Source organism: Selaginella moellendorffii, unplaced genomic scaffold (assembly GCF_000143415.4).
Source record: "Selaginella moellendorffii unplaced genomic scaffold, v1.0 SELMOscaffold_13, whole genome shotgun sequence".
NCBI classification, from domain to species: Eukaryota; Viridiplantae; Streptophyta; class Lycopodiopsida; order Selaginellales; family Selaginellaceae; genus Selaginella; species Selaginella moellendorffii.
The window spans coordinates 2,013,439-2,135,120 of record NW_003314274.1 but is presented as its reverse complement, the minus strand read 5'-3'; the positions used below and the strand labels follow the sequence as shown (position 1 = coordinate 2,135,120).

At 46.4% G+C, this 121,682-nt stretch overlaps 36 protein-coding genes and 1 non-coding gene across 56 annotated transcripts in view; 14 read left to right on the top strand and 23 right to left on the bottom strand.

Annotated features, from left to right (window-relative positions):
- Positions 1–1,432: 1,432 nt before the first annotated feature.
- On the bottom strand, positions 1,433–3,180 carry LOC9645668 (26S proteasome regulatory subunit 10B homolog A). Of its 2 annotated transcripts, XM_002969792.2 has the most exons (10): positions 3,057–3,180; positions 2,890–3,009; positions 2,681–2,817; positions 2,463–2,624; positions 2,324–2,410; positions 2,182–2,268; positions 1,993–2,130; positions 1,752–1,943; positions 1,602–1,700; positions 1,433–1,551 (listed from the first exon to the last, which is right to left on the bottom strand). In XM_002969792.2, the coding sequence occupies exons 1-10, from the start codon at positions 3,154–3,156 to the stop codon at positions 1,477–1,479; spliced, it is 1,197 nt and encodes a 398-aa protein (XP_002969838.1). In that variant the 5' UTR covers positions 3,157–3,180; the 3' UTR covers positions 1,433–1,476. The 2 variants fall into 2 exon arrangements, with proteins under 2 accessions (XP_002969838.1, XP_024530397.1); XM_024674629.1 differs by having other exon boundaries at positions 1,602–1,943.
- A 69-nt stretch (positions 3,181–3,249) lies between these two features.
- On the bottom strand, positions 3,250–4,930 carry LOC9645667 (superoxide dismutase [Mn], mitochondrial). Of its 2 annotated transcripts, XM_024674632.1 has the most exons (7): positions 4,855–4,930; positions 4,007–4,792; positions 3,874–3,920; positions 3,698–3,823; positions 3,588–3,644; positions 3,459–3,530; positions 3,250–3,402 (listed from the first exon to the last, which is right to left on the bottom strand). In XM_024674632.1, the coding sequence occupies exons 2-7, from the start codon at positions 4,395–4,397 to the stop codon at positions 3,313–3,315; spliced, it is 783 nt and encodes a 260-aa protein (XP_024530400.1). In that variant the 5' UTR covers positions 4,398–4,792; positions 4,855–4,930; the 3' UTR covers positions 3,250–3,312. The 2 variants fall into 2 exon arrangements, with proteins under 2 accessions (XP_024530400.1, XP_024530399.1); XM_024674631.1 differs by having other exon boundaries at positions 3,459–3,644.
- A 141-nt stretch (positions 4,931–5,071) lies between these two features.
- On the bottom strand, positions 5,072–6,857 carry LOC9645666 (ethylene-responsive transcription factor WIN1). The gene is made up of 2 exons (XM_002969790.2): positions 6,179–6,857; positions 5,072–5,790 (listed from the first exon to the last, which is right to left on the bottom strand). The coding sequence occupies exons 1-2, from the start codon at positions 6,256–6,258 to the stop codon at positions 5,196–5,198; spliced, it is 675 nt and encodes a 224-aa protein (XP_002969836.1). The 5' UTR covers positions 6,259–6,857; the 3' UTR covers positions 5,072–5,195.
- A 2,943-nt stretch (positions 6,858–9,800) lies between these two features.
- Positions 9,801–12,650, bottom strand: LOC9645590 (protein PAF1 homolog). 2 transcript variants are annotated; one of them, XM_002969789.2, is made up of 12 exons: positions 11,992–12,650; positions 11,863–11,931; positions 11,691–11,798; positions 11,461–11,641; positions 11,328–11,398; positions 11,149–11,268; positions 10,991–11,096; positions 10,852–10,935; positions 10,744–10,800; positions 10,626–10,691; positions 10,403–10,570; positions 9,801–10,341 (listed from the first exon to the last, which is right to left on the bottom strand). In XM_002969789.2, the coding sequence occupies exons 1-12, from the start codon at positions 12,603–12,605 to the stop codon at positions 10,186–10,188; spliced, it is 1,800 nt and encodes a 599-aa protein (XP_002969835.1). In that variant the 5' UTR covers positions 12,606–12,650; the 3' UTR covers positions 9,801–10,185. The 2 variants fall into 2 exon arrangements, with proteins under 2 accessions (XP_002969835.1, XP_024530396.1); XM_024674628.1 differs by having other exon boundaries at positions 10,744–10,935.
- Position 12,651: 1 nt separating this feature from the next.
- LOC9646266 (G-box-binding factor 1) lies at positions 12,652–14,536 on the bottom strand. 2 transcript variants are annotated; one of them, XM_002969788.2, is made up of 12 exons: positions 14,351–14,536; positions 14,189–14,290; positions 14,094–14,123; positions 13,945–14,016; positions 13,771–13,875; positions 13,631–13,710; positions 13,517–13,571; positions 13,401–13,464; positions 13,253–13,344; positions 13,118–13,195; positions 12,927–13,052; positions 12,652–12,876 (listed from the first exon to the last, which is right to left on the bottom strand). In XM_002969788.2, the coding sequence occupies exons 2-12, from the start codon at positions 14,288–14,290 to the stop codon at positions 12,736–12,738; spliced, it is 945 nt and encodes a 314-aa protein (XP_002969834.2). In that variant the 5' UTR covers positions 14,351–14,536; the 3' UTR covers positions 12,652–12,735. The 2 variants fall into 2 exon arrangements, with proteins under 2 accessions (XP_002969834.2, XP_024530398.1); XM_024674630.1 differs by having other exon boundaries at positions 13,253–13,338.
- A 101-nt stretch (positions 14,537–14,637) lies between these two features.
- Positions 14,638–18,685, top strand: LOC9645589 (GPI ethanolamine phosphate transferase 3). 3 transcript variants are annotated; one of them, XM_024674778.1, is made up of 20 exons: positions 14,638–14,892; positions 14,942–14,976; positions 15,028–15,146; positions 15,215–15,304; positions 15,365–15,484; positions 15,539–15,622; positions 15,697–15,774; positions 15,830–15,955; positions 16,003–16,083; positions 16,142–16,177; positions 16,223–16,278; positions 16,332–16,437; positions 16,492–17,101; positions 17,147–17,238; positions 17,288–17,798; positions 17,849–17,948; positions 17,994–18,035; positions 18,092–18,272; positions 18,329–18,412; positions 18,461–18,685. In XM_024674778.1, exons 1-20 carry the CDS (start codon positions 14,657–14,659, stop codon positions 18,563–18,565), a joined length of 2,892 nt encoding a protein of 963 aa, XP_024530546.1. In that variant the 5' UTR covers positions 14,638–14,656; the 3' UTR covers positions 18,566–18,685. The 3 variants fall into 3 exon arrangements, with proteins under 3 accessions (XP_024530546.1, XP_024530547.1, XP_024530548.1); XM_024674780.1 differs by lacking the exon at positions 14,638–14,892 and having other exon boundaries at positions 14,965–14,976; positions 15,028–15,103; XM_024674779.1 differs by lacking the exons at positions 18,329–18,412; positions 18,461–18,685 and having other exon boundaries at positions 18,085–18,167.
- Positions 18,686–19,256: 571 nt separating this feature from the next.
- On the bottom strand, positions 19,257–22,417 carry LOC9646265 (dual specificity protein phosphatase PHS1). Its single transcript, XM_024674781.1, has 11 exons — positions 22,338–22,417; positions 22,206–22,277; positions 22,004–22,137; positions 21,704–21,893; positions 21,489–21,650; positions 21,297–21,442; positions 20,378–21,239; positions 20,177–20,323; positions 19,902–20,129; positions 19,678–19,835; positions 19,257–19,624 (listed from the first exon to the last, which is right to left on the bottom strand). Exons 1-11 carry the CDS (start codon positions 22,368–22,370, stop codon positions 19,387–19,389), a joined length of 2,370 nt encoding a protein of 789 aa, XP_024530549.1. The 5' UTR covers positions 22,371–22,417; the 3' UTR covers positions 19,257–19,386.
- A 46-nt stretch (positions 22,418–22,463) lies between these two features.
- On the top strand, positions 22,464–23,617 carry LOC9646264 (syntaxin-51). Its single transcript, XM_002970044.2, has 6 exons — positions 22,464–22,699; positions 22,757–22,855; positions 22,964–23,070; positions 23,135–23,235; positions 23,299–23,343; positions 23,407–23,617. Exons 1-6 carry the CDS (start codon positions 22,497–22,499, stop codon positions 23,533–23,535), a joined length of 684 nt encoding a protein of 227 aa, XP_002970090.1. The 5' UTR covers positions 22,464–22,496; the 3' UTR covers positions 23,536–23,617.
- An 848-nt stretch (positions 23,618–24,465) lies between these two features.
- TRNAA-UGC lies at positions 24,466–24,538 on the top strand. Its single transcript has one exon. It is a non-coding gene; the product is annotated as a tRNA-Ala (tRNA).
- Positions 24,539–27,038: 2,500 nt separating this feature from the next.
- On the top strand, positions 27,039–28,621 carry LOC9645588 (peroxidase 51). Its single transcript, XM_024674849.1, has 5 exons — positions 27,039–27,141; positions 27,200–27,423; positions 27,507–27,701; positions 27,814–27,979; positions 28,060–28,621. Exons 2-5 carry the CDS (start codon positions 27,205–27,207, stop codon positions 28,467–28,469), a joined length of 990 nt encoding a protein of 329 aa, XP_024530617.1. The 5' UTR covers positions 27,039–27,141; positions 27,200–27,204; the 3' UTR covers positions 28,470–28,621.
- A 130-nt stretch (positions 28,622–28,751) lies between these two features.
- LOC9645587 (protein HOTHEAD) lies at positions 28,752–30,560 on the bottom strand. The gene is made up of 4 exons (XM_024674656.1): positions 30,506–30,560; positions 29,814–30,437; positions 28,961–29,748; positions 28,752–28,877 (listed from the first exon to the last, which is right to left on the bottom strand). Exons 1-4 carry the CDS (start codon positions 30,558–30,560, stop codon positions 28,752–28,754), a joined length of 1,593 nt encoding a protein of 530 aa, XP_024530424.1.
- Positions 30,561–31,190: 630 nt separating this feature from the next.
- LOC9645586 (protein HOTHEAD) lies at positions 31,191–33,472 on the bottom strand. The gene is made up of 5 exons (XM_024674654.1): positions 33,412–33,472; positions 33,096–33,350; positions 32,722–33,039; positions 31,898–32,674; positions 31,191–31,543 (listed from the first exon to the last, which is right to left on the bottom strand). Exons 1-5 carry the CDS (start codon positions 33,470–33,472, stop codon positions 31,191–31,193), a joined length of 1,764 nt encoding a protein of 587 aa, XP_024530422.1.
- An 84-nt stretch (positions 33,473–33,556) lies between these two features.
- On the bottom strand, positions 33,557–35,549 carry LOC9646263 (membrane-bound lytic murein transglycosylase B). 2 transcript variants are annotated; one of them, XM_024675038.1, is made up of 9 exons: positions 35,153–35,549; positions 35,026–35,083; positions 34,713–34,948; positions 34,527–34,658; positions 34,411–34,480; positions 34,172–34,355; positions 34,030–34,121; positions 33,844–33,978; positions 33,557–33,781 (listed from the first exon to the last, which is right to left on the bottom strand). In XM_024675038.1, the coding sequence occupies exons 1-9, from the start codon at positions 35,443–35,445 to the stop codon at positions 33,620–33,622; spliced, it is 1,362 nt and encodes a 453-aa protein (XP_024530806.1). In that variant the 5' UTR covers positions 35,446–35,549; the 3' UTR covers positions 33,557–33,619. The 2 variants fall into 2 exon arrangements, with proteins under 2 accessions (XP_024530806.1, XP_024530807.1); XM_024675039.1 differs by having other exon boundaries at positions 35,148–35,246.
- A 4,892-nt stretch (positions 35,550–40,441) lies between these two features.
- On the top strand, positions 40,442–42,467 carry LOC112346235. The gene is made up of 13 exons (XM_024674653.1): positions 40,442–40,534; positions 40,614–40,878; positions 40,936–41,062; positions 41,118–41,274; positions 41,324–41,428; positions 41,478–41,556; positions 41,601–41,694; positions 41,740–41,802; positions 41,856–41,906; positions 41,955–42,018; positions 42,079–42,182; positions 42,241–42,378; positions 42,430–42,467. The coding sequence occupies exons 1-12, from the start codon at positions 40,442–40,444 to the stop codon at positions 42,311–42,313; spliced, it is 1,275 nt and encodes a 424-aa protein (XP_024530421.1). The 3' UTR covers positions 42,314–42,378; positions 42,430–42,467.
- Positions 42,468–42,612: 145 nt separating this feature from the next.
- On the top strand, positions 42,613–45,429 carry LOC112346283. Its single transcript, XM_024674901.1, has 18 exons — positions 42,613–42,624; positions 42,678–42,739; positions 42,786–42,869; positions 42,916–43,015; positions 43,068–43,202; positions 43,258–43,334; positions 43,392–43,481; positions 43,539–43,613; positions 43,663–43,719; positions 43,778–43,985; positions 44,033–44,178; positions 44,224–44,379; positions 44,428–44,587; positions 44,636–44,700; positions 44,757–44,851; positions 44,915–45,050; positions 45,108–45,186; positions 45,254–45,429. The coding sequence occupies exons 10-18, from the start codon at positions 43,782–43,784 to the stop codon at positions 45,389–45,391; spliced, it is 1,179 nt and encodes a 392-aa protein (XP_024530669.1). The 5' UTR covers positions 42,613–42,624; positions 42,678–42,739; positions 42,786–42,869; positions 42,916–43,015; positions 43,068–43,202; positions 43,258–43,334; positions 43,392–43,481; positions 43,539–43,613; positions 43,663–43,719; positions 43,778–43,781; the 3' UTR covers positions 45,392–45,429.
- A 1-nt stretch (position 45,430) lies between these two features.
- Positions 45,431–46,761, top strand: LOC9645585 (proteasome subunit alpha type-5). The gene is made up of 9 exons (XM_002970042.2): positions 45,431–45,489; positions 45,539–45,620; positions 45,679–45,759; positions 45,842–45,955; positions 46,011–46,112; positions 46,182–46,240; positions 46,293–46,395; positions 46,457–46,522; positions 46,581–46,761. The coding sequence occupies exons 1-9, from the start codon at positions 45,476–45,478 to the stop codon at positions 46,671–46,673; spliced, it is 714 nt and encodes a 237-aa protein (XP_002970088.1). The 5' UTR covers positions 45,431–45,475; the 3' UTR covers positions 46,674–46,761.
- Positions 46,738–47,947, bottom strand: LOC9646262. Its single transcript, XM_002969783.2, has 7 exons — positions 47,798–47,947; positions 47,688–47,740; positions 47,540–47,603; positions 47,312–47,467; positions 47,187–47,258; positions 46,963–47,132; positions 46,738–46,906 (listed from the first exon to the last, which is right to left on the bottom strand). Exons 1-7 carry the CDS (start codon positions 47,933–47,935, stop codon positions 46,789–46,791), a joined length of 771 nt encoding a protein of 256 aa, XP_002969829.1. The 5' UTR covers positions 47,936–47,947; the 3' UTR covers positions 46,738–46,788.
- A 161-nt stretch (positions 47,948–48,108) lies between these two features.
- Positions 48,109–51,342, top strand: LOC9645584 (TSL-kinase interacting protein 1). 3 transcript variants are annotated; one of them, XM_024674994.1, is made up of 14 exons: positions 48,109–48,370; positions 48,575–48,654; positions 48,708–48,755; positions 48,806–48,915; positions 48,963–49,047; positions 49,102–49,255; positions 49,310–49,533; positions 49,595–49,821; positions 49,897–50,068; positions 50,123–50,290; positions 50,346–50,459; positions 50,530–50,860; positions 50,998–51,065; positions 51,117–51,342. In XM_024674994.1, exons 1-12 carry the CDS (start codon positions 48,295–48,297, stop codon positions 50,719–50,721), a joined length of 1,650 nt encoding a protein of 549 aa, XP_024530762.1. In that variant the 5' UTR covers positions 48,109–48,294; the 3' UTR covers positions 50,722–50,860; positions 50,998–51,065; positions 51,117–51,342. The 3 variants fall into 3 exon arrangements, with proteins under 3 accessions (XP_024530762.1, XP_002970087.1, XP_024530761.1); XM_002970041.2 differs by having other exon boundaries at positions 50,998–51,338; XM_024674993.1 differs by having other exon boundaries at positions 50,530–50,945; positions 50,998–51,338.
- A 4,007-nt stretch (positions 51,343–55,349) lies between these two features.
- LOC9646261 (acidic leucine-rich nuclear phosphoprotein 32 family member B) lies at positions 55,350–57,822 on the bottom strand. 3 transcript variants are annotated; one of them, XR_002992375.1, is made up of 5 exons: positions 57,458–57,818; positions 56,994–57,088; positions 56,875–56,912; positions 56,772–56,813; positions 55,355–56,702 (listed from the first exon to the last, which is right to left on the bottom strand). XR_002992375.1 is itself a non-coding variant. In XM_024674983.1 (4 exons), exon 4 carries the CDS (start codon positions 55,908–55,910, stop codon positions 55,380–55,382), a length of 531 nt encoding a protein of 176 aa, XP_024530751.1. In that variant the 5' UTR covers positions 55,911–56,702; positions 56,772–56,813; positions 56,875–57,088; positions 57,458–57,822; the 3' UTR covers positions 55,350–55,379. The 3 variants fall into 3 exon arrangements, 2 of the variants coding, with proteins under 2 accessions (XP_024530751.1, XP_024530750.1); XM_024674983.1 differs by having other exon boundaries at positions 55,350–56,702; positions 56,875–57,088; positions 57,458–57,822; XM_024674982.1 differs by lacking the exon at positions 57,458–57,818 and having other exon boundaries at positions 55,350–56,702; positions 56,994–57,110.
- Positions 57,823–57,975: 153 nt separating this feature from the next.
- Positions 57,976–61,726, top strand: LOC9646260. The gene is made up of 18 exons (XM_024674981.1): positions 57,976–58,083; positions 58,136–58,174; positions 58,236–58,271; positions 58,329–58,445; positions 58,496–58,576; positions 58,951–59,079; positions 59,130–59,210; positions 59,269–59,403; positions 59,460–59,537; positions 59,600–60,028; positions 60,092–60,430; positions 60,483–60,563; positions 60,615–60,757; positions 60,813–61,042; positions 61,101–61,166; positions 61,226–61,345; positions 61,393–61,475; positions 61,528–61,726. Exons 2-15 carry the CDS (start codon positions 58,163–58,165, stop codon positions 61,133–61,135), a joined length of 1,926 nt encoding a protein of 641 aa, XP_024530749.1. The 5' UTR covers positions 57,976–58,083; positions 58,136–58,162; the 3' UTR covers positions 61,136–61,166; positions 61,226–61,345; positions 61,393–61,475; positions 61,528–61,726.
- Positions 61,727–78,272: 16,546 nt separating this feature from the next.
- LOC9645582 (respiratory burst oxidase homolog protein A) lies at positions 78,273–82,301 on the bottom strand. Its single transcript, XM_024674986.1, has 15 exons — positions 81,456–82,301; positions 81,239–81,401; positions 81,143–81,191; positions 80,954–81,067; positions 80,498–80,905; positions 80,050–80,436; positions 79,906–80,001; positions 79,741–79,856; positions 79,573–79,675; positions 79,488–79,522; positions 79,262–79,421; positions 79,039–79,194; positions 78,796–78,924; positions 78,655–78,733; positions 78,273–78,596 (listed from the first exon to the last, which is right to left on the bottom strand). Exons 1-15 carry the CDS (start codon positions 81,973–81,975, stop codon positions 78,487–78,489), a joined length of 2,625 nt encoding a protein of 874 aa, XP_024530754.1. The 5' UTR covers positions 81,976–82,301; the 3' UTR covers positions 78,273–78,486.
- A 324-nt stretch (positions 82,302–82,625) lies between these two features.
- On the bottom strand, positions 82,626–85,762 carry LOC9645581 (protein IQ-DOMAIN 1). 2 transcript variants are annotated; one of them, XM_002969780.2, is made up of 6 exons: positions 85,266–85,762; positions 84,978–85,114; positions 84,621–84,929; positions 84,342–84,560; positions 84,157–84,276; positions 82,626–83,784 (listed from the first exon to the last, which is right to left on the bottom strand). In XM_002969780.2, exons 2-6 carry the CDS (start codon positions 85,059–85,061, stop codon positions 82,705–82,707), a joined length of 1,812 nt encoding a protein of 603 aa, XP_002969826.1. In that variant the 5' UTR covers positions 85,062–85,114; positions 85,266–85,762; the 3' UTR covers positions 82,626–82,704. The 2 variants fall into 2 exon arrangements, with proteins under 2 accessions (XP_002969826.1, XP_024530755.1); XM_024674987.1 differs by having other exon boundaries at positions 82,626–83,757.
- Positions 85,763–85,844: 82 nt separating this feature from the next.
- Positions 85,845–88,460, bottom strand: LOC9645580 (DEAD-box ATP-dependent RNA helicase 56). Of its 2 annotated transcripts, XM_002969779.2 has the most exons (12): positions 88,358–88,460; positions 88,081–88,207; positions 87,920–88,020; positions 87,628–87,800; positions 87,344–87,575; positions 87,146–87,264; positions 86,772–86,828; positions 86,535–86,719; positions 86,320–86,464; positions 86,179–86,262; positions 86,031–86,094; positions 85,845–85,965 (listed from the first exon to the last, which is right to left on the bottom strand). In XM_002969779.2, exons 2-12 carry the CDS (start codon positions 88,194–88,196, stop codon positions 85,955–85,957), a joined length of 1,287 nt encoding a protein of 428 aa, XP_002969825.1. In that variant the 5' UTR covers positions 88,197–88,207; positions 88,358–88,460; the 3' UTR covers positions 85,845–85,954. The 2 variants fall into 2 exon arrangements, with proteins under 2 accessions (XP_002969825.1, XP_024530756.1); XM_024674988.1 differs by lacking the exons at positions 88,081–88,207; positions 88,358–88,460 and having other exon boundaries at positions 87,628–87,844.
- Positions 88,461–88,544: 84 nt separating this feature from the next.
- Positions 88,545–89,574, bottom strand: LOC9646259. Its single transcript, XM_002969778.2, has 4 exons — positions 89,369–89,574; positions 89,103–89,314; positions 88,965–89,042; positions 88,545–88,908 (listed from the first exon to the last, which is right to left on the bottom strand). The coding sequence occupies exons 1-4, from the start codon at positions 89,550–89,552 to the stop codon at positions 88,618–88,620; spliced, it is 765 nt and encodes a 254-aa protein (XP_002969824.2). The 5' UTR covers positions 89,553–89,574; the 3' UTR covers positions 88,545–88,617.
- Positions 89,575–92,616: 3,042 nt separating this feature from the next.
- On the bottom strand, positions 92,617–94,942 carry LOC9646258 (exocyst complex component EXO70A1). The gene has a single exon (XM_002969777.2). It carries the CDS (start codon positions 94,907–94,909, stop codon positions 93,032–93,034), a length of 1,878 nt encoding a protein of 625 aa, XP_002969823.1. The 5' UTR covers positions 94,910–94,942; the 3' UTR covers positions 92,617–93,031.
- Positions 94,943–95,286: 344 nt separating this feature from the next.
- Positions 95,287–98,152, top strand: LOC9645578. Its single transcript, XM_024674989.1, has 10 exons — positions 95,287–95,366; positions 95,835–95,896; positions 95,981–96,168; positions 96,219–96,401; positions 96,479–96,976; positions 97,043–97,216; positions 97,284–97,334; positions 97,394–97,590; positions 97,640–97,727; positions 97,804–98,152. Exons 4-10 carry the CDS (start codon positions 96,378–96,380, stop codon positions 98,038–98,040), a joined length of 1,269 nt encoding a protein of 422 aa, XP_024530757.1. The 5' UTR covers positions 95,287–95,366; positions 95,835–95,896; positions 95,981–96,168; positions 96,219–96,377; the 3' UTR covers positions 98,041–98,152.
- A 35-nt stretch (positions 98,153–98,187) lies between these two features.
- On the bottom strand, positions 98,188–99,170 carry LOC112346234. The gene is made up of 2 exons (XM_024674652.1): positions 99,033–99,170; positions 98,188–98,983 (listed from the first exon to the last, which is right to left on the bottom strand). The coding sequence occupies exons 1-2, from the start codon at positions 99,168–99,170 to the stop codon at positions 98,198–98,200; spliced, it is 924 nt and encodes a 307-aa protein (XP_024530420.1). The 3' UTR covers positions 98,188–98,197.
- A 147-nt stretch (positions 99,171–99,317) lies between these two features.
- On the bottom strand, positions 99,318–101,491 carry LOC9645577 (O-fucosyltransferase 19). Its single transcript, XM_002969776.2, has 9 exons — positions 101,324–101,491; positions 101,101–101,211; positions 100,911–100,992; positions 100,768–100,841; positions 100,597–100,685; positions 100,406–100,538; positions 100,128–100,354; positions 99,594–100,073; positions 99,318–99,525 (listed from the first exon to the last, which is right to left on the bottom strand). Exons 1-9 carry the CDS (start codon positions 101,489–101,491, stop codon positions 99,318–99,320), a joined length of 1,572 nt encoding a protein of 523 aa, XP_002969822.2.
- A 123-nt stretch (positions 101,492–101,614) lies between these two features.
- Positions 101,615–103,336, bottom strand: LOC9645576 (pentatricopeptide repeat-containing protein At2g13600). Its single transcript, XM_024674651.1, has one exon. The coding sequence runs from the start codon at positions 103,334–103,336 to the stop codon at positions 101,615–101,617; it is 1,722 nt and encodes a 573-aa protein (XP_024530419.1).
- Positions 103,337–103,588: 252 nt separating this feature from the next.
- Positions 103,589–105,548, bottom strand: LOC9645575 (F-box/kelch-repeat protein SKIP4). Its single transcript, XM_002969774.2, has 2 exons — positions 105,454–105,548; positions 103,589–105,394 (listed from the first exon to the last, which is right to left on the bottom strand). The coding sequence occupies exon 2, from the start codon at positions 105,384–105,386 to the stop codon at positions 104,295–104,297; it is 1,092 nt and encodes a 363-aa protein (XP_002969820.1). The 5' UTR covers positions 105,387–105,394; positions 105,454–105,548; the 3' UTR covers positions 103,589–104,294.
- A 47-nt stretch (positions 105,549–105,595) lies between these two features.
- On the bottom strand, positions 105,596–106,926 carry LOC9646257 (probable prefoldin subunit 3). The gene is made up of 6 exons (XM_002969773.2): positions 106,744–106,926; positions 106,285–106,342; positions 106,142–106,213; positions 105,963–106,085; positions 105,802–105,903; positions 105,596–105,731 (listed from the first exon to the last, which is right to left on the bottom strand). Exons 1-6 carry the CDS (start codon positions 106,887–106,889, stop codon positions 105,660–105,662), a joined length of 573 nt encoding a protein of 190 aa, XP_002969819.1. The 5' UTR covers positions 106,890–106,926; the 3' UTR covers positions 105,596–105,659.
- A 2-nt stretch (positions 106,927–106,928) lies between these two features.
- Positions 106,929–108,890, top strand: LOC9646256 (ATP-dependent Clp protease proteolytic subunit-related protein 1, chloroplastic). Its single transcript, XM_002970036.2, has 9 exons — positions 106,929–107,229; positions 107,331–107,446; positions 107,502–107,705; positions 107,774–107,878; positions 107,932–107,994; positions 108,067–108,178; positions 108,245–108,306; positions 108,384–108,566; positions 108,640–108,890. The coding sequence occupies exons 1-9, from the start codon at positions 106,992–106,994 to the stop codon at positions 108,730–108,732; spliced, it is 1,176 nt and encodes a 391-aa protein (XP_002970082.2). The 5' UTR covers positions 106,929–106,991; the 3' UTR covers positions 108,733–108,890.
- A 1,960-nt stretch (positions 108,891–110,850) lies between these two features.
- On the top strand, positions 110,851–113,293 carry LOC9645574 (F-box protein At1g67340). Its single transcript, XM_024674871.1, has 3 exons — positions 110,851–111,453; positions 111,527–111,689; positions 111,940–113,293. The coding sequence occupies exons 1-3, from the start codon at positions 111,224–111,226 to the stop codon at positions 113,017–113,019; spliced, it is 1,473 nt and encodes a 490-aa protein (XP_024530639.1). The 5' UTR covers positions 110,851–111,223; the 3' UTR covers positions 113,020–113,293.
- On the bottom strand, positions 113,194–116,367 carry LOC9645573 (armadillo repeat-containing protein 6). Of its 3 annotated transcripts, XR_002992366.1 has the most exons (11): positions 116,218–116,367; positions 115,882–116,151; positions 115,515–115,804; positions 115,325–115,456; positions 115,144–115,266; positions 114,968–115,075; positions 114,733–114,911; positions 114,540–114,668; positions 113,926–114,469; positions 113,512–113,865; positions 113,194–113,440 (listed from the first exon to the last, which is right to left on the bottom strand). XR_002992366.1 is itself a non-coding variant. In XM_024674872.1 (8 exons), the coding sequence occupies exons 1-8, from the start codon at positions 116,363–116,365 to the stop codon at positions 114,548–114,550; spliced, it is 1,371 nt and encodes a 456-aa protein (XP_024530640.1). In that variant the 5' UTR covers positions 116,366–116,367; the 3' UTR covers positions 114,488–114,547. The 3 variants fall into 3 exon arrangements, 1 of the variants encoding a protein (XP_024530640.1); XR_002992365.1 differs by having other exon boundaries at positions 113,512–114,469; XM_024674872.1 differs by lacking the exons at positions 113,194–113,440; positions 113,512–113,865; positions 113,926–114,469 and having other exon boundaries at positions 114,488–114,668.
- A 92-nt stretch (positions 116,368–116,459) lies between these two features.
- On the top strand, positions 116,460–117,469 carry LOC112346274. Its single transcript, XM_024674874.1, has 7 exons — positions 116,460–116,635; positions 116,689–116,731; positions 116,783–116,875; positions 116,940–117,002; positions 117,060–117,155; positions 117,205–117,282; positions 117,335–117,469. The coding sequence occupies exons 1-7, from the start codon at positions 116,469–116,471 to the stop codon at positions 117,416–117,418; spliced, it is 624 nt and encodes a 207-aa protein (XP_024530642.1). The 5' UTR covers positions 116,460–116,468; the 3' UTR covers positions 117,419–117,469.
- LOC9646255 (DNA mismatch repair protein PMS1) lies at positions 117,057–121,193 on the bottom strand. Of its 5 annotated transcripts, none has more exons than XR_002992363.1 (14): positions 120,891–121,146; positions 120,496–120,819; positions 119,285–120,439; positions 118,936–119,231; positions 118,763–118,883; positions 118,637–118,705; positions 118,499–118,572; positions 118,379–118,444; positions 118,219–118,322; positions 118,015–118,169; positions 117,834–117,953; positions 117,723–117,776; positions 117,562–117,642; positions 117,389–117,484 (listed from the first exon to the last, which is right to left on the bottom strand). XR_002992363.1 is itself a non-coding variant. In XM_024674869.1 (12 exons), the coding sequence occupies exons 1-11, from the start codon at positions 121,191–121,193 to the stop codon at positions 117,840–117,842; spliced, it is 2,781 nt and encodes a 926-aa protein (XP_024530637.1). In that variant the 3' UTR covers positions 117,629–117,776; positions 117,834–117,839. The 5 variants fall into 5 exon arrangements, 2 of the variants coding, with proteins under 2 accessions (XP_024530637.1, XP_024530636.1); XR_002992364.1 differs by having other exon boundaries at positions 117,723–117,752; XR_002992362.1 differs by having other exon boundaries at positions 117,057–117,484; positions 117,562–117,752.
- The window catches only part of LOC9645572 (pentatricopeptide repeat-containing protein At2g33760), a 2,743-nt gene continuing 2,243 nt past the window's right edge, over positions 121,183–121,682 (top strand). The window contains exon 1 of the mRNA XM_024674650.1: positions 121,183–121,682. This exon is cut by the window's right edge and continues 2,243 nt beyond it. Within this exon, the coding sequence (XP_024530418.1) occupies positions 121,196–121,682 (487 nt within the window). The 5' untranslated portion in view covers positions 121,183–121,195.

Sequence of the window (121,682 nt, the reverse complement as noted above, 5' to 3'; positions counted from 1 at the left end):
ATAAATTGTATCCTTAGACCCAAACACGCACTTCAACCGCTTCAGCTTAAACCAACGTCATGTAGCCGATCCAACACTTTACAAACATCACAAACGTGCTCCTCCCACGTCCCTTCTGAGTGGATCAAGCCATCATCAATGAAGTCAGTAGTCACCTCTGGCATATCACAAAGAACCTCATCCATCATCCGTTGGAAAGTTGCTAGAGCATTGTTCAAACCAAATGGCATCACCAAGAACTTGTACAAACCAAATGGTGTACGAAAAGCAGTCTTGGGAATATTGTCTTCGGCCATTGGTACTTGCCAGTACCCAGAAGCAAAATCTACCCCAGACGATCCAAAAGATTAGCAATGTGAAAAAGAGGGTACACATCTAGGATCGTCACTTCGTTTAACGGATGATAGTTGATGCAGAAACGAATACTCCTATCAGGCTTCATCACAAGATGAGGTTCACATGCCCAAGGACTCTGCGACTTTTGAATAACAATCTTCTCTAACATCTCCTTGACATTTGCATGTAAAATCTTGATTTCCTTGGGTGACCGACGACGAACGGGAACTTTGATTAGACGAGCATCCCCGGTTGGAATTGGATGACGTGTGGCAATCTTGGCCCCAGACAATAGGTCAAATTGAAAAATATCAGAATACTCCTTCATGAGTCAGTCCACCACTGCAACACAAAGATCGTCGGAGGGATTAGAAAAAGGAAAAGTAGAACACAATAGAAACATAGGAGGAAATAATGGGGGACTAAAAGTAATGGAAGCACAGATAAAAATAAAAGGACAAAAAGGTACAAAAGTGAAAAAAGTGAATGAAACATAAAGAAGTATAAAATAAAGGGGAGAAGCCTCTATTATTACATTATTGTTTTTATTGTTTACCAAGTAAGTTTAAATAATTAATTCAGTTTATTTTAGTTTTTTAGGAAATAACTAAATATTTCATTTCATTTCTTAGAGTTGCACTAATTAGACACCAGATAAAATTTGTTAGAATATTCAAATTTTTAGTATTTCTTAATCACAAGCAAGTCCAGTTTTGACTACCATGGCTGCATTGGCGGTGGAGATGATGGGCGGGGGCCCTCGAACATTTCCTGGCGGCATAACAAAGTGGGAATGGGCAAAGCAGCAGCGAAAGAGGCGACAGCTCATGGAGCGAGCGCAGCGCCAGAGGCTCAAAGATGTGGCCGAGGAGCGCCGCCGCCAAAAGGAGCTCCGCCTGGCGTTGGAGCTGGAGAGCCGGAGCCTGGAGGAAATTCCACACCACTTTATCGCTCCCAATGGCCAGCCCACGGCTCGCTCCTTCCCCTCCGATGCAATCTACAGCACCCAATCTTATTCTCGCTGTAAGCTCGAACCTCACCCAATCCTCGACGTGGATCCTAGCTTTATCCAGGAGCTTATCCAAGACGAGACATAAACTTTGTAAGAAAAAGCTAGCATAAAGGAAGAAAAAAATGTCCTTAGTCCTTGCCAAAGTCTGCGCTATAGTGAGCGCTTGATTCCAGCTTCTTGGCGTCGTTTAGCTTCCTCACGGCCTGGAAGTCACACATTTGAGAATGAAAAGGATAATATGAACGGCATTTACCTTCATAAAGTCTTCTTGGATCACGTAGTCACGGTCCGCTCTGATGGCAAACATCCCAGCTTCTGTGCAGACGTTCCTCAAATCAGCCCCGTTGAATCCCTGGTAACATGAGAGACATGAGCATAGAAAACGAAGGACAGGCTCTAGTACCTCGGCGAGCTTCACAATGGCCTCATAGTCAATTTCACCGTGCTTCAGGATACCAGCGGAGTGAATCTTCAACACTTCGATCCTCCCTTGTTCGTTGGGCAACGGAATCTCGATCTTTCGGTCCAAACGACCAGGTCTCAGGAGCGCTGGATCCAAGACATCGGGTCTGTTGGTTGCCATGATCATTTTCACCTGGACAAGAGGCCAACTATATAGAACATGAGAAACTTTCAATCCCTACCTTTCCAAGCTGATCAAACCCATCTAGCTGATTTAAGAGTTCCATAAGTGTTCTTTGGATTTCTCTGTCAGCACTGGTACCTTCACTGAACCTCCGTCCGCCTATAGCGTCGATTTCATCCATGAAAATGATGCACGGCTGCAAAGGAAAAGAAAAATGTCAATGTTTTGATAAGCTAGCGCGACATACTTGGTGATCACGAGCATAGCCGAACATTTCACGGATTAGCCGAGCACTCTCACCAATGTACTTGTCGACGATAGCACTCGACACCACCTGTAAACGTAGACAGCCTTAGCACGCAAAGAACTTCAAGCTTTTCAAAACTTACTTTCAAAAAGTTAGCATCGATGTTACTTGCAATAGCTCTCGCCAGTAGGGTCTTTCCTGTCCCTGGAGGCCCGTATAGCAGCACTCCCTACAACAGTTGAAAATATTGATAACAAGAACAAGTTAAGCTCGCAATTTACCTTCGGCGGCTTGATACCAACACGGAGAAAGAGCTCCGGATTCATAAGCGGAAGCTCTATGGATTCTCGCAGCTCCCGGATCTGATCGCTGAGGCCCCCGACAGCCGAGTAGCTGATGTTGCCTGGATCTTCATGGAGCATATTGTGCACAACGGGATCCACCTAAACAAACACAAGTATTAAAATGGTAATCGCTTAGAGCGCAAGAAACACAGTACCTCTCTCGGCAAAGCTCGCATGATCGTGAGAGTAGTCATGTCGAGCGCTACCCTAGTTCCTGCAACGAGCTTCTCCTTGTCGACTTTGTTTCTACACCCAACAACATAGCGCGGCCCGCTGCTTGCCTTGACAATCACTACAGACAAGTAGCAAAAAGAGAGAAGAGAAACGTTAGATCACAAACGAGGATGCCAAGCCAAGTACTCACAGCGTTCATTGTCGAGCTGCCTCAGCACTTCGCCTATAATCTGCCCGACGCTCTGCAACGCCTTGAGATCGTCCTCGGTCTTCTCAAACTCCTTCTTCGATGCCCTCAGGTTATCGCGGACTGCAAGACTTGAATTTGGAGCCCTGAAATCAATCGAAACCACTCACTAGTTCGTATTCTGGCCTGGTACTCGCGCGATTGCATCTTCTTCCTGCGATATTCCGACAGCGCCAGCATCCGCGGCCGATCCACTTCCACCTCCGCCATTGCTTCTCTCTAAAACCCTAAAATGTACCTAAGGAGGTCACGAGTTCGAATACTAAGTAAAAATTAGCCTTCGCCGAATATCCTATTAGCATCTTGTGTGGAAGAAACTCTCCTTATTTGGTGTGATGATACAAACCTCGGAAAACCAAGAGAAACCTACAAATTTGCCTCGTATCTGCTAGAAACGTCGCTCCAGTTGATCACTTTCCAGATGTTCTTGAGGTAGTCCGGCTTGACATTTTTGTACTGAAAAAAAAAACATCACTGCTAGAAAGCTAAATCGATTTTACATCAGTCCATGCCTGGAGATAATAAGCGTGCTCCCACACATCAATTCCCAGAAGAGGCACAAGACCTTTCGACGCAAGAGGGTCCTGCAACTTTAAAAGTTTAGAGAAATCTAGGACTGGAAACAACGCGCCGTCATAGACCTGATTCGCAGTGGTCTGCACAGCAAGCTGTTTGAGATCCTTGTTCAGTCCCAGCCACTGATCAAGCCATAGAGTTCATGAAAGATAAAAGAAAAAAGAAAGACACATACCACCCATCCAGAGCCTTGAAGAGCAGCTCCATCCGCATTCATCTTAGCGATAAGTTTCTCCAGCGATCCAAACTCGTCCTTGATCGCCGAAGCAAGCTTTCCCTCTGGTGGCTCACCACCTCCACTCTAAAAATCACAAGAGAAGAAAAGTTTTGTGCCCAGCAGATCTAGCTTACTTTTGAGGGCGCCAGGTTCTTCCAGAAGATCGAGTGATTCACATGTCCTGTAAAGACAGGAAAAAAAAAAAGAAAACACAAAAGGAAGATTGTAAGGAAAAGTGAGATTCCTGTGCCCAGAAGCTACGCTTACCTCCTCCATTGAAATTGATAGCACCCTGGAGCTTGACGATTGCCTCGGCATTCCCATCCTTCTCGGCCTGCTCCAGCTGCTCCAGCGCCTTGACGAAATTCGTGATGTAAGTCTGGTGGTGCTTAGTGTGATGGAGCTTCATAATCTCGCCGCTGATGGCCGGCTCCAGCTCGCCATAGTCGTAATCCAAATCCGGGAGCGTGAAGCTGTGGCTGGCCCTGCTCTGCTGCCCAGCCACGGCCATGGAGCTCCATCGCGCGGAGCCAATCCCCCTCCTTCCCAACCTCGTCATCGCGGACGCCATCGCTACCCCTCCAGAGAGAATGCTGCCACCAAAACAGAAAAACCCTAAAATATCCGACGGCCGAGATCCCGCCAAGTGCCGGGTCATGCGAGGAGGAAGCTATGGCGATGGAGGGAAGATTTCCACGCCATGGAACACCGTCTCGCCGCCACGGCCCCTGGCTGCATTGAGCCCCCGCTTGAAAATCGCGTAGATTCCGAAGAAGGCGGTGAGCGAGCAGTAATCGAGGAGCCGGAGATGATCGTCGTCGATGGATTCTCGGATCATGGCTTTGGCGGCGGCGCTGGAGTTCTTCTTGCGCCACATTGAGATTGAGAGGAGCTCCTCCTTCCTGCGCTTGAGATTTCGATCGGCCTGGACGCAAACGAGCTTGTTGTCCGTGAATCCAGCGTCGGTGAATCGAACGACGCCCACGACCCGGTGCGTGGTAGCGGCATTGTATGGGAGGATTTCGCCAAGAACAAGGGCGTCCAGTGGATCACCTGCATTGTGGATTGGATTGCCGTGAACAGTCGATCCAAAAGCGATGGAGATTTACCCCTACCGTCGGGAGCTGGGATCGACGAGACCGAGCCGTAATTGAATGGGCAGGGCAGCGGCGCGATGAAATCCACGGATCCATCGACGCGCCGCTTCACGAAGCTCCGGCGCGGGACCTCGATCGTCACTGTCACGAATCTCGGGAGCTGCGATTCGAAGGAAATGGTCAAGAAAAGATCAGACAATCCGAGAGAAACCTTCGCGAATCGCGCTTCCATTGCTAGAACAAAGAACGATTAATTAGGGTTCTAGCCCCGATAGTATAGCTAAATCTAAGAAATATTTTCTCCAGATCAGCAGCCCCGGCGATCTCTCTCGATCGTGTGCCCAGCGCTGCTCGATCCTCTATACGAGTATATGGTGGAGGAGATCGGAGGAAGAAAAATTAGGGTTCTTCGCCTCGGAGGAACTCGTGCTCGACGACGGCGAAGAGGAATCCGGGAAGTTGAGGAGCTCCTCGATCATCTCGGTGGCCAGATCTTCCTCGCTCTTCATCTTCTTGTGCTCTATCGGCTGTGGCGGCGCGGGATTATCGGTGGGAAGAACAATGTCGCTGCTCACGCCACCGCCGCCCTGGCTTCCAAAGTGTACCTTCATCACCCAGTTGGATTCGGGCTGCCTGCCCGATTTCTTCTGCCAGATTCCCAGGTTGGATTGCTCGGGATCCAGGCGCAAGCACGTCAGGGATTGCGAAACCCTAGGATCCTTCTTGTGGGGATCGGTGGAGCAGGAGGAAGACGAGGAGGAGGAGGAGAAGCATCGATTGAGCTTGGCGCTGAGCGTGGAGAGGAGCGTCGAGGAGGATGGATGTGGCGGCGCATTGGGATCGTAGGGGAAGTTCGTTCTTGCCCGGGGGCCTCCCATCAATCTGGCGGCCTCGTCGTAGGCACGGGCGGCGTCCTCGGCGGTCTCGAATGTGCCCAGCCACACTCTCGTCTTCCTGCATTCAAGGAATCCCATCAATCCTCGCCAAGAACAGCAAGACAAGGAAAGAAAAATCTAAGATGATCCTGCCCGCTGCTCGTCTACCATGGAGATCCGATCGATCAACACTTGCGGAGCTCTAGACTTTGGATTGATCTACAGACTTCTCGACAAGTAAAGAGTAAGGGAAAAGGTGTTCCTTCTTAGATTCTAACTTGGACAATGCAGGCCATCTTTTAAAGTGGGAATTGACCAAGCACTCCTCTCTTTCTTTCGCCGTGAAATAGACGAGAGGGGGGGAGAGAGAGAGAGAGAGAGAGAGAGAGAGACAATGCAAGCTCTGTTCTTCAGCTATCTTCCCCGAGCGACAAGAGAAAAGACTCTGGATTTTGGGCGGAGCTTACAGCAGAGGGTGTCGGATCTCGCTGACCCAAGAGCCCCAGTGGCGTTGCCTCACGCCCCGGTACCGCTGCGGCCTCCCCATTCTCGATGGATTCGCGATACAATTCCAGCACCAATTAAGCGAGCAACCTCAAGAACAACGAACAAGAAGGGAGAAGGAACAGTGGAGAACGAGCACAGAAGAGAAGAACACTCTTTTCGTCTGGAGCTCTGAGGGGAATGAGCGCAAAACTTTACTTCTATGCACTTCGACGAGTAGCAATTAAAAGGAGGAGCGGGAAATGGCTACTAGCAGGAACAGAGCTGGGCTGGCTGGCTAGAGAGAAAAAAAAATAGGAAAAACAAAGAGATTTAAATCGCGAAGAGTGAGAAAATTCGAGGGTCCCGCAACCGTTGAGCATGTCGGACGGATTCAACAAACAGAACCTCAAAGTCGTCTCTTCCGGGCAACCCAACGGAGGGAATTCTCTCGCGCTTTCCCTTCCACCCCCCGTCCAGTTTTTAGGGTTCTTATTGGCTATGGCGAACGGACAGACACACACAAGGGAGTGATCTTCCTCCCAGCTTCTTCTTCTTTCTTCTTCTCCTTCTAATTTGCGACCCCATTCATTCAGGACAGTCAGAGTCAGTGTCCTGCTGCATTGTCTTGGTTAATTCTGCTCAAGAAATGAGATGATTTTCATTTTCTCTTTTTGGCGCTTCGTTTGTGTGTGTTGTCCACTTGTCCTGAGAGTTTTGTGTGTAGTCTTGTTTTGTAGTAGCATTGCTTGCTTGCTTGCATGGCTGAAGAAAAAAAAAAAAAAAAGAGGCATGGGTCAAAGACTATTAAATAGGGCTCACCTGCTTGGCATTTATAACCATCTGGCTGCTCTGCTGCTGCTCCTGCCGCCAACAACAGCATATTCCACCCACAAATCAAAAGTTGATCCAAAGCTAATCAATTAGGCCTAATCAAACAAAAAAACCCACCACCACGCACCACCACCAGCCGCACAAAACCAGATAAAATACAAGCCCCCATTCGTGCTTGGTGTCTGCCGTTGTTCATGAAATGTAATTTAAAAGCTGGATGGCGGGCGGGGGGCGGGCGGGCTCAGGTTCAAACACAAAGGTGGTGGTGATCATGCCAAAGGCATTGTGCTCCTCGTCATGTTTTCCAAATGTGCCGCCACCACTTAGACTAGCCAAGACAATCATAAAAACACTCCCCCGCGATGCTGCCACAGTTCCCGGACCCGGTAAAGGGAATATCTTGTTACTTTTAACCCCCACTTGTGGGGGCATGGCCCCGCTCCCAAACTAATTCCGCAACTGTGGAGCGCCAACTTGGGCAAGCAAGTCCTTCGGACACCAGGGATTTGTACAAAGGGGGGTCATAGTTTCCACGAATCCTTTAGTACTAAGCCCCCGGTTCAATCTCCAGTTGGGGTCCGCCGCTCCTGTTTCGCAAGTGACTCCACTGTTGATGTGGTGACTTTGAGGCAAGCAAGACAAATGCCCAAACTTCATATCCATGTTACTCAAGTTTTGTATTTTCTGAAGGGGGAAAAGGTCTTTGGGGAAGGGGAAAGAAATGAAGAAGATGGTTTGAACGTTACGTGGTTTTAATCTGCAAGGCACCAAAGGGAGAGCACAAAACGGAGCACGCAATGGTGTCATGTCACTGGGAGCAGCCCAGGCCCCACTCTGGAGCAGCAAATCCCACAAGGACACACACCCTAGATCAGAATGCAATGCATGCCTTCTATCCATCCTAGGCTAGATCTAACATGGCACAACATGGGAATTATAATCATTTAGCAAACAGCAACTCAGAGAGCTTGGGAATATCCAACTTGTTTCTGTTGCCTTGTTGGATTGGATTGGATCCTATATAATTGTGAGGCGAAGAAAAAAAAGAAAAACAAGTCTAAGATCTTTAGCTAGATGACGATCCAGAAGAAAATTTCAGACAAGCAGCACATGAAAAGAGCATGAGGGAACTTCGTCTTGTTCGTGTCTCTCTCTTTCTCTCTGTGTCAGTCGTTTTAATTTCTGACTATTCGTTCCGGATATATCTACATGTATGTGCTGTTTTCAACAATTTTATACCGAGTTGAGAGGCAAACACCGACATTACGCGTTTGTTTTCCTTCCAGTCTCTCGAGGGGTCAAACCTGGTGATGTTTCTCCCTGTGGTGTTAAACTCTTGGATTCTCTCTTCTCTCGAGTATCGACTGCTCGAGACTAAGAAAGGAGAAAAATATCTCTGGTACATATGGTGTGATAGATACGGCAGCTTGTTGCTGCCACGGTCACATGAGAGCGCAGCCATTTCTAACTTGTCACTGTGCAGGGCAGGCCCTCCTTTCACATGGTCACTCCAAACAAATTGCATTTAAAACAACGAAAAAAACGAAAGCTTTACAAGAAGGTTCACCCAGAACATGGTTGGTGCACTACACTGTTGATCCTGATCTTGTAATCTGTTTGGTTTCTTGAAATTGAAAATGAGCACCAAACAGGTCTTGTCCTGAGATGCAGAATGCAAAATGCAAAATGCATCTCTTCCAAGGATCAGTCTAGTCTGCAGCACAAGCTCGAGCTTATGAATGTGGGCGGTACCATCAAAAGTTACACACTCTTATCATACTTTTGTTTGACTTGTGCATCCTTTTCTATGTGTAACATGTGTGTGTGAGAAAACTAAACAAAAACAAGAAATTTGACAAAAGGTGACAACATTGTTGTGTTGGGTGAAACGAAGTAATGCAGAGATCGCCGCAGTGGAGTTTTTGTAGTGCAGTTGACCGGTGTTGGTTCTCGAGCTTTTGCCTTGAGAGCATGACAAGGATTCGCGGAATTTTACGTTTTTTAAAGACAACCACGCAGCCGATCCTTACGGATGGAAAGATTTGGGGATTTTGGCTACGTCGACAAGCACCAAACCGCCACCGGCGCTGTTGCAAAGATACGAAGCGAATCAAAGGTGGCCACAAAAGAAAAACAAGATTTGCGAGAAACCTCGCGGGGATTCACATGGTGAACAGCTCGTACGACAGGTACGGACGGGAGAGAATTTATGCATCACGCGGACTAGGAGTTCGTTTCTCTGTAAAGAACTTCCTCTGGGAAACTCCAAGTCTTTTTTAATTCTTCCTTGCATTCTAGAAGCGAGAGAGACATGGACATTGGACATTCTCGCAGGGAGCCAGGTATGCCTTTTTGACAAAGGAGAGCAAAGTGCAATCAAGCAAGTTTACAGCTAGCGAGCGAGGCGAAGAAACGAGAAAAACTGCAAGAAAATTGAAGAGGAAGGAAACAAAGGAAAAAAAAAAAACCAAGTTAAAGTTCCGTAAATGCTCCAATGGTCGCCTGTGAAAGAAAATGCTACGAGAGAAATAGACAGACAGGCTCCTTTTGGAGTTACAATCGAATAGATTCGAAAGAGGCGATAGGCTAACAGCCGATAACGCGCTTTGCGCATTGACCATATCCTTTTCCAAGAGGAGCTGTGTGGTACATTGGCACCACCACCGAAGGACAGGCAGACTCGCACACACAACACAACAAAAGTTCCTCACATGAAAAGAAGGGAAAAAAAAAGAAAAAAAAGACAAAGCTTATAACAAGAGAGATGGGCGATTTCAATTGCAATCTGGAACTTTATTGCCATGGCATTTTGTCAGTCAGTACTAACTGCCATAATGTACACTCAAGCCAACCCTTCCTTTCTTCTTTCTATCTTGTCTTCTCGCGAACGAGAACCACTGAAGTCATCGTCGCTTCTTTTCTTCGTTCACCATCTTCGCGATTCTGTGATGTTCTCTGCCAGCCGAGAGCTCTGCCTTGCTGCCGATTTGCGGGTCAGTAGCGCGATTGACTTCGCGTCACGAGAAAGAATTTAAAAACCAAAAGCAAAAAACTCCCCCTCTCTCTTTGTTGTATGGCTGTAGCGCGTCTCTGTGTACCTGGTAAGCGCCGCTGGCAGAGCTTGGTTTGCTTTCCTTGTCCAAATCCAAAAGCACGCTTAAATAGAGACGTCCTCGTCTTCGCTAGCCTCTCTTGTTTCCTCCTGGTAAGACGGCCGTCTTCGTTTCGTGGAGTGTCTCTCGATTTCCATGGGTCTCTTGTTGCTCTTTGTCGTTGGAGCTTCTTCCTCTATCGCTGTCTCAGTTAGGCGGCCCTGCGAAAAAAAAACCGCGCTCTCAGTCTCTAGAAACCAAAACTCATAACCTTCGACTTACATCCATGAAGATTCTTCGCATGGACTCTCGTTGGTCTTCTTCTTCCTCCGTCAAGTCTCTTCGACGGACTGTAACGCTCGACGGAACTAAAAATTGATTGTCAACGTCGTCTTTAGAGCGGCCCTCCCTAGCCTTCTTCTTGTGTAGTATGAGCTTCGAGCTGATTGGCTGCATAAAATGTTCAGATTGTTATACTAGAGACGACTCCAGATTTTTCTTGTACCAAGTATTGTACAGCATCTTTTCCAAAACAGAAGACGTAGTTATTTCGAGCATCTTCTCCACGGACCTGGAGTTTCAAGAGAATGAGACATACTTTCGCACCAGAAAACTATACGTACATCCCATTGATACTCCCTTATCCAGGTATAGGGAATTTCATCGTCGTCGTCATGCGCCTGAGTACAAAACACACAGGTTTGAAATATAACTGAATGAATAAAGAATACCTCATCTAGTTTTGGAACCATGTAGCCCAGAAACTTTTCCGTCTTACCGTCTTCCTTGGGCAACGAGTAACTCTTTACAACCGCCTGTTTCACCCCAATTTACCAGTAAGAATTGCACGTTTTGAAATGGAAACCGTACTCGAGATTCAAGGTAGTCCCTTGTGTTCCGATCAAGTTTGCTGTAGAGCTCCGAGTCCCCGGTTGGCTCGGTGTCAAAAACTACATGGACAAACTGGTCGCCACACCTACAGAAGCAAACAAAATCAGGATAATAAACGAGAAAGCTGCATGCTTAACCTGGAGAAGTCTGGTAGTAAAGGTAAAACTTCCACAGGTTTGAGTTCGGGCTTGGTTTGATGTACAGGCTCCATCTTAGAAACCCTGAAAGTTTCCTCAATGGCTTGAATTTGGTGGTCTCTGCCAAGAAGAAAAAGCATTGAGTGCTGTGAAATTGATCAACAACGTTGATCCTTCACCTGTCATTGATTGGACCTTTTCGGCCCTCCTTCTGTTCTCTCAGCTCCTTGGCTTGTTTTTCCGTCAACGACTGAACACAAGCATGAAGGCGGACATGAAGTAAAGAAAGAAGACGAAAAAAGTAAGCCTTACCTGCTTAGCAGGATCCATACTGACAGGAGAAATGTATGTAGTTTTCACCAGCCAGGCCACGCCCTTGTCAGTAGGCCGTTCTTTTCTCCTCGCTAGTTCAGCCTTCTGCTTCACTCCAACTTCGTCGTCCACGAGAAGCTCTGCGTCTGCAGGATCTAGAGGAGCCTTCGTCTTTGGCGGACTGCAAGTCTGAACGTAAATCCAACATCTAGAAATGCAAAGCCACGTACTTGTATACACTGAGGTCGAGAAGATCTAATGGGATACCAAGGTCTGGTTCCACGTAAAGCTTGTGCTTGAAGGTTTTCTCCATTGATGTAATAGAATACTTTGAATATCTAAAACCAGGGAGAAACAATCAGCGCAACGTCCTGGAACAAATCGATCAAGACCAAAATGTACCTGTCTTTATCATTGTATATGCGAAGCAACTTTGGTTGTGATACAGGATCCGGCAGCTCATTCCTAAATCTGGAGAAAGAAAACACCCAGTGTGTAAGAAATTCGAGCAACACACATCCGCGAACTTACTTGATCTTACAAAGAAAGGTGGATGGTCTCTTCAACCGGTTCTCAGCCTTGTCCGGCACAACGGATGGCTTCTTCTCTATCCGCTGCTTCTGCTGAGAGTGGTGAGCCGAGGCCTTAGCGTCCCTTTGCTTCCTCATCTCATACTCCTTCTTCTTCCTCTCGCGTCTCTCCTCCTCGGTTTCCCTCTTCACAGGGTGAGATTGGTGCTGTTGATGGTGATCACCCGAATTGGGATGACTCGAAGAATTGGAGCTGGGATTCCTCCCTGGCGCTTGAGCCGGATAGGAAGAGGACGACGGCGGTGGTGGTGGAGGAGGATAATTTCCATAGCCGCCGCCGCCGCCGCCCGGCGGCCTATCGTGGTGACTGGGGCGCTGCGGCTGATGGTGATGCCCTCCCCCTCCGGAATAGTGGCCGCCATAGCCCGAGCTCGTACCTGACGAATACGGTGGCACGCCGGGCGGAGGCCCTGGCGGATATTGCTGCGATCCGGGAGGAGGAGGCTGATGCTGCGACGAATGCGATCTACTGCTACTACCGTAAGGAGGAGGCGGGGGCGGCGGCTGTGAGCTCCTTGCTGGTGGCGCTCGCCCGGATGGATACACTGATGCCATTCCCGCTACTGCAGAGCCCTAAAATCTCCGAGGAGCCCTAAACCTCTGAACTGGACCCTTTTAAAAAATGTTAAAAGGGAAGCTTTTTAAACGTGTTTGGTTCTGTCATAGTACACGCTATAGATCGTTGCTATCCAATCTCTGGCAGATGCTGCTGCTGATTGTTTTGTACAATGGGCGAGCTAGAGCCTTGCTGGTCCCTTTGCTTGCTTTTGTGTAGCTCGGCGGCTTTGGGAGAGTCCCCGTGCTGCTGCAAAGCTTGGAGTTGCTCCTAGAAATCAGAGAACTTTAGACAAGAAAAGAGAAAACGAAAGCTTTTACCAGGTAAGAGTCGCGCTCCTCTTCGAGTTGCCGCTTTATTTCCTGGACATCTGCTAGCTGAGCTTTCAGCCTCTCATTGTCTTGGGTTAGATCCTCCACTTTGTGGCTCAGTTCCTCGCATTCTTTCTGTCAAAACCAAATGTAAACGTGCTTGTGAAAAGGGAGAAGGAAAACAAGAGAAAGAGACTAACTTGTTTTCTTTGCCTCGAGCGCCTTGCTGATTCCCTGTTAGATTGCTTCCTACGCTGACGCTTAAGTTCGCGTTCATCCTGAGATTTAAAGGAAGAACTTATTAGTAAAGGTTCATATCGAGCCAGGATGCGTACTTGTAACATCATGTCAGATTCCAGGGCCCCGGCTGGAACGATAGCTCCGGACGCACGCTGCTTTCCTTGACCACCATTCCAGAAATCTACACCTGGACTTGTTCTCGCTAATCAAATCTAAAAGAAAAGGAGTGGTTTTGATAACAACCTGTGTACTGAAACCCATTAGTTGTCTCTGTCCCTTGCTCGCTACTGTTTTTCTTGTTCTCCGTCTGCGTAGGACCAACAAAACGCCAGCCTTAGCAAAGGCAAAACGTGTCATACCTTGTCCTCGTCACTGTTTCCACTGGGAGAACCATCACTGTCGCTCTCCTCGGTTCTGCCAGTCAGAACGTTAATCCACCAAAAACAAAAACAGCCCGATTGCACAGCAAAAACCTCGGGGCAATTGCTTTGTCAACAGCAGCTTCTGGTTTCGTCTTCCTTTTCTTACTTTTGGATGACTTGCCTTCCGCAGCCTGAGAATCACAGCAAACAATGTTTATTAGAGATTTCCTTTTGTTTTCTGGATACATTACCCCGTCATTTCCACTGCCGGGAGGAGACGCCATTCCAGCGAGACCGTATGGGTAGCCTCCATGCGGGTACATTGCGTAATGTCCATACATCATAGGCTGCATATGCTGCGAAGAAAAAGAAAAATAAAAGATCAGCCAAGCTACTTAGTTCCAAGAAAGTTGGAAGCTTTGTACTTGTCCATGCCACACAGGAAAGTAGCCAGCTTGTGGTGCTCCACCCGGCGCTGGAGGAGGAGGATAGTATCCCTACACAGAAGAAAAAGGAAGGAAAAACTCGACTTAGTCACAAGCTCAAATCGACAGAGTGAGAAGCATGCTCTTACTTGTGGCCACGAGGTTGGAGTGTGAGTTTCCTAAGCACTCACTCGTTTGTGTCAACTATAAAATGGGATAAAGACAAAGGCTTTAACGAACAAACCTGGGAAGAAGTGGCCGGAGGAGGAGGAAGAGGTGGAGCAGGAGGCGGCGGCGCTGCCTTTGAAGCTTTCGCACTGGAAGGGGGCGCGTCGCCAGAACCCATCTGGGAAGAAATCCTAGAGAAATCACCCCAAGCTGCGAGAAAGAACACCAAAGCGCTTACCCTTTAGCTCTAGAAACCCTGGAATGGATCAAAGAGGAGGCATTTGGCGAGCGCTGGCGCGAGAAGAGCTTGGAACTTCGATCTGTGCTCCGATTGTGTGTGTAATGGCGCGCGGATGACTGTGCCGCGGACTAGGATCACAAGCGCCGCGCTGGCATCGGCAAACCTGCGCTGACTGGACCTAGGGCTTTAAGAACCCTAACTTCTGGCGGCCGTGACGTGGGCAAATTGACAGCTGGCAAACACGTGGGAAACACACATACATTTTTAGGGTTCCTGGGATTTCGTAGGGTTTTAGGAGCGCGAATGGGCATCCAGACACGATTGCTTCTGCTGCTGCTCTACATTCTGGCGCTCCACTCCCTCGCGATCTTCCTCTTCACGTCGGGATTCCTCCTCACGCGCACGGAGCTGCCGAATGTGAGCGAATGCGCGGATGCCGCCGCCGCCCCTTGCGGTCGCGGCAGCGGATCGAATGCCAGTTGCTGGACGGATTCCGGTGGAGTGAAGCGCGCGATCGTTGTCATAATCGATGCGTTGAGGTAGGTGATCGCGTAAAATATATCTGGATCTGAGCTATTGTCACTGTAGATTTGATTTCCTTGCAAGGAGTGAATTCTTCTCCGGTAAGAGTGCTCGTAATTTTTGCCAGCCAGCGTCACTTTACGGCTTTCTAGAATCAAAGCCATGGATGGATAGGCTTACAGTGCTACAAGATCTAGCAGAGAACGAAGCAAACGCTAGAATTTTTAAGTACGTTGCTGATCCACCCACGACAACACTGCAGCGGCTCAAAGTTTATATGCATACATTTTTCTGGGTTCGATCCCTCGTATCTCACTGTTTTCTTTTTCCTTCTTTCAGGGGCTAACGACGGGAGGATTGCCAACATTTATTGACGTTGGCCACAGTTTTGGTGCTCCTGCAATAGTCGAAGACAATTTAATTCTTCAGGTCAGACCTTATACGAAATCTTCTATGAGAAGTCATAGTTTTATATTTGGTTTCCTCCAGCTTGCACGAAATGGCAAGCGCGTTGTGATGATGGGAGACGATACGTGGTTGCAGCTATTTCCAAATCATTTTTCCGAAGCTTATCCATTTCCATCATTCAACGTCAAAGATTTGCATACAGTAAAACATTTTCAAAAATTTTGCTTGCAAACTAATCTGCACGCAACGTTGTAGGTGGACAATGGTGTTATAAGCAACATCTTTCCCAAGCTGCATCAAAACAACTGGGACTTACTTATTGCCCACTTTCTTGGCGTGGTACTTTTGTCGCGAGCAGGCACGCTGCTCCTTTGCTTTGGTCATTTTTCGTGATGCGATTTAATCTACATCAGGATCATGTTGGACATATATTCGGGGTAGAATCTCCTCTCATGGTTGAAAAGCTGACGCAGTATAACAATGTCTTGGAGGTAATGTTTGAAACCACCATTATTCAAGACATTTTTGGGATACGTTACTTTACAGGAAATCATTTCTATCCTTCAAAAGGAGTCAGGTCCTGGTGGTCTCCACGAAAATACTATGCTGATTGTTATGGGTGATCATGGTCAAACTCTTAATGGAGATCATGGTGGTGGAACAGCTGAAGAGGTTCGTTGTTCTTCTGGCATTTTTCATTGAACCCATATGAGTAACAGGTTGACACTGGACTTTTTGCTATGGTCTTGGGAGGCCGAAAAGGCAAGGATATTCATTCCTCTTCTTGTGGATTGCACATGGTTTGTTTATTTTTCCTGGAGTATTTCCAGCGTAATATTAACATATATTTGTTTCCAGGACGCCAGTAGCCCGGGTATAAGCACGCTTCCACAGGTTAGAATCAATTCTGTGAGATGAACATTGATGATCGGTATGCAGCTAGATTTTGCTCCTACGTTATCTACAATTTTAGGAGTTCCCATTCCTTTTGGAAGGTAGCTCTGTTTCCTCACGTACTTGCTTACGTTCGTAACGTGTCTGGTTGTAGTGTTGGACGAGTAAATTTGGAATTGCTTTCATTGGCTTGGTCTAACCATGAATCCTCAAATACACCAGAACACTACCAGAATGTTCTTTGTATAAATAGCTGGCAGGTAAGGTCACGTTATTTCTTGTTTCTCATGTATCTGTACGACATACCTCTTCAGGTCATGAGATATCTCGAGCATTATGCAGCGCATTCGCTTAATGGGATTCCAGCTCCCGATTTAATGCGCTTGAAAGCATATTATGAACCTTTGTCTCGAGACGCAACTGGAATTGCCACCGGTCTCAAGGACCAAATAACTTCATACAACACTTTTCTTACGGAAGCTGCCGCTTTAGCCCGATCTCAGTGGACCCAATTTGGAGATGCTAAGATGGCTGCAGGCCTGACCCTTCTAGTATTATCTGTTCCGGTTCATGCACTGGCGTTATTAAGAGTGTCGCGTTTCCGAGGGCCTCACCATTCTTATGAGCTGCAACTAATCTTTCCTGGAAGACTTATTGCCTCCGCATGCACATTGGGAGGTCTTATTTCTGTGGCTACAGCTGTTACACTAGGTAAAGGCTTCAGCTGGTATGTTATTCTTGGAGCCGTGGGCTTTGCTGCAGTATTTGCGTATCTTCTTTCTGGATTTTTTCAAAATACATTAAGTGCGAAGACCAAAAGCTCTGAAAAACGCTTCTGGAGCTATGCCTGTGATTCGAAGGCCATAGCAGGAGTTATGTTTGTAATGCTGCACGCTTTGAGTCTCCTCTCAAACAGTTTCATCAGTAAGTAAGTCACTTCTAACGACTTATCTAAACTTAATCTTACAGTGGCTGAAGGACATGTTGCAAGTTACCTTCTTGCAACTATTGGATTGATATACTTTCGATTTGCTCTGCAGTTCCAATCTAAAATCTTTCAGGCAAGCACCGTTTACTCTTTCTCTTTGTACTGACACCAAACCGTTCCAGGCCGTCTTGTTTCTTGTTGTCAATCGTGTCCTTTCTGGCATGGGTTTAACGAGCATTGTCAAAGACACGGTAGAATCTGGCAACGAAGTCTCTTACGCTAACTGGCTTGATGCAACTATATATTGCGTTCCCTTGCTAATATTTTCTTGGCTTGCCATCCGGCACGTATCCAGGAACTTGTATCGGCTAAACGCTTACCTCGTGGCAACACTTGCGCTACCTGTAATGTACGCAGCCATCGCAGTTCATTGGCTTATCTTGGATTTGAGCGAAGTGAAGACTATCACGATACCTGGCGATATAAGAGAATTTGCCCGTTTACAACTACCTCGTGTGGTATTTCTGGGCACTTTATTATCCACGGGTCTCGTCTACTTGGCTGGGAAACTTTCCGCTGGTAAATCACATCTTAGAGATGCTGTGATTGCGTTGTTCGGAGCTTGGAGTGCCTCTATTCTCCTGCTTCTTGGACGCACATCTCCGGCTCTCGGTTTTCTTGCAATGCTCGAAGGTAAACTTCTTACAGTTCTGTGTGCCAGCTTTGTGATTGGTTTCCTGCAGTGTGGTGTATATTGGAGCTTCAAAGCTTGGAGAAACGAAAGCTTATTTCTTCACACTGGAATTTTCTAGCACTTTTGCTATTTTTTTGCACTAACCACAGGCATGTAGAATTGTAACTTCTTCGACTAACACCTCTGCGTTTTAGATGTACATTTGACGGTCTTCGTTACCCTGCGGCGTTCATCGGGTAACTTATCTTCACACGGTGTAGTATCATGCTTCTGCTGATTACGTAGTTTACAGATTTGACGAGTTTAACCTCTATCGACAAGGAGCACTTCTTATTATTGACACTTATGGCGCATCGCATGTTTTGCCCATAATCGGCCTGCCTTCTCTTGTTGTCGCTGAATCTGAAAAGGATAGCGAGCAAAAGAAGGCAGACGGACGTCGCTCAACACATTTTGCTCTAGACATTGCTTTGGTAAGGCTTTTATGATAACTCCGAAGCCATAATCTTCTTTTCCACATATTTTGCAGGCTTACCTTTCCTTCGGGCTCATCCGAAGCGTCACCACTACTTTCTCGACGATTTGTGTAGCAATACAAAGACGACACTTGATGGTAGGCATCTCTTTTTTGCTTTCTCTATTGCAAACGCGGCTGCTTCAGGTTTGGGGATTATTTGCTCCAAAATACGTTTTTGATGCGATTGGTCTTTTGATAACCGATTTATTATTTGTGGCCGCATCTGGCCTGTATTTTTCATTCACGTAACTTCATGGGTTCCAGAGACTTTGAGCTAGTTTTGTTCGAATTGCTGCACAGAAATTCATCCCTTCTGGTATGTAATCATCCTTCTGTGCTTGTTTCACGATTTAATTAAACATTGGGGCTGGGGCTGGGGCTGGGGCTGGAATGGAGTGTTAGACTCAAAGCGTGAGACTACGAGAGGATCTTCGACTACAACAGAAGCCTCGCGAAAGTGAGGTGCACACAAGAGCTTAGCCAGCCAAACCATACCATCCGCGTCCACAAGCCGCCGGCGAAAGCTAGCAACCGGCTCAACTTGAAGAACCACACCGAGTCGCGCGTCACCATCGCGCAAAACCCAAAGTTCCTCAAAGGCCACAATCCGCAAAGGCCTCTGGCAAACAGCACGAGTATTCCGGAGGATCCATCTGTTCTGTAAAGGCGGATGCTAAGCTGCTGCAGCTGCAGCCGCCAGGCCGCCAGCTTCGCAGTCGCCGACCCTCACGTCCTCGATCACGCGTCGAATTACATGACCAGTTTGAAGATAGAATTTTGTTCCTGAATTTGCCCCTGACGAATGCGAAGTCTCCGCATGTGGATCTTAGTATATTCGAACACTACAGCACACTTACATCGTTGGGGAGAGGACGATCTATTAAGTTGCGGGTGTGTCCATTGCGCTAACAAGATCATCTAAGGTGAAAATGCTCCCACGTGATGTATACACTATATACATTAATTATACATTAATATATACATTAGTGTATAAACTATAATGTAAAGTTGTTAAAATTGACGGGAACAATTCAACGGCTAATGATAAAGTTGACAAAATAATCCATTTCTTAGTGAGGGTGGTACCTGTTAACGTGGTGTTGAAGCGAATTGCTACTGAGGCCTACGTTCTTCTGGCACAGTGGACAGAGACGAGCCGCTGGTTTCCTTTGCTGCCAATCCATGGAGCTACTACCGCCATGGAGCTTCTTGTCCACTTCTCCGAGAGCCTTCATGAAGCCATCGTTTGGTTGCGCGCGGGGGTGAGCGCCTTTCAACAAGTTCCATGCGTCCAGCAGCGTAAAACCCCTGAGAAACAACGCAACGTTACTTTGCGGACTGGAACGTCGAGTTTTTCTTACTTTGCCAGCATCAGGTACGCGAGTACTATCGTTGCGCTGCGGCTCTTGCCTTCAAAGCAATGAACCAGAGCTTTCCCGCCGCTCTTCTCACAATCTTCGATGTATCCGCAAGCTTCTTCGAAATGGCTGGCGATGTCCTCCTCTTCAATATCAAGGACCTGTTTGTAAAGCAAACAATTAAGTCGCGCAAGAAAGAGGAGTTTCTTCTTCTTTTTTTCACGTACTTGGCAGGTCTTGTACTTGAAATGCTCAGTAACTTCCGGCTCTGGGGATCCAACCTCGATCGGACAAAGGCACAAAATGTGAGTGATGCCAACGTGCTTGAGGATATTAACTGACTTTGCAGCCAGTGCTCCTCCGACGTAAAGGCAGTCCAGCACACGAGAAGGCCTCTCTGTTTCGGTTCCTTGAGCAATTAACTCCATTCTTTCCAGTACGTGCTCCAGACGAACCTGAATTCACAGCTTTTTTTCACTGGCGATCGAAGTGGAAATACTACCTTGAGTTCGTAGCTGTCGACGACGCTATGCGGTCCGCCGCCTTCAAGGAACCCCGTGGAAAAGTCGTGCGTTTGGCAAAGCTTGTGGCCTTCGGAACCCAACACCTCGTCCCAGTGCTCAACTCTGTCATGAATTCCATCATCCACCTGCAAAAGAAGGTTTGTAACGTTCAACTTTGTCGCGTGAGAGACGCTCCTTACCTTGGCTAGTTTATTGTAGTCTTTCAGCTGAAGTGTGAAACGTCTCTCGAGTTTCAGCGGAGGACTCACGCCATCAGCCGATGAAAGCGTCGGAGGAGAGGGCTGGGGACTCAGTCGATCACTAGGCGAGGATTTGTCTGGACTCCAGTCGGAAGGAAGGTTTTCCCTGATATCGGCGACGAATTGCTTCAGATAAAAGTCCAGCCTCCTTTGTAGCTTCACGAGAAACGAGCGAAGCGGCACCATTGCTTTAAGTCCGGCTTGGAAACCAGACAGAAAAGCATTCGTAACTCCAGCCATATCCAGCTTCTCCGTCTCCTCCGCAACAGTCTCCAGGTAGCAACTCGATATCTCCTTCACCACCTCGGAAGAAGTGTCGAAGTCGTGGAGGAGCATCTCCACAAACCGTGGATACTGTGCTCTATCCAGCTCTCTCTTTTGGCTTGGAGGCCTTCGTGGGACACCCGAGTCGATCGCCACGAGATGGAGGGCCCTTCCTCCGGGTGGATTTCTTTGCGGCTGCTCCGCTTCGACGGAGGTACCAACAGTGATCGTTGTGGTCCTCTCTCTTGCGTGCTTTGGGATCGGTGGAACGCTCCGGCCGGACACGATGCTTCGTCGTCCAGTAACTTTAAACTCGAGTTTCTTCGTCTGGAGCGGCTCTCCTATTGGCGTCCTCTCGGTGCATAAGAGATTCCCCGGGTTTCCACGCCATCCCAGTTGCTGGCATGGGAGGCGGTCTTCATTGCGAAGAACAAGGTCTAGCAGCAGCACCCGGCCCAAACTTCCAGCAATTCTTCGCGCTATGGCTTGTGTGAGGACTGGAGGTTTGTATTTGTGCAGTGGACATCCAGTTACATACCTGCAAAAACAAAAAGTATGATTGTTTTTAACAGGCTTACGAGTAGTGTGTTTTTACCCCATGAGCAGCAAGCAGCGGTTGATCTCAAGCGCTTCTAGCATCTCGTCGCATGTTTTCACGCAATCTGGATTTTGAAGCTTCACATTTTCAGTTGCACGAATAATTTCCGACCATTCTGGCGACTCGCTTCTCACGATTCGAGCCTGATTGAAATCTGCTATGGATAAACAAAGAGAAGCTCTAAATTACCTGAGGTGTCGATACTCCCAGGTGTCTGCCAAGTTCGTATCCCAAGCGCTCAGACTGCGTTGTCAAGCGTGAAGGAGTAAACTTGAGGCAAGCTGCGGCCTCCTCGCCGTTTCCCAGCTGAAACACTGCAAAGTAGACAATTCCACCTGAGTTCACGTTCACCTGTTTTGAAGAATCTATACTTCAAAATCTAATCTGAAAGTAAGCTATCCTACCTCGAGAGACGCTGGAGCCGTCGCTTCTTTCTCTTCATCCTCTGTGTCGTTTGCATGCTCCGTAGTGTGCAAGGACACAAGACGCTCCCACTTAAAGTCACTGGAATTTATGTTTATATCAGCAGCCTTTTGTAGCCTCTCGTGCACGCTTTCAAAGGTGCTAGATTCTTGTGCAGCTGGTTCGAGATTGCTGAAAACACAAAGAGAATAGTATCAGCCAAAAGAAAAGGAAAAAATAAAAAATAAAAATCATAGATTCTATACAAAAGAAGGAAGAGAGGAGAAACATGAGAAGCTTACGTTTGTTCAGGAATCTCAATGAGCTTGGATTCTCTCCTGGTAAGGAGCTGAGATCTTAGAGCTCGTGTTGACGCAAACCATCTTGTAATCTTCTCGACGGTCACCGCAGAAGGATCTACTCTCCGGTAGAAAGCCTGGATTTCAATGCAAGCATTTCATACGCTAGGAAAAAAGAACAACAGGTGAAAGGAAAGAAATTCACCTCTAGACTGGATGAGAAGTCAAGTCCAGCTTCCTGGAGCGCAAGGTTCAATTCCGCCTCGACTTCGCTCGGCTAGAAAAGAGAAAAAAAATCTCATCAATCTTACACCCGCATTGCACGGATCCAAGATACCTGGCGCTGGATCTTTGGCGGAGGCGTCTCCATCGCCAATGCGCGATCGCAAGAACCCTAAGAGAGAGAGAGCGAGAGAGAGTATACATTATTTTACAGAGCCCCTGTTTTTGCGTTATCTTAAAATAGGGGAAAAATAAACATTAGGGTTCTTCGGCCATGGCGGACGCCTGGGCGAAGGAGCTAGACGAGGCGACGCGCTTGGCGGAGGAGGTCAAAGGCAGCATCGTCAATGCGAATTCCGGCGGTATGTCTAGAGGCGAGAGATCTAGGCTGCTGTCTACCACGAAAAGGAAGATCCTCATTCTGGACAACAAGGTTAATCGCCTTACCAGTACTCTCGAAACGCTGCGCGGCCAATTGTAAGCGTTTGTGGCAGTCGCCGTGAATGGTTTGATCGCACTAACACTGTGCTCCAGATCAGAAAAGGAATTTTTTCGTCGCCAAGACGCGATTATAAGTCTAGGACTCCGCGTCAAGCAACTCGATTCCAGCTACAAGAGCTCCCAAAACGCAAGGTATAAAAATCCTTGTTGTTCTTGAGTCTTTCTTTCCTTGAAAACTAGATTTTCCTTGTGCTTTCTTCTTCTCTTTTGTTTCAAGCTTGTTCTAAACGCTGCTTCCAGGGACGATTTGCTAGCTGATGGCACCAGAGGCCCTCCCGTCGAGACGGATAAGACTACGGGTTTGGACAATTATGGATTGATCGCATTTCAGCGACAAACAATGAAAGGTAGCGAGGAACATTGTCAAAGCTTTTGTTTCCTTTTGTTTACGTGCACCTCTTATCCAATCAGACCAAGACGTCGACCTTGAAGATTTAGAGAAATCTGTGGTCAGTACGAAGCACATCGCACTGACTGTGAATGAAGAGCTGGACCTCCAAGCACACTTACTGGTAAGCTCTAGCTCGATTTACCAGTGGTTTTGTGATCAAAAGCCAATGTCCTATTTGCTGCAGGACGATATGGATCGTCACGCTGATCGAACGAACACAGTTTTACAAGTAAGTATACGCGTGTCATCTTCGCGCTTGCAAATCTCTTCCTCATTTTCTTCGTCTCGACAGAATGTGCACAAGCGTTTGGTCGTTTTGTCGAAACGTGCCGGATCCTCAGCCTTGGGATGCCTGTGCTTGATGATGCTCGTTGTTGTGGCGTTGCTCTTGGTGCTGCTCAAGCTTATCCACGTCTGGTGAAAGTCTTTTCCTTCGCGTGTTTTCTTCGTTTGTATACATACATAGCGAATAAAAACGGGATTGTGTACAGCTCCTACTTCTATCTGCATCTGTAAGTTTAAAGAGAATCCTTTGTAAATAAACACTGTTAATATTGTCCGGAGGAGGCACTGCGAGTTTTCGACAGATGGAATTTACCACCCACTTAAGGCTACATTCCACATATTTTTCTGTCTGGATTTAATTTTCTTATAAATTTATAATTCAATCTACAGAAGCCTGGGAACTGAGACAGGCTTGTAATCTTTTTCAGTCCAAGTACTTGCATCTAGATCATACGAGAAAAACTTACGTACCCTTCCATTATCCTTCAAAATTCAAATAGTTACCAGCTTGACCACGGAAGTAGCTCTGTTTACGAGTTACTGATTAAATGCTATCACCTCACCAGTCTCCACAGAAATCTCCACAATTGTGCACTTGTCTTCCACGGTGAGCCACACCATATAGAGCTTTCCCCTCCAACTAGCAAGGCAGACCGGCTCACCCTTCTCGACATTCAGACGGAGATTGACAATAGTGTTCCTTGCGACACTAGGAAGCCACACATACCAGCTTGTTTCCTTAACAAAACAGCTAGGATGAATATAATATTATCTGTTAAATAGTACTTTTATATTAGGTTGTATGTGATACGTGTTGTTGTTGCGTTGCTCTTGGTGCTACTCAACCTTATCCACATCTGGTGAAAATGTTTTCCTTTGCTTCGTTTGTATACATACTTAGCGAATAAAAACGGATGAGGTAGTTGTTATGGGTTCAAATAGATGTCTTTGATATTTAAGGACTTTCATGCTTATGCAAAAAATTATATTATGCTAGTTGGGTGACTTGATACACTATTGATCAATTAATCTCTGATTCGTGTTAGACATAGATAAATATAAATGAGGGGTTGTAGCTCAGATGGTAGAGTGATCGCTTTGCATGCGATAGGTAAGGGGATCGATGCCCCTCAACTCCATAGTCTTTTTAAGTTTTCTTTTTCTTCAATGTTAAAGAGCAAAGTTTAGGGTTTCAACGGTGCTATAAATAAACTGTGGATATGGCAGCTTTCGGGTGTGAAAGGTGTACAATCGTTTTGTGTCGCTGCCACCAGCGATCTGCTCTTCACGGGATTCTCTTGCCAGACACATGCTTGTCCGGAGGCCCTGGTGGTCTGTCTACATTGTTGGACACCAGTTCCCATTGTGGTCTTCGAGGAGTCGACTCAAGAACTGGTGCTGTCTGCAAACTCACTTCCGAGTCTGGTAGGCTTTTTTAAGGGCAAGCTGAATGGCGGACAAGTGGAACTGTTTGGATTTGAAGGCTGTGAATCTCGAAGTTACACAGTAGAGGTCTGCTTTGGAGGAAGCGAGCTATTTCCATGTCCTGGTCTAGGTTTCTGAATCATTCATGGAATACCTCTATACAGACAAGAAGCCTGGCGAATGGAGTTCAGCGGGCCCTTCACTGCGGAGGAGTTCAAGACTTGCCTGGCAAAGTCTCCGTTCGGTGTCGGCACCACACAGGCAATGGTGTACCACACAGTGCTCACTCCACGGCTGCTTCAGCTGTATGTCCAGGCCAAGCAACCAGCTGCGTTTGACATGCTTATCCTATCTTGCACCATGGACATAGTAAGGTACGTTAGTGGACTGGAAGATTGTACTATTGTAGACATAGACTCTTTTCCCCCAGCACCTGTCGAAACTGACTTGGCCACCGGGCTCGTCTCGTACCAGGTTGTTTAAGAGCGGCCGCCTGAGATCGGACGAAATGCTGATCCTGTGCTCCGGAAAGACTAGTAGAACAAGAACTAGAAGCAAATAGCAGCTGACCGAGAGCAGCAAGGCACCGCAGCTTATCCTTTTCAAATGCAGCATACCGGTAGCAACCTGAAAGAGGTAGCGTCATTCCTCGTTGAGCTCGAAGGCGGCGATGATGCGCGGCTCATGGATTTTCTTGGCTTGAATGAACATGAACACGCAGCATATCCATGAGGATTGCTACCGAGGGAACAATCGCCTCTGCTTACCTTAACGTTTCGGAGGAGATTACATGAAGCTCATTTCCAGATAATTGGCGGACTTGCTGGCAGCTGAAGTCATGAATAGGTCCAAAGCTTTGTCGCGGTTACCTGAGAGGAAGATATGGGCATTTGACGTTCAGCAAGATGCGGCCGTTCTCTCAACCCACAACTCCGCGAGGCTGGAGGCTTTGGTGGTGAATGTAGTTAAGGTAAAGGGAAGCATACTCGGCCGCTATTGGAAGGACTATGAGTTGGAAGCTTTGTTGGCTACTACTATGGAGGAGCTGCTCTCCGGGGTTCTGTTTTGTAACGAAAAGGCCGTTGATTTAGTGCGGCCAGGTGTGACGAGCAATACGGGCTGGAGTACAGATCTCAGTGTCATCAACCAAACGGAAGCGAGCCATATTGCATGGAAAGATGAGATCCTTCCTCGGTTCATGATGTTTGAGGAGCTGTTGGGATGTCCTAGTACCTACGTTTTGCCACACCTAGACGTTGTGGGTGGTAAGCATTCTTCGATCTAAAGGTGTTTATCCGTGCTAATTTCATTCACTGTTTCTGCAGCAAATGTGAGTGTCAGTAACTTTGCAGAACTCGTTGGCATTTGTTGATAAATTGAGGCTTCCTGAGCCTGAGGAATTAGCTCTTGAGAAAGCAGTTCCGTGTTCTGGGTTTGTCAATACAAACAGATGCAACCGTTTCAAGCGGGGAGCTGAGAAGCCGTATTTTTGTTGCCCTGCTCATGAGAAGTAATAGCAAGATCAAGGTAAATTTTATTCTTTATATTTGATACCAGGTGATTGGAAATGTTGATGAGAGAGCTTCCCACGACCAAGATGGGATTTGGCCGTCCGTTCTTCAGAGAAAGCACTGGGCTCGAGCAGGCAGAGCGTGAAGTCGAGTGTCCTGGGCTGGCATTTGCTTGAGCACCCTCCATATATCCGGCCTGGGCATACGCCGTCACCATAGAATTCCAGGAAACACATTGTGGGCATACACGCTGGTGATAATGTTCCGGAAGTAGACATTGCAAAGTCATTGGATTGTGCACCATCTTGTCCATAGATTGAACAAGATTGGAAAATTGGAACTGCATTAAGTTAAATATCTCTCTCTTATGTTCAGAATCGCTTTTGCACGATTCGGTAAGGGGATCGATCACAAGGAGAATATCGTATTCTACAAGTATTATCCTGGTTTGTCTGCTTCGTTTGTATACATACTTAGCAGGGATCAAAACCCGATATTTTATTCCTTGTTTCTCTTTTGTCAATCTATCGGCTTCTTCCTACTCAGCTTCTAGCCTGTGTTGTAGTGTGCCAGCTCGTGGCTCTTCGGGAGGTTTCATGTGTGGGCTTGAAAGCAAAGTCTGTGCTGTCCAGCAACATTCCCCTAAACTTTGCCAAATCTCTCTTTTCTTTTCTTTTTTGTTTTGGAGACTTCCAGCAGCGTTATAACTTTGGGACAGCTTCTTTTCCCTATACTTCTTTCCGGAAATGAAACTGTCCGTCCTTCCTTCTTTCTAGAGCTCAGCCGCGTTCTTCAGTGATCCCCAGGTTGGTTTTTAAAGTCACATATCATTTCTAAACATCTGATTTCTCGTATCCCGTGCAGCTTCCATGTTTCGCTACGATTTCATGGATAAAACATTGCTACTTTTGCTAGTGATTACAGTTTGCGTTTTCTCTTCCTCGGCCCAACTCTCGGTTGGCTTCTACGGCAGGACCTGCCCGCGAGTGGAATCCATCGTCAAGCGAGTAGCTCTCGACAAATTTAAGCAAGCACCAACATCTGCCGCTGCCACAGTCCGTCTCTTCTTCCACGACTGCTTCGTCGAGGCAAGTCGAGAGAAAAAAATCTAGTGTTTTTTTCTCTCATCCCTGATAAACTTGTCCGGATTTCCATGAATTCCTCCATCCAGGGGTGTGATGCTTCCGTGACCTTAGCATCCACGCCGGCAAACAGAGCCGAGAAGGACGCGGACATCAACAAATCCCTGGCCGGAGACGCGTTTGATTCGGTGATGAAAGCCAAGAAAGCCGTGGAAGCCGAGTGCCCGGGAGTGGTCTCTTGCGCCGATGTTCTCGCCATACTAACGCGCGACTTTGTTGGCCTGGTAAGCGAAACTTCCCTTCTTTAAAGCCTTTTGGAGGTCTTCCATTCATGCCCAAAGCTCCAAAACGAAAGGGGACTCAAAAACAAAATGCGTTTTTTTTTATGTTGGTCAGACTGGAGGACCAACATGGCAAGTGAAGAAAGGAAGACGCGACGGGAGAATCTCCAGAGCGGAAGCCGCCACCGCCAATCTCCCCGGCGCGGAATTCTCCGTAAACCAACTTCTCAAAAACTTTGCGACCAAGGGTCTCAATCTCGTCGACCTGGTGTCACTCTCAGGTATGCACAGAAGTCACAAAAACATCAATCACTCACTTTTCTTCTTCCATGATCCAAACTACACAAACAAAAAACTCCAGGAGCTCACACATTTGGCTTTGCACACTGCGATCAATTCAGCAGCCGGCTCTACAACTTCAGCAGCAGTAACAGGATGGATCCAACAATGAGCTCCAGCTTCGCGTCGGACCTCAAGAAATCGTGCCCCATCCGGGGCGGAAATCCAAACCTGGTGGAACCGTTTGATCCAGTGACCCCTTTCGAGTTTGACAACGCGTACTACAAGAATCTGTTGGCGGGCAGAGGGTTGGTAACCTCGGACCAGGAACTTTACTCGGACAGGCGGACCAGGAAGCTTGTCCGCTTGTTTTCAAAGAAGCGCCAGCGCTTCTTTAATGCGTTTGCTGACGCCATGGACAAAATGGGCAGCATCGGCGTCAAGACAGGGACGAGCGGGGAAATCAGAAGGGATTGTAGCAGGATCAACTGAACTGTGAATCGTATCGTCCGAGACTAGAGTTTCTATCCTCGTGGAATGTGGTGTGTAAAGTAAACGGTTGAAAATTTGTAGTCGTGGTAGACTAAGCGTTGACTTTGGTTGGAGAAAGGATAATTCGATTAAAAGAATCAATATTCTTTTAATGTGGTGGTTAATCAAATGCGCAGCAGCTTGTTTACCCTGGTTCAACTCCTGGCATCTCCATATGATCAGCTTTCATCCAACACAAATACCCACATCATCATCTTCGAAATGAAATGAAATGTTAGTTAATTATAGGTTGTAGCAGTGAAAATTGGACAACGTATCTACAATATAACTACTTGGCGGTGCGGCGGCTGGAAAGTACGAGTAGCTCATGAAGTCAAACGCCGGGAAGTAATCTCCACTCCCATGTATCTACGAAACAAAACAAATGCAGCAATGAAGCATTGCCTAAATGAAATCAGTTTTGCATACCTTCCCGTCATTATGAAAGTTGCCTGTGGGTTGGTCCCCGGGCAGAAGTCGAACACGGAACCATCCACAATCCGGAGCTGCTCTGTGCCCAAAACCTTGAATTGGGCGTCCACCACCTGGCCAACCCGGCAGCTACCATGGTAATGCCACATGGTACCAACGTTGGCCTTGCAATACGCACCCAGGGCCATATCAATCATCTCCTTGGGGTAGAATTTACGGATCGGGAGGCCAAGAATGTTACCAGATGGCATTGCTTGCATACCATTGACAAACGGCGTCATGCTCTTGGACAAAAGGAGCTCCTCGATCACATTCAGGCCGCCCACACAGATCTGCAAGTCCTCGGGATCCTTGTAATAGTTGAAGGTGACGGAGGGGTTCTGCCTGATATCCATGCTGTCAATGAGAACCTCTCCCGTGGATTTTGGTCCTACCACCTTTTGGAATATGACGCTGCCCTGGAGGTTCTGGACACCGCTGAGGGCCTCGATGTAGCTGCCAAAGGGCGTGATTCCGGCCACCTGTACGAGAGCCGGCTCCACAGGCGACATAGAGGGGACGTACAGTCGGGTGGCGGGATTGTCCGCAATGTTCTTGCCGACTGGAAGATCAAGAATGACGGGAATGCCCTTCTGCTTGAGGTGCTCCGCCGGCCCAACGCCGCTCATCATCAGGAGGTGGGGAGTTCCGATGGCACTGGCGGAAAGTATCACTTCACTCCTTTCGTCAGCCTTGAGGAACGCGGCGTGGATTTGTCCGAGCTCGTCGACGAATTCAACTCCAATGGCCGTGGGCTTGGAAAGACCATCTTCGATTCAAAAGAACAAGAATTTTGTGATTTCAAAGCAAGAAAAGAGTTTGAAAACAACTTACCATCGAACTGGACCTTTGTAACTGTTGCATGGAGCACAACTTGAAGGTTGGTCGCATTGGCATATGCGGCAATCAAGTTGGAAGACGGCCGGCGCTGGCCATTGCTGTCATACAGCGAGCCCCCAGTCTTGGTTCCCACGAAGTGCTCGTAAGTGGCACCAAGATCCGGTGTCACTCCAACCTCGACAAGCCCCTTGTGGAAAGCGCTCTGGAAAGGTCCCAATACAGGGAGCGAGACAATCGCATTCTCTGCCCAGGTGTACGAGGTATTAGCCTTGACGGGATCGAGTCCGAGCTGCGCGATCTCCGAAGCCGGGGCACGGTCCCAGAAACCGGCGTTAATCGATGATCCACCACCCAAAACGCGCCCCCGAGCATTGGCAACGCCTTCAGTGGTGACGAAGTTCTGAGCTCCATCATCCAGGAACCCCAGGAAGAAATTCTCCACCCTCATGAGCAGTGGGTTGTTGTAAGGGGAGCCTCCTCGCTCGAGCAATAGGACGCGGAAGTTCTCTGACAGTGTTGCGGCCAGTGCGCATCCTGTGGCACCGCCTCCCACAATGATGTAATCGTAGTCTTGCGTCAACTCGACATTGTGAGCTTCTTGGAGAGGAAAGGGGAATTCTGCATTTAGTTTTCAGCAAAGAAACTGTCAGTAAACAAGAAATAAGAAATAACTTTAAAATAATTACCCGCTGCAGCAGCACAAGCAATGAAAACTGCGAAGAACAAGCCAAGGATCCCCATTCCTGTGATTCACAAGCTTTGTGTTCTTTTGGGCATTATTTTATAATACGTAAAAAAAAACCTTAATTACTTCCCAACCTATTAATAAAGAAAAAGTGCTAATAATGCATGTAACTTGCATGCCAAAAAAGAACTAAGCATTGGATTTTATATGTATGCTATAACAGCCTCTTTCCACTTTTTTTTATAAAAAAATTCTACGTCATCTCTTCGAAGAAACTTCTTGAAAGCTTGTCATCCAGGACACAACATATATATCGCGGGGCATTCTCTGGAAGATTTCCAGAGCTTGATCGTGGTTGTGAAAGCTCTCGTTTTGTTGAGGCATGCTGTTGAAGTAGAGCTTTGCTTCGTGATTGCGTAAATCCTTGCAGTTAGGATGGCCATGATGTTAAGACCGCCAATGCAGGTTAATAGATCATCTAATAGTTGAAAGTGATGACGGGATTGTTGGTAATGTCCAAATAATATTAGGCCCCGCTTGTAAGTATATGCATCAAGCAAGAGATCACGTTCTGCCGCGGCATCCTCTCGGAAGTTTAAGCAGCAACCTCTAGATTTTCCATCTGGGCATTTGCTGTCGTCGTTGCCGCAACATTCCAGTGAATGCTTTGGCATACTCAAAGGACCTTAAATATCAGATAATCGAGACACCAGTGCGTTCCAAGTGACCTCTTCGCGCTGCGGCATCAAATCAAACAAGTCATGCCAAATACCCAATATACCCGTCACGGAATATGGTGAAATAAAAATAAGACACATCGTCTCAAATGGAATTCCAGCAGACCATACCAGTACAAGCTGTCCATCTTGTGCCAAAACGTTCACCAGCGCATTTCCGTCACATCGCTCGCTATTTCTTAAAGCAAATCCCGTGTATGTGAGAAGATGTAGAATACGCCGTGGGCATGGTCCAGGCAGCCACACCTTTGGATCGGTGGTGTCAATGCACGAGAGAATCTGTTTGCCCCGTGTTGCACAATCTGTTCCCAGAACTCTTGCAGGTTCCTGTAGAAAGAGAAAAAGAGTTGAGCGGCAATGTAGAATGGTGCCAAGCTAGTCGATCATTGAGTAGATGACATCGATCTTTTTGAGCTGAACTTTGACGTTCGAATTTGTGATGCCAGAAGATAACATTTTACCCGCGTTTTCTAAATTAAAGGTTTGATGAAACATGAAAAAGTTTGCATTAAGCTTTTTTCAGGCGGATGTGCTATTGAGCCGCGCACCTATAATCTCCAATCCCATGTACCTGTCCATTCGCAAACAAAAAGATTGTAAAAACTACGGATAAGAATTCTGCACATACCTTCCCATCATTACAAATGTTGCCGTACCTGGGCAGAAGTCAAACACAGATCCATCGACAATCCTGAGCCTCTCCGCACCCAACACCTTGTACTGGGAGTCTACCACCTGGCCAACCCGGCAGCTACCATGGTAATGCCACATTGTACCAACATTAACCTTGCAGTATGCACTCAGTGTCGCGTTGATAACCTCCTGTGACGTAAACTTGCGGATCGGCAAGCCAAGCACGTTGCCCGATGGCATAGCTTGCATGCCGCTCACAAAAGGGGTCATTGTCTTGGACAGCAGGAACTTCTCCATGATGTTAAGACCGCCAATGCAGGTTGCTAGATCATCTGAGTTGTTGTAATAGTTGAAAGTGATGACGGGATTGTTGGTAATGTCCAAGCTGTCGTTACTAAGGAGCACTTCTCCGGTGGATTTTGGGCCTGCCACCTTTTGGAAGATGACGCTGCCCTGAAGGTTCTGGACTCCACTGAGGGACTCGATATAGCTGCCGAAGGGGGTGATACCCGCCACCTTTACGAGCGCAGACTCAACAGGCAGAGGCGATGGCACGTAGACTCTTGTGGCTGGATTGTCTGCAATGTTCTTGCCAACAGGCAAGGCGAGGACGACATTGATGTTGAACTGCTTGAGGTGATCAGCCGGCCCAACACCGCTCAACATAAGAAGATGAGGAGTTCCGATTGCGCTGGCGGAGAGGATAATCTCACTGGCCGAATCTTGTTTGAGAAAAGCAGTATGAAGACCTCCATTTCGGTCGATGAAATCAACTTCCATCGCCCTTGGAGCTCCAGAATCTGCAGAACAGTCACTATATAACTATGTAACCAAGATTGATTCTTACCAGACACATCGAAATGGATCTTCACGGCTTGAGCATTCAGCAGGACCTGAAGGTTTTGCGGGTTAGCATAAGCGGCGATCAAGTTGGAAGACGGTCGGCGCTGGCCATTCTCATCAAACAAGGTTCCTCCGGTCTTGGTCCCCACAGAGTGCTCGTATGTAGCACCGAGATCCGGTGTCACTCCGGCTTCAACCAGCCCCTTGTGGAAAGCTGTCTGGAAAGGTCCTAAAGTTGGTAGGGAAACAATCACATTCTCGGCCCAAATGTAGGAAGCATTGGCTTTAACAGGGTCAAGTCCGATCTGTTTGATTTCTTGGGCTGATGCACGGTCCCAAAATCCCCCATTGATCGATGACCCCCCACCCGAAGCTTACCTCGACTCCAAGAACCATCTGTGCTGACAAAGCCTTGTGTTCCTTCATCAAGTAAACCAAGCATAAAATTCTCCTCTCTCATAAACAGCGGGTTATTGTAAGGGGAGCCACCTCGCTCAAGCAGAAGAACAGTGAAATTCTGTGAAAGTGTTGTAGCCAATGCACACCCTGCAGCTCCGCCACCCACAACAATGTAATCCAAATCTTTAATCAAGTCAGGCGCTTGGTGTGCCTCGCTAAGAGGGAATGGAAAATCTGTGAAAAAGGTTTAAAAACATGAGTTTACACGGAAAACCTTGGAAACTACATGACTAACCATCTGCAGCAACATAAGCGATGAAGAGGAAGGCAGCCAGAGCCAAACACTTCAATTCCATTGCTGATTGCAATGATATAAAGTCCTATATATACCGATATTGTTTCACTAATATTAACATTCGATGCTATTCTTAACCATATGATAATTGAAATGGAATATATTTCTGATAGCACACTTAAATAAACTTAAAAGGAATTCACAAGGTTTACTCGTTTGCCTTTGATTCTAAGGCCGTCATTCCGGCAGTGATCTCTTCAGCAAGCTCGTAAACTGCAAGACTATATAGAATGGATATGTTGTATCGCATAACAACACGAAAGTTCTCCCAGACAAGATAAGCTACTCCCGAAGGCCCGTCCGGAGCAACCTGTTAAGAATTTATTGGCGAGAGAAAGAGTGAGAATCAGCAAATGGAGAATTCTTACATACCAGACTGACTGGTTCGTCACCAGATAGCTGACTTCCATCGGCGGCGGTGATCGTATTTTCTTCTAACCATCTGTTCACATTTTTCTTGATATCCAAACCGTAGACAGATTTATCCATGTCGGATGGAATTTTGACCTTGCAGAAACACCAATCGATCAGGTTAAGGAGAGAAAAGTGAAGGCAAACCTTCTGTGCGTATTTTCCGCCAATCTCCCATCCATGTTCAGCGAGATAGTTTGCAATGGATGCAAATATGTCGGCCTTTGAAGACCAGATATCTGGGAATAACATTTTAGGGATGGACACTAAAGAAGAAACCTTTGAGTACCTTTGCGTCCATCTCTGTCGAAATCAACTGCGTAGTTCCTGAAACTAGACGGCATGAATTGGCATTGTCCCATGGCACCGGCCCAGGAACCTTTCAAGCCAGCTGCATTAGACGGGCCCTCGGCCTTGTCAAGGATAAACAAAGCATGGAAAACTTCATCCCTGAAGAATGCTCTACGTCTTGCCTGCGAGAAAACAAATCACTGTAAACTCGACTCAGTATCATAGATTTACGCCAACCTCTGGGGAATCAAACGCAAGAGTAACAAGCGCTTGAATGACATTCCACGAACCCGTGTAGGAACCGTAGCTGCAAAGAGCAATTAAGAGACAAAATCTATGAACGCGGATCTTACTTGGACTCGATCCCCCAGATGGACACCAAAAGTGACGCGGGAACTCCATACTCCGCAGAGATTTCTTCCAGCAACGCTTTGTTATCAACAAACGCCTGGACACCTCTCGAGACCCTGCTCTGGCTCACCATACTAGCAAAAATGCAGAGAATGTGTTAAAAGCTAGAAAACAAAAAGTTGCCTTACGTTTTTATATAGTCTTCCGCAGTGAGCGTTTTCTCTGGCTGAGTTTGATCCTTCTCCATAATCTTTGGCGAAATTTTGACACCGTCGAATGCTTCCAGCACCGTGTCTTTGCCGACGCCTCGCTGAATTGCCTCCTCTTTGAGATCTTCGAGCCAAGCACTGATATCGGACTCTGGCGTCGACATTTCTACTGGAATTTGATTGATTTTGACGTGAATCTGTGCTCTAATAGCTGGCTGAGAGATGGAAAAAAAATAAAAATAAAAAAACACGATCACAGGGCTTGAATTTAACACAAGTTTTTTTTTATCACCTGTTCGCTTGCTATTGAGCAAAAAACTGGAGCTTGGCTGGTGTAAGAATGTCCTTCTCTACAAACAAAACATCAAAAAATAAATCACCAAGAAAGATTGCGATAAGCAAGTTTCTTCTTACCAGACCTTCTAAACGAAGAACACGCGACCACTACCAAAACCGCGGCGAGCTTGGGGTCGAGCGCGCAATGAATCGCCTCCAGACACCTCTCGATCTGCCCCAAATTCCACAAACCCGAGACCCGCGACTGTTGCTGAGAGCTACACATCGCCAGTGCCAATTTTCTAGGGAATGCGCGACACCTGCTAGAGACAAGCGAGAAGGGCGGCAAAATCCGGCAGGAGGGATCTAGCTTAGCAAACATTCCATCTCTTGAATGAAATCGCAGCCCTGGAGACGCGAAAGCCATGGCGCTCATGGCCGGAATCAAGCAACCCTAGCGATTCCCACAAAATGTAGGTGGAATCCCACTCAATCCCTCCAAAATCCAGCGCCAGACGCCATCGCCCATAAACCCTAGGAGACCCCCACTATTTTGTTTTGAAAAACTATTTATATGCATGGCCGTTATAAACTCCTCACTTTGTACTTTCCATTGCTCCAAAGTTCCAAAAGCGTAGCTCTGGTTGGAAGCTTTCACTGCCTGGAAGCGAACTTTAAAAGCTATGGTCTCTCCTCTACGCTCGAATTCTAGAACTGGAGGAACCACCGATACCAAAACACCGTCTGGAGCCTCCACGCTTGATCGGTACGTGGTAGCGTCGTCGTCTACGTTCGTCACTCGCCGGTGGACGATTCTCTTGCCTCTGAGCGACGAGGTCGCGATGGAGGGATAGTTGAGATCGCTGGAAGCCATGCGTCGTCGTGTGGCACAGTTCGCGAAAGTCGAGATGTATCGTCTCTCTTGCCTCAATCCGAAAGTCCGTGAAGTCGGGCGCCTTGGCATCGTAGACGAGGCCCGGATGAGCAGCCGCGCTTGGATTGACGTGGCCTCCACCGAAGTTGAAAGGGGTGGCGGGAAGCAATGCCGCGTCTTTGATCGGCTCTCCAGAGTTATCAGTGAGAAAACCTTTTGCAAACGAGAGAAAAAATCCGATTTTCTCCTGAGAGCACATAGTGCTTACCTGTAGTTATGATTGCCGATTTGATAGCCGCTGGACTCCATTCGGGACGGTATGCCTTGAGCAGTGCAACGATCCTGGAGACATGCTGACAAGCCATGGAAGTTCCAGACACAATACGATATTCCCCTATTGTTTGCAAAAGGGCTGTATGCAGCTAGAATGTCCACTCCTGGAGTTGTGATATCGGGCTAGAAAAGAAGAAGAAGAAGAAGAAGAAGAGAGAGACTAAGTCTTTTTTTTAGAACTTGAAAATTAATTCTTACATACCTTGAAAATGTCGGGGGTGACGGGATTGGGGCCCTGCGAAGAGAATACTCCCATCATTGGTGCGGGTTTAGTGTTGAGTAGCGGGCTGGAGATATTTGTGCCACAAGAGATCTACAAGATGAAGCAACACAAGCATGTTTCTACGCGAGCAAAAAAGTAAACCTTGTGGAGTTTATGTACGATTGTATGGCATTTGCCTCGGCTCTGTTGACATGAGACGCAGGAAGTGCGTGTTCAAAAGGACGAGCACTTTGGGGGCCGCGGTTGCAGAAAATTATCCCAGCTTGACGAGCTCCTCCTCCAAGAGGTAGCGTATCAAGACATGTCACTATTTTGCCCCGGACTTTCTTTGGATCCAGGGATCCCGAAACGCATCGCTCTAGCTCACTGTAATGTAAAAGGTGTATTGTGAATGTGTTCATGCTTGGCATCAGCGTACCTTGTAGTAAAGCTTGAGTTTGGAATGCCAGCGTCCAGACTCAACACAAGGGGATACCATCGCCTGCCGAGAGTGTGGCGAGTCAGGCTCAAGCCCTGTAATCAAAACATAAGAGAAGAGAAAACGAGACTACTGATATAGAATCAGAGTTTTACTCACTGCAAAGCTCTGGTTGTTGCCGAGAGAGCCTCGCGACGTAAAACTGCGAGAGATGGTGCTGGCGGCGACGGTGATGATCCAAGGTGCCGCGTTTGCAACAGTGCCGAAGGAATAATTGTTCCCTGCCGCGGCCACCACGACGATGCAACCGATGGCGATAGGATCCGAGAAGTAGTCGCTGGAATTTGTGCCAAGCGAGACGGAGAAAGCACCCACGCGGTCGTGTATTCCCGCCTCGAAAGCTGCCAAGACGCTCTCGCTTGTGCAGTCGAAAGCTTGCTGGCGAGCCCAGCAAACTTTGTACGCTGCAATGCGAGAGTTTGATGCGCCACCGCTCAAGGTGCTACTTGCGTAGCCGGACCAGCTCACGTTTTCCACAAACCGGCCCCCGGCTATGGAAGCTGCGTGTGTCCCGTGGCCATTCGCGTCTCTGGAGAAGATATCTCCGTGTTGGTTCTTCCTTCCGGCTCGAAAAACCTTGCACCGATGAGCTTCCTGCAAAGAGCCGAAAGTTTACCAACTTTTGGTTTGACCGAATTCACCTGTTGCAATGCGAGGAAGTGAAGTTCTCTCCTTGCTCGCAAGTGCCCTTCCATCTCGGCGATATTGGACCCATTGAATCGTCCGCAAAGCTCTTGGACTCTGGCGATATTCCTGCGATAGAAGCGATGGAAGTGAAAACTTTCAAGAAGAGCATAGCACTTGTTTGTGAGACGCAAACTACGTACCCGTGTCAATCACTCCGACTATAATGTCTTCACCGTAGTTTGCCTTTCGCCGCAGTGACTTGCTTTCAGAATCACCAAATAACGACTGGACATTCTTGCCACCGTCCTCGTCAAAGCCCAAGAAGCTCCACGAGTTGGTCGTGTGCAGTTTGAGATTCTGAGTAGGAAAAACGGATATAACATTTGGTATCCCTGTGGCGGAACATATCAAAACGAGAACTGAGCAATTCTTGAACTGAAGCTTACGAGAGATGTGAGCGGCTTCTTCGCTTGTAAGTGATGCGGCAAAGCCATTGAATCCATGGCGATAGCTGTAAGTTAAAGACGCCTTTGCAGCGTCAGAGTTGCATACATTCACAAGAGAAAACAAAAACAAAGCTGTTATGGAACGTCTCCGAGAATGAAAATTATACCTTCCAAGGATGTTTTCTAGCAGCTGGTAATGCGAGTCGGAGACAGCATCGGGATCGGAGTGAAGAGTCGCGTCCAAATCTCCGAGATAGACAATATGAATCGCCTTCTGCTCAAAGATCATATTGTCAAGCAAGAAAATCGAGAAGTTTAGTGCAGTCATCCACCTGGGAGCAAGCAACCGCGAGGAAAGCAAGCGACATGCAAAAGGTGAACCAAACAGCCATATATGTTGCAATGCAACAGGCTTCATCTTTGGAGCTCTTATAGAATGAATGGAATTCGTCGATTAGTTACCGCCTTGACTTGATCAAATCAGCGTCTCGTCTGGAAACTGGATCAAGGATTTTCGAGTTTCTGTACAAAACCATCACCAGAAATCTCTAAAAATGTCAAGGTTGGCTAATGATCAGTGCATCATCAATGCGTTTCTTTTCACCTGGGGAAGAGAACAAAACTCCGAGCTTTGGGTTGATTCAGTCTTGCCGTGTTTGGCTACTTCGGTACTCCCAGGAATAACCAGAGCACTCTGATAGCTTTTCTCGACAAAGAAGCCATTCTATAGTGATACATTCTTCAATCCATTGCCCCCAGATTCGAAAAAGAAACAAAGAAGAGATCACGAATTCGTACCTTCCGAGAAGAATGTGCGTTGACATCGTCGCTCTTCGAGAAAACGTAAATCGCCTTTGATAAACCCTAGAAATCTCTAGCCATAAACCCTCCTATATCGCTAGCTCTCTATCCGCACAGCCATTGGGCTGTACTTTCCATTGCTCCAACGAGAGCTCCAAAAGACTGCATGGAGGAACTTTAAAAGCTATTATTGTCTCTCCTCTACAGAACTGAAGGAACCACCGATACCAAAACACCGTCCGGAGACTCCACGCTTGCTCGGTACGTGGTAGCGTCGTCGTCTACGTTTGTCACTCGCCGGTGGATGGTTCTCTTGCCTTTGAGCGAAGAGATCGCGATGGAGGGATAGTTGAGATTTCTGGAAGCCATGCGTCGTCGTATGGAACAAGTTCGCGAAAGTGGACGTTTCGTCTTTCCTGCCTCAATCCACACAGAAAGTCCGTGAAGTCGGGCGCCTATCGTAGACGAGGCCCGGGTGAGCAGCCGCGTTTGGATTGACGTGGCCTCCACCGAAGTTGAAAGGGGTGGCGGGGAGCAATGCTGCGTCTTTGATCGGCTCTCTACAGTGACAAAACCTGTTGCAAAACAAGAGAAAAGAATCGATTGTTTTCTTCTGGAAAGCACAGAGTGTTACCTGTAGTTACGATTGCCGAGTTGATAGCCGCTGGACTCCATTCGGGACGGTATGCATTGAGCAGTGTCATCGATCCCGGAGACATGCGGAAAAGACATGGAAGTTCATAATACCATATTGCGTATTGTTTGCGAAAGCAGCCACCATATCAGGCTAGAAGAAAAAAGAATAAACAAATAAATAAATAAATCATGCAAGTTAATTCTTACATACCTTGAGAATGTCGGGGTGACAGGATTGGGGCCCTGCGAAGAGAATAATCCCATCACTGGTGCGGGTTTAGTGTTGAATCCAAGGATCCCGACACACAATATAATCGCCTTCTGCTCAAAGAGCATAAAGGTCAAGCAAGAAAATCGAAACGTTTAGTGAAGTCAACCACCTGAGAGCAAGCAACCGCGAGGAAAGCAAACAATATGCAGTATTTCATTTGCATTATGCAAACAATGAACCAAACAGCCATATATGTTGCAATGTAACAGGCTTCATCTTGCGAGCTCTTTATTTCGTCGAGTAGTTGCCTTGACTTGATCAAATCAGCGTCTCCTCTGGGATCAAGGCATTTCGAGTTTCAGTACAAAAAAAAAAAAGGTCCAACAGAAATCCAAAAATGCGTCATCAATGCGTTTCTTTTCACCCGAGGAAGAGAACAAAACTCTGAGCTTCGGCTCGATTCAGTCTTGCCGTGTTCTATTTCCCGTACTCCCAGAGGAACAACCAGAGAGCATTCCAGCCCGTGAAGTCTCGATAAACAAAAGAAGCCACTCTGTATAGTGATACAAGTCGAGCTTTACTTCAATCCATAGCCCCCAGATTCGAAAACGAAAAGAAAAGAAAAAACTCTTCACGAGTTTGTACCTTCCGAGAAGAATGTGCGCTGACATCGTCGCTCTTCGTTCTAGTGACGAAGAAAACGAAAATCTCCCCTTTGATAGAAGTTCTTTGATTAACATTTTATAATTTTCCCGCCGAAAATTCTGCATTTTTAGGGGTTTTGTTAGGGCTTGCTAGGGGAGATGGAAGGGAAATGGGCAGCTCTATACGCGAAGCGCACCGCCAAGAAGAACAAAAGCTTCCAGGATGGATTCCTTGTCGTTAAGGCGAACAAGGTGCGTTGTTCTTCCTTCGATCGCTTCGTTTTTTTTTTTTTTGGAGCAATGGCTGATTGATTGCCGCGCGCTTGATCAGCTCGTGCTGCTGGATGAAGGAGAAAATCCGCTGGACGAGAAATTTAGAGGGCAAAGGGATGTTGTGATGCAAGGGAGCGACCTAGAGTTTGATCGATACATCGTGCAAGTGGATAGTCGGGTTGGTGGTACCGATGCTACCGGCGGATCGAGCTCCACGAAACAAGATTTGGCTGCAGAGAAGGAGGATTTGTCTCAGACAAAAACCAAGGCTCTCTACTTCCCGCTCAAGAAGAAACTAAAGCCGAGCATCGAACGAAGAACAAGTATGCTCCTTAGTTATTTTGATTCGAATTTTTTCCTCGCTGACAACTTGAATGCAGCCAATGAGATTCTTGATAGACTCCGAATGCCGAATGGATTTTCTCAAGAAAGGAGCTCTCAGGATGCTCAAGCCTCTCAAGTTTTTGTTTGCGACGAGAATGGGAAAAATGCGTCTCTGTGTTTGAGGTCGGTGAATTTATTTGATTACTTTTGTATTGTATTTACACGAAAATGTATGCAGGCTGAACATTGTGCCCGATGTCACTCCTCCAGTTCAGTTTTACTTCCAAGCTGCTGGACAGTTACAAAGAAACGTCGCCATTCCAGACAAGTTCAAGGATTGCTCCGAGTACAAGGAAGTTATGTCTTCAGCACTGATCGAAGAGATTTCCTTGATGGTAAGTGCTTCAACTTAACAACATGTACTTTCACTAACTACTATATCAGATTTCCGACTTTGCCAGGCGTTTCAACTCTGCAAAAGAAAAGATCCAAGCTGCTATTATGCCCTCTTGCAGCCACGGAGAGTGCGAGCTACGCCGAAATGACGAGGTATTTGCTTGCAGGTTGTATTAAAGCTTCTTCTGTGTTCTCGTCTTAGGATGGAAACTTTAAAGGGCGTTGGTTTTATACTTGTTCAAGAAATCCGCCTTGTATGAAGTCCTGGGCAGACACTGCAAGTAAGTGTCATGGCTGGTGTTCATAGCCTCACTTTTCTTTGTAGGTGGTAAGAGCGCCCAACTATCTGCGGACGAACTCGAAAGACTTTATGCTTCTTATGACATTAACCTCTATGCGCACTGTCACTTAGTGAGAAGGTATGACTGTCGAATTTAGTCTGACTTAATTCTTTTGCTTTTCAGATCTTCAAGGCCCGGATACATAAACATCCATTTGGGAAGAACTGTTCCCTTGAACTATGCGAAGTATATATCATCATTGCTACCTGTTGACGGCTACTAATAAGTCTATTTTACAGGGGAGATTTGATGGTCATTAGTTCCAGTTCAAACTTCCCGGAGAAAAACAGGTATCGTAATTGTGACAAACGGCAAGGCACTGAATGGTTTTTTTGAAGCGAGGAGTTTACTGTTGTGGCCACAAGTGAATCGTTTGGCTCTTCTAGAAATGCAGCCGTAGAGGTAAAAATGGAAAAAGATGGTATATCGACATGATAATTGAAGAGCTGATATTGTTCGCAGTTACGGCTACATGGACAACCAGTACCAATAAGAGAAGGAAAGAAAATATATGTCTTACAAGGGCCTAGTCTTCAATCGGAACTGACGATGCTCGATTGTATAAGGTAACGTCCTGTTTACGTGTTTCTTCTTCTATTATTATAGCGTGCTGCTTTTAGAAAGATCCAATCCTCCAGTACGCCGTTGTTACCTCTTCTTATGGGATCGGATACGTATGTGCCTAGACAGGCTGTAGTTCCGACGAGTATGGACCGCGTAGCTAAAGAGGCAATCTTCAAATACAACCTGAACAGTGACCAGGTAGTCACTCTATTCTCGTGGCTACCTTTCACACCAAGACAAATATTCTAGGCAAAAGTTTTGTTTACAGTGGGCGGATGGTTTACATCAGAAGATATCACTATGCCCCGTGTCTGTCTCGTACATGGACCATTTGGATCGGGGAAAAGTAAGCTTACCGTCTCTCTGTAGTTTTGAGATTTGACAAGTCTCATTCCAGGTCACCTTCTAGTGGCGTTGGTTATTTTTCTTTCAGAGATTTTGAACGTAAACTACTTTAGTATTCAAGTTTTCTACACTGCCTAACATTATCAATACAGAAACAAAATGACCTCTCTACCAGGTTTATCATTGCAAGTGCAACTAATAGCGCCGTTGACAGGTAGTTTTAGAGATAGTTGGGTACAGGCCTGACTATAAGATTTCAGGGTGTTAACAGGGCTCTTAGAGCATGGATTTGATGACTTTCTACGCGTGGGTTCTCTTGGCAAAATTGCTAGCAATATTCTTCCGTAAGAACACTGTTACGATTTTATTTTTGCCTAACAGTTTGTGTAGCTATTCTGTGCACGCAACCTCAAAAAACTGCAAGGAGGAAGATGATGCCGAAAAAGACTTAAAAGAGCTGTTGAAAGATGCGGTTGGAAAGGAGAGAGCGGTATGGTAATCCTCGTCGTACCGAATGCAAGTTCTAACTTCGTACCTTGCAGAGGATTGAAAACGAACTGAAAGCAATAAAAGATGGAAAACTAAAGCACCGCAAGACGAGGTTACAAAAAGTACGCGCTGTTGGGGTCACCTGCTGTTCTACAATCAATGAGGTTTTGCATGGCAATACGTTCAAGGTACTGAGTCTTATTCTTTCTGTTCTCGTTATTGAATTTTGAAAAATCTTTCAAGATATGTTTTCTGGATGAATGTTCGCAAATAGTGGAGCCATTGAGTTTGTTGCCTATATCCCAATTTCGATGTGAAAGGTATTTCGTCGACTATATTCTTTACACTTAAGACTGACGGTATTCTTTACACTTAAGACTTGTCGCTGTCGGTGATCCACAGCAACTTCCTCCAGTTCTTTCACCAACTGAAACAAACAGTTTTGCGAAGTCTGCAGATCTTTCAAGGTGTCATTTTTATCCTTCTTTTTGCTATTGTGGAAGTTTCCTGTTTGTTTTCTCTAGGACTCTCTTTGAAAGGTTAGCGGCTCTTGGACACCGTCCTGTACCCCTTCAGACGCAGTATCGTTGTCATCCAAGGTTGATAATATTCACTTCAAGTTTTCAATCGACTAAATAATGGCAGCAGATTATCAAGAGTCCCCAATCGTTTGTTTTACGAAGGACGACTTGTCGACGGGTGCAGGTACTTCATGTATGACCTTTGTATCAATGTTTTAAGTGCTCGTGTGTTGTGGTTTTAGTGAGATGGAGCGATCGGCTTTGCTTCTTAGTATACCACCTTTGGTGTTCTGCGACACATGCAAGGAAGGAAAAGAAAAGAAGGATTTCTTGACAGGAAGCTATTCAAATCCTTATGAAGCAGAGACGGTGTGTTCCTTTGTCAAACTTCTAATTTCGAAGATGATTTCGGGGTCGCAAATTGGAGTGATCGCTCTGTACAAATCACAGGTTGTTAGCATGTTTTCCAGTTTAATTTACTCATTTATCTTCTGCAGGAAAGTTTGATACGTCAAATGCTGTACCCCAAAGATGCGTGTGTTGGTTTTGGAAGGAAGAAAGAAACCGCTCATAGTGAAGTGGAAAATGTTAAAGTGTCAACAGTTGACGCATTTCAAGGCCTAGAGAAAGACGTGATCATCCTGTAAGTTTAACTTCGCGGAAACTTGTTTTTATCTAGCTGTGACAGATCTTGTTGCCGGACGGCTGGTTTGGGATTTCTGGCATCCAAGCAGAGACTAAATGTTGCTCTTACTCGAGCTAGACATCATCTTCTCATAATTGGAAGTGCATCCAACTTACAAAGAAATTCTCTGTGGGAAGAGCTCCTTGAGCCCCTTCGAAGGTATACGTTTACATTTGATTTTATTACTCAGGAATCTTTCGTTTACAGAAATCCGAATACGTTTAGGAGCTCCGAGGACATGAAAAAGGCCTTGCTTGGGTGTTCAGAAGCAGGCTGTTCCAGCGATGGCTCTAAGGACAGCATTGATAGCACCGCTGGTCTAGCAGTTTTAAATCCCCCTCCAAGCATCAGTTTTGAGCTTGACTCAGTAAGTTACAACATGTGTGCAATACTCTAACGAAGATAGGCATTACAGCTTTTTGATGAAGACGATGTCTCCCTTAAGAAATTGCTGGAAGTTTTGGATGACGTAAACTTCAGGTTTGTGGCGTTTTCAAAGCTCGCGTCCCATTCTTTTGAATTTTTTCTTTTGGCAGACCTCGGGATTTCTGGCAAGGCTACAAACTCTATTGCATCGGCCACTATTCGCATTCTCAGAGCCACCAAGATGAGTTTGCACAAACACTCATGGGTAATGGAAAGAAAACTTCGCCTTTCCGAGCGCTGAACTGAGTTTGTTGTGCCTATTTTCTAGCTGATGTCATACGCACAGTTCACGGTATGAGCGAGCTTCAGTGGGGAGGCAAGTTTGACAAGTTCGTCCGGTCCACCTGGTCCACGATGGAAGAGTATATCAAGCGGAGGCATGGTGTTAACTGTGGAGACATAAGGTTTGCTTCCATTTTTTCTCAGAGCTTATCAGCTGACACTCGAAGAAAATCCGACAGGTTTCTCATTCGAGAGTATGACGATTCCCAAGCTCTCGCAGCCAGCGAGCACGGCTCCTTCTTTTTTAAAATGTGCGAGGTATGTCAAAGATTGAGGAGAAAACTCTACTCGATGTTCTTTCCTTGTAATAATTTTTGTTTTCTAGGACGAGACGCCATTTCCTCGGGAGACCAACCCGGACGAACGAGAGAAACCACGACAAGACGAAACAAACAGCGTTATTGACAGTCTCATGGGCCAACTCTCGAGCATGGATGAGCGATTGGCAAAGCTGGTTAAATAGTAAACCAATGAAGAAACCTCTCTTGCCAAGAACCCTAATTTCTAGTCTCTTTTCTTCTACTTGCTCTACCTAGGCGCCGGGGCGATGTTTCTCACCAGGTAGGGCTTTGATCTCACAATCCTTAGCTTACAATCGGAATGCCGCCAGGAGCGAATATGATCGCGGCGTCAACACCTTCTCGCCAGAGGGCCGGCTCTTCCAAGTAGAATATGCCATAGAAGCAATCAAGGTAAGCAGCAGAGCCCAGATCTCCAGCTCCTAGGTTTTGATCGTTCTTGGTGTTTCAGCTCGGATCGACAGCGGTGGGTCTCAAAACGAATCATGGGGTCGTTCTTGCTGTCGAGAAGCGGATTACTTCGCCGCTACTGGTCAGTGGCTGAAATCCTTCGCTTTTTTTTGCTCTTTTGCTCTTTCTTTTGCTCCCACTGATAAGGTTTCTCGCTCTTTCAGGAGCCCGCCAGTGTGGAGAAGATCATGGAGATCGATACGCACATAGGGTGTGCTATGAGTGGCCTCATTGCCGATGCTCGCACGCTGGTGGAGCATGCACGAAACGAAACTCAGGTTGGTTTCTAATCTTCTTTCTCCACTTCCGACTGAAAATGGTGTCTTCTCGCAGCACCATCGATTCTCATACAACGAGCCGATGAGTGTAGAGAGCACAACTCAGGCTTTGTGCGATTTGGCTCTTCGTTTCGGTGAAGGCGATGAGGAATCCATGGTGAGCGGATCTTAAGTTCTTTGTTTTGGCTCTCGACTTAAGATCGTTCATTGTTTTTCTTCGTTCTAGTCTCGACCTTTTGGTGTATCTTTGTTGATTGCGGGACACGACGAGAAGGGACCGTGCTTGTAAGTTTGGCGTGAGCCGGAATTGTGTTCTTCTAACACTATTTTCTGCCAGGTACCACACAGATCCATCCGGGACGTTTTGGCAGTGCGACGCGAAAGCCATTGGCTCGGGCTCGGAGGGTGCGGACACATCCTTGCAAGAGAGCTACAACAAAGTAAGTCTTGCGTTTCTGGACGTAGAAGAAGACTCTAAACATTCGCGATTGTTTCTTTCAGGAGATGACCCTTGAAGAGGCAGAGACGCTTGCTCTATCGACGCTGAAGCAAGTTATGGAAGAGAAGGTAAAAACTTTAGATATATCCTCGTTCACTTTCTCATTTCTCTTCTGTTTTTGTGAAGGTAACGGCTTCCAATGTGGATATCGCGAAAGTGGCTCCAGTCTTTCATCTCTATACACCAGCTGAAGTGGAGGTTGTCATTAGCCGCTTATAAACTTTCAGCAGTGTTGCTCTTCGTTTTTTGCTTGAGGGACTAACTTCTATTCAGCCCGAGTAAATGCAATGAAAGTTCTTTCTTTGAATAAGCTCCAAGCCCACATCGTTCCAAGCTATGATTCTTGCAGCAAACTTGCTGTGCACGATACCAGATGGGAGGCCTCCTCAGGCGAGGCTTGACCACTAGATCTCCATCTTATGCGACCAGCGCGATCGACCAGAAACATATACCTGGGAAGAACTCAAAGTCACAGATTTGTCTCGAGAATGACAGTTCTTTCGCTTACCCAGTTAATCGATTCGTAACGCGTAGCTCTTTCCTGAAGTCGTAAGAATCACCAAATGCGTAGAGTAACTTCCTGTCAGCCTTCGTGCACGCTTTGGACGAGTTTATGCACATGAGAAACAAGTGCCTCACCGGGACGAAGGATAAAACTCCGGATTCCACCCATGAAAGCTGCAATGAAACTAGAAACGTTAGAATGTTTATAGTCGTGAAAATCGACCCGACCTCAATGACTTGGATGTCACTCGTGGAAGGGAAAGCTTCTCGAAGTGGCGAGACCCAGGAATCCACCATTGCCTGCGAAAAAAAGCGAAGCTTTAGTCTTGGATTTTGTTTTCTACGATGTATACCTCGGCACTGTTCCGGAATGACAAGCACACCAACGTAACGCAAGAGTTTCTGTTCAATGGAAAGATGGATGACTCCCTCGTTGGAGTGTAGACTGTCGACTTTGGAAAGATGGTCGCTGATGCTGGAGGGTCTAGCGCTGTGCTCGTCGCTACTACCTGAAAGAAGCAAAGTTGCTCAAGAACAAAGCTCAAGAACAAAATTAAAAATTTTAAAAAGAGAATGCATACCTTTCCACTGTGTTTCTTGAAGTCCTTGAAGTCAAAGAAATAGCCTTGATCGATATCCTCCATTCTGCACTAAAGAATGGAAATGTAGGACACCGCGTCAAAAATTCCTTTGCAAAGAAAGAAGAAATGCAGGGAGGAATTCACGTACATCTTGGCTCGCTCCTTGAGATTCGCAGCTTTGCGATCACCCCTGCTGATCGCCTGATACAATTGGGATAAAGAATTTAGGCCTGCAGATCATGATATTGGAAAACTTACTCTTGAAATCGACCAAAAGAATCGCGCCTGGTCGTGCCGCACGGACTGCTCCTCGCGAATCATCCTACCGGCGAGCGCTCCGCCGGATCCAAGCGCATTCGCAAGGCGCGCGATTGACGCCCTCATGATACTCCCCATTTCGAGATTAGGGTTTAAGCACTCGCGATTGTGCCACGCAAAAACCACTTCAATCTCCACGTGAGATACCAGGTTGGATATTATGCAGACGTGGCAGTGTAGCTCTGCTTAGCTGGCATACAATCTGGCTTTGCCTTTTCAAAAAGTACCAAGAAAACCGGCCCGTCCAAAAGCCCGCCCAAACTCTTTCCCTCTCTCGTTGTTTTAGGTCATTCGTGGAGGAGCCGGAGGCTGGATCTAGGCGCTCGCAGGGAGTCAGGGATCGCGTAGCTTCCAGGCTTGGAAATCCAGGGTCTCAGTCGATTTTCTAGGGTAGAGCACTGTGCGGGGGGGTCTTCGTTGATGCGGCTACGATATTCATGCTGGAGACCACGGATTCTTCGCCGGCTCTGAGCCAAGACACTACTCCGGAGCAGCAGGAGCCAGTCGAATCAGGTATGGAGTCCTAGCTCGGCAGAATTTAGCTCTACTCTTGTTGAATCTCAGTTTTTGCCAAGAAACAGAGAAGATTGCCGCTGTATTTCATGTAAGGCACCGTCTTTTCTTGGGAGGCCGGGTTTTTTTATGTTGTTCTAGTTCTAGTTCTTGGTTTTTTTTACATGGACCGGACATTTTGACTCTTTATCTTTGTTCTTTCAGGAAAAAGGACGCGGCAATGGGCAGCGTGGACTCATGAAGAAGAGGAAAAGTTTTTTTCCGCGTTACGACAAGTTGGCAAGGTACTATCGCAGTGACACTTTCCAATGTAAAGAACTTTGAGTACTATTTGCAGGATTTCGAGAAAATCACATCTCAAGTTGTGAGCAAAAATAAGGATCAGGTGCGTTGTCTGGATGCAAGTATGCTGTTTAGCTTTATATCTTCTTTTAGGTCCGGCATTACTACTATCGCTTGATTAAGCGCATGAACAAGTTCCTGCGATCAGATCTTTTGATAGATGCGAGGAACTCCAAAGATGTAGATTCGGCGATGTTGTGCTGGTGAGGTGGATCTCATTTGTCTGAGACATTTAAATGTTCTGTTTCAGGTGGTCGCTTTTGGAGAAGTTTAAGTGCTCGTCTTCTAAGCTTCATTTGAAGCCTCGGCGTTTGAAGGCTATTGCGACTGCTTTGGTATGTATGTTCATTACTGTGGACTCTCCTGATGCATTTTTATGTCTAATTTAGGAGCAACATCGTCTGAAGGATAGGAAGAAAGCTAAAAAGAAGGTTAAAGCTCCCTCAACAAGCACGGACAAACCTGCCAGTGTTGTTGCTGGTGAAGTCAGGAAAAGATCGTTCACGAGAGCTCCAGTGAGGCCTCAAGTTAAAGCAGCTAGTGGTACGCTTCTTGTTTGCAGGTTTTTATGTGTGTTAAATAAAAATTTGTATGCAGATAGCGTCTTGGAGCCCCCTGAATCCGAGCTAAATAGCAAGATCATTGAAGGTGGAAAGCCGGAAGAAAATAATATGGAGAAGCAGAACTCTGTATCAACACCCACGCCCTCTGAGCCTAACTTGAAGTCTAGCACATCTGTTCCTCAAATGGAGACTGCGGTTTTGAAAATCAAGTTGCAGCTTTTCCCAATTGACGACAAGACTAAAACAGCACTGGAGCAGGTATCTTAAAAACTTGAGTATTCAGCTTACAACCATTTTTAACAAATATTGTTTGCTACAGGAGGGTCACAATCCACACCTTGAGTTGACACTCAAGGCCTCGAAAAGCATAAGCTCTGTGCTACAGCACTTGTCTCAGAAATGGGGTCGCTGCTCTGTGGCTACTGGAGATATTCGTCTCTATCCTTTCATTCGACAGCCTTCCTCTACAAGCTGGAACTCGAAAGATGTGGTGTGTGCTGCAGACGTTTACGATGCCGTAGGAAGACCTTCAGTGTTTCGCTTGAGGTAATGCCTGTTTTTTCTTTTGCGTTCTTTAGTTTGGAGTTGCTAACTTCACTGCCACCATGCTATGCTGGACAGGTATGGCTGGTGCCAAAATGTTTGTGAAAAGAGTTCAAAATCTGGTGCGGAGCCAGTCACTGTCATCGAGAGACATGAAGATCATTCTCAACTGGATTCTCAAGTACCTGGCTGTAGCTGGTTGTATGATAGAAGTACGGATGGCTTCGGCCAGCGGCTTTGGCGAGATGAGGTAAGCTATCAGTTCGACGTACTTCTTTATTCCAAATCTTGCGGGCTTTTGCAGGAATTACTGGGAGCTTCTTCGGTTGATCGCTTCATTGTATTGAATGACGCCTCCAAGCAGGACGCCGATCGATATTCTTTGACGCCTTCGGTGTGGGGAGGCGAAGAAACATGCGATGCGTTTTCTTTTAAAACGAAGGAGCACATTCGAGTTGTGCCACCAGCTCGGGTATGCATGCTTCCAGCGTCTCTCTGTGTTTGATTTACTCCAGCGTTTTATCCAGGAATCTGCCGCTTGTTCGCTACTCGGGACGTCGCAAGGCACATCCAGCTTTGATTTGTTCCGCTCATCGTCAAACGCGGACGTGCTCCGCTCATCGGCTTTGGACCTGTATTGGGTGAGCGATTCTTCATTGCAGTGGAAGACTTGTTTTTGCATTAAAATTTGCTCGTGTACTCTCCTGTTAGGCCGATTCATTGGGAGCTGTAGATGGGACGTTCGCGCACGGGCAAAGCCTGCTGTTAAACGGGAACTCATCGCTCGGAGGTGGTATATCTACGAGTTTGTTCCCGGACAGCCCGGACGCCTTTGCTCAACAAACTCCAGGCGTGCTACTCTCGCCTAATGACATCCACATGGTTGAAGTGGATCGTCAGTGAGAGAGTGCATCCATCTGGACTCCCGGGTTGTTCAAGCACAGTTGGGATGGAAACCATCGGCGGTGTTTTAACTTTTCTTTCCAACCAACAAACAGCAGCATTAAAATGATCTTCGCAGCGAGCTGGGAGAAAGAAATACGTAAGTACTTTTCTCGTGCTTTTGACGCTCACCTTTGTTAAATGCCGCTGCTGAAAGCCTCGGCTTGTGCTGCAATGGCGAAAAGGTTGTTGTGCCCATTGCTTGGCTCTAAACATTTTTGCTTGTTCCTTTCTCAGGTTCGCACTGATGCTTGCTTGATGCATTGCAACTTCATGGAGGACATGGCTACTTAAAAGACTACCCGGTAACAGGACAAGCTAGTTGTGGCTGTTGTAAATAATTTATTGTTTTCCAGGTTGAAAACCTGTGAGTCCAAACCATTTCGAGAGTCTCGGTTTAACTTCTCCACTGCCAAAGACGCATGTTGTGCAGCCAGTTTGATCACCACCACATGCATGTCAACCAAGAAACATTTGCTTTGTGAGACTTTAATGGTAGATTAAGATCTCTTCAGAAACATTTGTTTTGTAGTTACACGTAATTTTGCCCATGAAATTAATATTATTGCTTGTCCAAATGTCCATTTTATAGTTGTAAAAGAAGGGTCTGTTTTGGAGTTTAGTAAAGAATTTAAAAAAAAAAATGAAATAACAAAAATACTTCAATGATTTAGAAAATAATTTGAAAAAAAAAGAGAAAATGAAAAATGAAATCAAATGCACTCCAAAGTTTGGCTACATAAACCACAAGTAGTTATATAGGTTTTATTAATCCTCTTTCTATTTTTGGTTTTTTATTTAATTTTTATTGTGAACATTTTGCACTATATATATACTCAATTATCTAAAAATAACTATTTAATTTTTAAAATAGTTTCAAAAAATTTTATTTTAATGTTGCATGGTTTTAAAAGCAATAAAGTAATCTAGAAAGGTTATACAGATTTTATTGTGAATTTAAATCATTTTTTAATTTCCAATTTTAAATTTTAATAAATATTTTAAGTGGGTTTTTATTTACTTTATATTAATAATTTTAAATTATTTATATTTTTATGATATAGGATTTTGAGTGGGTTCCTTGTTGCTCACATGCATTTGAAAATTTAGGGGAATTTACTTGAAAATCTTTGAAAAATAAAAGTTAAATTTTCTTCTCTTTTTTATATCAGTGGAAACTTTAAAGGACATATTGATGAATACACATGAGAAATAAAAAATGGTAATGTGTGGCTTATAGATTTATTGGAAAGCTAATAAAGGAATTTTAAAATTTAGAGTAAATTTTTAGTATTTGATAAAATAGAATATTTAGGAGAATATTAAGGATTAAGTGAATAATGCTTCTTTAGTATTAATGCACTTTAATGGTGAATTAGGATCTCTTAAACATAATATAAACTTTATAAAGATATTTTAATTTATATTCGTTTCATCATTATATAATAAGTGTTTGCATTTTGGACCTTAACGATTTAAGAAAGAATTCAAACACAAAAGAGAATATAAAATGAATATGAATGCATTAGGAAGTTTGGCCAACATGAGTACTATATATATACTACTTATATTTAATTTAAATTGTAGTTATTTTAATGAAAGTTTTGTTTTTATATATATTTAAAATGGTTCCAAGAAATTTTATTTTTATATTCAAATCTAGAAAGGTTGAATAATTGTTTTTAAAGTGTAATCAATTTTAAATTTACATTAAAAAATAAGTAGAAAGCCAGAAATAAAAATAAGAATGAAGTTGGGTAACATAAGTATTGTATATATATCAGCTATATTTATTTTTAATTACAACTATTTAAATGTAGGGTCTCATAGTTAAATGTTTTTAAAGTGGTTCCAATTTTTCATATTGTATGATTTTAAAAGTCATAAGATAGTAATCTAGAAAGTTTATATAATTTTTATTGTAAATTTAAATCATTTTTTCTGTTTCTAATTTAAAATTTCAATAGAGATTTTAAGTGGGTTTTGTACATAATTTTTATTAAGAATTTAAAATTCCTTCTTTGTTTATGATAATATATTTAAGTGGGTTCTCTCTTGTTCATGTGTACTTGAAAATTTAAGAAAATTTCTTAAGAATCTTAGAGGAATCAATCATCTAAGAGCTCAAATATTTTTATCTCTATTTCTTTATTTTTTATATCTTTGGAAAGTTTAGAGAATAGACTCATAGATACATATGAAAAATCAAAGAAGGCAACTATGGCTTGCTTGTTTATAGGAAGGGTTGATAAAAGAATTTTAAAATGCATCGAGTGACTTTTGTCAATGTTAGTCATAAACAGTCAAAAGTTATCAAAATAAACAAAATAATAGTGTATACCACTATTGTCAAGTGTGCTATTGGAGTTTGCATCTCTACCATTAGGTTGTTATAATAGAAGCAAACAAAGGACATATTAAATATTAGGAATGCTATTGTGCTCCCCATCAAATTACTATATCTTCAACTACATTATAAGATGTTTAAACACTTGCTTAATATCTTTTGATGTACTGTCAACACAAATGTTGCAAGGTTTTTATAGACATTTGCCTTGCCTTACCATATATCCAATAGGATCAAATTTACTTCCAAAAGCAATGGTTGAGAACAATGTCAACAAAAATAACCTTGGCTTGAGAGTGTCTTCCTTGTATCACCAGCCAATGACAGACAACATTGCTGGTATCTAATAGTTTTTATCTATCATATAATTTATTTTATAAAAAACATAAAATTGCAGTGGATGTAAATGTTAGTGGTTCCCATAACATTAGTGGTATGTTCTATCATTTTATTTGCCTTTTAATGCTTCTTTTAACTATAAAAACCTATCATATGTTTTCATAGGTATGTTAAAATGTTTTGCATACTTACCATATAATAGGATGGCATTCTGTTGCACAAGAATTGCATGGAAACTTTCCATTTATTCAATTTAGCTAACATCTACCACTCCAAATACATCTACTTCTACAGCTATTGATAGGCAATCAATCTTGATTTTACTTTATATTCTCATTTCTCATTAGTTTTTTCACAACTAAGCATTAAATTTGTGATATTTCACAAAATAGTTTATGGTGTTTGATTACCAATAGCCTCTTTGTATCTAGTGGCCATTGCTTTGCTGAATTGTATTGTGGACTTGTAGTTTTTATTTAGTAGTCAACAACTTCTACTATATCCATTATCTCACTATAGAACTTATTACAAGTTTCACAACAAACCATTTAAGATTGGATCCTCATCTTTCCTCAACATTAACTTCATAGACATTGGTGGTGTTCACTTTGAAACTACCTCTCTCCCCCACTATTAATCTCTCCCAACATGCTATAAATTTTTTGCAATTTATTTTTACATAGTAAGTGGCTTTATGTGCAACACTTCAATGTTAAATCTAGAACCCAAAGTTCTATAGAGGTCTTATAGATATGTTAATTTACATTATCACCTCTTCCTTGGTTCATGGTTCCCATCATTGAGGCCTCATGTGCTGGATATAGTTTCTGCATAACTTCGCACTAGAAGCTATAGCATTTTGTAGCATTGCTGTAGTTATTTCTTCAATTGACTTGAATGAGCAAGGCATAAAATATCATATGTCACTAATGACTTCAAATATGTATAGAACTTTCACCTCCCTATAATGCATAGATTCAAATTTCAACAAATATGTCTTTTGTCTACGATAAAATCAAATCACAATGTTTTAAATGACAAAGGCCAGTCAAGATCTTTTACAATCTTGAAGGCACCAATGACCAAGATGTTTTCAAGGTAGCACCTTAGACTATAGTATCTAAGTTGTTAGGTGGGGTGCTTAGGTTTAGCTGATTTAGTTGTGTTTACTTTTTTCTTCCTCTTTTTATTCTCTTCTTTTTTGTTTTTGTGTGATACCGAAAAAGAGCTTTAGCACACAGAAATTCATCCATAATATATCTTATAATCAGTTATGAACAAATCATGTTTAGAAGTTGTTGTATATTTACTTCAACAATCGATGTTAGTCCAAAGTTAATAAGAACTACTTCTACGTTAAAGCAATAAAAGTTTAATCCCTATCAGACATAGAAGATATGGCTCCTATAAGCACCAAAATTAACCAATCAATTGGTATGTTTTGTAGGAGGACAAAGAGGAGATAATATCACTATACAAAGGCAAAAGAAGACATTGCAGTAGATGATGACAACAATGATATATGTAAAGGATGATTAAGGGTAGTTAATTTTTAATGATCAACCTCAATTGCCTAATAAGTCAAACAACCATATATATATTATATATATTTCTTAATGTCTAACTTCATCCCAATCCAAAAAAAATGCCTCATCACAAACATATAATCCTCAATATTGTTGAATGCCCAACACTTGGCTAGTGATATTGACAATGACAACTTTATCATGAGACCAACAGATGGAATGTTAAAGTTGTTTTTAATGAACTGTAGAAAAACAATGATCCAAAAGTGTGTTGAAAGTCCTGAGGAAGTCTTTAGTGAGTTAGAGTGGCCTGGAGCAAGTCCTAGTATAAAAAAAAAGTTGTCACATTGTTTGGGTTGGAGAATTTTAGTGAATAGCAGTGTTCCCATTAGGTTTGAAAAGGCTATTTATTTACACAATTTATACCCTGTGGCTAAATCTTTGCCACAGTGTTTGGGCATAAGTATCAAAGGGATACTTGGCACTGATTGCTCCTCTGTTTTCTCCTCTTTGTGCTCCTCTGTGTGCTCCTCTGTGTGCTCCTTTTTGGCATGCAATCTGTCAAGCTCCTTGAGGAGTTTGGCATCCTCGTCAATGTCCTCGTCACTAGAACTCTCGCTCTCACTCTCTTCACTCTCGCTGTCACTCTCTTCACTCTCGTTCTCACGCTCTTCACTCTCGTTCTTGAGCTTCACACCCATATTACCCAAATCCATGGCCTTTTCAACCTCATTCCCTCTAGCCTCTGCCACTGATCCCTTTGGCAGTAGCAGTGGCCAGTCCCGAGCAACTGCCCATATGGCTTGTCCACATCGCCCGCCTGCGCCTTTTACCGGTGCCCACGTTGGCGCCATGACACGAACCTTGTCCCGCTTTCGTGAGCCCTTTGGTGCCATGCCCACAAAACCTTGCCCTACGTAATCCTTTTTATATAACATTACCCTTTTAGCCGATTGCCCAAGAAATGAGCTTTACGTGACTAAACGCCGAGGTCGCCCGGACAAGCGCCCCGGCAGCGTCCGCGACAGGCGTAGCCGCGTCTCTCAAAAACTCATGGCTACTTCGTCTGTGAGCCAGCAGCCCGAGACATTCTTCTTCGTCTTCCGGGCCTCGGCCGATATCACCTCCCACAGGTATATCGTCTGCTCGAACGTCACCGGAACAGCACGGAGGCACCAGGTGCTCAGGCCCACCACCTTGATGATATCCGAGGTCCCGTTTAGCTGCCGCAGGATGCCCAGCCGGAAGCTGTGCCGCGCCGTCGTCCATGAACGCCACGAACGGCGAGAGCAAGCCACTCATCCCTGGCAGTAGCCCGTGTCCGGATCGTAGAGCGCGTAGGCCTCGAGGATGGAGACGAGCCTGGCGGCGGTAGCGGCGGCAAGTTTCCAGGTGCTCGTCGTCGGACAGACCGGCCTTGCGGGCTACTTTGGAACGTCTCCTCGTCCTTCACGTTGGCCTATGGAACCCACTCGGCGTTCATCCGGACGGCGTCCAGGCGGATGATCCTTTGCCAGGTAACTATGTCGCCCACTGCCTTGGGTCCTTTCTTCCAGAACGCGCTGCTGTCGTCGATGCTGCTGAATGCTTCGATCTGGCTCTCGGAGAATGGCATGAGTTCGTGTTCTTCTTCTTCTGCTTGTTCTTCCATGCCATGCTCTCCTTCTCTTCTGGACGTGAGTGATTGCTTGATTTCTTGGCAGTAGCTTCGTATCTTTTCGTATTTCTTCCTGCAGGCGAGTTTCCAAGCAAAGTTTAGTTTTTTGTGCGTATGGGACCTTCGGAAACTTGCTCGTTACCTTTCTTTCTGCCTCGGTGCTATCAACCTCTCAACCTCGTATCTGATAAAAGGTATGAAAAAGTTTGAAACTTTGAACGTATGAAAGGATTTCTAACACTCACATAATGGCCACACTTGAGCTCGAATTCCGCTCTATGCACTGTCACGACGCACATCACAGTTCATCCTTGAGACAACTCTAGAACACTGGAAAAACTGGTAAAACAAAGAAAGAACTCACCCCCCAGCGAACTTTGTGAATGAGCTTTTCGGTTCTGTTATTGAGAGGCGGCCTTCATTCCCGAAACATTCCTCCCATTGCTGCCATCGCTTTCCCTGGAAGAAACCAGCAAACCAACAAGAGGATCAAAAAGATGGCCAGCCGGCCAGCCAGCCGCTTAGAGAAGGAATAAACACACAAGAAATCAAGAAGAAAAAATTCGAGGGAGCGGAAGCTACCGCTACCTCTTGGAGGAGGAATAGTAAGGCTTGGTTTCTTCTGTGAGCATTGCCTTACCCCATGTCCAGTGGTCTCACCACCACCACATCTCCACACATCTGTGAGAACAAAGGCAGCAAAGAGCTCCAGGAACAAGGAAAGCAATCGCAAGAAATTCATGCATCCAGTTCCATTCCATTCTCTAGGCATCGATCGATGGAAATTTTGCCTCAAATTTGCGAGAACGGATTGTTGGGAAAGCTTACCGATCCTCCAAAATCAACCGCGACGGCGACGGCGACGGCGACCGCGGCGACGGCGGTGATCTCCACGCCCACCACAACCGCGGTGGCGAATGAGTGCCGGACATTTGGATCCCGCCCAGCGTGTCATACACCACGCCGATCAGCTCCTTCTTCACGGGAGGAACCCTAAATTCCGGATTGGAGAAACGAAACGAGCATATTCTGACTTGCCGCACGAACAGCAGCCCTAGGGTTTGTGGGGAGGGGTTAGATCAGGGGAGCAAAGGGCACAGAATAGGGGAGCTCCACACTCCACGCCTCACAATTCCTTCGTCAGCGTGCTCACAGCCATCCCCGGTTCGAATCTCGCCCGAGCTCAAAGCTAAAACCTTGGTTCCGCCACGTCGGATACATTCAAATGGAGCTCGCGGCAAGGAGTAAGGAGCGACTACTTGTAGCCACATTTCATTTGCCAGGAGCTAGGGTTCGTCGCTGCTGGTGGATTGCGCCTTGCCGCTTGCGACCGCTGCTGTTTGCGCATTGCCGCTGCCTGTGGATTGTGCATTGCCGCTTGCGGCCGCTGCCGGATTGCGCATTGCCGCTGCTAGATCGCAGGTTGCCGCTGGCGCTGTGCATCGGATTGAAAGGTAGGACTTCGTTTCTGCGATGATTCTCGATCCTCAGTGTGTGGCTTTGCAGCCGGAGAGACGCATAGCAGATCTTGCGATGGATAACAAGGTAAAGCTGTGCTGTGCGATGATCGAGACACGATATTACGGGCCATTGCCACTGTTTCTAGGATCAGAAGATCGACAACGAGGCGCCAAGCCAAGAGGTACGTGAAAGTTTTCTGTGAGATAGCTTTGTATGTATATTCTTTTGCTTCTGGTAGTGTCAAGGACATCCGACGCCGCTCTTTCAGTCCTGCGACAAGAGCACAAGGACGCATGACAAACAAAGCGTTACTGGTGTTCTCCACGATCAAGCACGCACGGACGAAGAAGTACAGGTAGTTCCATCAAGTTAGATATGTCGTGGTGACCCTGTTCGTTGGCACAGGTGATGCAAGGGTCTGGACTTTCAAGCCAGCCGCAGTGCAATTCTTGCACATTTTCCGACAATGAGGCGCCACACCAAGAGGTACATGGGAGTTTTATGTGACATAGCTTTGTATACTACTTGTTTGGCTTCTGGTAGCTACAAGAACATCCGGCGCTGCTCGCAAGCTACAGATTTCAGTCCTGCGACAAGAGCACAAGGACGCATGGCAAACAAAGCGTTACTGGTGTTTCCCACGATCAAGCACGCACGGACGAAGAAGTACAGGTAGTTCCATCAAGTTAGATATGTCGTGGTGACCCTGTTCGTTGGCACAGGTGATGCAAGGGTCTGGACTTTCAAGCCAGCCGCAGTGCAATTCTTGCACATTTTCCGACAATGAGGCGCCACACCAAGAGGTACATGGGAGTGTTCTGTGACATAGCTTTGTATACTACTTGTTTGGCTTCTGGTAGCTACAAGGACATCCGACGCTGCTCGCAAGCTCCAGCTTTCAGTTCTGCGACAAGAGCACAAGGACGCATGATAACCAAATCATTCCTGGAGTTTGCCATGATCAGGCACGCACGGTCGAAGAAGTACAGGTAGTTCCATCAAGTTAGATATGTCGTGGTGACCCTGTTCGTTGGCACAGGTGATGCAAGGGTCTGGACTTTCAAGCCAGCCGCAGTGCAATTCTTGCAAAGCTTCCAACAATGAGGCGCCACACCAAGAGGTACATAGGAGTGTTCTGTGACATAGCTTTGTATACATACTTGTTTGGCTTCTGGTAGCTACAAGGACATCCGACGCTGCTCGCAAGCTCCAGCTTTCAGTCCTGCGACAAGAGCACAAGGACGCATGATAACCAAATCGTTACTGGAGTTTGTCAAGTCCATGATGAAGCAAACACGGACGACGAAGTACAGGTAAGTGTACTTCCATCAAGCAAGATATGTCGTTGTAACCCCGTTAGTTGGCACAGGCGATGCAAGGGTGTGAGCTTTCAGGCCAGCCGCAGTGCAATTCTCTCGGTGATACTCTCGAAGAGAATGGTGACAAGGTAAATGGCTTACTATTTAAAAAAGTTATTGTAGCGCGTCATCTAAACCTCGTACGTTACAGTATATGTTTCCCAAGAATGTCATTCAGTACGTGATGGTCGGAAAGCTTCGAAACTTCGGACGTGTTGTAGAGAACATTGGTGTTCTGTTTCCGGGTCTCACAAGGTGCCTGATTTATTGGTCTGATACTTCGTCGCAGCTCAAAACCGTGGGAGATATTGTGGAAGCAAAAACAGGGCAGCCAGCTCAGATTTGGCTCAGCTACCAACAGCCAACAGCCAGGTTCATCATATTGACGGACGGGTGCAAATTAGACACCATTCCAGATGGTGTAAATGCTGTTATTTCCTATGGTCTTCCCAAGGACCCGACAAGCTATTGCAAAAGACTTTCTGCTCTGAAGGGTGGTGGAATGTTTATTGTACTTCTTCGAGATTGGAAGGAGAGGCATGGTCTTCTTCAACCGTGGATTAAGATCATCCCACAAAAGGTATGTGTCTTTTCATTTCACTTTCTCTTGTCTCATTTCACTTTTTTTTTAATGTGTGTTCAGAAATGGCAGACGCTGGTGGTGAATCCACTCATTCGAGAGTGGCATCTAGACTACACGGAAGCACTGCAAAAGCTTGGTCTTCCTATAGAAGCCGCTATGTTGGGAAAACTATTCGTGGCTGCGCAAAAGCGAGTGTCTTATGAATTCAGCGAGTGTCGCATGCATCTGGAAGACATTGAAAACACGTTGGACAAAACATCGTTGCATCCGTCATTCAGAGACGCTCTACAGTGGCAGCTCTACGAATACTTCAGGTATACCGAGGACATGAAAGGACTCTACCACCACGGGTTATCAATCCTGGCATGTTTGCGAGCAGCTTATGAAGACACCAGAGAGGTATCTATCTACGACTTCTCAAAATAACATATTGTTACTCTGTGTGTGATAGCGTATCTTGGATGAAATGGTATTCGCTGCTATTTTCACTGGCTGTGACTTTGGTGACCTCCTAACCTGCCAAGCGGATCTGGTAAGGTTTTAAGTTGATTTTGAACAGTACCATTTATCATGAATTATTCAGGGAGAAAAACGACGTTGTCAACTCACCACGTTCAACACTGCCAATGTCAAGCTTTACACGGAAAAGATCTTTCCAGCCGTTTACTTTGAAAGTTTTCCACGATTCAAGTTTGAAGTAATGAAACTGAGGTGTCTAATCACGAGGTATGATGTTCAAGTCTATGTTTGATAAAATCTAAAACTTTGTGTTTGTTCCTAGCTGTGGAACATATCAATTGCCTTTGTTACAGAAAGAAGTGAACCGTGACGTGGAATTCTTGCTCATGCACATGTTCTCTGAACACATTCTTGAAGGAATCATGGATGGCGTGGATGCCACTGTTACCATCACGTGGATAAAACCACGAACTCTTGTCACCACCCAAGCAATTGAACAGCTGCGAGAGAGATTTGCAACTTGGGAGCTCAGGGTCACCTCGACAGTGGCTGGTAAGTGTCGTGGTTTTGTAATGTTCTTCCTTTTCTAATCTTCTAACTTCCTGTGTAGAATTTGAACGAGCTATAGAACAGAACTTAGAGTAGACTGCAATTCCGCGGGGCTTTCTTCGTAACAGTGAGTATTGTCTTTATGTTGTTTCTTATTAACTGTCATTTTTGTTTTTGGCTCGACAGTCTTTTTCTCTTCGAGCGCCACTAAGGCTAACATCCATCATCTCAACCCAAGACAAAATAGGAGTAGCGGGAATCGACAACTGTTGTCACGATCTTCCAGGTCCCCTACATCAACTCAAGGTACCTATCTGTAGATAAGAATTCGAGTTCTAATGCCAATCTTCTAGCTGAATCCTCCTACAACCACCAGGGCCTTGAAGTGATGACGCTCCAGACACATCTGACGTGCCTCCGTGTCGTCATAATTCTGGTAAACAGTGTAGTTTATGGAAGCCAACACCGTCCTGTGACATTTGTAACAGCGGGAGGTTTTCTACAGGGTCCACGTGTCCTACTAGCAAGAGAGTGGAAGGGCCTGTGGAGTAGCAAGAGAGTCGAAGAGACGCGTGGAGCAATGGACGTGACTCGATCAAAGTCTATAGCAAAACATACTTGTAGTAAATCGTTCTTCTTTCTGTAACGGGCTAATGTTGGAGCTAACAAAGAAAATGGTCCAACCTCCAAACGAGCATGGTGTGGCACGCCCGGCAAGATGCCGTTTCTCCAAGTTACGATCAAGAGGCATGACGAACCCGGTCTAGGAATATTCCAAATTCAGTGGTTTATAAACTAACAAATCTGATCGAAATCCTCTCCACCAGCATCTTCTGCCACCGCCAACACCCCTTGAGCACAAACGACCGGCATCATAGAAGAACCATCGATAAGATGCCCAAAGTTCTCAGCATTTCCCCATTGTTGGTATAGCCTTGAATTCGTTCTAAACTGGATTGCCCTGGTTGTGTGCATGTTCAGCTTAGTTCTAACAGTCCCCCCTAAGCTGAACACGCCACACATCCCTACCTGCTGCCTACCACAGGCCATAGCTCCAATACCATGTTGGAAAATGGATCTGGACAGGCCGGGGATTGAACCCAGGACCTCCTACACTGGTGCCAAGTACTCTACCAGTAAGCTACCTGCCCTGGCTGTGTGCATGTTCAGCTTAGTTCTAACAGATACAACATGCCTTTGAGCCCTCCCAGAATCACAGCACTCAGCTTGTAGCTTCTCATGTGCTGCTGCTTTCAGTGTTCTGGAAGAACTGGAAGGAAATACTAACTTGCCAAGAACAAGCTCTTCTTATTGCTTCTGCATGTTCTTCCCACATCTCAGCTCCAGTATATCCAGCTTCATCCTTCTCTACCTCCACCTCTAGTGCTCCCAACGCTTGAAATGCCATCTTTCCAATCTTCACCTTCTGCCACTTTCAGGCTGAGGCTAGCACTGTCTTCCACCACGACACTCAGGAGCAGCATTCCTTTCACCTCTGCCTCCTGTTATGAGACACACCTCGCCCCATATACATCAGGTCTGTTTGCTAGTGCAATATGCTTGATCCTGATTTTTTTCATAGTATAGGAGTTATGGAAGGAAAGCTATCCATCTGTGAATTTGATGGAGAAGGGATTCTTGAATCTTACCTTTTGTTTCATGGTTTGTTAGGGATTGTAGATGGGACATTTCCCATCTCCCAGCTCTAGTGCTGTTGAAGTGCATGACTGGAACCTCTAGGATTCCAAAGCTATAAGGAGCATTGTGATATGTTTGCCCTTAAATGTTCTCTTTGCTACTCTATCGATTCCCAAGTCTATTGTGGCAGCACTTTGGAAGTGGTTGAGGGACACCTATGGTGCCAAGACTGAGATTAATGTCTTCAACATCCATCCATTCACAATGGTGACACAAACCATGGGAATATTCTAAGAATATTTTATGGCCATGGGATTTAAGGTTGTAATGCCTTAAAACTTGTTCATTTCATTGGTATCGGAGCAACATGTTCTTTTAGGGATGGCAAATGAGCAAGATATTAATCTTGATGAGGAGTATGGTGTTGTTGATGATGGCCATGATGATGAGGAAGAGACTCTTGATGATGTTGTTGTGCGGCAAGAATGCTAAATTTCTGAGGTTCAAAACAACATTAAGGAGGTTAAGGATTCCATCAATCTCATTAAGGATTTCTTGCTTCATATGGATCCTCAAAGGGTTGAATCAACCTTACGTCTATGATTATCATTAATATGTCAAACATGCTAAAGATTATGGTATTATGGAATGGAAGTCATTGCCAAATGTTTATAATAGTCAAAAGGTTGATTCTTAGTTAGAATTGTGGGAAAGTTGTTAGTCTCACAATCCTTGTGAGGATAAAGTGAAGATTGATTTTTTTGTGATAATGCTTACAGATTATACTTCTTTATGGTGGAAGAATTACATCAAAGCTAATCCAAAACTGACTTTTTAGAGTGATTTAATGAAATTTTTCCATACTTTGTTTGTCAAGAAGTTTAAAGAGGTTAATCTTGTGAACTAGGTGTTAGAGATTTAGTAGGGGACTTTGTCTTTGGATGCATATACTTGCAAATTCTGTGATCTTTGCCTTAGTTTTACGGGCATCTATAAAGGTGCAATGTTTTATCAAAGGTTTAAGCTTAATGGCTATGTAATAAAAGGTTAAAAAGGATTTTTTAGCAACATTGACTGATGCTATCACTAACATCTTTTCACCCAAACCATCAGTCAATTTAGTCAACTCTTGTCAACAGGATAGATATGATGAACCAATACTTCATATTCAAGGAAGAAACAACTGTTGATACATTGGGGTTCGAAGCATGAAGATGGCAATGAGGTTAAGAAACTGCATGTAAGCAATTAAAGAGAACGACTTGAGAGATAGTCCATAGGGTTTAAATATAGAGGGAAAGGGCCCATGAATAAGAGTGCACCCCCTTTTTCTAATCAGTTAAGAGTCTTAGGATACTTAGGGTTAAGTGTCCTTGGGTTTGAATAGTATTGGGCTAAGTGACCTCCTTGGAAGTCCAAACTCAAGAGCTTACACTAGATTTGGGTTAACAAGAAAAGGATAAAAAAGAGGGCAATTGTTTTTGTTACCATAGGGATGGACATTAGAGCAAGGATTGTTTTGAAGGGGTAAATGAATGATAAAGTGACTGTAATAGAATCTATAAGCAATGATGTGAGTGATAGTGTTTTTGGGGCCATATTGCTTCAAGTTAGGCATTCTCTTGTATACATGATTCACAAATTTGATGCCATACAACGGAATTAGCCTACTCAAGATAAAGAGTTGTATATTGTGATTACTACTATGAAAGAATGGCAACATTATCTATATGGATCAAACTTTTATGTGGATTTAGATCATCAATCTCTCTAGTATTTTAGCTAACAAAAGGATCTTTGAAGCTGCCTTGCTCATTAGGAAGAGTTCCTATATGAAATGTCTGTTAAGATCCGATACAAGCATGGAGGTGACAATGAAATGGTTTATGCATTATCCAAGATGTTAAATTTTATCTCATTTATCACTGATATTCTTGTGAAGGTTTTGTTAAGAGACACCTTTACAAATTTGAAAAGTGACAAGTTTGTGTCATTTGAGATATGAAATGGAATCCTAGTGAAAAAGGGACATGTGCTAGTTCCTTGTGTTGACAAACTCATCAAAAGGATTTTAGTTAAATCCAAGGGTATTGAGAATGTATATGTTAATGAAAAGGCATTTCTTTTGGCCTAGGATGAAGTTAGATTTTGAGAAGTATGCATGTGATTGTTTGACCAGCCAAGCGGTCAAAGTTGATCATCAGAAGTTTGCTAGCCTCTATCATCCTCTATGTGTACCAAAAATAATTAAGATAGTATCTTAATAGACTTTATTATTAGTTTGCCCAAGACTTTTCAAGGAAATGATGCTATTTGGGTTGTTGTGGATTGTTTAATGAAGATGGCTCACTTCTTCCTAGTGAAAACGACTATTAAAGCTTTTGAACTTGCTTAATTATTTATAAACTAATTATTTAATCTTTATGGTTTGTTAGGTGACAATATGAGTGATTAGGATCCCAAGTTCATATCCAAGTTTTGGCAAACGGTCTTTAAGAAGCTAGAAACTAAGTTGAGCATGAGTAGTGGTGAGCATCTACAATCAAATGGGCAGACAAAATGTATGAATTAGCTGTTGGAAGATATGTTAAGGTCATTTATGGGAAATTTAACTCAACAGAGAGTATAGGAGAAGTACTTGTCTTTGCTTCAATTTACTTACAATAGCGCTCATCAATCAACTATTGACATATCTCCATTTATAATGATATGTGGTTATAAGCCTAGATCTCTCATAAGTTTAAGTTTAGCTTTGGTTCAAATACTTTATGTTTATGATTTTTTGGAGGATATGCAAGACAAGCTTGACTCGGCAGAGGCAAGTTCAAGATCAAGACAAAAGACTAGTTAATAAACATCATTGTTATCAAGAGTACAAAGTTGGTGACAAAGTTTTCTTTAAGCTATTGGATGCACAACGGTCTTTAAAAGGAAGTGGCAGTGCTAAGTTGTCTCTATGGTATTATGGGCTTTGACAATTTTATAGTATGTGGGGGATCTTGCATACACTTTGAAATTGTCAGCTAGTTTGAAGATTCATCCAATATTCCATGTGAGCAAAATTAAAGCATGTTTGCACTTTAGTGATATTATGGATCAATCCATCATTTAGGTCCTAGACATTGATGCTGGTTTGGCTAATATTCTTACTCAAAGATTGGTGAAAACACACTAGAAGACAACTATAGAGTTGTTAGTTTAGTAGAATGGTTATTCCATAGACGAAGCTACATGGGAAACTAAGGATGACATGAAAAAAGTGTTTCCAAGTTTTGATTATAACTTGGATAACATTCTTGAGGAAGAGGAGAATTGAGTTTTATAGCTGTATTGTTATATAATTTAAGCCATTTGTTTTATTTTCATTCTCTTATTTCTATGATTGTATTGTCATGTAAGAAAGCTGTATTGCTTTCTTTCTTTCGTGCTTATTTGTCACAATGTTGGTATTGTTGTTTGCATATCTCTTCTCCATGGTTGTATTGCCTTGGACTCCCTTCATGTGAAGCTTGTTTAACTTCTCGAGGTTGCCATACGTGGCTGGGTTATGAAGGAGGGGAGAATGACACAAACCACAAGAATATTCTAAGAATATTTTAAAACATATTGTAAATAACTAAGAACGACTTGAGAGACGATCCATATAAAGAGAAAGGGTCCATGAACAAGAGTGCACCTTTTTTCTAATCGGTTAAAAGTTTTGGGATATTTGGGTTAAGCATCCTTGGGTTTAAATAGAACTATCCTTGGGTTTGAATAGTATTGGGTTGGGTGACCTCTTGGGAAGTCTAAACTCAAGAGTTTACATTTGGTATCAGAAAGGTCTTAGGTCAAACTCTATTGGTTAGCTAAGAGAATCACATCATATATTAATTGACATCTGGCAGATCCAATTTGCTTTGGCTGGGCTTGACCCGAGGGGTAGGGTGTCAAAAGAGCAGGGCTCTCAGGAAAGTTGCGGCTTTTAACTTCCATTCATGAGGGCATGAACTTGCAGGAAAGTATGGTGGATTGTAAGTAACCAAAGAAAACAATTTGAAAGACAATCCATAGGGTTCAAATATAGAGGGAAAGGGCCAATGAACAAGAATGCACCCTCTTTTTTAATCGATTAAGGGTCTTAGGATATTTAAGGTTGCATCCTTATGTTTGAATAGTATTGGGTTGGATGACTTCTCGGGAAGTCCAAACTTAGAAACTTACACCTATGGGATTTAAAGCTATAATGCCTTAATCAAGTTGAAGTTTAGTACAATTTATCATCGGCCTAAGGTTCACTCCCTTATTTATTTCAAATGGACTTCTCAAGCTAAAAGAAAATGGTAGTATCTAAACTCACACTACCAAACTCTAGATCTTCTTTACACAACTTATGGTTGTTAGGGCAAAATATTGTTTCATAGATGAGTAGTAGAGGTTGTGGCTCTACAAGTCCCTACTGGCTAGCTAAAAGAACACAATTGAGAGTCTACTTTTCCACTTAAGGATGACTTGGGCAAATGCCATGAGGTCTTGGCAATATTGAGGTTGTGTAGAACAAGAGAGCTAAAATGCCATAGATTACATATTTTTTGTAGGTTTCTAGTGATGCTAAAGTGGCAAAACCATATGCAGTAGTAAATGCCTAGAAAGGGCAAAAATTTAACCAAAGATAAAAATCAATACATTTGCTGCATAGAGATGGGCTATTAAGCTTGAGATTGCAACTTCGAAACTTATCAAGTAATTAGCTACTATGGCAAAAACTAATCTACTCAAGAGCGATAAAGTTGAGGAATGAGGTTGACAAGGAGCTCTAGAGGAAATTATGGCATCTAGTAGGTGGCTCCTAAGCTTTAATTTTACTAATCTTATGGGTAATAAAGAAAAATCTTTTTGAGTATCACTAGATAAGTATTGGAAAATATGGCGTTCATTTAAATAATGATACCACTATCTTTGTGAAAGGCATTAAGCAATTTCAACTCTCACTTGATCATGGGAGGATTATGGCATTTTATGATGCCATGCACATTTCCACCTTGTAATGAAATTTAATGTTTGCTACCAAAAATTGCAATCAAAGTGTAATGATAGTTTTTAATGCAAAAAGAGTTTGACTCTAGCAACTTATCCATATTTGATATATAGTTGCTTTGTGGGAAATGCATAGGGGATTTTTATAAGATTACTGTTATTAACTCAATTCAAGCTTTCCAAATTATAGAGGCAGATTTTCATATTGAACTTTGGCATAAGAGACTTGGTCATTTACATTATTAATTTTTCTAGCAAATGATATCCCAAAGCATTGTTACTAGATTGAATTTCCAATGTATTCTATCTACATTTATGAAGCTTGTGTTCTAGCAAGTATCACCACTAAAATTTCTCACCAAACAAATATCAAATAACTAGATTTCTAGACTTGGTCCATTCTGATTTTTGCGGCCCCATGAACATGCCAAGCCATGATAGTGCAAAACATTTTAAGCACATTCATTAATAATTATATCTGTTAGATATGCATCCACTTCTTGATGGGCAAAAGCAACATAATTGTTAAAATCTTTTTGACCACAAGATAAAAGTTCTTTGGGTTGATAGTGGTGGTGAACACCTCAACAATGAGATTTGGGTCATTGTTGTGATATATGCATATAATTTCAAGTTATAGTCTATTACACTTCTTAGTAAAATAGTATTGTGAAAAGAAAAAATCACACTCTTGTCAATGTTGCTTGCCTTTTGTTAAATGATGTATATCTCAATAAGACATTGTAACAAGAAGCTATAATTATAGTAGATGGTAAAACCTTTTAAGCATTTTGGACAAACTTTATTCCTTATATATCCCACTTTTGGGTTTTTAATTGTGTTGCACATTGTAAACTCCTGAATTTAGACTTCCCAGGAAGTCACTCAACCCAATACTATTGGGTTTTTAATTGTGTAGCACATTATAAACTTTTGAATTTGGATTTCCCAAGAAGTCACTCAGCTCAGTATTATTCAAACCCAAAGACGCTTAATCCTAAATATCCTAAAACCCTTAACCAATTGAAAAGGGGGTGCACTTTTATTCATGGGCCCTTTCCCTTTATATACCCTTTCTCATAATCCACCATACTTCCTTATGAGTTTATGCTCTCGTGAATGGAAGCTGAGAGCCACAACTCTCCAGAAAACCCCACTCTCCACTCTCTTGACACCCTACCCCTTAAGTCACCCTTAACCAATTGGAAAGGGGGTGCACTTTTATTCATGGGCCCTTTCCTTCTATATTTGAACTTCATAGATTATTTCCTTATAAATTTACACCCTTGTGAATGGAAGTTGAGAGCCATAGCTCTCCAAAAAGCCCCACTCCCCACTTTCTTGACACCCTAACCCTTATATCAAGCCCGGAGCAAATTGGACCTGCCAAATGTCAATTAACATGTTAACTGAGGCCCTTCTTTAATACCAAATGTATCTTGAATTTAGTCCCAGAACCAAGACCCTCTCTAATACCAAATGTATCTTGAATTTAGATTTCCCAAAAGGTCACTCAGCCCAGTACTATTCAAACTGAAAGACACTTAACCCTAAATATTCCAAAACCGTTAACTGATTGGAAAAGAGGTGCACTTTTATTTATGGGCTCTTTCCCTTTATATTTAAACCCTATAAATCGTCTCTTGAGTTGTTTCTTTTGATTGCTTACACACATGTGCATACCCTTGATCAACTTAGGAAAAAGCTAAATCCCAAAAGTATGAAATTAATCTTTATAACTTATACATAAGATAATGCCATTAGAAGAAAAACTTACAAATTGTGGGATCTTGTATCTCACAAGGTCCTTGTAAGTATGAATGTCATATTCAATGAAAATAACTTCTTCAAAATCCATTTTTAATTGATGAGGCTCAACTTTATCCTTTAATCCCACTCATGGGAAATGGTCCACTCTTACCTCTGCCCCTAGTATTTATGCATTGCCACCAAAGCTTCCTCTAGGGAATCTTCACCTTTAAACATGCTTGAACTATTAATTCTTGTCTAATCAAGGATAAGCTCACCACCTTATCGACTTTGATTCGATGCCAATTCTTCTGAGAATATCAACCTTAATTGAAAGTCCAAGAAAATGTTAAACAAATACTGTGGAGTTTAACGTCTTTTAAAGCCTTAAGTATACCAACATTCCCATGACCTATAATCAAATTGTTTCAATTTGAGGCTTCATTTTGGATGGAAGCTATTGTGGAAGAAGTTATTTCCATTCAAGTTAACAACACTTATGTTCAAGTAAATTCAATAGTGGAGTTGTATGGCAATTGTGAAAAGTTTTGTATGGTTTGAAACAAAGCTCTTATATTTGATATAAAAAATTTGATGCTACCTTATATGCTCAAGGCTTTCATTATTCCCATGCTAATCACAACTAGGAGCATGCTCATCATAACTCTCTATGATAATGATTGCTAATAATTGGTGATGACCCAATACCATTGCTAGTAATTCTAAAGGACCTTGGCCAAGTCTACTATTTTCTTGGCTATGAGATCACACACAATCCCATGTCCTGTGGCTACATACGCAGCTAACAACATAAGGTCAAAGTCTTGCTTGATTGGTTTGGCATATGCAATTGCCACCCCATTAAGATGTTGATGGTTGTCAATGGCATCGATCTCATAGTTGAGCAATTAGGTGTGCCTCTACCTGCCAGGACTCTCTATTGCCATCTTATTAGTTTCTTTATGTATTTGGCACTGATGACTCACCATGACATTATATATATAACTATGGAGTACAGCATATCACCAACCACTATGCATTGTCAATCCAAGCATATTATCAAATACCTTTGGGCATTATAGATTATGGCATTTCTTATTCAAGAGGCAATGCATTATTGACATGCTACATGAATCTTAGTTTTGCCAACAATAAAGGCCATTGCTCGACTTCTAACATTTGCCTTTGCTTCTTAGGAGGTGTCATTGCATGAGCCTCCAAGTGACAATCTATCGTGGTGCTTTCACCAAGAAGTTGAGTACATCACACTCACTATTGGTAGTAGGGAAGTGATCTAGGCTCAGAGGCTACTGCTAATGCACAAGATGATCCTATTCTTTGGTGTGATAACTTGAGTAGCATTGTCATATCCAAGAGTCCTATTTAGCATGCTTGCTTAAAGCACATTAATATAATGCATGTAATCATGGGATAAAATTTAAATATATTGTCATTATAAATCCTTAGAATCTTGGGGGATAAATGAGGATAAAATAGCCACTAAAGGCTCCTTTATTAAGCAATTGCCCCTTTTTTAATTGGCTTAAGGAGAGAGATAAGATGTGCTATATGTGGTATTAAAGAAAATGGAATGGGTTTGATTTCTATTAATTAGTGGCTACTTAAAATATAACATACCCTTGAGTAAGGTATATTCCTACCCCTAAATTTGAAATCATATATATTGTGTATATATATGTACATCCTTTCTCTTGTGGAGCAAGGTATATTCCTACCTCTAAATTTAAAATTATACAAATTGGGCATCCACATATACGTCCTTTGTTTATAGATATTAAGTATATTCTTACTCCTAAATTTGAAATTGTATGTATTGAGCATCCATACATATATCCCTGCTTTTGTAGAGTATCCACAGACAAAAGTATCGATCATGGGACTGTGGTATATGTGAATAATTAGTTGCCTCACATGGAATAGCCAATCTATACAATGGAAGGATTGGTAGATTTAATGTAGAAATGGAGGTGATGGTTCCTCTTGGCTCAATAAAGGTTTTTAGTCAATAATTAATAAGAATATTGACATCTTTAAAACGGGAGTGAGTGTAACATATGTGATCATAGGATATTTATCACCATAGATCCTTAGAATTTTAGGGGATAAATAGGGATAAAATCTAAGAGAGAGAAATAAAGTGCATTACATAGATACCCATAGTCCTATTTGTAACACTCTCCCCCTCTTAGTGAAGATTGATGTCCTTATAAATACATACTTTAGTTTAGATCACCACTAAGGAAACAACTTTAGAAAAAAGTTTATGGTATTCATACGTTGTGGGAAATGCATCAATTTAAATGAGTTATAAGGCAACTTCTTTGGTTAACGCAAATGTGTTATAACTTAAACACCTTCTAACCGTCACTGACAAGGAAATGACTAATGGAGTTAGCCACCCTTACTACTCTAGGTATCACCCAACTTACAAAAGAGTGATATGCCCCTACCTGTAAGTGATATAGAAAGAGAAGCTAAAGGCCCCAAACCTCATGAGCAAAGAAATTAAATCCATCAGTAAGGCTTAGATAGACTATTGTAAACAGGTAGTTAGAATTATTTATATAGTCACGCCTTTGGGGGATAAATGGGGATAAAATAACCATTAAAGGCTCTCTCATTAAGCAATTGCCCCTTTTTTCCAATTGGCTTAAGGGGAGAGCAATAAAATATGCTACAATTGAAGTCTAATTTCACTACATCTTGGCAGTCTAACACCTTGGGACAAAGGACATGCTAGTTGACCTTCTCACCAAGCTATTGGGACCACATTAGTTTTACCTTCTATATAATAAATTTGGTTTGGTCTATGGCTTTGGTTTAGGGGTGAGTGTTACAAGACACACCTTGCCATATATATGTTAGGGCTTTTTGTTCTGTCTACGAGTGCAGTGTGCTTGATCCTAACTTCCTCTGTCCCAACAAATCCATTAGGCAAGAGATAGATACCAGGAATATTCTGATCCTTTGAATATTCCTTCTTCTTCAATAAAGTGCATGCTTGAGCGCGAGAGAAAGGGGGATTGTCATTTATGCACACACGAGAGTGAGTGTGAGAGAAGGTTGAGGCTAGAGCATTAAAAAGTTGCAACTCCACTAGGGATTAACTGGATTCCTAACCCTAGAATCTTGGTTCATGGTTTAGTTTTTATCTTGTTCTCATTGATTCTTGCTTTAGATTGGTTTTCTACAGTCCTTAATGGTTTATTAGGAGAATGACATGTCTTGGGAGTTGTGGATGGATCCATTATAGCTTCTTCTCAAGCCCCCTTCATGCCAAGTTTAGTTCATTTATGTGCTTAGTTTTCACTTTGGTGTTGAATCACGACTATATTAGGGATTTTTCTTTGAATTTGAGAGCATGGACATATAGATCTAGACCAAGGCTTTTCAATGGTGTGCCAAAGATGTGCACAAAGGTGTGATATATAGATTACTCACGCTCACTACTCTATTTTGTTGTGAGGAAAGAGCAAATGTTAATGTGTATAATGTAGCAATCTTTCTTGCATTCCGACTTCTTGGGTAATCAGGTTTAAGCCTAGTGCACACTAGGTTCATGGAAATTGAAGGAATCAGAAAAGAGATAAGTAGCAACAAGAAAAAACTCCATCTTCTTTTAGCAAATCTGGTGAGAATTTAGCCTCATTTTCCTTATTTTTGTAGGTTTTGTCATGGTTGGAGTGACCTTTGATCATAGATTTATTTGAGAGGATTCTTATTTTTCCTTGTCGCATTTTGTATGCCTTTTTATTGCGTTCTTGGAGTCCAAAAATCTTGATATTAGATATTATCTTAAGTTTCTGCTAAAGTATGTCAAGTTTGAATTGGTTTTGATTTGAGTGAGAAAGAAACATTTCATATCACCCTTTGTTGTGAGTGAATGTTTTCTTTTTATAGTTTTAAGGGCAAAGTGCAAGGCTTTTTCAACTTTTCTTTGTGTAGATATGGATAATTTTGTCTTAACTTTCTTTTGAGTTCAAAACTAGCCTAAATTTCATTTATAGAAGTTTTTTTGTCTTTGTCTTGTGTGTCAAACCAAGTTGAGTGGTATTTCCACATAGTTGGAGAGATATTTTTAATCAATTTTCCTTCTATGAGAGTTGAGAGCCAATTTAAGGGCCAATTCAATGTCTACAGTAAGAATTCTTCATCAAAATCCCAACAATAGTTCTTCCTATCATTCCATAATCATGCTCTGCTAGAGGGCCTTGGATGAGCTCTTTAGTGAAAGAAGCCCTAAGCTTGGTGGCATCTTGGCATTTTTGGTGTCATCTCTTTGCCACCTTTTGTTGCAACTTAGGCTTGAGGCCTTGGATGAGACATTAGTAACCTTCTTCTGTGTAGCCTTGTGATCTAGGTAGAGCTTCCAAAAGGCCATCAATCAAATGGTATAATCGAAGATTGATTTATTCACACTTTATTAAAACTAAAAAAGATCTTGCATAAGCTATTGCAATGGGATCTTATAAGAGAATGTGCTTTAGAAGGATGTAAATAGTGCCTTAAAGTTTTATTTCTCTCCTAGCTCTAACATAACGTTATGCTCAGCCATGCATAGACTATGAGAAGGCTTCACACTTTATGGCATTGTCATTTATGTAATTCCTAGAGCAATAGGATGAAAACATCACAATATAATCATCCACTAATATCCCCAAGCTCGACTCAAAGCAGCTCCATTCCTCACTATAAAATGTGGACAGCTGGTGCTAAAAGTGGAGGGGGTGTGGGTTCTTGTGCTAGTGGGATAGGAACTTGATGAACTCTTTCTGGTTGCTAGGGAAAAGATCACCTCTAGCTAAGTTGAAATGAGTCATTCCACTCAAATCCTTTGTCTTGACATCTGTGTCAAAGTTAGAAGACTTGCTTGCCAAAAGTGCTATGTGATAATCAACTTCTTGGTGAAACTAAGAAAACTTTCCACATTGCTAAAGAATAGTATAAAATCCAATGATAATGCCTTTTTGAAAATGCCAAGTCAAAACTAGCATGAAAAACTTGACTTGCTGCAAATGTTTAGTCGCATCTAGCTAGCAGCCAAGCAAATGAGTTCAGCCATAGAATCAGCATTAGCTGAATTTAAGGAATACAAAGTGCTTCTCTAACAGCAATAGGAGCAACAGCTCAAACTGGTTGAGGAGATTTGAGCTATAAGACTCTTAGCTGAGACATGTCCTCTTCATTGTCCACGCTAGTGTGCTTGAACACTCATGATACAACATGTTATTGGCATCTCCACCTGAAGCTGCATTCTCCTTGACAACAGCTTATCCAGAGGCAGCCTTTTGTGGATCACTCTACCTTGGCATCATCCTCATCTGGAAATTACCATAAGATTCTCTAGCAAAGAGCTATTGAAGTAGCACGTTCAACATCCAGTAATTGTGGAAGAGCTCTAGCTCACATCAACCTGATCAAAAATGATGAGGAAGAGGCATAGAAGTAGAAGCTTGCAGTAGCAACTCATGTAGCTGCCCAGGAATTAGACGGAAAGGTAGAAACAAATATCAAGGATTCCATTCAAGTGACTTTTTTCTCAGTGCTCCTGCCTTCTAAGGTACCAGATCTTTGAGCTCGCTTAACCGCTTTTTTGTTTGTGTTTTCCGCAGGGATGCTTCATTAAACGCGGCTATGCCTCTCCAACGTCTTTTCCGTTGGATTCCATCGACCTGGGACAGGGGGATATGTGAAGGATATGTGGAGGAAATGGAGTGCTCTCTCGAGCCTCTGGGGGTTCATTACGTGCAAGGGTGAGCGATTGCGGGTGCGATTAAATCGATCCATTGGTGGATCGACGTCAACTGAGATTTCAGTAAGTGATTTTCTTTCTTTCTCTCGGAAAAGAAAACGTTCTCAAAGAATTTTCATGCAGTTGTTCTTCAAGTCTTAATCAAGTACCTCTAGGTTTTTAAGTTTTAATGCAACTAAGGCTTTAAAAATTTAATCACTAGATTGCAAAATTTGAAAATATTTTGGGGGGATGAACTAGCTGGCGTTGTTGTTTATTGCGCTTTGTGGTGTTAGGCAATAGCCACATCTTTGGTGTTGAGGCGATTCTATTCTTCCATCGTTGGTGAGTGAAGCAAGTTTTCAACCGATGTGCTGCTCTGCAGGATATCTTCGTAGTCTTTCCAATGTTTCGTTCCTTGCTTTTTTCTAACTCTGTGGTGTGTAGGTTTGGGAACGATTACTGGCTTCCAAAACTTGGGGAGTTGCTGCATCCTTACAGGCAAAAATTACTTCTCTCAACTTTCAAGTGTTGACACTTTTCTCGAACTCACACAGCAGCACGGTCTGACTACATTCTCAATTGATCAAAGGTCTAGTACGACTCCAAGACCCAGAATTGTTTCTCATCTTTCAGGCTTTCATCAGCAGAGGAAGTGCTAAGGACTTATACCTGGTGAGAGCTCGAACAAGATCGCTGAAAGGGGATGTCTCGATCAACTTACCACTTCTTTTAAAGCTTGTTGGATACTCGTTTTAATTGGCTGTCATGGAAGAGGTGCATGTACCTCCTGCCAATATGCTTGGGCATCGGGGACAAGGATTTGGCATCGGTCTTGATGGAGGTCGGGTTTGATGACTGTTTTGTTTTGCTATCATAACTTGTTTCATCTTATATTAGTGTTGGGGGGAGCACAGCCTCGATACTGTTCACGTCTACTCCCAAACAAGTAACTGAATATCTTAATGCATCCTATGGTTGAACACTGCTTCTTTTTTAAAGCCACATCGTTCTTTAGCATTGAATTCTCGAAACTTGTGTCCTATTTTCAGAATATTATAGGTTTTTGTGTATCACACGGTTGATGGTATCAAATGCCACTGCTGAAAAGCTGCAATGGCGAAAAGGTGGTTGTGCTCTAAACATGTTTGCTAGGGATGCTTGCTCTAACATAGCAAACGATGCATTACAACTTCATGGAGGAACTTAAAGACTACCCAGTAACAGGACAAGCTAGTGGTGGCTCTTGTAAATAATTTATTGTTTTCCAGGTTGAAAACCTGCTAGTCCATACCATACTCGAAGGGTACAACAGCCATTCCCTTACGGTAGCCAATCGATGTTCCAAAGGTTTAGTTTGTCTTGTTCTAAAGATCCTGTTTTAATTGGTATGTAGCCTGGAGGTCCGCCATATTAAGCGCATGAACAAGTTCAATGCGAGGGACTCCAAAGATGTAGATTCAGTTGGTGAGGTGGGTCTCATTTGTCTTAGACATTTAAATCTTTTGTTTCAGGTGGTCGCTTTGGAAAAGTTCAAGTGCTCGTCTTTTAAGCTCCATTTTGAAGCCTCGGCATTTACGACTGCTTTGGTATGTATGCTCATTACTGTGGACTCTCCTGATGCATTTTTATGTCTAATTTAGGAGCAACATCATCTGAAGGATCGGAAGAAAGCTAAAAAGAAGGTTAAGGCAAGCACGGACAAACCTGCCAGTATTGCTACTGGTGACGTCAAGAAAATATTGTAGATACGGGCTCTAGTACTAGTGCCTCAACTTGAAGCAGCTAGTGATCTGCTCTTTTTTGCAGTTTTTCGTGTGTGTGTGTGTGTGTGTGTTAGTTAAAATGTCTGCAGATAGCGTTTTGGAACCCAAAACGGTTCCTGAATCCGAGCGAAATAGCAAGATCATTGGAGGTGGAGAACTGGAAGAATATAATATGGAGAAGCAGAAATCACTGGAATTTTGGCACGTCTGTTTTTGAAACGCTGACGCTCGGTTTAGCAGCACCTTTTTCCAATTGACGACAAGACTAAAACATCCGCACCTTGAGCTGACGCTAAAGGCCTCAAAAAGCATAAGCTCTGTTCTACAGCATTTGTGTCAGAAATGTGGTCGCTGCCCTTCGGCCAGCGGCTTTGGCGAGATGAGGTAAGCTAACAGTTCGACGTGCTTGCAAATCTTGCGGGCTTTTGCAGGATTTACTGGGAGCTTATTCGGTTGATCGCTTCATTGTATTGAATGACGCCTCCAAGCACGACACCGATCGATATTCTTTGACGCCTTCGGTGTGGGGAGGTGAAGAAACATGCGATGAGTTTTCTTTCAAAACGGAGCACATTCGGGTTGTGCCACCAGCTCGGGTATGCATGCTTCCAGCGTCTCTCTGTGTTTTTATTTACTCCAGCGTTTTATGTCCAGGAATCTGCCGCTTGTTCGCTACTCGGGACGTCGCAAGGCACATCCAGCTCTGATTTGCTCCGCTCATCGGCTTTGGACCTGTATTGGGTGAGCGATTCTTCATTGCAGTGGAAAACTTGTTTTTGCATTAACTTTGCTCGTGTACCGTCCTGTTTGGCCGATTCATTGGGAGCTGTGGGTGGGACGTTCGAGCACAGGCAAAGCCTGCTGTTAAACGGGAACTCGTCGCTTGGTATATCTACGAGTTTGTTCCCGGACAGCCTGGACGACTTTGCTCAACAAACTCCAGGCGTGCTACTCTCGCCTAATGACATCCAAATGGTTGAAGTGGATCGTCAGTGAGAGAGTGCGTCCATCTTGACAGCTCCCCACAACGGAAGCAACAGAGCGGGGTTGTTCAAGCAAGTTGGCATGCCGCGGGGTTTAGGTTTTCTTTCCAACCAACAAACTGCATTAAAGCGATCCTCGCACCGCAATAAGAGATCAACAAACATAGCTGAGAGAGCAATGCGTAAGTATTGTTATCAAGAGCTGAGACGCTCACAATTTTATATTGCTGGTTGTTTTAGCATCACATAGCCGTGGATTCTTCTTGCGGTGGATGACGATAGATTTTGGTGGCCAGCCAAACCTTTGGAAAGATTTTGGAGCACCGACATGGCAGGTACAATGTGGATTTGTAATTTATTTTCGTGTTGCGATAGCTATACATAATATATCCAGTGGTGACGTGGTCCAGGCCCGCTGACAATGGCCACCAAACTTCTACTGGGATGAGGTAGAGCGTCGTGCTCTTGCATAAAAGGCTACCACTGTTGCAGCGAAGAGAAAGAGAGGTTCTTCCTCTTTTTCCACTGCTCTTTTCGCGCGGCCTAAAAGTTCTCCTTGTGGAATATAAATTTGGTGTTGGACTCTTGGGAATATTTCCGGGACAGCACATCTAACTCTTTGGCGACTTGCGAAGGCCCGCAGTAGAACACTCCTAACAACAACCAAAGTAAGTGGAGTTTGCTCTCATCATTTTCTTCTCTTCTTCTTACCTATCCTTGAATTGTCGTGTGTGGCAGTGAGACGTGCGAACACCTTGTCCCAGTTTGGCCTTGCGAAGTGAGTGCGTGCCTGGGCACAAAGAAGAAGAAAAGAAGATCTTAGCGAAAGCTCTGGGGATGAAAGTTTTTTACCCGGGTGCCCGAGACGATATCCACGCCGTTTTTGGTGTGGTGTAGAGCTTGTACCATTGCAATGAGAGCCGAGCGCGCGTCACCTTCCTCGTACACGCTTGTGAGGTAGTTGTGCATCTCAATTACTGCCTGCGGAAGCAAAACCTTTATACGTCAGCAATAAATCTTTTCTTTTGAGTCAATCAACCAAGAGCTTCTATCGTGGTTGCGGGGCTGACTTAAGATTGGTGACGAGTGGCTGACCTTGTGATCTATTTCGGCCACCTCATTCATGACGCCTTTGAACCACTCGAACGAGCCTTGCTCTCTGGTGACCCAGTAGAAGTAGGCGTTTGTTGGGCCACGAGACTTGCGGCTCTTTCTTCTCGGGCTATCAAACGGCTTGCTAAAGTCTATGTCCTGCGAGCAAGCAAGCAACACAACTTGTGCTAAGAAAAGAACAAGAAAACAAAAGAGAGAAGCTTACCGACTGTTGCTCCGTGGATTTGATGTTGTTGAGCATGTCCTTTAAGATGCTGATAAAAGGTGTAGCTCCGATTCCCAAGCCAACGAGGAGCATCACGTCATACTTTCGGTAGTCCTGAGCAGGAGCGCCATAAGGTCCATCAATGTAGAGCTTTGGAAACCTGTCAGGGGATGTAAGCCAGCCAGCCGCGGACTAACGGAAACGTTTGGTTGTTGGGATCACTGACCGTGAATCGTCGATGGAAGAGCTAGTGTCAACTGCCTACGCACAACTGTGGATCAGGACAGGCATTGAAGGGGAAGCAAACAAACCTTGGCAAAGATTTTCCTCATTTCCTTGGTCCAGTCCCCCACCGTCCGTATGTGCACATTTAAAAACTCGTCGTCGGGCGCAGACGTGATCGAGAAGGGATGCCTGGCCACACAAAAGAAGAAGAAAAAGTGTTTCAATCTGCTTGCTAGGGTCACCAAGATTTTTACCACTCGAATGGCGAGATCGCTGGACACTGCAGAAACATGTACATGCCACTCCGATACTTGAAGCCTGGAGGTTTTGTCATGTCCAAGGCAAGAACGTTGCCAGGATGAATTGCTGCCTGTGAAACAAAGTTTCAGCGTGAGAGACAATTTGCTGCGGAAAGTTACCTTTACTATGTTGACTCGATGCTGCCTCGATCTTAAAACGCGCAGGAACCTCTCGCCAACGTACAGCAGCAATGGACAGGATAGATATATCCACGTCTGCAGTACAAAAAATATCAGAAGTCAATCAGATCATAATGTAGGTACCGTCTTTTGCTGCCAGTCTGGGGTCAGGAAGAGAAACACCGAGTGTATGATCAGCAGGGCGTAGACCAAAATAAAAAGATGATGCGAGTACCAAAATGCGTTGAATCCTGTTAACCTGTGGAGGGGCCAAGGGAGCCTGACGATGTTCTTGCGGGACCAGTGCGTTGCAAGAAGGAAAGCTATCGACATCAGGACCACCATAATAATCCCCGTAATCCCCTCAATCGAAGCCAATATGCCAAGGAAAGATGGTTGCCGGCCGTGGAAACCATGCCCAATAGTATCAAGAAATATACGACTGTTTGCGTTGGCCATCTTGGGGAAGTCACAAGCAATATGAGTTCCTCCGTGAAGCAAAACGCCGAACAAAATCGCTGCAGCAATAAGCTGGAAAACAGGCCATCGTAAGAAAGCATGCGTACAAACACAGGAACAAACGAAGTCATACCTTGTGAAAGTTGATGTTGTCGTTGAAAGGTAGTATGGATCCGAAAACAGTGGAGCGTAAGGACGTGATTGTGATCCTGCAAACTGGCAGCAGGACCAATGCCATGTTGAGTTTCAAAGTCTCCGCAGCGCCTTTGGCCGTGCACACACAGTATCCCATGATCTTAAAAGCGGCTCTGTTCTTGTACTCTATGAACTTCCAGGTGAAAAGACCGGTCATGGCGAGAAACCACACGCACAGCACCCATATCCGCTGCCAGTTGTCCAGAGCGAAGTACTTGATCGTTCTCTGGAGTAAATGCAATCGGTTTCTTCTTCGAGAGTGTAAAGTTGGAGCACACGCGTACCCATAGGACGGATCCTCAGCGAGTGCGATCGGCTCTCGCATCAACCGTTCAAGTTGTTTCACCTGAAATAAGTTGAACGTTGAAAGGTTGCGTGGTAGGAAGCTTCTTACCTCAATATATCCTTGTTTATTCTGATCGAGTTCTCCCATGATGAGAGCTGCGTATTCTTCAGCTTGCTCTTGCAGAAACGAGAGCTTGTTCGCCGACGCACTGAGTAGAATTATCTGCAATCCGGGGCTTGTTCCTTTAGTTTAGCGCTCAAACAAAAGCAGAGGGAGTAAAATCAACTCCATATGTACCTCTTTCACTTCGTTTTCTGATATGCGACCGTCCAGATCCGTGTCACACCTATGGATAAAATTTAGAACAATCAAAGAAAAGACTGGACAACTTACAAGTCAAAAAATGTTTGCAATCGAGAGCTAAATCTCTTGTCCGTGATTTGAAGCCAAAAGTCCCGGAGTTCTTCCTTCGAAGCGGTCCACAGCTCGTCATGGCCTTTCCGCCGGGCTAGAGCATCAAACAGCAACTCCGCAAATTCCTTGGAATCGCTCATTCCTGAGTAGTTAACGATCGTCAGCTTTTCCATCAAACTCTGTCTTGTTGGCTTACCAATGCATTCCCCAAAGTCCGAGCGTGAAAGCCGACACTCCTCGTTGGCGAGCTTGTGAAATCTAAGCTCCACAGCCTCCCACTGAGACTTTGCGTTCTTGCTGGCAATTGTCTTCTCGATGAAGCGCAAGCCCTCGATCGCATACTCCGTGCCGGACATCGATCTCGAGAGCTGGCCGCGCTCGCCATCCGGGGAGAAATTCAGCGGCAAAATCCGCGCGGAGCTCCCATTGCGCCCCACCTTCTTGAGCTCCATCTCCGATTTGCCATGATGCAACATTCTATCCCACGAATGCAAGCGGAGGATATTTTCGGGATTTCCAGCCGGGGCGACGCTCTTAAGCGAGATCGAATCCCTGTGAACGTCAAGCGTGACCTCGAGCACGATCTGGCTACTGCTGCTGCTGCTGCCGCCATGCAACACATCGCCGAGCTGCAAATGGAGCGAATTGGATCGCCTGCCGCTAGTGCTCGCCACTTCCCTGCTCACATCCATGCGAAATTCCCCCGATTCCTCCATCGCTCCCCGAAATATCGCTAGCTAGATCGCCAAGCCATGCGAAATCACTGAAGATCCCAGCAATGCTCCCGATATTTCACTTCACCTTCCTTATTGCCGCGAGAAATGGGAGCTTTCCAGGGATTCCTGTCACGGAACTGTCAAATGCGAGCCCAGCGAACCCTTGCCGGGAGAGTAAAGAAGAGAAAAGAAAGAAGTGGAAGAAGCGCTGTGTGCTGCGCCCTGGATCCTACTGCAACACTGATCAATGCTTCGCTTGTCAATGCCCCGGAAGGAGAAACCCTGCTAAAAAAATAGAGAAGATCGAAGGAACTAATCGATCGCCACTGCCACCGGCGCAGCCAATAAAAACCCCTACTAAAGATCATAAATGCACCTAACAGAGAGCTTACCCTATCTGGAATATGCCCATCCAACGGCCTGTGGCGTTTGGCGCCAATTCCAGCAATCCGTATGCACGGCTAGGAGAATATGCCACAGGTTTGACTGCCCGGTGTACGGAGGGCCAGTGAACGTTGTTTTTCCACTCCCGACATTTAAATTTCCTACAATAAGCTACTCCTAAGGATATTCTTCTTCGAGAAGCAAATCGAATTTGGTATATTTGAAAAGTATCTTTTTAAATTTTGAAATTTCCCGCGAGACACGAGTATGGAGGAGATATGTATTATTCACACACGAACTACGTATACTTACACTTCGTTGTCCTCCAGTTCTTTTGGAAGAAGACTAGAATCTAAAGGGCTTTCTCATGTCGCCATTGATGGACAAGCTCGCGTGGCCATCCTTGAGAGAGATCAAGGATCTATCCAGCGCCATGGATCCAGTGGAGAAGCCTCTGCCATTGCCGTGCTGCGAGGAGGAAGCGCTCCCGCCTCTTCTCAGCAGGGCTCCAGCGATGGAGCCAGCATTATTGGCGGCAGCGGTGGCGGAGGAGAAACTTCCACTGGCGGTGGTGGCGGCGAGGAGGAGGGCGTGCCCGCCATTCATGGAGTTTCTCATGCTCTTCCTGGGAGTGTCGGGCATCGTCAAGCCCAAGAGCTGCTCTGGCCTTTGCTTGGGCGTGCTGTGGGAGCGAACTTTGGCCTTGGACGACTGCGTGGTGGCCATGTAGCTCGGCACCGCCGCCGCCGGGAGCTCGGACGAGGATCCGGCGAGGGTGAGATCCATGTCCCGGATGATCCCCTGCTGGAAATCCTGGACAAAGCTCTGGTTTTCCGCGCTGGTACCCACACCAGCAGCAGCAGCGTTCTTGAGAGGCTTGAGGGTGTTCTTGGCGAAACAGTCGTCCAGAGCCAGGAGATCTTTTGGAGAAGCGGCAATGGCGGCAGCGCTGGAGGATTGATCGGCGTGGTGGTGGTGGTCGATCACTGGACTCGGGTGAGAGAGCAAGTTTTGCGCGTTGGGGGAAAGTCCGTGGCGATCAGTGGCGATTGGAGGCGCTGGATTCGTGGGGCTTGGAATCACGATCTTGTGCGCGTCCGGGATGGATTCCGAGGCGGAGCCGGATCGTTTCTTGGCGGGTTTTGCTATGGCTGTGTTGCTGCTCGGTGGTGTTGATGACAAAGGTGGTGGCGGCGGAGCTTTGGCTGGATTTAGCTTGTTGGCGGACTGGTTGTTATAGTCGACTTCGACGATCTTGGTGCAGCCGGAATCGACCGGACTGGTGGCCTCGAAAGGATTCTCCCAGGGCCGCGCCGCCATCCATCGCTCGAGCCAGCTCCAGCCCCAGTGCGGGGTGTCGGGCTCGCAGTCGATCACCATGGGTGATGCTGTTCGGCTCTGCAACTCGGCCAGCAACTTCGTCAGCTATATCATAGAAACAGAACCAAAGTAATTGACCATGAAAATGTGGCTATAATACACACACATCGTGATCTGGATGAACTTGCGAAAGAGTTTTGAGAATAGCGAGAAAGCCAGCTAGAGAAACATACGAAATAGTAAAAAGAGACCACCACCCGAACTTTGAGCAATCCATACATGCCAAAAGAAAGAAAAAAATCTCCAGGGATGTAAAAGATAGAATTTTGACGACTTTGAGAGCACAGAACCATCACTCGCAATCTATACATGCAAAAAGAAACATTGGACTCCAGAGATAGAAAAAGAGAAATTTGTTTTGAGACATGACAAACAAGCACGATTTTCTCTCAACATGAGCAAAATCCCTACACAGACCTGGTTTGATTGGGAGAATGCATAGGCCAGAGCTCGCTCCCGTTTCATCGCTCCCAGGTGCTTTCGCTCGTTCTTGGCATGGAAATCCTCCACAGTGCCAGTGCTTGCAATCCATCCATCCTACGATCGAAGAAAACAAAAAGAATGAAAAAATGGACTATCGAAAGAAAAAACAATGAACAAACCATGGATTTTCGATAGCGTCCCCTGCGCTCCAGGAGCTGCTGCTGGACAGCCTGACCTTCCTTGGACATCCGGACCCGGCGAGCTCGAACTCGGGCCTGGACTCGGACAAGAGCTTGCATGCATCGTAAAGTTATGGCGGCCTGCTTTCGAACTCGGTGGCCTCGAAACAATGCCTGGATCCTCACCACTGCCTTCAGCGCACGCAAAGCTCGCCGAGCCTAGAAAAACAATCAAGCTCTCGATAAGAAGCAAGGTGGCGAGCTCGAAGAACAACTTACTAAGTAGCCACGAAAGGCAGTCTGGATTTTGATAGCGGCCCATTCCTCGCGACTGATGAGCTCGAAAACTGGACTAGCGTAGTTTGCAGCGCCAGTGAGGCGGACCACCGCAGCAGCGGCATGAGCAGCAGCGACGGCGGCCTCGGCGGCGGCAGCGGACGCAGCCGCGATCGCAATCGCGTGCTTGGCCTGCTCGTTTTGGCTGTGATCCATCTCTCTCGCGGAACTGGAGCTGGATTTCACGAAGTCTGCCGGGGCCGCTGCTGATTTCCCAAAGCTCCATCGTCTCTTGTCTTTGCTGCTCTTCCTCTAAAGTGTGGAAAACATTATCATAGAAGTAAACTATCTGGAGCTTACCACATCTTGTTCTTCCACTGAGGTTTTTTTCGAGGATTTCTTGAGGCCAATCAAGGCCAGCAGCCACCGCGTAGACTTCCCCATGTCAATCAATCAAAGCGGCAGAAGAGAAGAAAGAAGGCGACGAAGCAGAAAACCTGCAAACCCATGCCAAAGGCAAAAGATTTAGATAGAGTGGACGAAGGAAAAGCGACAAAGAGATAGATCAAGGCTTGACTCTGTCTAGAACGCTACAGTACGGGTAGATCTCTCCAATTCCATCAAGCCATCATCTACTAGACACATTACCTCTCATCCAATTCGCCAATCTCCTCCCGAATCGCCAAGATCTACCCAAAAGCCAAGGGACATATTGATTGGATCTTCATCAATTCATCGCCAGGAGATCCAAGAAGGGAAAGGACGCGACGAAGGAATGTAGATCCAGATCCGCTTTAGCGGAGCAAAATGCCGATCGAGGCCGTCGCAATCACGCCCAGCAACGATCTTACGGGAAGAAAACCCAATCGATTTCACCAAATTCCCCACGAATTTCTCACACCATCTATCAATTCTTTGCGCAGCGCCACACAGAGAGCAATCAGACAAGCTCTCTCTTCTCTTCTTCTTCCTCGCTTGTTTCTTTTCTTTCCTCCTCTCTTACACACACACTCACACACCACTTTTGTTGGTGTGGCAACGCTTTCTTTCTTTCTTTCTTAGTGCTTCGCTGGCTACTGTGGCTTTGCCAGGGACAGTGTCCCTGACAAGGCCCCAGTGTAAATTCCCAGCCTCTCAACATAACACATGCTCCTGTGTTGTGTCGCGGGCCCGCCGTCACCTTTACAGGGATATGTCCATCATTTTAGAAATATTTTCTCCAGTGCATATCATCATAAGTACTCTTAATCATCGTTACAACAAAACTTCAACATTGTACAGCTTTAGAAATGGAAGTCCTTAAAAAGTAAATCCTTCTTTTCAGTTCCTCCTTGAGACTAAGACGGCACTGCGAAGAACACACAACACACAGTATCAGTCCCTGAGAACTGCGAGCGATGAGAAATTGCTTACTGTAGGTGGAGGTATCGATCTGCTCTGGCAGCTCCTTAATATCTACTTCAAATCTCTCCTGAACCTGTGCAGCATTTACCAACATGAGAACTGTCTAGAAACAAAACGAGACAAAGGAACAAACTCGAAAACTTGGAACTATACTCACTTGATTTAGCACGTTCGAGTCAGTCGAAGAAGCTACAAATGTAATGGCCAAGCCCTTTGTTCCGAATCGTCCAGCTCGGCCAACCTGAGAGGAAAAGGATGAGCTCTCGAGGATGACTCGAAAGGAAAAAGAGAGGCTCACCCTATGTAAATAAGTATCTGCGGATTCTGGCATATCATAGTTGATCACGATGTTCACGCGCTCAATATCTATGCCCCTCCCCACCAAGTCAGTCGCCACAAGAATTCGCTTGTGCCCTTCCTTGAATCCCTTGTACCTCGTCAACCTACATGCCGCATTGGCAGTCAGCTATATCCTTGTACACACGAGAAAAACATGAAAAACTACCACCATACCTTTCCTCTTGTGACATTCCCGAGTGGATACAGATAGAAGGGAAATTGCACTCCACCAGCAACTTGTTCAGCTCCGCCGCACGGTTCACGCTCTTGACGAAAATCACCACCTGGTTGAAGTCCAAAGCGTCCAGAAGATCGTTCAGCTTCCTGTTTTTCTCAGCTTCACTTAGTTTGATGTAGTGCTGCAAACGAGCCAAAGTCAGAACAAGAAAACTCGAAGAAACGCTTTCTTACCTGCACCAGTCCGTGCAAAGTCAGCTTGGCTTCGTCGTCAACATAGATCTCCATAGGCTGCCAATTGAAACAATAGGTGAGGTGAACTCCTTGTAGAAAACGAAGCACCAAAGCTAACAGCTTCCGTTGGACTAAATGCAGCAGCTGGTCCAGGTCACCTGAACTTACTATCTAAGCACCACCTAAAAGAAGTTCTTTCCCACGCATCACTCACAGCCAGGAAATAGTTCCGTCTTTCGGCGGTAGCAGAGAAGAACTAACACTAGAAATCATCATGCAGCAGCCCCAGAGTTCCTTGGACGCATACCAACAGAACGCCTCTATGCCCAAACCAGGAAAAACTGTCGGATGAGAGTGTGACACCAGGACATTACATCTTGCATGAACCGCTTGCAAACCGGGCGAATTTCCTTGCTGAGGGTGGCTGAGAACATCATCACTTGCTTGTCGTGGGGTGTCAGCTTGAAGATCTCCTGCACGTCGCGCCTCATGTCTATATAGAAGCTCCAAGGTTAGTACAGGAACACAAAGAAAGAGATGGAGAGCGATCGCAGCAACCCAGCCGACCATACCGAGGGACTCCAGCATCTTGTCACACTCATCAAGGATGAAGTGCCTAACACCCTTCAGGCTCAGTTCCTTCTCCCTCGTCAGCTGAAGAATACGCCCTGGTGTGCCGACGACGATGTGGGGGCATTCGTTTTTGAGGAGGTCCTTGTGGGTCTTGATGTTGACACCACCATAGAAAACCGCAACCTTGATGTCTGGAAGATAAGTGCTGAATCGTTCGAACTCGTGGCAAATCTAGAGAAAAAAGAAAGCGTTAGTATGCACATCTCAAGAAAAGCTACTGTACCTGGTAAGCTAGCTCTCGCGTGTGACATAAGACCAGAGCAGCAACTTGCCCCTTCAGTGGCTCGATCTGCTGCAGCGTTGAAAGCACGAACACGGCAGTTTTTCCCATTCCGGACTTCGCTTGGCAGATGACATCCATTCCGAGTATAGCTTGCGGGATGCACTCGAATTGCACTGTTCGGAAGATAAGTTGGGTGTTAAACTCGAGGAATAATTACCTAGCGAACATGAAAAAGGAAACCCTCATAAGACCCCTCTCGATAACAAAAGAAAATCTAAAGCCTTTTGCGAACCTTCTGATGGATGCTCAAAACCGCAATCAACGATAGCTCGAACGAGTTCAGGCTTGAGTAGAAAGTCTCGAAAACCGGAGCTGTGAATACCAACATAGCCCCTGAAGAAGAAACAAGCATTAGCAAGAGTCGCGAAGAAAAAGGGAAAGGAAAAGACTCACTTTTTCACTGTTTCTGCCGCTCCCTTAGCTGCAACGGCGTCGGGGGCCGCTTCTTCTTCCTCCTCGTAGTCCAAAAGCTCCTCCTGATAAGTGTCGTTCTCCTTGGCTTCACCCATTTCCAGCGCGGCTACAAAGAATCAAAGAAAAGTGTTACGGCGCGCTCCGGCGGCGGCTTGGCGGTGGAGAGAGCAGGACGAGAAGGGCAGCGCCGCGCATGGAACCGATTTGCCGCGGCCCACAAAACCCTAGCCCTAGGAGAGGATTGGACGATCTTTACCGGAGATGCGAGGCCTTCTTTTGCTAGAGATCTGGAGCTGCTACTACTCTTCCGCCACAAATCTTCTTCCCCCCCACACTGGCTATGGCGGCGAAGACCCTAAAACAACAAACACATCTACTTTCACTCCCTTCCTCCGCATATCTTGGCCGTCCGTCTCCCGCCCATCATGGCCGTCGATGCCAGGTTCAGAACAGACGGCCACGATGCGATTAAAACCAACGCCTGAGATTTGCAGTTTCTGATCTAGCGGCTGAGGTTCAAACTCTTCGATTGCAACGCACCCACAGAGCAATGCCTCCTCCTCGCCCCTTTCCAACGACGATTTCTTCGTCCGCGTAGAACCAGATGAAGAAGGGATCTTTGTTCCCGGGCTCTCGATCCAGCTCTTCTTTCTTGCTGATCGCGAATTGGAAGGGGCCGAGACGCCCAACCTTGAAGCTCAGGGAATCGAAGATGAAGAAGAGCTTGTTCTTGGACCATGAGAAGCGTCCCATGAATTCCAGCACACCAAGAGGGCCGAGGTAGAGCCCGTTTTGTATGCTCTTTGTCTGCGATGATCCACATTGTTAACAACGAATCTTTGTGAAAACTTTTGGAAACTTACAGTGGCATTGTATTGCTGCACAGCGGTGAATGGGAAGTATGTGCCACCTCCACCACCACCTTTCAAAGCTTCTCTCACCTTCAAATCGAAAGCAAAAACTAAGAGCAAAGTTCTAGATTTATGACAAGTTTTTCTTACCACTTTGGCTCCAGAAGTGAAGACAAGCATCCAGCACCTTGGCTCAGCTCCACTACTTCCTCCCAGAGTCTCTAGAAAATTGGATGGATCCACGCGGGCTTTCTCCAAAACTCTAAATGCCGCAAACACCTCTGGACCTGGGATTTTCTTGCTCTTGGCAGCGGCCTTTAGCACCAGAACGCTCTCCTCGACTTTGCTATCCACTTCCCCCACTGAACGATTGTGAAAGAAAGCTTTCTAGAATTTCTATACGAGTGAAAATTTACCTTGAGATTCTCCAGTCGCAACCCTGGCATGAAAATTTCTACTTCTGGTACTTATAACTCGCCTGTCCGCTTTGAGAGCTCCAAATCCCAGCGTACTATGGCGAGGATTTGAACATGAGTATTGACTCAAGCCTTTCGCCCTGACGCTGAATTCCACTCCCACCTCCATAAAAGATAAGGGCATAAAGCTAAGATCCTATAACGCATATTCTTTCATTTTGAACAAGATATTAGGGTTTATAGGTCCATAAACCCTAAACCGTACGCAACTCAAACAACCAGCCTGAAGACTTGTCCCGCAACAGTGCATTAGAACCGAAACAAAACTAAGCAACACATCTGAAGCATCCCTAACCAACAAGCAGTCGTATCCATGCTTGCCAAAAGAAAAATAAAATACCCACAAAAAACAGGCACCCACCACCACACGCTTAGCAACAAAAACCAGGCCCATCATTCATACACACACACTCCATTGTTCGGACAAGCTATATGAGCCAGACACCGGGACAGAGAGCAGGCAAACGCTGAAGAATTCAAGCATTCTGAAAAGATCATCATCAATCATCAACACCACTTCCACAAACAACGAAAGTGGTGCAGTCGAGAAGCCACTGTGACAGAAACAAATTACTCACTCAAATCAAGGTGCGAGAAGGACGGCATAGCACAACCAGCACCAACAGATTTACAGCCACGCTGACTGCGAAAACAGGAAGTGCAGGCACAATCCTCACGCCAATTAAATCCCAAATGCATCAACGAACAAACCTCGTTTGTAGATGTATTGGCCGCCCTCCACACTTTGGTCCATAACTACATCTACAAGAAGCTCATGCCCATAGGCGTCCCGCAAAAAATCCAGCACCCCTGACCTTGGCTGCGGAGGACGCTTGAATCTCACCTCAGAACCACACCATAGGTAGACCCCTGTGTCCTTGGAGGTTTACTTTTTCTTGCCACCTTACTTTTTTATCTCTGTCTGGTTTGTAATGCTGGTTTCTGCAGTTCTCCTTTTCCTGTGTTTGAAGTTAGAAATCCATATTTCTAGACGATTTGCGGGGACTCTTAGACAAAAAGCTCCTGGACGCATTTATACGGGGGGATTTGTTCCAGTAATGGAGGAGACACTTTTGCTGCATTGTTTGCATGAGCAAAGGACCGATGCGTTTGACAAGTCCTTGGCTTGCTACCACCCGGTTTGCAATGGTGATAAAACGAGGACACTCTATGCATGGAACTTTGGACTCTTTTTCGTGGTGAATAACCACGGCAACGGGGGCTCAAAGGACTTCGGAAACCTGGTGGAAGACGTAGCGAAGCGGTAACTTTTGCACTTCGGTTGCTGCTTTTGACTCGGCTGGAGATTTTCTTCTACTGCAAGAACAGAGGGGTAACGCCTTATCGCTGGCTACTCATCCAAGCTTGCTGTCAGTATGCGGGTGGTATCTTTGAACGACACTGGATGGCCAACTATGTTGCTAACCGACATCAACTTCGACAGGAAATTATACAGTTAGACGATTTGAGTGAGGAGCTGCTTTTACGGGAGGCTGACATCCCTCCCGTTAGGCACAGGGCATCACTGCTCCAGATCCGGCCCAGGGGGATTGTCGTCTATGCAACACGACCACTGGCTAAGCCGGTTCTTACAGGTGTCTTTGACAGGGGGTTATTTTCTGCGAACAGGTTTTACTTTGTACGACATGTTTACCGATGTTGGGGGTTGGTCAGATGCTACACAAATGGTGGAGTCCAGGGGCATTCTACAGGTTGACGAGCGTGCGGAGAAGATCATCACCAATGATATATATCCGCGGTTCTATGGGATGTGGTGAGTCAGCTCACAACAAAAGAGGGCATGCCTGTCAAAGACATCAAGCCACGATTCAGTATTTCTACTTTGGACGGTGTTATGCTCTGCCATTTGGTACAAACACATTGCAGGCAGAGATCCCTGGCCGTGATGTGGTTGTTATAGATAAGCCCCTATCGCTTTTGGCGATGCACAACTACTTGCAAAGCGTGGACGACATCAAATATAAGATCTATAGCGCGCTAAGCAGCCTCAAGGATTCTTCTTCCGCTGGAGCTGGTGGGATGCAGAGAATGGAGTGATGGCTCGCACGGCGCTGTTTGATGGACTGACGCTGACGGAAACGATGGAGAGGCTTAAGACGGAAACAAGTGAAATAGTGAAAGGCTCCGCCTGGATAACAAGGCGGTGGCTGTGTACATTGCTGATAGCCAGTACACGAGCCTGGATTACATCTGTGACAGGTGTACACTCTTCGTAGCAGACAATGGTGCTGGTTCGGACTTGATGTGGCGCTTTCGCTTTGCATCTGAGACCATTGTTCTGTTCACTGGTCAATGAAAGCCACGCAAGTCTATCCACTAAGGAAGGCAGCTCCAAAACCTCTGCTTACGCAGCAGCACTCAGTATATACTTGATATATCATGGCCTTTCCAATCGTGTATCCAGCTTCAAGGGGAACGCTTCCGAAGGTAACCAGAACGGAGTTAGCTCAGCAAAGTAGTGCACAATAGTGGTTGACGAGTCCGATTGAAGAATTTAGAACGCTTTTGAAGAATTTAAGCGCGGGAACTACCGGCCGATCGGCATCTGCGGAGTATGTCACCGGAAGGAGGATTCTGAAGTTACAGCTGAGAGAGGTCACTGGATAGCTTGCGATTACTGGTTTCATGCAGTGTGTGCTGCTATATACTCGCATTTTCTTGTGTTCCGTTTGCAAGGAACTCCCTTGAGGCAATTTGTTTGATAGTTAATTTTTTTTCACATTTTTCTTTGCTACCTCGCATTTTAAACTTGCCATCTAGCGTCGGGTCCATTTCCTCCATCCCCAGGTAAAATATTTCGCCCCTCTCGAAGGCAAGATCGATCCAGAGCATCAGCTACCTACTCGATCTCGGCCAGTAGCCGGAATAGCTTCTCGGCCCTTGTCTGGGTCGCAAACACGCTGATCATGTCGAGCACCTCGAGCGCTGCGTCGTTGGCCATCTTGGCAACATCCTTAATACCACATAAGCAATATATTGTGCCATCCATTTTCAAAAGGTATAGTATGTAGAGTAGAGTCGAGCAATGTTGATGAAACCATGGTACTATATCATCCTCTGTCACATGGAGTTCTCTAAAAATGGATCCACCAGTCTTTGCGAAACAGAATCCATCCAAGAGCCTAGATGAACATTTGAACAAAAGGTAAAAAGGGAACAAAATTTTAGAATAATCTTAAACGATGTTTTTGATTTTCAGCGCTTTATTACATTATGAAATAAAGAGTCCCAGACAAGAGCACAACAGCAGCCAGCTGCCAGAGGTGGAGAAAATTTCTTCTTCCCACTGGAGGCTCGCTAATCTGTACAGGAGCAAAAAGAGGAGAGAAAAGAGAGAAAAAGAAAAGAGCCACAAATCCCCGCTCCTCAAAAACGTTGCTTAGTAAGAAAAAAAGAGAGAAAGAGAGAGAGAGAGAGAGAGAGAGAGAGTAGCAAGCAACCTGGTCAATCCATCCATGCTCCGTTATCGCTCCACTTGATATCCTCCTCACCACTTCGTTCCTCAACTCTTGGAACTTTTTTCTCGCGCACCGATGGTACTTTAGCTTTCTCGTTTCCTTCGATCGTAGCGCGTACTCAAGCTCACCCTCCGCCGGTGATGGATCGTCGCCTGCTCATCGAACCATGCGCTGCTCCCACGAACAGATTGTTGATGAGGTTCTCCAAGTCCTCCACCGAGTACTTGAGATATCTCTCCGAGTGTCTCATGCCTTCGAGGTGGACCCTGTATCTCCCGAGGAAGGATCGATAGGCCGGGATGAGCTTGTCACTGATGAGAACGCGTAGCTCGTCCCGGAGGCCGTCCGACACCACCCATCCCGCCTGCGTCCTGTGGATCTCCTCAAACGCAGCGTTGAAGTTCTTGAATCTCTCCTTGAGTATCTCCTTGGAGATGTTGTACCCCGGTCCCCGGATCCCCTCGTCCCGGAGATAGGAGAAGATCTTCCCCCACGCCACCCTCTGGTAGTTCATGGCGTGGTACCGCACCAGCGAGCTGTGCCTCCGCAGCCAAGAGTCCCCGATGACGAACTGGATCCCAGCGTGCTTGGCCTTTTGGACGATGTAGTGTGTGTTGTTCATCAGGAAGATGGTGCTCAGCACCGTGTCTCTGTACAGCCTCGCGTTCTCGTCCGTGTGCCTCATCAGCGCCTCTAGTATCTCCATCAAAACCGGCACCAGCGGCGATCGGAGAGCTCCAACTTCGTTCTCGTCCTCACCGGCACCCGCGGCTTCGCTCGTCTCGTCGCCGCCAGCCACACCAGCCTCGCCGTTCGCGGACTCCTGGTGACCAAAGAGCTCCTTCATCGTGTCCATGTACTCGGACAGAAACGAGAGGTAGTTCATCAGGTACCGCGTGAGGGGATGCACGGCACCGTTGACAACCGGCTGCGTCGACAAGCTCGTCTCGATGGCGTTCTTCACCCCGACGAAGGTCTCCCTGGCAGCACCACTGAGTATATCGAGAACATCAGCAGCCTCTTGGCGCACTCGACTGCAAACCTGTCCTTGGAACGCCAACTCGATCTCGGGCAGCAGCTCCTTGAGCGTCTCGTACATGTCCAGCAGCCGGAACAGCTTCTCGGGCTTGTCCGGCGTCGCAAACACTCTGATCATGTCGAGCACCTCGAGCGCCGCGTCGTTGGCCATCTCGGCAAAGCACGTATCGCTCTCCTCGAGGTCCACGGCGAAAACCTCGTCGGAGAGAAACCTCTCACTCGCAAACAGCACCTTGAACGAAACCTTCATGGCCTTGAGGCACTTCTTCATGCGCGGCTCCAAAACCTTCCACTCCATCTTCTGGACGTCCTCGGACGAGAGCCTCTCCACTCCCAGCAAGAACATACTGTCCTCGAGGACGCCCTTGCGGACGAGGATGTAAGCGTCGATGCAGTCACGGGAGTGATCCATGTTGGCCATCCTCCGGGCTATGTCGCTCAAGTCCGCGACGATGGCGGGCGGGAGGAGATCTATGATGAAGCTCTGCTCTCGCATCGACTGCTGCTCGGTGGAAACACCATCTGGATTCGTTGACGAACCATCTTCGTCGGATGGATCCGGGTTGGAGCTGAAAGATGGCGCCGAGAAGCTCTCGGGCAGCCAGCTCGGGTCGACGCACTCGGTGTGGATCGCGAGCAAGTGCTTGAACTCGCTCTTCAATCGCCCCTGGGCGATTCGCAGCACCTCCTGGATCCTGGCAGCATCGGGGCCGCCATCGCCATCGCCAAGGAGAGCTTGGAGGCTATCCACGGCGAGGAGATAATCCTGCGCGTCCTCGGAGGAGATCTCCCAGACCATCTGCTCGCCAGTGCCATTCTCCCATTTGCGCACCACGGCCTCGGCGTGATCCAGGGCCACCGACACGTCGAGATCTGGCGGGGAGGAGGCGGAATCGCCGGCCCGGGCCGGAGAGTCGCGGATGGCGAGGCTGGAAATCTCCGGCAGCAAGGATTCATCCGTCATTGCGCGAGAATTTCTTACTTTTTTTCCCTGTAGCTACGCCACGAATCTACCGCTGGCGCTTCCCGACAGTGAAGAGAATCATCTATCGCTAGCTCGCTCGCTCGCTCGCTCTCACGAGGAATTTACCCGCAAATCGCCAGCTCCCGGGAATGGCGACTGGCGATGGCGATGCCGCTGGTGCTTCACATTCTCCATCCCCCTCCTCCAAAACCCTAACCCTAGCTATGCGAGCACAAATTTTGGGGGCTTCTCCTCTGGGACGAGCGAATGCAGGGATGGATCACGCTGGCGACGGCGCGGCGGAGCTAGAAGAATCGATAATCTCGCCAATGTGACAGAGATCACAGCCGATTCAAGCTGGCGGCTCCTCCTCCACTCCAATTTGGCGAGTCGTGCAGTGGAATCTCTCGTGCCTCGCTCGCAGGATAGAAATATGGATTTTGGAGAGAAGAAATAGGTAAGCAGCGGTTCCTTCTTTGCTCTTTGTTTATTCTTCGTGACTCCCTCCTGACATCATCGTGTATTTTTTCTTTTCTTTTTGGCTCTCTCGCTTGCTACTCTCTCTCTCTCTCTCTCTTAGAATTTTTTCGTGGATTGGGCTGGCTGGCTCTTGGCTGGTCCAATCTTTACGATGAAGGAGAAGCTTTTCTTCTTCTCCTCGTACTTATAGCTGTGATCACTGGACTCCGGTCAAGACACCTCTTTGAACACGTCGAAGCGGAAGATCGCGCGTTAAAAATTGTCAAACACGCTGGACCAAGACTGTTCTCCTTTCTTTGTACTTTGTGGGCTGTGGGGTTGACTATCATTGCCTCTCGAAACTTTTGAGCTGTGCTTTTGCCGGAATTGCTTTGAATTGATCGATGCTGCGCTTGTTTTTTACTTCTTCCTCGAGACTTATCCGATTTTCCGCTGATTGAAACAGGAGGAAAATGTCAAAGCTGGGAGAGGAGAGGAACAACGAGCGATCTTTTTATACCACTCCAGGTACTTTTAAACGAAAGCAAGCTCGTGCTTTGACGCTGTCAAGGCTCATGTCTTTGGCGTTGGGTTGACTGTGCTTTTGTTTAGAATGATCTGTTCCTGACTTGACGATTAAGCTCGAGGATGAGCGCCAGACCGTGTCAACCGTCGTTCCTCCGTTCTTGTGTTCGGGTCAAAGTGAAAGTCTTTTTTGTGCTTTGCAGATTGGTTCTCCCATTCTCATTGCCACGCCTTCGTTTTATCTGGTTCGAGTTTGAGAAACTTCTCTTCTGGAAGTAAGCTTTGTTAGAAATTCGTCTAATTCCGTAACACCTCTTTTCTCCAGAACGGTTCCTACGAGTGACAAACGTGTAGTTTGGACGGCCTGGATACCTGATTCGGAATCCGTGGATGGTGAAGATCTATTCTATCCTGATAAGGGAAGTCAAGTAGATATTTCCACCGGAAGATATGAGTAAAGGCCAAAGCGACTGTCCCTCAGCTCATGGCTGCTGTTGCCGCAACAACGGTGAGTTCTCCGATCTCAAAATCTCTAGCTTTCCAGACTCTCTTAAGGAGCTCTCTTTAATCTGTTCCTTGTACCAGGCTTCAATCTCCCTGCAAAATGGTGCTGTGTCACAAACGTCAGCTCAGCTCCAATCGTTTCCAGATTCAGCAAGAATTGCTCATCTGGGATTTCTGAAGCAAGGTAGCAACGCCAGCCATTCACTTTGCAAATGGCAGATTTATGCGCCACGGCGGGGTCTGTCTCGAGCCAGATCAAGCTGCATTGCTGCTGTAGTAGCACTCTCAGCTTCTACAACGGCTGCTACAACGGAAGCCGTCACTCCTCTCAAAGACCTGCCGCTCTGCCCCTATGTCAACAAGGATGGAAGAATTCAGCCACCAGTGGATCCCGACACTGCGGCTACCATTTTTGCCGTAATTGACAACAACAACAGGGTTCAGTACATTGGTTTCTCCAAGGATATCAGGAACTCTCTTAGAACTCTCATCGGAAGGCGTCCGGAGCTTTGCCACTTTTACAAGGTGTTCCACTTGCCGGTGCTTGATCAGCAGAAAATGCTCGCTGTGAGACAACAGGTACGTATGCTAGAAGTTGCTATAACAAGATTGATGCATGATCGCTTTTTTTTTTCATTTTTCTAGTGGGTGAACGAGCTTGGGAGCATTCCAAGGGGAAACGCAGATATTACACAGAGAAACCTGTGGGAGCAGCCCGTCGACGCTGGATCCATTTCCGACAGAGGGAAGGCGGCGGCGGCGGCTGATAGAGCCAAGACGCTCAAACAAATTTTGTTCGATAAAGGCGTCCTGGAAGAGGTAGAGTTTCTCCAGAAGCGTTCGCCTTAAAACTTCACTAATCTTTCGTTGGTATTCGGCAAAACAGATGGTCTACAACCCGGACTTGCTCGCAGAGGGAAAGTGTGACATCCTGCCAGTAAGTTTTTCCTTTTCTACACAGAAAAAAAAAAAGCTTACGTTGTGAAGTCACTCTAGTCGAAAGATCAAACACCCGAGGAACTGGCCGCCGCTGCCAAAGCCCGCGAGGAGGAATCTTCGAAACGAGTGGCTTGTTCCGTCAAGACGCCCGACGATCGAGAGATAACATTCGACGTGTACTACGAGAGCAAGTTCGTCACAAACGGCGGATGGATGTACGACATACTCGTAACTCACGACAACAAGGAAACGAGGTACTGTGACTGGTTGTTTTATTGACATTTCTAACATCGCTGTGCATAGGCACCGCGTGATTATGGGACGGATTTATCCCGAGGCCGCAAAGATGGACGAGGATCGTTTCCTAGAAACCGTGATGGCGTTCTTACTGGTATGTATAGCTCTCGTTGTTTCTTCTTGTCTCTTTCCTTTGTTGCGACTGATTTGTTCTAACTTCGCGCGCGCAGGATAAGAAAATCCCACGGCACACGGATGGAGTTCGGTCGCCGCTCACGTTTCCCATAAATTACTTCGCGGTTGGACAGGTCGAGCAGCGGTGGGACGAGGAATTCCAGTCGTGGTTCTCGGAGCCACTCCCGACTGACCACTGGAACTTCAAGAGGATCCACTCGTATGGGCCGACGATCGACACGGACTTGGAGCTGGGCCCGGAGGATATAGTTCTTCCTAAAGCCGCCGAGTAGAAAGAGAGCGGCCACTTTTGTTTGGATGGGATTCGTTTCTTCCCAAAATCTTTGTCGCAAAAACTTCCCCTACTAACGATCACAAATCTGAAAGAAGTGAATCACTGGTGAAGAGCTCAAGAAAAAAGAATGGTGACGAACCTGTACGCATGGGTCTCTAGAAATCGTCCAAGTCGCTCGCGTCAGAGCATGATCCCGAGTCTCTATCGCGGTCTAATTCTGTGGCCGTGGAGGAAGATGATCTTCTCTCACGTATCTGTTCCAGTACGTCCCTTGCGCTGGCAATCACCGCGGACTTGGCAGTGGACAAGTTCTTGCTCGATCCAAGCCGCGCCTTGAGCTTTGAACCAAAGCCACCATCACCACCAACACCACCACTGCTGCTTGGATCGTCTTTCTTCGCATTTTTCCTCTGTGACGGTTGTTTGTTCCTGCGAATGAGGAGATCCAGATACCTCTCGTGCTTCCTCCCATCGGTGGAGGCTGGCCTTAGAACCTCCGAAGAACTGGGCCTCTCACTGGAAGAATCCACCACCTCTTTGATCACCTCTTTCTTCTTGGCTGATTTCTTTCTCTTGGTAGCGGCAGGGGTGGCGATGGAAACCAAGGCAGCGGCTTTGTCCCAGCAAGGAACGTCCGCGCTCTCCAGGGCAGCAAAGGCGTCTTCTTCGTATCCCTGGTCATCGATCTGCTGCTTCCGAAGGATCTCGCGGACAGCCCTGTGCGATTGGAAGATCGCCTTCGTGCTCCTCCCGCCGACCTTTTTAATCTTCGCCGCCTGCTTCTGGTGTAGCAATCTGGTAGGGGACAGAAGCTTTCCTTCCAGCGGCCGAATTGGCGAGCTCAAGCACACCCTCCTCCCGTGCTGCTGGGGCGCCACCGGTGGCGTAGGATGGGCCGAGTAGAATCTGTGGAAGCACTCGTCCGCGGTCTTCCCTGGAACCTGGCAAGCACGCGATCGATCAAATCACCAGAATTTCGCGAGAACTCACAAGCTTCGCGATGTCGCGCCAGAAATTCGGCGTCGCTCGAACGACGAGGTGCGCATTATGGAGCCTAGCCTCCTGCCCCTCGGTCCAATCCTCGCCATCGCTACTTCCATGGCTCGCATTCTTCTTCCGACACACCATCGCCCTCTCAAGCCCTAGAAAATGTGACCGTTTCCGTAAGGATGAATCCAAGCCATCCGTCCGAAACCAATCAAAGCCGTCCACCAGGATCAATCCAAGCCGTCCACGAGGATCAATCCCAGCCGTCTACCAGCAACCGTCTCCCTGCTAGCAAATCGTGGTTGTATTCTCACATATACACCCCGGTAGAGGGTTTGCGTAAAAGCTCTCCTCGAGCTTTGCGTTTGACGAGCCCGATTTCCTAAAGTGGGGTTCTCCCTGCCTGTTTCTATGAGTCTTTTGGACTTGGAGCTTGACACTGTCCCAGCCGATTGCCCGCCTCTCAAACTCATCAAAGATCCTCACGAGACGAGTCCTGGAACACAAGAATCGAAGAACATCACTCGTAAGAACTCGCAAACACTTAAAAGAGAAGAGCCTTACCTGTCCGGGATCAAAGTCTTGCGGTGGCCGAGAAATCTTCGGTGTCCCTGCACTGCTCTCGCCATGTTTCCATCAAACGTTGGAATGAACACGTCGCTCTCCACTGCCACCATGTAGTCGAGCGCTGCAAGCCTGTTTTGGAACCTCCGAAATGGCTTCAGCTCCTCGGGGGACGTGAGCGTCTCTTTCGTGACGACGTTGGGATATAGCGCCGTGAAGGACTGCATTCTTTGTCTTCCGCCATAGATCTCGCCCGCGGCGATGTATACCGTCGTGTTCTGTGGATATCCCAAGGCTCTCAGTAAGAGGCCAATCTCCAGTGGAGTTAGAGGGCAGCCACCAGAAGCTCTTCGAGTCTCGGCGTTGATCTCCTTCTCTTTCCAGCGACTTGTGTTGTAGCGGATTCTTCTAAGCTCGGATGCTTCTGCGTACGAGAGGCCTGCTGTACAACCCGAAAACGCTAGCATGTCCTTCTCGTATCTATCCAAGAAAAAGGAAAGTTAGAAAAAGGAAAGAAGGTCTGTAAAGGTGAACCTCAAATGTAGAGCGATATACGAGCCTCCCTTTTGCAGTCGTTTGACTATCCGGTTCCCTAAAGATCGAAGGCTCGGCTCAAACCGCAACGCCTTGTAGTTGGCTCTACAACGTAATCTTTGAAACTCGTCAGAGATTTGGTTCGCCAGCCTCGAGTCAGTCAGTGAAAAACGCAAAACCTTGTGTTTCAAAAGAAGAGGCAATATTTCTTCCTGGTAGTATGATACCTGCAAACAAATAAAATTTTCAGCGAACGCTGCAGAATGAATAGTTCTTACTTGCGACCAAGATTTTGGTGCAAGTTGGAAAACGTCAGATGAATTAAAGTCGTTTGGAAGTGTTTTAACGATCTTGATGTCATGTTGCAGCTGTTTTATGAATTGATTTACGTCAAAAATGTCTTCGAAGTTACTGCAAAGAGAAAACAAAGTAAACCAGTTCAAATGGCGAGAAAAGTGAAAGGAAATACCTCGGGTCATCCCAGTAAGAAGTATGATCGAGATCGGGAATCACCAATGTAGCGTTCATCACACGCGCCACTGCCACCATATCGCAGATCTAAACAATGCCCGTACATAAAGCTGCAAATCAGTCTATAGAATTCGTGGACACGGAGCAAGAAACACTAAAGAAGACGTACGGCAGTTCTCATTTGGTTGAGCCCACCATTTGCAAAGGTCATCAAGTATCCATTTGTCTCATCGCTAGAACTTCCTGCAAGAAAGAAGAAAGGGGGGAACAACCTTTAGAGATCCAAGCACAGAGAGAGCAATCGGAAGTTACTTTTCTGGTAATTCGTGCGGTCGACACACTGATAGAATCTGGAATTCGGCTGACTCCACAAGCTCTCCACATTGCAATCCCTCTACACAGCCAAGAGATCAGAGATCTGGAAGAAAAGAGAAGATAAAGATCATGCCTTTGATCCCCTGGGAAGAGTAGCCGCTGCGCGAGATCCAGCATTTTGGCACACATCCACGAGAATGCCAGTGTCCCCGAGCTGCCGCAAGCTGCCCTCGATGCATCGGAGATGATCCAGTTCGCCGGAGATTATCCGCGCCGTGCTCTTGCGCGCGCGCGCGACCTGTTCAAACTGCCGCCGTGATCAAGCGATGGATCGATCAAGAAAATCCGCCGCGGAGGGAGAATATCGAGAGGGGGAGCGATTGCGCGCGAGAAAGATCGGATCAACGTACCTTGAGCGGATTCTCGATGAGACGGAAGCCGCCGGTGATGATCTGGACGACGAGGAAGAGCGAGAGGAGGCCGCCGAAGCAGTAGGATGCCACAGCTTTGCTCCTCCGGGAGCTCTGCTCCATGGCGCTCAAAGATTTCTTGGAGCCGCCCAAGAGGACGGGGGACATCTTTGCAAAGTGTGCCCTAAACTTGCATTTACTTAAAATGCTGGATAATTCGAGCGCTAAATCTAAATGTTTTAAAAATTAATCTAGCCCTAAAATTATTTTTGCCGCGGGTTAGTTACGTTTCTAATTAATCACAATTAACTCTTTAATGGAGAAGGAATTTGCCGCCAAAACGAAGCACGCGCTCGCGCTAGCGCCGTCATCATCCAGCCGAGTGATTCGAGCAGCGACTAGAGCTCCTCGCTCCACATCGCCATGGACGATGCAAGCGCTGAGAAGAATGATCCACATCACGGCGTCGGCCTGGAAAGGCAAGAGCTCGATCGCCTCCTGCGCTCGATCCAGCTCGCCCAATCGTCCCAGCAGATCGACGAAGCAGCCGTAGTGCTCCACGCTCGCGGCGATGCTGTGATCCTCGGCCATGGAACCCAGCAAGCCGCGAGCTCGCGACTCCAGTCCCAGATGGCTGCAAGCGTCGAGGACGTGCGTGAGCACGAATTCGTTTGGGCTCACTCCCTCGAGCGCCATCCGGAAGAACAAGCTCACTGCCGATGGCGATGACGATGATGGATCGCCGCGATCGCTCTGGGAGTACGCTGCGATCATCGAGCTCCACGACTGGACGTCCCTGGAAGCCATCCTCTCGAAGGATCTCACAGCGTCTTCCACAGCTCCACACTTAGCGTAGAACTCCACCAGCGCGTTTCCAATCTGGACGGACTTCTCCTCCAGCGCCTTGCAGTAGCGCTCGTGAATCCTCCTCCCGGAATCCAGATCGCAGAGGCTGCCGCAGGAATCCAGGACGCTGGCAAGCACTACCCTGTCCGGCTCGCAGTCCATCGCCTCGAAGAGCTCCAGCGCTTCTCGGTGATGGCCGCACTGTCCATAGGCCGAGATCATCGCAGTCCAGGAGACGATGTTCCTCACCACTAGCCGGTCGAAGACGTTCCTCGAATCCTCGCAGCTCTTGCATCTCCCATACATGCTCACCAGCGCGTTCCCGACGATAGAATCGCTCTCCAGGCCGCCGCTACGGGCAACTCCATGCAAAGCTCTCGCCATCGCTAGACTTCCAATGCTTCTACAGGCGCTCACGAAAGTCACACTGTCCGCTTTCGCACCCTCGAGCAGCATGGATCGGAAGACAAGAATGGCCTCGGCTCCGAAACAGTTCTGCGAGTACGCTGCAAGCATCGCGTTCCAGGAGCCCGTGCTCTTGCTGGAGAGCTCGTCGTCGAAGAAACTCTTGGCATCCGCGACGCTGCCACACTTCCCAAGCATGCTAACGATCGAGCTTCCCACCAGCGAGTTCTCCAGGATCATCCGGCTTCCTCTGATGCTCTCAAGAACCGCTCTTCCAGCTTTCAAGCAGCGGAGATTCGCGCAGGCCGCGAGCACGGCCAAGATGGTGAAGTCGTCGGCTGCGACTCCTTCCACGCACATCTCCCTGTAGAGCCGGAGAGCTTCCCTGTCGCGGCCATTTTGCGTGTAGACACCGGCCATGAGATTCCACGTAAAGACGTTCTTCGTGCGTATCCTGTTGAAGACCGCTCGCGCCTCCTCCAGGCTGCCACACTTGCCATACATCTCCACCAAGAGATTCCCCAGAAATCTTCCGAAAAGCCCCTCTTGCACCAGCTTCTCGTGAAGCCGCCTGCCACTGGCGTAGTCCCCGAGTGTGCCACACTCGCGAAGAAGAATGGCGTACTTGTCCAAGTTGTCCAGCGGCCTCGCATCGCTTGACAGCCACCGAAGAAGCAAGAATCCACGCCTTTCCTTCCCGTGGTGAGTGAGACATAGTTCTCTGCAGTAGAGCTCAATGCCTTGGCAGCGCTTGAGAGTCATGGCCAAGCCCAGCACGAAGATCCTTGAATAGTCGCGGAAGCTCCATCCATTTCAGCTTGGACGGATCCAAGACGCAAAGGCCGCGTACGGCGATTTCGCTGCATTTCCGGACGCACCTCAGAAATCCGTGATTCCGCCGCGTCCAGCGCCAGAATCCAGCCCTTCCTGCTCGCCCCTACCTCCTCTTCGTCCATCGCGAAGAGGAGAAGAGCCCTAAGAGATTAGGGCTTAAAGGTATTTCAAACGGGTATATTTCCAAATTTGGTTTTGACCAATAAATTAATTGAAAGCTTATTTCCAAAAGCGATCATCTGAAGGCCACCAGCGTTAACGACGATCCCATGGTTTCAGAAAGCTTTAGCTTGCATAAAACTTTATCCATGAAGCTCGAGAGCTTCTCGGTCGATCTCACCGATAGCCTGTGTAACGTAGAACGCGTCATAGAGCTCGTGACATGGTGACGAAGTGACGCACGGAGCTATGATCCACACCATGCACAGCTCTCGCCTCTGCTGCTAGTCATCCAAGGCTTCCACACGCGTCTACAAGAACCTGTTCCTGCTCGTCGTCCAAGAACCTGTTGGCATCTCTGGCCCAAGCTTTCCCAAAGACCGCTTCTAAAGAGCCGAGATTGATGGAGTGACACTTCCCAAGAGCCGGAGCCAGACAGAAGCCATTACATTTTCGTTCGCATCCTGTCCAAAACTCCTCCAAGCGATCACACTTCTACCAAAAAGTTCCCCAGAAACCTGACCCGCTTCTCATGAACTCGTCGCCCTCCAGTATAACCCCACAATCCCGAAGAAGACCACCATACTTGTATATAAATTGTCGAGTGGCTTCGCTTCGCCTGATAGCCATCGAAGTGGTAAGAATCCATGTTTCCCTTCCTGCGGTGATAACCTGAACCTGTGTCGCAAGTGTCCTGCGTTTTCCCCTCTACCTGTAATCTAAACCTCTAGAGCTCAATGACGTTGCAGCTCACAACTACATCGTCCACTGACCGAAGCCCTTCTATGGAAGAAGTCACCAGCAGCCCCCTGTGCTTCCCTGCCTCCTCTAAGTTCAAGACCATGGTCTTGAGCCCGCGTCCTACAACATATAGGTTCTTCCCAACAGCGGCGATCCGGCAAGGAGTCCGAATGGAATGAGGAGAAAGCCTGCCAACCGTGTTCCATTCCCCAGTAGCCCTGTTGAGCACCATGAGCTTGATCCCCAGAGTCTGGTCGAGCATGTAAACGTCGCCCCCGACTGCCACAGCCGGGCCACACCACTGCCGGGTCATTTGATTGTCGAGAGCGTCCCACGCATTCGCCTGTGGATCATACACCGCGGCGTAGAATGGCGGAATGATCCCCGGGCTGGCATGCCGCACGTAAATCCTTCCGTCCAGCACCAGCGACTCGCCCAAGTCCGAGACGATGTTTGGATCGTTGTAGAGCGACCAGTGGTTCTTCTCCTTGTCGAAAATCTCCCACGAAGTGAGAGCTCCCGAAACTAGTCCCATGCCACCGATCGCGTAGAGACGATCGCTGGAGGAGCCGCTGACGAAGTGGCATCGCGCGACTTCCATGCGTGGAGCCCCGGACCATCTGTTCTTGAGAGCGTCGTATCGCCACACCTCGGCGGTGGGCTCTTCGTACTTATCACAGCCACCCATGACGAAGAGCTCCCGGCCCAGCACCGCGCAAGTGAGGCCGAATTTCCCTGCCAGATCCTCGGGCAATCGCGGCAGCTCCATCCACTTGCGCTTGGAGGGATCCAAGACGTGCCAGGAAAGGCACTCCGACTTGTCCCTGCTGAGAGCGTAGAGCCATCCCTCCACCACGCCCAACCCCCGCCGCAGCGCTGGCAGCTGCTCGCTGGTGAAGATTTGGCACCATCGCCGGCACACGGACCTCAGGGCGCTGTGATCCTGCCGAGCCGCCCGGGCTAGGCATCGCATCGCCAGATCGTCCGGCAAGCCAGGGATCAAAAGCTGCTGCTGGCTCTCTTCCTCGTCCTCGTCCTCCTCGCCTCCTCCTCTTCCTCTATCGCTCGCGCCATGCATTCTTGCCGCTGCCAGAGGAATCAAGAGCGTTCTAGAACGATGATCGCGAAAAGAAGAGAAATCTCACCGAAATATCGAGATTCTTGCCGCTGGAGAGGCGAGATTTCGAGGGATTTCACCGGGGATTAGATCGAATCTGCGCATCCATCCCGGCCGTGGGGCATCCGCTCGCTCCAAGAGCCCTAAAAACTTAGAACACCAGCCACACGTGGACAAAGCATAACCGTCGAATTTAACTATCTCAAATCCCAAAGAATTTTAACGGTGTGTTCTTCAGGGCTCGTCCTTTTGTTTTGACTTGCGGCGGTTATGTACATCCCAATTGTACACTCTCGCGATTGTCACCTAAGTTCCAGTGATAAGCTTGAGATTCACAAAGCTAAGGAGAAACAAACGATTTTTGGAAGAGAAATACCTCGGTCACGGTAACTTGGTCTCGTATGAACTTGAGATCTTCGATGATTGCCTCAAGGCTGGAGTTTGCGTTCTCCAGGTTCTTCTTTAAGAGCAACAGTGCCTAAGAAACACAAATGGAAGATTGATCAAAGGGAAGAAGATGAAAAACGAGATCTTTACCTCGTCGTATGAGTATTCGAGCATCACATTGGCACCCAGCCACAAACAAACGGAGTCTCCATCGTCTACACGCGCTTGCGAGTAGATCCCTTCGGCTAGCTCGAAATCCACCGTCATTGGTTCCTGAACGTAGAAGAAAATTAGATTTTCGATGGAGGAAACATACTATCATCTTATACCTCGCCTGAACTCTTCTTGCTCAACAGTGCCTCGACGATATCCAGGCATTTCTTTATGTCTGGAATTTTAGCCTGAAACAGCAATTTTAGGAACCAGCGATCTTCCACAGTCGGGCAGTGCAAAGATCACACTTACAAAGTACCTGAAGGTCTCTTCTTTGCGCTAGCAGTTTCATTTCCGCGAGTTTGTATTGCTGAAGTCTGCCAAAGGGAAGAAAGAATAGTTTTAGCATAGACTCAATTGCAAATGATCATGAACAGAAGATGCTATGGATCGAGCCAAAGTTTCTATTTTTCAAAATGGTTTCATGCAAAAACTCGAGCTCTTTCATGCAGCCAAAAAATGAAATACTACCAAGAAAGTGCTCGATCGATAGCAAAATCCATCGCAAATGATCATGAAACCAAAATATGCTACGGATCGAGCCAAAGTTTCTATTTTTCAAAATGGTTTCATGCAAAACTCGAGCTCTTTGAGATCATGCAGCCAAAAAAATGAAATCCAACCAAGAAAGTGCTCGATCGATAGCAAAACCCATCGGCAACAATAGTATCCTACCCAGCCGAGGGGCCAAGAAGTAGAATGTAGCTCGATCTCTTACCTGTCTTGAAGAGAAACGAGCGCGCTCGACGCATCGGAGGCCGTCTTCTCCAAGAACACCTGGACATCTTCAACAAACGGCGCCGCCGGAATTCCTCGCCTCTCGGCTGGCGAGGGCGAAGGCGATGATGCCACTGCCGCCGCCATCCCCTAGCTTAGCTTCCCAGATTAGGGCAAATTTGAAATGACTTGGCTCCCCGGTTCGATTCCCATCAACAGCTAATATTTGTTCTTCCTCCCTCTACGAGAATGGCTATGGCGACGAGGGTTCCAGCGCCATGGAGCTCCAGGTGTGGGATTTGTGGAAGCGCAACGTCACAAAGGCAGCACAATCAGCAGCTCGCATCGGGTATGTCTCCGTTTGTTGGAAGATTCGAGCCGCCGCGATTGCGCCTCGCCGCGAGCTCGTCGAGGTTTCCGGCGATTGCAAGCGCGTCCATGGATCACATTCCTAAGCGATTTCACGAAGATAATCTTCAAGACGGACGTAAGTGGCGTGAATGGATTGAATTCTTCTCTCATAGTATCTCTCATAGTGATATTTCTTCGTTCTTTGAGTTTTTGTTCTCATGACTTTCTTTGTTGCAGTGATGGATAATTTCAAGAACGTTCCTCAAAGTTTATACGGCCTCACTCCCGCTCAGATGGATATGTTCCTCGTCGACGATAATCCTTTCACGAAAAAATCCAAAGAACTCACAGAGGTTTGTTTGCATAACTTTCGCGACTGGAATTGATGGAAAGCGTGGATTTTTCCAGGAATCAATAACATCCAAAGCCCACTATCGAGATGGCTCTGGTGTATGGAGTCCTGCTTCTTTCCAAGGTGGAGCTTCGAGGCTAAGCATGAGCGTGAACATGTACCGTGGTGGTGGTGGTGGAGGACTCATGCGACCAAAATCTGCGCCGCCTGACTTGCCATCTCTTCTCCTAGATGCCCGAATCGTTTACTTGGGAATGGCCGTGAGTTTTGTGATGTGGTGTTTTCTCAAGTGAAAGCTTCATCTCTTTTCTTTTTTCGTTTTCTTCAGATAGTACCAGCTGTGACTGAGCTAATAGTCGCGGAGATGCTTTTCCTGGACTTCGATAATCCTAGCAAACCGATCTACTTGTATATAAACTGCTCTGGCACGCAGGTAACTATCTTTTTTCCTGTTTGTCCTTGGTGTTTACTTTGCTATGGATCCAGAATGAGAAGAAGGAAAGCGTTGGTTTCGAAACAGAAGCTTATGCGATTGCTGATACTATGTCGGTGAGATTCTCATGTCGCTTTCTTCTTCTTTCCTAGGGTATTTAATATTCTTCTGGATGTTTGATCATGCAGTACGTGAAGTCCAAAGTTTACACGGTAAACTGTGGAATGGCATTCGGTCAAGCAGCGATGCTTCTCTCAGTGGGTGAAAAAGGCTTCCGTGCAGTACAGCCCAGCTCCTCCAGTGAGTGCTTCCATTTGACTTTTGTAGTTTGGAATTCCTCACACGACGTCCGCTGACTCTGTGCAGCCAAGCTCTACGCTCCCAAAGTTAATCAATCGAGCGGGTCGGCCATAGACATGTTCATCAAGGTTGTTGCTTGTTCTCGACATGCATGCAGAACCTTCTGAAGTCGTTTTGTTTTTCTCTTTTCTTCGTTGTTTTCCAGGCGAAGGAATTGGACTCCAACACGAAGTACTACATTGACTTGTTGGCGAAGGGAACGGGCAAGCCGGAAGAAGAAATTGCTAAAGATATCCAACGTCCCAAGTACTTCAAGGCCAAAGAAGCTGTCGAGTATGGTCTGGCCGACAAAGTGATTGAAGAACCGGACGTTCTGATGGATGCCAAGGTAACCAAAGTTAACTCACCCGAGCCCATCGCTTGCTCACTCGTGTTCTTGTTTTTGTTTTGTTTGCTTTTAGAACTACGACGAGCTACTTCTCCAGTCTAAAGCTGCAAAGGCGGGGTTTGGTGGTCGATCTGGTCCACAGGCAGCTCCAGCTGGGCCTCGCTAAGCAAAAGAGGGTCCTCAACGACACTATTTTGCAGGTAGCGAGTGTATTCTTCCGTTCCTTCTTGTTCGTTCTCTTTTACACAACCTCTGCACATTGGTTTGTAAACTTTCAACAGGAGAGAATGGGAATCTAAGAAACTTTCCAAAGTCCGTTTCGCCTTTGCGTAGTGCAAGAGATCACAATCTCGTGGATCCCATTAGTGGAGTGAGTAAGTGGAAGCAACGCACACACAGGTCCTGAGCTGGAAACGAGTAAAGATATGGTGGAGTGTAGTATGATCCATCTCAAGTCAAAGCTAGAAAAACGAGAGAAACTATACATACGAGGCCTCATGAGGAGAGGCCACCTATAAGCTATTCCGAAAAGCTCTCGTATCCTAGGGTGTAGTGACCATGATAGCGATGATGATTTAAATCATATGGCTGGCCTTAACAAAAACGACAGCGAGCTATTTCCACATTCGTGAAGGAATACGAAGAGATCACTAAGGCCAAACAAACGAGACTTAAACAAATCGTCAAGAGTTGCTCTTCCTGTTGCTAAAGTCAATATCGAAAGCTACGTAGCCTATACAAAGAACAAAAAAGAAAAAGCAGAGAGATCTAAAAGGAACGAGCAAGCAAAGCTCGGAGTTTAGTAAGGATTTTAATCCCAAAGACGTGACATCTTCGTGGCCTTGACGCTGATTCCTTTTAGCGGGGTCCAACCCGCGGCCCACCCATTAAACCCGGCTTTCTTTTCAAACCGGGCGGGATATTCGGCCCGAGATTCCCAACGGTCAGTGTCGTACGGCGCGGCGGCGGCCCAATGATGCAGTACGGGGGCAGTGCCCCCTGGGGCGGAGGTTTGACCCGCCCGGCCCGGGGAGCTATGCCACGTGTCGCACCAGCCGGCCCGTTCCGCGGTTCTCGGCCGGCAGGCAGCGTAACCGCCGTTGCCCGGCCGGCGGGGCAGGGTAACCGCCGGCGGGCGCCCATTATTGCGGCGTGACGTAGGAAGGGGTGTGTTGAGTGTAGGACTCTGTCCCTAGCCTGGAGAACTGTCCCTAAATCTTGCCAGGGTTGCCAGATGGACCATAATTGCGCCACCCCTTGCCTCCAACGTCTAGGGTTTCAAGATTCCACAAGGTTGTTAGTAAAATCCGCGCTCGATGATACAAAGATTATAATCCCTTGATTGGGTCAATCTCTCTTTGCCGCTTGTATAGAAAAGATCTAAAAATCAAAGCGCGGTGTCAAAGCATTGGACGAGACCAAAAATGTTGCTTGTCAACGAACAAAGATCACACCCAGTCAATCGAGAGACTCAAGAATTTCTATACGGTCACTTGGCAGCCCGCCTCTTTGGACGATTCAATCCGTCTGAATTGACCGCATTCTCTCTTTACGTAGAGGAGAGTGATTCCTTGAACAAACCCAAAGCAAAGCCGCCAAGCCACAGCACTAACAGTGCGCTTGGACGAAACGAAGGGATTGGAAATCATGCGAGATTCTAGAAGCCGCCGGGGATGGTTCTTATTGTTTTCCTCTGTGTGTCCATTGTCTGAAAGAAAACCACGCGCCACTCTGCGTAGGGCTCAAGTTATAAAGCTCGAGCGAGTTTTTCTTGGTTTTGTGTGCAAGTTTCCCCCTCAAGTGGTGGATTGAGTGCACCACCCTTGGAAAGTAAAATATTCGGCCATACTTTAAACGTTTGAAACCTTATAAAAATTTCGTTGGTATTATTCATGTCAAGACCACGAGGTCTAGAGCTTGAGATCCATACGCAAAGAAAAGGGCAAAAAGAAGATAAACGATGGAACCCAGATAGCGATTTGAAGCCTACCGCGGCTACCGCGCGGTGGCCGCGGTAAGCCGCGTGCGGCGGTGAGAGATTCCCGCCGTCCACGTGCTCCGTGAGGTTTTGACCGGCCCCGTAATGCCACGGGTGATCGCGGCCGTCCATCACCGCGGTGCCCCCAATCGGGAGGACATTCTCTTTTGAGAATGTGGACGTGCGTGGGCGAGGGAGGGGGCCATTCTGCTACGGAATGTGCTGCCTCGTGCGTGCCCATGGCGCCATATATTTTGTATATTCATTCCTTGTTCGTCTCTCTCCTTTTCTTTTCCTTGCTTTGTTTTCTTCCCTTAAAGCCGCCTGGCTGGGCGCTAGGGCTTGGCGGAGAGCTCACAGGAAGAGGGAGAGCTCGATAGCGCGCCTGGCGGCAGATTCTCGATCGATCTCGATCGATGCTGCCGTGTTAGCAAAGGTAGCAGGAGGAAGATTTTGCAAGCATTCGGCGTCGGATTGCCCGACGCCTTGGAAAGATCGTCGCCCGGGGCGCTTGTTTTCTTCTTCTTTCTTCCCAGGTCAATCCCCCAGGCGCTTCCATTGGTCAAAAGATCCGGGAATTCGCAATCCAATCCTCCTCTCTTTCTATTCTGCGCTCGATCTTTTTCTCCCAAGAAGAGAAATATTTCGAGCGATCTTGCGAGAGAGAGAGAGAGAGGGGATGAGGACTCGGCGGGGGAACTATCCCTCTCCTTCCGATGGGATCACTTTCAGCATCAAGCCCAGCGTCCAGAAGCGGCGGCTGCCGAGCGGCACATCCCACCGGCCAGCGAAAGCCGCTCGAGCGCCGTGCTTCTTCGATTCCCTGCACGACGACGTGCTCATCACGATCATCACGGCGGTGAGCTCCACGGCGTCGTCGCCGGCCGATCTCGTCAACACCATGCTCACGTAAGTTCCATTTCGCCACTCCCTTATTGTTCAAGGACTGATTTTTTTCCTTTCGCGTGTTCGTCCCTTCCAGCTGCCGGAGATTCTGCGCGGCCGCCACGAATCCCCACGTCCTGGCCAACGCATCCACTGCCGCGCTGGCCGTGAAAGCATCGAGCTGGTCTGATGGATCGTCGCGCTTCCTCAAGCAGTGCGCCGACGCTGGCAACATCGAGGCTTGTTACACACTGGGAATGGTAAGCTCCTGCTCAATCCATCGCATCACTCATTCCTTTCCAGTTTCGTTTGGTTTTTCCCTGCTCGATGGATAACGTTACGATGCGTTTTCTCGCGTTTTTTTTTTTTTTTTTTCCCTTTTCCGCGCTCTTACAGCGATCTCAAAGTCTTTACTTTTTCCTCCCTTATGGACAGTTATCCCATTTTTCCTCGCCTTTTCTTTAGTTCCACGACGAAGAAACTCACTCGGTGACTTCCTCTCTATTCCAGATTCGATTCTACTGCCTCCATAACAGAGGCGGCGGCGCCTCCCTCATGGCCAAGGCGGCGATGGCGTCCCACGCGGCGGCGCTCCACTCCTTAGCGGTTATCCAATTCAATGGCAGCGGGGGAAGCAGGAAGGACAAGGACCTCAAGGCGGGCGTTGCGTTGTGCGCGAGGGCGGCGTCGCTGGGTCACGTCGATGCAATGCGCGAGCTCGGCCACTGCCTGCAGGACGGCTATGGCGTCGCCCAGAACGTGGTCAAGGGGAGGGGACTGCTGCTCGAGGCCAACACCAGGGAGGCGGCGGCGGCGGTGGCGCAGTCGCCACGCCGCTTCATGGAGGCGGCGCTCCACCTCACTGCCAAGGGCGGTGCCATGGCATGCCTCCACCACCACCTGCATTACTACGCCGTCCTTGGCAAAGGCGCGCTGGCCAAATCGTCCTCGTCGTCGCCTTTGCTCCAGCAATCCCAGGATCATCATCATCATCATCATCATCACCAGCAGCAATCCGAGAGGACCCAACTCCACCAGCATCATCACCAACAGCACCAACGATCGATGCTCTTGTCGCCAATTACGAGTAACTCAGGAGGAGGATTGTCTTGCTCGTCACCACCATCGACGCCAGCAGCAGCAGCAACAGTATCGGCGATCGAGTGCCACCCGGTGTACACACTGCTCCAGAGCGGGGGGTGCTCGCTACTCAGTGACTTTGGCTGCAACGTTCCTCCGCCCAAGCTGCACGTAGCAAACCGGTTCATGGTCGATTGGTTCGTGGCCAAGCCGCCCGAGTCGGGGCTCCGCCTGTGCTCGCACTCCAACTGTGGGCGGCCCGAGTCGCGGCGGCACGAGTTCCGGCGTTGCTCGGCCTGCGGCTCGGTAAATTATTGCTCGAGGGCGTGCCAGGCCTTGGACTGGAAAATACGGCACAAGTGCGACTGTACGCCGGTGCCGGACTGGGAGGACCGGGAGGAGAATGGCGGCGGCGGCGGCGCTGGTGGTGGCGGTGGTGGCGAAAGAGGAGACGAGGAGGATGATGACGAAGAGCAGCGCCAGGGCTTTGATGAGATGGAGGAATCTTAAATGAGGGGCTGGGCGCGCTCTGTCTGGCTGCGGGCATGGCATCTGGCAGAGCTTTAATTGCAAAAGCTCTGGGTCAAGGCCGGTCAAGGCTGGTCAAGGCGGGGCTAAAAGGAACTATATACTGTCCGGAGGCTCTGCCCGCCCACACACAAACGAACATTAAATCAATGGAGAGGAGCCGGGAAAAAAGAGAGGTGGTTTTCTAGAGAGCCAATATACCTGGATGGAGCAGTGCTGCAATGCCAAGCAAGCAATGAGGCATTCGTTTGATTCACTCCTCTTCCTCTGCGTCTTTGTTGCTTTTGGCAGTCTGTTCTAGCAGAGTCGTCCGGGCAGGGCAGCGAGTCGCTCTTTTGGGATGGCAGCGATAATTGCGTGGGGTGGCGTTGATGTTGGTGATCATAGATAGCGCACAGAATCTCTGGAAAAGAAAAACGAGAGAAGGATTAGTAAACAAGCATAGGAGAATTTTTTGCGGCAAGAAAGACCGACCTGTCAGCTGCTGCCAACTACCATTGAAAGTAGAGCTGATTTATGATGATGAGAGCCGTGCTGCGCGCGAGATTGGTGCCGGAGAAGTCACAGTTGGGGATGGAGGTTTAAGTGGTCTCTTGTCCGCATAATTTGAGCCGGTGTGTTTGTGTGTGCGCGAGATAGACGTAAAGGTCGCTCGGCAGCGCTGTAAAGGTGCTGATAGTGTTGTCGTCTCGATCGTTGATGGTCGCTGGCCTGGATTGCGTTTTTGCTGAGCGAGCTGGGTGAGGATGAGAGCGCTTTCTCGCTCGGCAGCTCCTTTCTCGACATCGCAATCGGGCCGCGAGAAAAAAGAAAGCGCCATTGAATGCTCTGCAACGCAAAAACGTATTTAAAAGCAGGAAAGATGAAACTAAACCAGCGTTAACTCACGGATTGCTGCTGCGGTGAGGCAATTGTTCATCTCCATCACTCAATCGATCCGGTGGTTGCTGGTTCAAATCCATCTAGATTGAGTGGTTCCGGCCGGGGAGGACAAGTTGAGGCGATGCGTACGTGTACGTGCGTGCGAGCGGCGAGTTCGTTGTCGCTGTGTTGTTCTCCCAGTCCCACACATTTACCTGTTGGGGTCAGGGGGGGGCCTTCGCACGTCACTGCGGCGAACTTTTTGTGTGGTCCATCCATCTATCCATGGTTAGCTTGTCTTGGTTGGGATCTTCTTGCTCTTCCCCTCTCTTATTTACCTCCTCAGCCTTTTCGTGTTGCTTTGGTGTTGCGGCTTTTGTCTAGTAGCTCCGTCCACCCGCCTTTTCCCCGCCAAAGTGTTGGACACGGGAGTCGAGTTGACATACGTCCGTCCAAGTTGTTGGTGTTTGACGCACCCCTCCCGCGGAGATGCTTCCTGGCGGAATTTTCTCATCTTCTCCTCGACCGGTTGATGTGGAACGCTAAGAATCTGTTTGTCTACTTTGCCCATCTACACTCAACAACGACAGACTCACGTTAAGCGTTTTGATCAGTCGGCGCGTTTGCCGTAATGCATGTACCTCTTTCTCTAATTGTAATTGTCCAGGCCCAGGTCTCGCAACGCAGCAGAGGATGCGTCTTTGCAGCTGGCATGCCTGGATTTGGCTGCTCTTATCAGCTTCTCAAGGCCCCTTTCCAGTATCAGCGCCCTGACAAGCAAAAGAATATAAGTGAGAAACATGCACGAAGGTGGGAGACAAAAAAATGCATTGCCTGTTCTCGGGATTCCGTGACGCTAGATTTCGCAGCATGTGACACGTTTGCTTTTGCATGCCTGGGGCCTGCGGGTGCTTGTCCATCATCTCCACCGCTAAGTCAATCGCGCCAGCCTCGACTGCTTTGGTAGCATTTGAAGGGGATCTCAACGTTATGGAAGCAATAGCAGACATCACCTGCCAGAGGGCACGGTCAGAGCTTTCTAATTTACGCAGGCAGTTTTTTCAAATACCTCTTGAATCACCGAAACGTCTTCTGAATAGCACGAAGCTAGCGTAACGAGTTTTTGACATCCTCCTTGCAAAACAATGGCATCTTTGTTGGCATCACTTAATGCCAGCTGCCACCCGGGACAAAAATCCATCAGCAACCGACTTAGACTGTACCGGACAAAAATTGTAGTCTCACCTGCGTTATCAGTGAGCACGCATTCTTAGCCAAGAGCTTGTTTGGCATTTTTGCAGATTCGTCCACGAACTCCAAAGTTAGCTCAAGTCCATTATCCCCCGTGATTGATTTACAGATCTCTTCCTGTTGATACATAGAACTTGAGTCTAGAAATGGTAGAGTTCACAAAAATGATACGTACATTCACTGCCATAGCTTTCAATGTCGCACAAAGTGTCACCAACAGTGTAGGATCTTTTCGGTTGGATGAAGCCGTCTCCAAAACAGCGTTCACACCTCCTGCTTTCCATATTGTTCTGGCGTTTTTAAAGGCCTGTAGAATAGACAGTACCAAAAAATTTGAGTGAAGAATCAATCTAACTGCTGCTTACGTTTGAAGCTAACACGTTACTATCGTCGGGAGACACCAATGCTTTCAACGCGTCACAAGCACTGCTTAGTACTTCAGCATTCTCTACGTAGCGCCTCAGAATTTTTATAAGCTTCTCATCCGCTTTTAAATGCATGAACTCCTCCTTAAGCATCTCGGATCCTGATGCTGATGACGCGATCACTGCTGCTGAGAGCATTGAAATCTCACTGGAGTCATCGTGTCTCGATAGAAAATTTAGGATCACATCACATCCACTGGAGGAGAAGAAATCCTTCTTGGACTGCTCGTCTGGAAGACAAAAAAACGAAAGAAAAAGATGGCTCGTTAGAAACCAGCACCAGACATATTCTGTTTGGTCAGCTTACCATTCAAGAGAGAGAGAAGCGTCTTCATCGCTGTGGAAACGTATGAAGCGTTGTTTTCATCAATCAAAAGCTTGCAAGCCAACACAGCATTCTCAACAGCGCCATTTCTCACCGCAATGGAAGCGTTCTCACCGGCAGAGGCCAGCCTCAGCTTATCGAGCGCTTCGCAGAGACGATCCATACCAGCATTGTCGTCCACGGCCAGTTTCAGGTCTTTGACCGCTAGGATCACAGGATGCTCTTCTTTGCCGCGCCCGTCGGTGATAATCCCTGCCGGATCGTCAAGATAGATCAACATCGACTAACAGAGAAAGGTAGAGCTCAGCACACACGCACCTGTGAGATCGACGCCTTGTAGCTGGAATGTGTGCACCGCATCAGCGATCGCCTCACCCTCCTCCATCTCAAAATCTTCCACATTCTCTCGCACCGCGGCGTCGAATGCCTCCTGTGAGATTTGCGCCTTGCGAGGAGGTGGAGCCATCGCTCGCTAGAGCCCTAAAATATTTTAAAAGCATTACATTACAGCCACTAGTTTTAAAGCCAGCGTGGACTCTACAAGGGGGAAACGTAGTCTAGTTATTTGAATGGCGGCTTTGGAAATAGGCGCTAGATTTCTAGGTTCCATCGATCACTTGAGCTCTTCGATCTATCCCCCAGCGGTGCCATGGCAGCGGCAGCAATTCCCCAGGCGCCAGCGCCTTGGCCGAGTGATTTCCAAAATGGATGTGCCAGATTTTCTTCCCGCGACGTGGTGAGTCTTCTAGAGCTTCCTGTAGGATCTTCTTGTTCTTAATCGCTATCCAGGGGTGAATCACGGCTAAAGAAGCCCCTCGGACCGACTCTAGCAGTAAGCTTTCGTGAATTTTCGATCCATTATGAGGATTTTCTTTCTGTGTAGTTAACGGCGGAAGACACGATACTCCAGCAGCTGGATGCTCTCCAAGAGAACGATCGCCCATACCCTGATCACGGAATCGAAGTCATGTATCGGGTAGAATTGTGTTTTGCTCGCTTCTATTTCTTTCTTGATCGTTTTTCTTTTCTTGGATGGCCAGTTTGCTGCTTTCGATCCATTCAGCCGCTCAAATTACTTCGGCCGGTACCTGGATCTAGGACAAGTGAGTATGAAAGATCATGGAATCCATTTGGCTTTGCTCTTGACTTTCACGATATAGTTTGAAAGATTTAGACGCATTTATCATCATCAAACTTACAGAGTGCTCCTCGGTCACAAGGAGAGACGCACATTGAGTAGCTTACGAGTGTCAGAGGTATGGCTTCTCTTTCGCTTCTTATGATGAAGATTCTTTTGCTTTGCAGCATTCGCTTAAGGAGAGAATATGGATCCAGGGTGCTCGTCCTGACGAAGAGGGGACTTTCGAGTTTACTCTCGTCCAGGTGACTGGTTTTTCTTCAATGCTTCTCAAAGCTTAACCCGAAAGTTTTCCAGATGGTTGGAGGGAGCTGGGATGGCTACTGGCTTACCGAGAGCCTGATTCACGATGGAGAAGGCCTGGGTACCATTCCATACTGAATTGTTTCCATGGAAGGTGATGCTTTGTTTATAAATCTCGTCTCTTAAGAATTTAGTGCCCGCTTGCTAACAAAAACAAAAAAAATATAAATCGGTGTAAGTGGCATTCTACGTGCCTGTACAGGAAAAACCATACAACTTACGATATATCACCGTGACAACGAAGCCTTCGTTAGACCATACAATGGTGCGACGTCCATGAAGCGACACTTATTCTTGCACATCTGGAAGAGAAGATTCATAGATTTATATCTCTGACATATGTAAGTTTACTCGAGAAGAGAGTCCTTTTATAATCGCAAACCTTCTATTAGCCATTTGCAGCTGTGATCTCCTGAGAATTCGAGAATTATCAAAACTAGCGATGAAATAAGACTATGGTTACTTGCAAAATGGAGCTTTGTACATAACTTACAGGTTATCACGGTGACAGCAAGGCCTTTTTCTTGGCGTTTAGATCATACAGATGCCGCATGGTGGGACGTCCATGCGGACAGTTCCAAGGCGCGTCCAAGTCTGCAAGATGCCTCACAACCTTTGGACACAAAGCACACAAAAATATGTGAACTTTAGTTCTCTCGAAATTGTGCACTGACCTTTTCCATTTCTTTCTTACTCAAGGCATCGCCGATCATAATCGACGACCGGCAGGCGCGTGAAGCGAGCATTGAGCGCACCCGCGATGGCTGGACGAGATGGGAGGAGCTGCTCCCATAATCTTCCGATAAGAGCGACACTAGCTCTTGGACATCTAGCAGAAAAGAAAAACAAAGATTGGTATATCGGCGTTCTAAGTTTACCTGAGACGCCAAAGGTAACATTTTTGCTGAATGGGACGGCAGACAAGAGAATCCTTTGCCCGGGAGGCGCGTCCTCTTGCTCAGTAAAATCGAAGCCATTTTGCCTGTCATGGAAAAATTCGAGCATTTGTTTAGATTTCCTGTTTGTTTCCTCGTGCACCTGAATACTTCCATGTGTGTCGAGATGGTGATTTCCTCCGCTGAAGATAAATGTAGCGGCATTGGCCTGTAGAAAAACACGAGTTATAAAAAAACAATGAATACAAAGTGAAGGTCACACCTGAGAAGAGGTTGCCGGTTTAAGACTGTGGACTTGGACAACCGCTCAAAGTTATACTTTTCGTCAGACGCATGCTAAACGGAATTGAAAATAATGAAAACGCTTTGATCCAGAGAAAGAAACTTGATATTAAGTTACCTGATCGATAATAAACAAATCAGAGTCCAGCCTCGCAATAATAAATCCAAGGTTGAACTGACCAAGTATCTGTCAAGAGTTGTATCGTAAGGAGATAAAACTTGCAAAGCGTACTACTACTACTACCTTCATGCGATTAAAATCGCCTTTCCGAAAAGAGCGCTCGAGTTCTTTCGTTGCTGAGGCCAACGCTGCCTCTTTATCTTGAACTGGGCCTTCGAGACTTAAAGTGGCCGCTTTGAAGGACCTGTTCACGAAATATCACATCATGATGTGTGTAAGAAATACTAACACCTTACCTTCCTTTCGCACTTTTGGCGGAGAAGTTTTTGTTGTATTGAAACAAACCTCTTCGTATCCTGCTCCGCACTTTCTCAATATCGAAGCTAAGTTCTCTCGCACACGCTTCGGCCCTGTCCATGCTTTTTTCGGTTTCGTCATCTTCGACCTCTCGGATTTCCGTGGATGCTACGGGATTCACCTCCTCGGATAACAAGCTATCGCGCTTATATCTAGTCCCGCTGCAACATTTCGCCTTTTCAGCGGGAGTATGAGGAGGCTCGGGCGACTTATCTTGATCCTTAGTATGCAAAACCTTCAAGAAAACCAAGTTACAAAACAACCGCAAAAAAGATGGACATCACGTACCTGAACTTCGGAAGGTCTGGAATCCTCCTCATCGTCGTCAGATTCAAGAGTAACAGGATTTTTCGGCAGCTCGCTGATTCGACCAGGCTTCGGACATTGCACAGAAGAGTCCTGTTGTTTGGGAGCAAAGTACTTCGGCACAAGTCCCACCTTTGCACACTTCTTCAGCAATGGCGCTTCACTTAGAAGGCCTCCACATTCTTCACCAAGAGCCTCACCATCTGTCGCCGATCTATTCTGTGGATTCGACGAGTGATCAGCCGGTCTAGCAGTCTCGAAGTTTTTCTCCTTCGGAAAAGCATTTGGAGGAGCTTTGAGTTCCATCGTCGTTGCGCGTCTCTTGAGCACTGGTTCTTCACTAAGCAGCTCTTTGGAGTCTTCAGTTCTTCTTTTTTGCGGAACAAATCCAGTCAGCTTCCCCTGGACGGAACATTTCTTATCCGCAAGTGCCACCCTGGCCGGCCTCACAGATGTTTTGATGCTCACATCCTCATGAGAAAAAGCGAAGAAGTCCAGAGGCTTCGAAACTTCTGGCTCCGCTTCGTCATCTTCATCTTCATTCTGTTCTTCATCACTAGCTCCAACTTCTTCAACTCCAGCCTCGATATCTACCTGAGTTTGCAAGTCCGCCATATAGGACTTCTGCTCCTCCACCTCATGGACCGCGTACGTGTACTTGTTGGGAGCGTATAAGTTACCAAGAGCGTTCCTAAGACCGTCCATGAACGAGCTTTCCGAGTGAAGAAAGAGCTTGCGTTTGTCCGGAGTTACATTCACGTCGTACGCTGTTGTTGGAAGCCGAAAGTTGAGCACAGCCATCGGGTACTGCTGTGAGTTAAAAGATTTATAGAGCTCGTTTAGCAGCTTGCTAAACTTTGGCAAGTCCACCGGTCGTCCATTGACGAAGAAAAACTGGCGGTCGCTCGATCCTCTGCCAGAGCCGGACCCCGGCTTCGAAACGAAGCCTTCGATGCTTAAGTCCTCGGGCAAGCTGATGTCCACAGGATCCAAGCACGCCATCGTCTTGGGACCAAAGATGGTGACGATGTTTTCCCTGACAGAGCCACCCTGTGTGCGTAGAATCGTGGAGCGACTGCTTTTGCCAACCAAGTTCGTGCACACCAGGCGAACGTTTTTGGAAATCAGTGCATAAGCCTGTCAAAAGAAGCGATGAAAACATCGAAAAAAAGACAAGGAAACTCGATCCTTACTTGCAAAATGGCGATCATGCGGCTGTACTCCCGCCTCACGTTTCGCAAAAACTCCTTGTGCCGCACGGGGAGCGGACTGAACAGCTTTGAGACGGTCACAGTAGTCCCGACTTGGCGAGCGGCAGTCTCTTTAGAAACGATGAGACCAGCGCGGTTGTAAGATATACGAGTTCCCGTTTCGTCCTCTTTGGTCCTTGTATGAATACTTACGTCGGCCAGCGAGCAGAGGGAGCTCAAAGCCTCCCCGCGAAATCCAAACGACGTCAAAGACTGCAAGTCGGAAAAATCTGAGAGTTTCGACGTGTGATACTTGAGCGTAAGTCCCTGAAAAAAATGCAAAAAAAATCACTTGAGAACTTGCGAAGAACAAAGAGATCAAGAGAAAGAAAGAAGACCTGGTAGTTATCGGAGGAGACGCCAGACCCATTGTCCGAGACCTCAATCGCATCCCCTCCGTGCTCCTTGAGCTTGACCTCAATGCTGGTGGCGCCAGCATCGAGGCTGTTCTCGACGAGCTCCTTGACGGCGGTGGCAAGATCTAGAATCACCTGGCCGGAGCAGATCCTGTGAATCGATGCCTTGTCGATGGGATGGATTGGCGCTGATCTTGCCGGGCACGAAGCCATCGCGTTCCCGCCCAAATCAACCCATCCTCGAAAAACCCTAAAACTCGCCCCGAGAGGATCATGTCGTCTCATTCATGTTGCGCCAATGCCAGAGAGGCAAGGGCAGGCTCCAATGCTTGTGGATCCATAGCCAGGGCTACCACGAGCAAGGCAATCCACTCCCAGCCAGCGATTACGAGCGCGCGGCACTGCTGGGGAGCTCCAAGATCGTCCACGCCCAGATTGCCGGCCCGCCAGTGGAGAATCTCACTGTAGAAATCTATGGCGACGCTGCCGCAATGGCTGACAGGAGCCCCTTCTCCTGGAATCTCGCGATCGCGGAGTATGCCCGGAATGGGCATCACGCCCGGGCTCTGGAGATCTTCCGGGCGATGGCGCTCGAGGGCGTGGCGCCGGATAGAGTATCGTGCATCGCCATCCTCGACGCATTCGCGAGCCTGGGGGATTTGTCGCAGGGGGAGTTCTTCCACCGTACGGTTTGCGAGGCGTCCGGGCTTGGATCCGACGTTGTGGTGGCGACCGCGGTGCTCACCATGTACAATCGATGCGGTAGTGTGAGCC

Excerpts from the sequence above, each read along its gene's own strand:
- LOC9645666 (XM_002969790.2), bottom strand. The coding sequence starts at position 6,258 with ATGGGGAGGCCGCAGCGGTACCGGGGCGTGAGGCAACGCCACTGGGGC. Across the intron at positions 5,791-6,178 it reads GAGATCCGACACCCTCTGCT|GAAGACGAGAGTGTGGCTGG; the intron begins GTAAGCTCCGCC and ends CCTTGAATGCAG.
- LOC9645667 (XM_024674631.1), bottom strand. The coding sequence starts at position 4,397 with ATGACCCGGCACTTGGCGGGATCTCGGCCGTCGGATATTTTAGGGTTT. Across the intron at positions 3,921-4,006 it reads TATCAATTTCAATGGAGGAG|GACATGTGAATCACTCGATC; the intron begins GTAAGCGTAGCT and ends CTGTCTTTACAG. Across the intron at positions 3,645-3,697 it reads TTCAAGGCTCTGGATGGGTG|TGGCTGGGACTGAACAAGGA; the intron begins GTATGTGTCTTT and ends TGGCTTGATCAG.
- LOC9645576 (XM_024674651.1), bottom strand. The coding sequence starts at position 103,336 with ATGACTCTCAAGCGCTGCCAAGGCATTGAGCTCTACTGCAGAGAACTA.
- LOC9646262 (XM_002969783.2), bottom strand. The coding sequence starts at position 47,935 with ATGGGGAGTATCATGAGGGCGTCAATCGCGCGCCTTGCGAATGCGCTT. Across the intron at positions 47,604-47,687 it reads CTCAAGGAGCGAGCCAAGAT|AATGGAGGATATCGATCAAG; the intron begins GTACGTGAATTC and ends TCTTTAGTGCAG. Across the intron at positions 47,468-47,539 it reads TCAAGAAACACAGTGGAAAG|GTAGTAGCGACGAGCACAGC; the intron begins GTATGCATTCTC and ends TGCTTCTTTCAG.
- LOC9645582 (XM_024674986.1), bottom strand. The coding sequence starts at position 81,975 with ATGGAGGAATCGGGGGAATTTCGCATGGATGTGAGCAGGGAAGTGGCG. Across the intron at positions 81,192-81,238 it reads TTGCAAACATTTTTTGACTT|GTGTGACACGGATCTGGACG; the intron begins GTAAGTTGTCCA and ends TTTTATCCATAG. Across the intron at positions 79,857-79,905 it reads ATCGAGTCAACATAGTAAAG|GCAGCAATTCATCCTGGCAA; the intron begins GTAACTTTCCGC and ends TTTGTTTCACAG.
- LOC9645573 (XM_024674872.1), bottom strand. The coding sequence starts at position 116,365 with ATGGCTCCACCTCCTCGCAAGGCGCAAATCTCACAGGAGGCATTCGAC. Across the intron at positions 116,152-116,217 it reads ACAAGGCGTCGATCTCACAG|GGATTATCACCGACGGGCGC; the intron begins GTGCGTGTGTGC and ends ACGATCCGGCAG. Across the intron at positions 115,805-115,881 it reads GCTTCTCTCTCTCTTGAATG|ACGAGCAGTCCAAGAAGGAT; the intron begins GTAAGCTGACCA and ends TTTGTCTTCCAG.
- LOC9645577 (XM_002969776.2), bottom strand. The coding sequence starts at position 101,491 with ATGTCCCCCGTCCTCTTGGGCGGCTCCAAGAAATCTTTGAGCGCCATG. Across the intron at positions 100,993-101,100 it reads ACACTGGCATTCTCGTGGAT|AGGGATTGCAATGTGGAGAG; the intron begins GTGTGCCAAAAT and ends TTGGCTGTGTAG. Across the intron at positions 100,686-100,767 it reads TCAACCAAATGAGAACTGCC|ATCTGCGATATGGTGGCAGT; the intron begins GTACGTCTTCTT and ends GGCATTGTTTAG.
- LOC9646258 (XM_002969777.2), bottom strand. The coding sequence starts at position 94,909 with ATGACGGATGAATCCTTGCTGCCGGAGATTTCCAGCCTCGCCATCCGC.
- LOC9645587 (XM_024674656.1), bottom strand. The coding sequence starts at position 30,560 with ATGGGGATCCTTGGCTTGTTCTTCGCAGTTTTCATTGCTTGTGCTGCT. Across the intron at positions 30,438-30,505 it reads TGCTTGTGCTGCTGCAGCGG|AATTCCCCTTTCCTCTCCAA; the intron begins GTAATTATTTTA and ends AACTAAATGCAG. Across the intron at positions 29,749-29,813 it reads TACAAAGGTCCAGTTCGATG|ATGGTCTTTCCAAGCCCACG; the intron begins GTAAGTTGTTTT and ends TTTGAATCGAAG.
- LOC112346283 (XM_024674901.1), top strand. The coding sequence starts at position 43,782 with ATGGAGCGATCGGCTTTGCTTCTTAGTATACCACCTTTGGTGTTCTGC. Across the intron at positions 44,852-44,914 it reads GTTTGCACAAACACTCATGG|CTGATGTCATACGCACAGTT; the intron begins GTAATGGAAAGA and ends CCTATTTTCTAG. Across the intron at positions 45,187-45,253 it reads TCTTTTTTAAAATGTGCGAG|GACGAGACGCCATTTCCTCG; the intron begins GTATGTCAAAGA and ends TTTGTTTTCTAG.
- LOC9645574 (XM_024674871.1), top strand. The coding sequence starts at position 111,224 with ATGAGGACTCGGCGGGGGAACTATCCCTCTCCTTCCGATGGGATCACT. Across the intron at positions 111,454-111,526 it reads CTCGTCAACACCATGCTCAC|CTGCCGGAGATTCTGCGCGG; the intron begins GTAAGTTCCATT and ends CGTCCCTTCCAG. Across the intron at positions 111,690-111,939 it reads CTTGTTACACACTGGGAATG|ATTCGATTCTACTGCCTCCA; the intron begins GTAAGCTCCTGC and ends TCTCTATTCCAG.
- LOC9646260 (XM_024674981.1), top strand. Across the intron at positions 58,577-58,950 it reads ATGAGGCGCCACACCAAGAG|CTACAAGGACATCCGACGCT; the intron begins GTACATGGGAGT and ends GGCTTCTGGTAG. Across the intron at positions 60,564-60,614 it reads TAACCTGCCAAGCGGATCTG|GGAGAAAAACGACGTTGTCA; the intron begins GTAAGGTTTTAA and ends TGAATTATTCAG.
- LOC9646256 (XM_002970036.2), top strand. The coding sequence starts at position 106,992 with ATGGCTATGGCGACGAGGGTTCCAGCGCCATGGAGCTCCAGGTGTGGG. Across the intron at positions 107,879-107,931 it reads TAAACTGCTCTGGCACGCAG|AATGAGAAGAAGGAAAGCGT; the intron begins GTAACTATCTTT and ends CTATGGATCCAG. Across the intron at positions 108,567-108,639 it reads ACGTTCTGATGGATGCCAAG|AACTACGACGAGCTACTTCT; the intron begins GTAACCAAAGTT and ends GTTTGCTTTTAG.
- LOC112346274 (XM_024674874.1), top strand. The coding sequence starts at position 116,469 with ATGGCGGCTTTGGAAATAGGCGCTAGATTTCTAGGTTCCATCGATCAC. Across the intron at positions 117,003-117,059 it reads GGTACCTGGATCTAGGACAA|TTTGAAAGATTTAGACGCAT; the intron begins GTGAGTATGAAA and ends TTCACGATATAG. Across the intron at positions 117,156-117,204 it reads GTAGCTTACGAGTGTCAGAG|CATTCGCTTAAGGAGAGAAT; the intron begins GTATGGCTTCTC and ends TTTGCTTTGCAG.
- LOC9645590 (XM_024674628.1), bottom strand. The coding sequence starts at position 12,605 with ATGGCATCAGTGTATCCATCCGGGCGAGCGCCACCAGCAAGGAGCTCA. Across the intron at positions 11,799-11,862 it reads ATATACAATGATAAAGACAG|ATATTCAAAGTATTCTATTA; the intron begins GTACATTTTGGT and ends CCCTGGTTTTAG. Across the intron at positions 10,692-10,743 it reads TAAGGGAGTATCAATGGGAT|GTCCGTGGAGAAGATGCTCG; the intron begins GTACGTATAGTT and ends TTGAAACTCCAG.
- LOC112346235 (XM_024674653.1), top strand. The coding sequence starts at position 40,442 with ATGGAAGGGAAATGGGCAGCTCTATACGCGAAGCGCACCGCCAAGAAG. Across the intron at positions 41,275-41,323 it reads TCGAAGAGATTTCCTTGATG|ATTTCCGACTTTGCCAGGCG; the intron begins GTAAGTGCTTCA and ends CTACTATATCAG. Across the intron at positions 41,907-41,954 it reads AACTTCCCGGAGAAAAACAG|CGAGGAGTTTACTGTTGTGG; the intron begins GTATCGTAATTG and ends GTTTTTTTGAAG.
- LOC9646263 (XM_024675038.1), bottom strand. The coding sequence starts at position 35,445 with ATGAGCGCCATGGCTTTCGCGTCTCCAGGGCTGCGATTTCATTCAAGA. Across the intron at positions 34,356-34,410 it reads TTGCGTTTGATTCCCCAGAG|GCAAGACGTAGAGCATTCTT; the intron begins GTTGGCGTAAAT and ends GTTTTCTCGCAG. Across the intron at positions 33,979-34,029 it reads GCGGAAAATACGCACAGAAG|GTCAAAATTCCATCCGACAT; the intron begins GTTTGCCTTCAC and ends TGTTTCTGCAAG.
- LOC9645584 (XM_024674994.1), top strand. The coding sequence starts at position 48,295 with ATGCTGGAGACCACGGATTCTTCGCCGGCTCTGAGCCAAGACACTACT. Across the intron at positions 48,655-48,707 it reads CGTTACGACAAGTTGGCAAG|GATTTCGAGAAAATCACATC; the intron begins GTACTATCGCAG and ends TACTATTTGCAG. Across the intron at positions 50,460-50,529 it reads CGGCTTTGGACCTGTATTGG|GCCGATTCATTGGGAGCTGT; the intron begins GTGAGCGATTCT and ends CTCTCCTGTTAG.
- LOC9645578 (XM_024674989.1), top strand. The coding sequence starts at position 96,378 with ATGGCTGCTGTTGCCGCAACAACG. Across the intron at positions 96,977-97,042 it reads TGCTCGCTGTGAGACAACAG|TGGGTGAACGAGCTTGGGAG; the intron begins GTACGTATGCTA and ends TCATTTTTCTAG. Across the intron at positions 97,728-97,803 it reads CCGTGATGGCGTTCTTACTG|GATAAGAAAATCCCACGGCA; the intron begins GTATGTATAGCT and ends TCGCGCGCGCAG.
- LOC9646255 (XM_024674869.1), bottom strand. The coding sequence starts at position 121,193 with ATGAGACGACATGATCCTCTCGGGGCGAGTTTTAGGGTTTTTCGAGGA. Across the intron at positions 120,820-120,890 it reads TCTCCTCCGATAACTACCAG|GGACTTACGCTCAAGTATCA; the intron begins GTCTTCTTTCTT and ends CATTTTTTTCAG. Across the intron at positions 118,170-118,218 it reads TGTTACCTTTGGCGTCTCAG|ATGTCCAAGAGCTAGTGTCG; the intron begins GTAAACTTAGAA and ends CTTTTCTGCTAG.
- LOC9645581 (XM_002969780.2), bottom strand. The coding sequence starts at position 85,061 with ATGGGGAAGTCTACGCGGTGGCTGCTGGCCTTGATTGGCCTCAAGAAA. Across the intron at positions 84,930-84,977 it reads CAGTGGAAGAACAAGATGTG|AGGAAGAGCAGCAAAGACAA; the intron begins GTAAGCTCCAGA and ends TCCACACTTTAG. Across the intron at positions 83,785-84,156 it reads CATTCTCCCAATCAAACCAG|CTGACGAAGTTGCTGGCCGA; the intron begins GTCTGTGTAGGG and ends TCTATGATATAG.
- LOC9645586 (XM_024674654.1), bottom strand. The coding sequence starts at position 33,472 with ATGGAATTGAAGTGTTTGGCTCTGGCTGCCTTCCTCTTCATCGCTTAT. Across the intron at positions 33,351-33,411 it reads CGCTTATGTTGCTGCAGATG|ATTTTCCATTCCCTCTTAGC; the intron begins GTTAGTCATGTA and ends CCTTTTTCACAG. Across the intron at positions 32,675-32,721 it reads GATCCATTTCGATGTGTCTG|ATTCTGGAGCTCCAAGGGCG; the intron begins GTAAGAATCAAT and ends ACTGTTCTGCAG.
- LOC9645588 (XM_024674849.1), top strand. The coding sequence starts at position 27,205 with ATGTTTCGCTACGATTTCATGGATAAAACATTGCTACTTTTGCTAGTG. Across the intron at positions 27,702-27,813 it reads CGCGCGACTTTGTTGGCCTG|ACTGGAGGACCAACATGGCA; the intron begins GTAAGCGAAACT and ends TATGTTGGTCAG. Across the intron at positions 27,980-28,059 it reads CGACCTGGTGTCACTCTCAG|GAGCTCACACATTTGGCTTT; the intron begins GTATGCACAGAA and ends AAAAAACTCCAG.
- LOC9646259 (XM_002969778.2), bottom strand. The coding sequence starts at position 89,552 with ATGCCCTTATCTTTTATGGAGGTGGGAGTGGAATTCAGCGTCAGGGCG. Across the intron at positions 89,043-89,102 it reads TCACTTCTGGAGCCAAAGTG|GTGAGAGAAGCTTTGAAAGG; the intron begins GTAAGAAAAACT and ends TTCGATTTGAAG. Across the intron at positions 88,909-88,964 it reads TGCAGCAATACAATGCCACT|ACAAAGAGCATACAAAACGG; the intron begins GTAAGTTTCCAA and ends GGATCATCGCAG.
- LOC9646257 (XM_002969773.2), bottom strand. The coding sequence starts at position 106,889 with ATGGCGGCGGCAGTGGCATCATCGCCTTCGCCCTCGCCAGCCGAGAGG. Across the intron at positions 106,343-106,743 it reads CTCGTTTCTCTTCAAGACAG|ACTTCAGCAATACAAACTCG; the intron begins GTAAGAGATCGA and ends TCCCTTTGGCAG. Across the intron at positions 106,214-106,284 it reads CGCAAAGAAGAGACCTTCAG|GCTAAAATTCCAGACATAAA; the intron begins GTACTTTGTAAG and ends TTGCTGTTTCAG.
- LOC9646265 (XM_024674781.1), bottom strand. The coding sequence starts at position 22,370 with ATGGAGACGCCTCCGCCAAAGATCCAGCGCCAG. Across the intron at positions 22,138-22,205 it reads ACTTCTCATCCAGTCTAGAG|GCTTTCTACCGGAGAGTAGA; the intron begins GTGAATTTCTTT and ends ATTGAAATCCAG. Across the intron at positions 19,836-19,901 it reads TCAAGTACAAGACCTGCCAA|GTCCTTGATATTGAAGAGGA; the intron begins GTACGTGAAAAA and ends CTTTACAAACAG.
- LOC9646264 (XM_002970044.2), top strand. The coding sequence starts at position 22,497 with ATGGCGGACGCCTGGGCGAAGGAGCTAGACGAGGCGACGCGCTTGGCG. Across the intron at positions 22,856-22,963 it reads AAGAGCTCCCAAAACGCAAG|GGACGATTTGCTAGCTGATG; the intron begins GTATAAAAATCC and ends CGCTGCTTCCAG. Across the intron at positions 23,236-23,298 it reads ACCTCCAAGCACACTTACTG|GACGATATGGATCGTCACGC; the intron begins GTAAGCTCTAGC and ends TATTTGCTGCAG.
- LOC9646266 (XM_002969788.2), bottom strand. The coding sequence starts at position 14,290 with ATGGGTTCTGGCGACGCGCCCCCTTCCAGTGCGAAAGCTTCAAAGGCA. Across the intron at positions 13,465-13,516 it reads GAAACAGTGACGAGGACAAG|ACGGAGAACAAGAAAAACAG; the intron begins GTATGACACGTT and ends GGTCCTACGCAG. Across the intron at positions 13,345-13,400 it reads TAATGGGTTTCAGTACACAG|GTGTAGATTTCTGGAATGGT; the intron begins GTTGTTATCAAA and ends GAACAAGTCCAG.
- LOC112346234 (XM_024674652.1), bottom strand. The coding sequence starts at position 99,170 with ATGGTGTGTCGGAAGAAGAATGCGAGCCATGGAAGTAGCGATGGCGAG. Across the intron at positions 98,984-99,032 it reads GGCGCGACATCGCGAAGCTT|GTTCCAGGGAAGACCGCGGA; the intron begins GTGAGTTCTCGC and ends CGTGCTTGCCAG.
- LOC9645668 (XM_024674629.1), bottom strand. The coding sequence starts at position 3,156 with ATGGCGGAGGTGGAAGTGGATCGGCCGCGGATGCTGGCGCTGTCGGAA. Across the intron at positions 2,411-2,462 it reads TTGGTATCAAGCCGCCGAAG|GGAGTGCTGCTATACGGGCC; the intron begins GTAAATTGCGAG and ends CAACTGTTGTAG. Across the intron at positions 2,131-2,181 it reads GCTATGCTCGTGATCACCAA|CCGTGCATCATTTTCATGGA; the intron begins GTATGTCGCGCT and ends TTTCCTTTGCAG.
- LOC9646261 (XM_024674983.1), bottom strand. The coding sequence starts at position 55,910 with ATGTTATATAAAAAGGATTACGTAGGGCAAGGTTTTGTGGGCATGGCA.
- LOC9645575 (XM_002969774.2), bottom strand. The coding sequence starts at position 105,386 with ATGCATGGCGCGAGCGATAGAGGAAGAGGAGGAGGCGAGGAGGACGAG.
- LOC9645589 (XM_024674778.1), top strand. The coding sequence starts at position 14,657 with ATGGGCATCCAGACACGATTGCTTCTGCTGCTGCTCTACATTCTGGCG. Across the intron at positions 15,147-15,214 it reads CAACACTGCAGCGGCTCAAA|GGGCTAACGACGGGAGGATT; the intron begins GTTTATATGCAT and ends TCCTTCTTTCAG. Across the intron at positions 16,178-16,222 it reads GTATAAGCACGCTTCCACAG|CTAGATTTTGCTCCTACGTT; the intron begins GTTAGAATCAAT and ends ATCGGTATGCAG.
- LOC9645580 (XM_002969779.2), bottom strand. The coding sequence starts at position 88,196 with ATGGGTGAAGCCAAGGAGAACGACACTTATCAGGAGGAGCTTTTGGAC. Across the intron at positions 88,021-88,080 it reads GCGGCAGAAACAGTGAAAAA|GGGCTATGTTGGTATTCACA; the intron begins GTGAGTCTTTTC and ends TTTCTTCTTCAG. Across the intron at positions 86,829-87,145 it reads GCAAGCGGTTCATGCAAGAT|CCTATGGAGATCTATGTTGA; the intron begins GTAATGTCCTGG and ends TTCAATTGGCAG.
- LOC9645585 (XM_002970042.2), top strand. Across the intron at positions 46,113-46,181 it reads AAGGCGATGAGGAATCCATG|TCTCGACCTTTTGGTGTATC; the intron begins GTGAGCGGATCT and ends TCTTCGTTCTAG. Across the intron at positions 46,396-46,456 it reads TGCAAGAGAGCTACAACAAA|GAGATGACCCTTGAAGAGGC; the intron begins GTAAGTCTTGCG and ends TGTTTCTTTCAG.